Source organism: Neofelis nebulosa, chromosome 4 (genome assembly GCF_028018385.1).
Source record: "Neofelis nebulosa isolate mNeoNeb1 chromosome 4, mNeoNeb1.pri, whole genome shotgun sequence".
NCBI lineage: Eukaryota > Metazoa > Chordata > Mammalia > Carnivora > Felidae > Neofelis > Neofelis nebulosa.
In genome coordinates this window covers 161,060,428-161,180,037 of record NC_080785.1, presented here as the reverse complement: position 1 = coordinate 161,180,037, position 119,610 = coordinate 161,060,428, and the positions used below count along the sequence as shown (strand labels likewise).

General features: G+C 56.7%; 11 protein-coding genes, 1 long non-coding RNA gene and 2 other non-coding genes across 47 annotated transcripts; 5 read left to right on the top strand and 9 right to left on the bottom strand.

Annotated features, from left to right (window-relative positions):
* Positions 1–17,126: 17,126 nt before the first annotated feature.
* MAN2B1 (mannosidase alpha class 2B member 1) lies at positions 17,127–32,845 on the bottom strand. 2 transcript variants are annotated; one of them, XM_058727922.1, is made up of 24 exons: positions 32,624–32,845; positions 31,809–31,911; positions 31,459–31,632; positions 30,904–31,097; positions 30,090–30,222; positions 29,685–29,830; positions 28,661–28,777; positions 25,981–26,066; positions 25,759–25,879; positions 25,600–25,678; positions 25,302–25,411; positions 24,917–25,024; positions 24,481–24,597; positions 23,023–23,196; positions 21,834–21,931; positions 21,621–21,738; positions 20,028–20,146; positions 19,836–19,937; positions 19,567–19,654; positions 19,300–19,380; positions 18,668–18,895; positions 18,042–18,194; positions 17,831–17,933; positions 17,127–17,331 (listed from the first exon to the last, which is right to left on the bottom strand). In XM_058727922.1, the coding sequence occupies exons 1-24, from the start codon at positions 32,783–32,785 to the stop codon at positions 17,222–17,224; spliced, it is 3,024 nt and encodes a 1,007-aa protein (XP_058583905.1). In that variant the 5' UTR covers positions 32,786–32,845; the 3' UTR covers positions 17,127–17,221. The 2 variants fall into 2 exon arrangements, with proteins under 2 accessions (XP_058583905.1, XP_058583906.1); XM_058727923.1 differs by having other exon boundaries at positions 25,981–26,063.
* An 863-nt stretch (positions 32,846–33,708) lies between these two features.
* Positions 33,709–35,174, bottom strand: WDR83OS (WD repeat domain 83 opposite strand). Its single transcript, XM_058727915.1, has 4 exons — positions 35,022–35,174; positions 34,801–34,906; positions 34,187–34,284; positions 33,709–34,090 (listed from the first exon to the last, which is right to left on the bottom strand). Exons 1-4 carry the CDS (start codon positions 35,069–35,071, stop codon positions 34,024–34,026), a joined length of 321 nt encoding a protein of 106 aa, XP_058583898.1. The 5' UTR covers positions 35,072–35,174; the 3' UTR covers positions 33,709–34,023.
* A 125-nt stretch (positions 35,175–35,299) lies between these two features.
* WDR83 (WD repeat domain 83) lies at positions 35,300–39,141 on the top strand. 2 transcript variants are annotated; one of them, XM_058727914.1, is made up of 9 exons: positions 35,300–35,559; positions 35,637–35,757; positions 35,842–35,947; positions 36,221–36,269; positions 36,343–36,469; positions 37,393–37,460; positions 37,560–37,668; positions 37,755–37,869; positions 38,856–39,141. In XM_058727914.1, the coding sequence occupies exons 1-9, from the start codon at positions 35,457–35,459 to the stop codon at positions 39,003–39,005; spliced, it is 948 nt and encodes a 315-aa protein (XP_058583897.1). In that variant the 5' UTR covers positions 35,300–35,456; the 3' UTR covers positions 39,006–39,141. The 2 variants fall into 2 exon arrangements, with proteins under 2 accessions (XP_058583897.1, XP_058583896.1); XM_058727913.1 differs by having other exon boundaries at positions 36,175–36,269; positions 36,359–36,469.
* Positions 39,047–43,033, bottom strand: DHPS (deoxyhypusine synthase). Of its 4 annotated transcripts, none has more exons than XM_058727909.1 (9): positions 42,628–43,033; positions 41,907–42,067; positions 41,353–41,474; positions 41,175–41,271; positions 41,008–41,094; positions 40,368–40,473; positions 40,185–40,288; positions 39,327–39,452; positions 39,047–39,255 (listed from the first exon to the last, which is right to left on the bottom strand). In XM_058727909.1, exons 1-9 carry the CDS (start codon positions 43,025–43,027, stop codon positions 39,154–39,156), a joined length of 1,305 nt encoding a protein of 434 aa, XP_058583892.1. In that variant the 5' UTR covers positions 43,028–43,033; the 3' UTR covers positions 39,047–39,153. The 4 variants fall into 4 exon arrangements, with proteins under 4 accessions (XP_058583892.1, XP_058583893.1, XP_058583894.1 ...); XM_058727910.1 differs by having other exon boundaries at positions 39,047–39,242; XM_058727911.1 differs by having other exon boundaries at positions 41,907–42,071; positions 42,628–42,976.
* Positions 43,034–43,350: 317 nt separating this feature from the next.
* On the top strand, positions 43,351–46,647 carry GNG14 (G protein subunit gamma 14). 5 transcript variants are annotated; one of them, XM_058727917.1, is made up of 4 exons: positions 43,689–44,079; positions 44,658–44,822; positions 46,292–46,384; positions 46,466–46,647. In XM_058727917.1, exons 2-4 carry the CDS (start codon positions 44,748–44,750, stop codon positions 46,589–46,591), a joined length of 294 nt encoding a protein of 97 aa, XP_058583900.1. In that variant the 5' UTR covers positions 43,689–44,079; positions 44,658–44,747; the 3' UTR covers positions 46,592–46,647. The 5 variants fall into 5 exon arrangements, with proteins under 5 accessions (XP_058583904.1, XP_058583903.1, XP_058583900.1 ...); XM_058727921.1 differs by lacking the exons at positions 43,689–44,079; positions 44,658–44,822 and adding an exon at positions 43,351–43,475; XM_058727920.1 differs by lacking the exons at positions 43,689–44,079; positions 44,658–44,822 and adding an exon at positions 43,544–43,680.
* A 550-nt stretch (positions 46,648–47,197) lies between these two features.
* Positions 47,198–52,982, bottom strand: FBXW9 (F-box and WD repeat domain containing 9). 2 transcript variants are annotated; one of them, XM_058727907.1, is made up of 10 exons: positions 52,483–52,982; positions 51,195–51,334; positions 50,990–51,118; positions 49,416–49,555; positions 49,238–49,329; positions 48,252–48,400; positions 48,050–48,163; positions 47,830–47,919; positions 47,654–47,719; positions 47,198–47,580 (listed from the first exon to the last, which is right to left on the bottom strand). In XM_058727907.1, the coding sequence occupies exons 1-10, from the start codon at positions 52,889–52,891 to the stop codon at positions 47,506–47,508; spliced, it is 1,404 nt and encodes a 467-aa protein (XP_058583890.1). In that variant the 5' UTR covers positions 52,892–52,982; the 3' UTR covers positions 47,198–47,505. The 2 variants fall into 2 exon arrangements, with proteins under 2 accessions (XP_058583890.1, XP_058583891.1); XM_058727908.1 differs by having other exon boundaries at positions 49,416–49,528; positions 52,483–52,980.
* Positions 52,983–54,901: 1,919 nt separating this feature from the next.
* TNPO2 (transportin 2) lies at positions 54,902–74,496 on the bottom strand. Of its 7 annotated transcripts, none has more exons than XM_058727901.1 (25): positions 74,474–74,496; positions 69,790–69,901; positions 69,096–69,171; positions 68,864–69,013; positions 65,517–65,623; positions 65,297–65,430; positions 65,121–65,202; positions 64,924–65,046; positions 64,708–64,826; positions 63,324–63,384; positions 63,056–63,221; positions 62,698–62,850; positions 61,134–61,359; positions 60,758–60,929; positions 60,216–60,302; positions 60,029–60,136; positions 59,784–59,942; positions 59,140–59,227; positions 58,855–58,953; positions 58,186–58,281; positions 57,816–57,921; positions 57,470–57,569; positions 57,317–57,391; positions 57,057–57,184; positions 54,902–56,973 (listed from the first exon to the last, which is right to left on the bottom strand). In XM_058727901.1, exons 2-24 carry the CDS (start codon positions 69,886–69,888, stop codon positions 57,077–57,079), a joined length of 2,694 nt encoding a protein of 897 aa, XP_058583884.1. In that variant the 5' UTR covers positions 69,889–69,901; positions 74,474–74,496; the 3' UTR covers positions 54,902–56,973; positions 57,057–57,076. The 7 variants fall into 7 exon arrangements, with proteins under 7 accessions (XP_058583884.1, XP_058583883.1, XP_058583886.1 ...); XM_058727900.1 differs by lacking the exon at positions 74,474–74,496 and adding an exon at positions 74,415–74,437; XM_058727903.1 differs by lacking the exon at positions 74,474–74,496 and adding an exon at positions 71,399–71,511.
* On the top strand, positions 58,118–59,073 carry LOC131510593 (uncharacterized). The gene is made up of 2 exons (XR_009261108.1): positions 58,118–58,520; positions 58,640–59,073. It is a non-coding gene; the product is annotated as an uncharacterized LOC131510593 (long non-coding RNA).
* LOC131511264 (small nucleolar RNA ZL2) lies at positions 59,024–59,099 on the bottom strand. Its single transcript, XR_009261457.1, has one exon. It is a non-coding gene; the product is annotated as a small nucleolar RNA ZL2 (small nucleolar RNA).
* LOC131511250 (small nucleolar RNA SNORD41) lies at positions 61,009–61,078 on the bottom strand. Its single transcript, XR_009261445.1, has one exon. It is a non-coding gene; the product is annotated as a small nucleolar RNA SNORD41 (small nucleolar RNA).
* A 2,421-nt stretch (positions 74,497–76,917) lies between the features above and the next one.
* Positions 76,918–80,411, bottom strand: TRIR (telomerase RNA component interacting RNase). Of its 2 annotated transcripts, XM_058727897.1 has the most exons (3): positions 79,975–80,390; positions 77,700–77,777; positions 76,918–77,371 (listed from the first exon to the last, which is right to left on the bottom strand). In XM_058727897.1, exons 1-3 carry the CDS (start codon positions 80,323–80,325, stop codon positions 77,264–77,266), a joined length of 537 nt encoding a protein of 178 aa, XP_058583880.1. In that variant the 5' UTR covers positions 80,326–80,390; the 3' UTR covers positions 76,918–77,263. The 2 variants fall into 2 exon arrangements, with proteins under 2 accessions (XP_058583880.1, XP_058583881.1); XM_058727898.1 differs by lacking the exon at positions 76,918–77,371 and having other exon boundaries at positions 77,701–77,777; positions 79,998–80,411.
* A 1,393-nt stretch (positions 80,412–81,804) lies between these two features.
* Positions 81,805–88,605, top strand: GET3 (guided entry of tail-anchored proteins factor 3, ATPase). The gene is made up of 7 exons (XM_058727895.1): positions 81,805–81,986; positions 82,827–82,974; positions 86,543–86,691; positions 86,779–86,929; positions 87,452–87,559; positions 87,649–87,846; positions 88,255–88,605. The coding sequence occupies exons 1-7, from the start codon at positions 81,826–81,828 to the stop codon at positions 88,384–88,386; spliced, it is 1,047 nt and encodes a 348-aa protein (XP_058583878.1). The 5' UTR covers positions 81,805–81,825; the 3' UTR covers positions 88,387–88,605.
* Positions 88,606–91,468: 2,863 nt separating this feature from the next.
* Positions 91,469–97,151, top strand: BEST2 (bestrophin 2). Of its 5 annotated transcripts, none has more exons than XM_058727891.1 (10): positions 91,469–91,641; positions 92,419–92,666; positions 92,787–92,881; positions 93,610–93,843; positions 93,960–94,114; positions 94,709–94,786; positions 94,946–95,098; positions 95,193–95,273; positions 95,466–95,620; positions 96,101–97,149. In XM_058727891.1, the coding sequence occupies exons 2-10, from the start codon at positions 92,515–92,517 to the stop codon at positions 96,519–96,521; spliced, it is 1,524 nt and encodes a 507-aa protein (XP_058583874.1). In that variant the 5' UTR covers positions 91,469–91,641; positions 92,419–92,514; the 3' UTR covers positions 96,522–97,149. The 5 variants fall into 5 exon arrangements, with proteins under 5 accessions (XP_058583874.1, XP_058583875.1, XP_058583873.1 ...); XM_058727892.1 differs by lacking the exon at positions 91,469–91,641 and adding an exon at positions 91,649–91,766; XM_058727890.1 differs by lacking the exon at positions 91,469–91,641 and adding an exon at positions 91,887–92,106.
* A 1,151-nt stretch (positions 97,152–98,302) lies between these two features.
* HOOK2 (hook microtubule tethering protein 2) lies at positions 98,303–109,255 on the bottom strand. Of its 13 annotated transcripts, none has more exons than XM_058727879.1 (22): positions 109,092–109,255; positions 108,484–108,569; positions 108,342–108,414; positions 107,353–107,403; positions 107,114–107,246; positions 106,929–106,996; positions 106,516–106,578; positions 106,113–106,193; positions 105,865–106,025; positions 105,636–105,776; positions 104,195–104,396; positions 103,798–103,908; positions 103,602–103,689; positions 103,191–103,260; positions 102,340–102,501; positions 102,149–102,236; positions 101,915–101,949; positions 99,570–99,652; positions 99,369–99,472; positions 99,029–99,139; positions 98,842–98,913; positions 98,303–98,758 (listed from the first exon to the last, which is right to left on the bottom strand). In XM_058727879.1, exons 1-22 carry the CDS (start codon positions 109,134–109,136, stop codon positions 98,609–98,611), a joined length of 2,178 nt encoding a protein of 725 aa, XP_058583862.1. In that variant the 5' UTR covers positions 109,137–109,255; the 3' UTR covers positions 98,303–98,608. The 13 variants fall into 13 exon arrangements, 10 of the variants coding, with proteins under 10 accessions (XP_058583862.1, XP_058583863.1, XP_058583864.1 ...); XM_058727880.1 differs by having other exon boundaries at positions 99,369–99,469; XM_058727881.1 differs by having other exon boundaries at positions 102,340–102,477.
* Positions 109,256–119,610: the final 10,355 nt, after the last annotated feature.

The window sequence follows — 119,610 nt, the reverse complement described above, 5'->3', positions numbered from 1 at the left end:
AGGCCTACGACCTAGCAAAGGTTGATGCCACTTGGATCTTCCCGCAAGCCATCATGTGTCCACCAGACCGTCATGGTGGAGAATGTTCTTTAAAGCGCTGACTTCCTTCTTCTCTGGATTGTATTTGCATAGGGTCGAATTTGTGTAGTAAGCCCCTTGTTGTGTTAATACTCCTAATTACTGTGTGTTCCTGATTACACCGGTACAGCTACAACATGCAGCCAGGAGGAACCCCATGGCAACTTATTCCTCTACCGCATTGTACAGTGACTTCTGTGAAAATAAGCCTTTTCGTGTGAAAATAAGCACCTTCTCCTTATCAGGCAGATTGTGGGTGTTTCTGATTACTCACATCTGAACATAAGTCTTCGGTGTAATTTTCAATTATGTTTTTATGTGATTTAAAACATTCTCTAAAGCTCAAACCACCGTTTCTGTCCATGGTCCTTAAAATTTTTTATTAACTGTTGGATATTAGCAAATGTTATCTTCTCCATTTCCTGATAGGATATATTAAAACGTCCCATTGCAATCGTGGCTTTTCAAGCCAACCTGTAATTTTGTCAGCCTTATGCATTCCGAGGGTCATCGTGTGCAGACGAGTTCAGATATTTTTTCCTCCAATCTTGTTTTTTATTCTGTAGTCATAATTTTTGTAATTAAATTTCTCGTCCTCCGTTATTGATGCCAAAAATTCGCATCATGGTTTTGTCAGTGCCTTCTTGCCAAAGACTGCCAGGGTGACATCTGTGGTCAAAGAGAGAGAGGTGGAATGAATTGTAGTGATAAAGGTGACCACAAACCACATACGACAACGGGATTATGTTGGGGCGCCTGGCTGGCTCAGTCAGCGGAGCACGCGACTCTTGGTCTCGGGGTTGTGAGCTCGAGCCTCACGTTAGGTGTAGAGATTACTTTAAAAAAAATAAAATCTTCTAAAAAAAAAAAACGGTGGAGTCAATCAATGCGGAGGTGCTCAAATGGTCTAGGATTTGGACTTGTGAAACTCTTACAGAAATTAATACAATTAAAAGCAGATATTTTTACAGGGGAATTGAGAACAAAGCACACCCACAGACCGAGGGAAGACCCTTGCCCAGAAAAGGCCTTCATGCTGGGCTGAAGAGGCAGTCTTTTCTTTGCGTGGAGCCAGTCTGCACAGAGGTGATGTGGGTGTTTTTATCAAATGCCCAAGTTTCCACAAAAGACGATGAGGCATACAAAGAAACTTGGAAACCTGGCCCACTAAAATCAAACCCTCAGTCTCCAGAAACCAAGCCTAACCAAACACAGGCCTCAGACTTTAGCAGACAAAGAATTTAAAATAATACGCCTAAAGAGCTTAAAAGGAAAATAAAGTCCAAAGAACAATGGATGAAGAAATTGAGACTATCAAAGGGAAATCATTTTTGAAAATCTGGAGCCCAGGGCACCTGGGGGACTTCGTCGGTTGAGCATCCAACTTCACCTCAGTTAGAATCCCGCATCGGGCTCACTGCTGTCAGCATGCAGCTTGCTTCGGATGCTTTGTCCCCCCCTCTCTTTGTCCCCTGCTCACGCTCTCTCAAAAATAAGCCTTGGGGCGCTTGGGTGGCTCAGTCATTTAAGCATCCGACTTCAGCTCAGGTCACGATCTCACAGTTTGTGAGTTCGAGCCCCACCTCGGGCTCGCTGCTATCAGCACAGCTCCCAGAGCCTGCTTCAGATCCTCTGACCCCCCGCCCGCCCCCACCCCACCTCTGCCACTCCCCTGCTTGTACTCTGTCTCTTAAAAGTAAACATTAAAAAATAAATAAACCTTTAAGAAAAAATAAAATTCTGGAGCTGAAATCTACAAGAACTGAGTTGAAAGAATTCACCAGAGGGGTCAAAAGCAAACTTGAACAAGCAGCAGAAACAATCTGCAAAGTTGAAAACAGGTCGTTTGAAATTCGAGTCTGGGGAGCAAAGAAAAAAAGAATAAAGGAAAGTAAACTAAGCCAAGGAACTTAAGGGATACCATTAAACCAACCAATATGCACGATATGGGAGTCCCAGAAAAGAGAGGAAGAAGAGAAAGGGTCAGAGAATTTGTTTGCAGCAATAATAGTGGAATATCCTCCTTTCTCTGTCTGGTGGTCCCATTATGCATATTTGTGCACTCAGTATTCCACATTTTCCCGCGGCTCTATTCAGTTTTCTTCATTCTCCTCTGCTCTTTAGATTGCATAATCTTTATTCATCTGTAACTTCTCACTGTTGATATTCTTTAATGTGATGTCATCATCATACCCTCCCTTACTCCTTTAAATATGGTTTCCCTTAGATCTTTGAGCATATTTATAATGGGTGCCCCGAAGTCTTTGTTAAATCTATCATCTGTCTAGACCCTCTCACAGGCAGTTTCTGCTGTCCGCCTTTTTTTCTGTCTGTAAGTCCATCCTTTCCGGTTTCTTGCACGTATTCTACATTTTCAGTTGAAAATTGGACATTCTAGGGGCGCCCGGGTGGCTCAGTCGGTTAAGCGTCCGACTTCGGCTCAGGTCATGATCTCACAGTCCGTGAGTTCGAGCCCCGTGTCGGGCTCTGTGCTGACGGCTCAGAGCCTGGAGCCTGCTTCGGATTCTGTGTCTCCCTCTCCCTCTGACCCTCCCCCGTTCATGCTCTGTCTCTGTCTCAAAAATAAATAAACATTAAAAAAAAAAAAAGAAAATTGGACATTCTAGATTATAGACTTTTCGGGGCTGCTTGTTGTTTGCGTGTTTATGTGGTCAGTGATTAGCTGACATTTTGGTGACATCTGTTTTCTTCCACATATGAGCCTCTGACGTTCCTCTTGTCACAAGAGCTTGCTTCCAGTCACAATGGGATGGCTGGTTTGGGCAGGGATCTCACTGAGTCTTTCCCTGATCACAAGTTACGGCAGGCTGGCTGCTTTATTGTTTTTGACACTGAGACATGAATTGCTCCAGAGTCTGATCCAATTTCACTCCTGCCCCCTTGTAGAGGTAGTTTTTGAGGCCAGGGTTTGAGGTTTGCTCTAATCCTAAGAGGGCTTTCCTATCTCGCTCTTCCCCTGGTTCTCTGGTAAACTAGCTGGCCTACTTGTTTCATATATATGTATAGATTTTTAACGTTTTTAAAAATTTTTTAATGTTTATTTTAGAGAGAGGGAGACACAGAATCCGAAGCAGGCTCCAGGCTCTGAGCTGTCAGCACAGAGCCCAACATGGGGCTCGAACTCACGAACCGTGAGATCATGACCTGAGCCAAAGTCAGACATTTAACTAGCTGAGCCACCAAGATGCCCCTAATGTTTATTTTTGAAAGAGAGAGAGACAGAGTGGAGGGAGAGACAGGGCAGAGGGAGAGGGAGACACAGAATCTGAAGCAGGCTCCAGGAGCCAAGCCGTGCTCACTCTGAGGTTTTATTGAATAAATGTTTCTTTGTTATACACCCTCATGACACTTTCCCAGAGCCTTAAAAGGATTGGGTTTTTTTTAAAGTGGCTCATCATTTATATTTGTTTTGCTGGGGAGAGGATCCCACAGAGCTTAGTCATTGCAGAATATGCTGTCATTGCAGAATAGTATTTTTTTCTTTGGATGCTGTGGTGACTGGAACATTCTTAATTTCAGTTCTGGATTTTTCATTACTAGTAGTTAGCAATACATTTTAACGTTTATTTATTTTTGAGACAGAGAGAGAGCATGAATGGGGGAAGGACAGAGAGAGAGGGAGACACAGAATCGGAAGCAGGCTCCAGGCTCTGAGCCATCAGCCCAGAGCCCGATGTGGGGCTCGAACTCACGGACCACGAGATCGTGACCTGAGCTGAAGTCGGACGCTCAACCGACTGAGCCACCCAGGTGCCCTGTTTCGATGGTTATTTTTACAGACAAGATTGCGTCATCTGCAAATAAAGAGTTTTGCTTCTTTCTAACCTTTGTTCCTTTAAGTTCCCTCCTTGCCTTGCATTAGCTTGGTGTTCCAGGACAGTTTTGAATAGAAGTCGTGGGAGAGAGTACTTGTTTTGTTTCCAGTCGGAGGAGGAATGCATTCAGTCTTACACCTCTAAGTACGATGCTACCTGTAGGTTTTTCATGTTTCATCAGATTGACGTTTCCTTCCAGTGTTCTGTTCTGTTTTGTTTTGTTTTTTGAGAGAGAAAGAGAGAGATCAGGGGAGGGGCAGAGACACAGAATCCCAGGCAGGCTCCAGGCTCTGAGCTGTCAGCACAGAGCCCCACACGGGGCTCGAACTCACAAACCGCGAGATCCTGACCGGACCCAAAGTCAGACACCTAACCAACTGAGCCACCCAGGTGCCCCTGAAATTTCCTTCTAGATATCATTTGAGGAGAAGCTGTAGAGTGAATGGATGTTGGATTTTTCTCATTTTCTTTTCCTCTGGGGATTATTATATACTTTCTCTTTAGTCTTTTAATATCTTACATTGGTTTTCAGATGTTAAATCCACACTTGCCTTCTTGGAAAAGCTTCACTTAGCTATACTGTATAAACCTTTATATGTATTGCCACATTTCATTTCTCAGTATGTTAAGAGATTTTATGTTTGCGAAGGTCATTAATCTGTTTCCCACCCCCCCCCCTTTTTTTCAGTCTACCCAAACCTGCTTGTGTATCAGTGTTTTCCCCCTCCAGCCTTTATTGTGGTATAATTGACAAATAAAATTATAAGATATTTAAAATACACATCGTGGTGATGGGTGGCTCAGCTAGTCGAGCATCCAACTTGATTTCAGATCATGATCTCAGGGGTCATAGAATCGAGCCCGTGTTGGGCTCCATGTTGAAATGTGCAGCCAGCTTAAGAATCTTTCTCTCTCTCTCTCTCTCTCTCTGCCTGTTTCTCTCCCCAACTTGTGCTCATGCACTCTCTAAATTAATTAATTAATTTTCATGGTGATTTGACACAAGTATACAGTGTGAAAGAGTTCCTGCCATTTTTTTCCTGTGATATCTTTGTCTAGATTTGATAAAATTATTTCTAATGTAGTTCCTCCTGTTTCATTAGTTTGGTACTGGTATTATTTCTTCTTTAAAGTATGTTAGAATTGGACGCCTGGGTGGCTCAGTGGGTTAAACCTCCCGGCTCAGGTCGTGATCTCACAGTTTGTGAGTTCAAGCCCCGCGTCAGGCTCTGTGCTGACAGCTCAGAGCCTGGAGCCTGTTTCTGTCTTCTGTTTCTTCTTGAGTTGATTTAGTAGGTGTGAATGTTACTAGGAATTGTCCATTTCAAGTAAATTATCCAATCTGTTGTCGTAAAGAGGTTTACATGATTCCTTTATAGCTTTAAATTTTTTTTTTAACGTTTATTCATTTTTTGATACAGCGTGAGTGGGGGAGGGCAGAGAGAGAGGGAGACACAGAATCTGAAACAGGCTCCAGGCTCTGAACTGACAGCACAGAGCCCGACATGGGGCTCGAACTCACGGACGGTGACATCATGACCTGAGCTGAAGTCAGACGCTTAACCAACTGAACCACCCAGGTGCCCGGATTCCTTTATAGCTTAAAAAAAAAAAAAAAAAAAAAAAAATCTCAGGTATGTTTGTAGATTTGGGTGGGTGAGGGGTGGAGTTTGGGGGTTTTTTGTTTTTGTTTTTTTGGAGCATGTATATTTGTTTCCTTGGTTTTCTATTTTTGTAATTTGTGTCTTTATTTCTTGGTTAGTGCTGCTTTGATTTTTACAATTTTCTTTATCCTGTCAGAGAATAAATTTTGGTTTTGTGCATTTTTTTTTATTGGTTTTCTCTACTTCATTGATTTCTGTTATTTTCAGTATTTTTTTAAAAATTTTTTTTGAGGTTTTATTTATTTTTGAGACAGAGCATGAGCGGGGGAGGGGCAGAGAGAGAGGGAGACACAGAATCGGAAGCAGGCTCCAGGCTCTGAGCCATCAGCCCAGAGTCCGACACGGGTCTCGAACTCACTGACCGCGAGATCGTGACCTGAGCTGAAGTCGGACGCTCAACCGACTGAGCCACCCAGGCGCCCCTGTTATTTTCAGTATTACTTTTGATACTCTTTTCCTTAAGGTTTAGTGAAGTTGAAATTTAGATTGTTGATTTTAGGTCTTCCTTCCTTTCTAATGTATTTAAAAGTATGAATTTGACCCTAAAGTTTTTGTATGCGTTCCATAAATGTTGATATTCTATTTTCATAATCATTTACTTCTAGATGCTTTTTTCAGTATTTTTATCACATCATTGATTAATTCCTTTTTTGTGGTTTGAACTATTTGATTTCTTCTAGGATCCAAAGCAATTTTTTTTTAAGAAATTTTTTTATGTTTATTTATTTTTGAGAGAGAGAGAGAGAGAGCACAAGCAGGGGAGGGGCAGAGAGAGAGGGAGACAAGAGAATCTGAAGCAGGCTCCAGTCTCTGAGCTGTCAGCACCGAGCCCGATGCAGGGCTTGAACCCATGAACCGTGGGATCATGACCTGAACTGAAGTCGCACACAACCGACTGAGCCACCCAGGCACCCCCAAAGCAATTTTTTAAGGTTAAATTCTTTCATTTCCATATAGTTAACATCTTTTCCCATGAAAATGACATTAGTTTAGTAGGAACTTAGGTCCTGCTCTCATCAATGCCATGCAGCCAAAGATTACCAGGAACACAGTTACAGTAGAACATAGTTGAGTTACTGATACGTTGTAACGGTGGAGACCATACACGAGGAACCGTGATGCATCTCAGTAGAGGCTGGTAGGATGGATGGACTTACTATCTCTGATTTGGGCTTACATTAGTTGCTTGGCGGAGGGGGAGGGAATTCCAAGAATTGGAACTTTGATTAATGATATCAGAAAGTCAGTGTAAGGGGCGCCTGGGTGGCTCAGTCGGTTAAGCGTCCAACTTCAACTCAGGTCACGATCTCGCGGTCCGTGAGTTCGAGCCCCGTGTCGGGCTCTGGGCTGACAGATCAGAGCCTGGAGCCTGCTTCCGATTCTGTGTCTCTCTCTCTGCCCCCCCCCCCCCCATTCATGCTCTGTGTCTCTCTGTCTCAAAAATAAATAAACGTTAAAAAAAAATTAAAAAGAAAGAAAGAAAGTCAGTGTAATTCTGTGATTGGGTATCTTAATCGGTAGATCTAGAAAGAACAAATGGAATGGGGTTAAAAGAAGCAATAGTCAGGGCGCCTGGGTGGCTCAGTCGGCTGGGTGTCCGACTTTGGCTCAGGTCATGATCCCACAGCTTGTGGGTTCGAGCCCCGCGTGGGGCTCTGTGCTGACAGCTCAGAGCCTGGAGCCTCCTTCGGATTCTGCGTCTCCCTCTCTCTCTGCCCCTCCCCTCCTCGCATTCTGTCTCTTCTCTCTCTCAAACATAAAAAAAAACGTTAAAATTTAAAAAAAAAACAACAACAACAATAGTCAATCGTCTGTGTCAGAATAGTGATACATGTGGTCATTGTTGTGGCTGGGGCAGTTTTCTTGCGTAATTCAGTTACAGACATGACAGCGGCCTCGTGTTGGTCTTGTTCCATCACAGAGAGTGAACCTGTGGGATTTGGGTTGTAAGATAGTTTATGCTCAACAGCAGAACAATATAGCCTTGTCACAACAGGCCAGCAACTAGCAACACCAAGGCCTCTCAGGCACCATTTCCATCGTTTTGTGGAAATGAGTACCCACAGATTAATACCGTAAAACTTGAGCAAATTCTGTAAAGTAATTCTGTTTCCTGTCTTTTAAAAAAGCAAGGGGTTGCGGTACATTTTAGCAAGCTTCCAGTGGTCACAAAAGCTAGTAAAAGATAAAAGACTGACTTCAGACCCTTGCCAGTTGGCTCAGAGATTGTGGTCTCAATGCAGTTCTAATTTTGAAGCATCTCTCCTGTGCCGGGTGTTGTAAATCAGGTAAACTTTCTGCCAAAGGGCCAGGTCCCAGACCCGTTCATCTGGGCAGTCTCTGATCCCTGTCGAAGCTCCTCGGTTCTGCCATTGTTCCACTCAAGCAGCCCATGACTATTATGTAAACACACAGTTAAACTTGATTTACAAGAGATGTAATTGCTCGGTGCATTGTCTGTCTCTGTGAGTCAGACCCGGGACAAAGAGGGAGCAGCAAACTATTCGAGCAGTGTCAGCAACATGGTGGCTGGGAAGCTCCAAGTTCTTGCTCCCCCACAGAAACATTGGCAGGGAGGAAGCAGGAAGTGAACCAGAGTTCCAGCAGAGCTCTGGAAAGTCGAGGTTTACAGCAACCAAATGAATACCTACTCAAGAAAAAGCCACGTTCAAATGGGGGGAAAGTGTTGTGCCTTTTCACTTACCCCTTCCTGACTCTCTCCCCAGCACATCGGTGGCCTTGGTCTTGAAGCCGTGGCAGCTTGGTTCCCAGCTCCTCCGTTGAACCCAAGGGAGCAGAGAAGACCTTATTTGCAAATTATTGTGGGTCTGTTCTAACCTTTCTGGAGGATCTTGAAGGATTGACACAAGGTACTTGTCTGTTTGTTTGTTTGTTTCTTTCTTTCTTTCTCTTTCTTTTCTTTTCTTTTCTTTCTTTCTCTCTCTCTCTTTCTTTCTTTATGTTTATTTATTCTTGAGAGAGAGAGAGAGTGCGAACAGGGGAGGGGCAGAGAGAGAGGGAGACACAGAATCTGAAGCAGGCTCTGGGCTCTGAGCTGTCAGCACAGAACCCGATGTGGGGCTTGCACTCACAAACCGCGAGATGGTGACCTGAGCTAAAGTCAGACGCTTAACCGACTGAGCCACCCAGGCGCCCCAGTACTTGTCTTTTTCACCTAACTAGAAACTCCGGTGGACCAAGTGAACTGATGGCTTATAAAAGCTACAAGGTGAATACAGACAGACCCGCAGATGCCTGGTGCAAGAGAATGTACCATCTGAGGTCCGAGGAGAAGATGGGGTCAAACTCTTTGGGAAGTTAGGACATTGAAAAGCAGCTCTGTACAGGGGAGTTTGAAAGCCATGTTCATGCCCAGGTGAGGTACATACCCAGAAAAAAAGGCTAAGAAGACATTAAGCTTTTACCTCAGGTTTAGGACAAGTCTAGCCAAGTGTTGAAAGAGTGACAGAGCAGAGCTGGTCTGCAGACTTGGAGGGACTCCTGATATTCAAGGATCTCTGTCCGGGGCACCTGGCTGGCTCAGTCAGTTGAGCCTCTGACTCTTGATTTGAGCTTGGGTCGTGATCTTGCGGTTCCTGAGTTTGAGCCTCATGTCAGGCTCCAGGCTGTCAGTGCCTGGGATTCTCTCTCTCTCTCTCTCTGCCCCTCCCCTGCTCATGCTCTCTCTCTCTCTCTCTCTCTCTCTCTCTCTCTCTCTCTCTCTCTCTCTCAAATTAATAAATAAAACTTAAAAAAAAAAAAAAAGAATCTCTGTCACAACATAAGCTAGGGGCACCCAGCTGGCTCAGTTGGTAAAGCGTGCAACTCTTGATCTTGGGGTTGTGGGCTCAAGCCCCACGTTGTGGGGAGAGATTGCTTAATAAATAAAAATTATATGTATATATGAGCATGCTAGACACAAGCTAAAGGAACAGAGACTTCAGTGATCACACAAGGAATAGGTTTGCCAAAACAGTTTAGAAGAGTCTCAAAACTACTACATCTTTTTACAATTAAAAGAAAAAAACCCTGCAAACTCTAGAGAAGGGAAAGACTCTGATTTCCATAGTTCCCCTATGAAGGTGCTCAAATACCCAACATTTAACAAAAATTCATAGGGCATACAAAAAAACAGAAAAACACGGCCCACTCAGAGAAATTGACAGAAACTGTCCCTAGAGGAACAAATGTCAGACTTAACTAGACAAGGAGATTTTTTTTTTGAGAGAGAGGGAGCGTGAGCAAGGGAGGGGCAAAGGGGGAGAGAGAGAATCTTAAGCAGGCTCCATACTCAGCACAGAGCCTGACGCAGAGCTCCGTCCCAAACTCAACCAACTGAGCCACCCAAGGGCCCCAAAGAGATTTAAAAAAATTTTTTTTTAATGTTATTTATTTTTGAGAGACAGAGAAAGAGCAGGGGAGGGGCAGAGAGAGAGAGGAAGACACAGAATCTGAAGCAGGCTCCAGGCTCTAAGCTGCCAGCACAGAGCCCAATGTGGGGCTCGAACCCACAGTGAGATCATGACCCGAGGTCTGACCCAACTGACTGAAGCCACCCAGGCATCCCGAAGATTTTTAAAAAATAAAGAACAGAAAAGCAACAGGCCATAGAGAAATAAAGAATAGAAATCAATGACACAAAAGGTGGTTCTTTGAAAAATAAAAAAAATTAGCATTTCGCTCAGTTGGCTAAGAGAAAAAGAAGATGCAAATTACTACAATAAATAAAAAGTGACATCACCACCAAGTTTACAGATAAAAAGGATTATTAGAGAAAATTGTGAATAGTTGTCCACAAATAAACTGGATAACCTAGATGAAATGGACAAGTTCCTAGAAGCACACAATATACCCAAACTGAATCATGAAAAAATGGAAAATCTAAATAGACTTAATAACTAGTACTGAAACTGAATCGTTAGTCAAAAACCTTCCAACAAAGAAAGGGCCAGGACCAGATGGCTTCACTGGTGAATTCAAAGCCAGACAAAGACAAGAAAAGAAAACTACAGGCCAATATCCCTGATGAATGTTGGTGCAAAAATACTAAAGAAAAATTAGCAAACCAAATTCAGCACATTAAAAGTATTATACACCATGACCAAGTGGGTCATGAGTGCACTTAAACGTGAATGCAAGGATGGCTCAACATCAGAGAATCAGTGTAATATACCACATTAGAAGAATGAAGGGGAAAAAACATGAGCATCTCAATGCAGCAAAGACAGTTAACATGATTTAAAAAAAAAAAAAAGGTCACGATCTTACATGTGAGAAACCCTAAAGATTCCAGATACAAAAAAATGATCCAGCAAATTTGCAGGATCCAAAGCAAGCAAAACTCAGTTGTGTTTCTGTACACTAACGATGAACGATTCAAAAAGGAAAGTTTAAGAAAACAATTTCATTTACAAGCATGAAAAAGAATAAAATATAGTAAAACATTGGTTTGAGCACAATTCGTTCTGGAAACACGCTTGTAATCCAAAGCACTTGTACATCAAAGCGAATTTCAAGAACCATTGGCTCACTTGTCATCCTGTGACTTTCGGCATCATGTGTTACTCGTGTTGCAAGACACCGCTCGTGTATCAAGTTAAAATATATGAGAAACGTCTGCTCGTCTTGCAGAACACTTGTCGAACAAGTTACTCGCCATCCAAGATTTTATCGTACTTAGGAATAAACTTAACCAAGGAGACAAGATTCATACACTAAAAACTACCAATGTTGCTGAAAAAGATCATATTGTGAAAAAGATCACAATAAATGGAAAGACATCCTGTGTTTATGGATTGGGAGAGTTAAGGTGTTGACACCCCCCAAGTTAATCTACAGACTGAGTGCAATCCCAGCAGTGTTTTTTGCCGAAATGGGGGTAAAAAAAAAAAAAAAAAAAAAGATCCATTCTAAAATTCACATGGAGGGGCGCCTGGGTGGTTCAGTTGGTTAAGTGTCAGACTCTTGATCTCAGTTCAGGTCTTGATCTCAGGGTCATGAGTTCAAGTCCTGCACTGGGCTCCACACTGGGCATGAAGCCTATTTTTAAAAAATAAATAAGATAGAATTCACATGGAATCTCTAGGTACCCCAAATAGACAAAACAATCTTTAAAAAGAAAAAAGTTGGGGGTGTCACACTCCCTGATTTTAAAACTTAAAGCTCCAGTAGTCAATACATTAAGGCACTGGCAAAAGGACAGATATGTAGAGGGGGACTTCGAAAAATCTTCTGCAGGCAGGGGCGCCTGGACGGTTCAGTCGGTTGAGTGACTGTGTTGATTTTGGCTCTGGTCACCATCTCACATGGTAGGCATAGAGCCCGCTTGGGAGTCTCTCTCTTTCTCTCTGTCTCCCCCTCCCCTGCTCATGTGCATTGCTCTCTCGCTCTCTAATAATAATAATAATAATAATAATAGAAAAACATTCTGCGGGCATATCCAGCAACCAGAGAATTTGGGGGAAGATGCTGAGCTCAGCCATGGTCTCATGTAGGGCCTGGATGCACCCCAAGAACACCAGAGGGAGAGTTAGAAACATTTGTGCAGGCAGCCTTCTACAGCCAACCACCAGTCAGTACCACGTGTGGTCCTGGGGTGCTCTCCCTGGGCCTCCTGCTCTGCCTGGACTGTCTTCCTTCTCATAGAGGAACTAAAAATATCCGGGGAAGGGGCACCTTAACCAGTTGGTTAAGCGTCCGACTTTAGCTCAGGTCATGATCTCATGGCTCATGAGTTTGAGCCCCATGTCAGGTTCTGGGCTGACAGCTTGGAGCCTGGAGCCTGCTTCCGATTCTGTGTCTCCCTCTCTCTCTGCCCCTCCCCCGTTCATGCTCTGTCTCTCTCTGTCCCAAAAATAAATAAAAAATGTTGAAAAAAAAAAATTTAAAATATAAAATATAAAAATATTTGTGTATATACACATATATATATATATACATGTGTGTGTGTGTATATATATATATATATATATATATATATATATATATATATATAGTGGGACCCCAAGATGGGGGAGGTGGCCAGAGGGATTTTCACCAGCCTATCTGCCCTAAGCCAGGCCCAACTTCTGGGAGGGGATTAAGAAAATTACAGGGAGCGCTTCCAATGTTTGGAACCCATTATGGGTTGAATTATGTCACCTAAAGTTCAAATATTGAAGTCCTAACCCCAAGTACCTGAGAACGTGATCTTATTTGGGAATAGGGTCATTGCACGGGTGATTAAGATGAATGGGGTCTTCGGGGTAATTCTTTACGACTAGTGACCTTATAAAAAGGGGACACTTGGGCACAGGCTCCCACAAGGAGAAGGTCATGAGAAGATGAGTGCATCTACAAACCAGGAAACACCTAAGATGGCCAGCAAACACCCAGAAGCCAGGGGAGAGGCAGGGGACACAATCTCCCTCGCAGACCTCAGAACGAAACCACCCTGCCCACACCTTGAGCTCCACCTTCTACCCTCCTAAACTGTGAGATACATTTGTTTAAGGGGCCTAGTTTGGAGTGGTACTTTGTTATGGCAGCCCTAGCAAATTAATAGAGAAGCCACCCTGGGTGGCACCCTAGCTCTGGATGAGCTCCGTAAGGTACCTAGAATAACATTTCGAGAGCTGCTCCAAATGTATAGAAGCCGTGTGGGACCACAGTTACGCCCAGAGCACCTTCTCAGGCTTCCCTGGCTAGATGTGGCCCAAGCCCAGGACACAACGGAGATTCAGAGAAATTTCCAGGAAGCCCGTCTGACGGCCATGCCTCATGAAAGATGGGGGCTGTGCCCAGTGAACTCTCCTAGGGTGTCCTTAGCATGTTCACGCTGGAGATTTAGAAAATTTGGAACATACTAAAATGGGCCCCATGTGGGACTGTGGCTGGTTGGGGTCCTCCTCCTAGCCCTCCCCATCCAGCCCAAGCCATTCCCAGCCTCCAAAGAGGGACTAAGAAAACTTTGGGGAGGCATCCTCTGTGACCATAACCCAGGGTGGTCTGAGGCCTAGCTTTGGTTGCCCTCTGCAAGCCTGCCAGGCTGACCAGGAATTGCAAGTGTCTCCATGAGCTGAATCAGATCACCAGGGCTAACGTGGGACCTGGCAACATGGGCCGATGCTTCCACTGATGGGGACTTAAAACATTAAGGGGGTACCTCCAACAAGCAAGCCCTTCAAAGATCCACATTCTTCTCCAGGGAACCCTCGTGTGCATCCCTAACTGGCCCCAATGCCGTGCCTCCCCTCCAGGAAGGGGAACTAGAAACGCAGGAAGTGCACGTGACAGCCAGGACCCATGGCATCACCGTGGCCAGACCCGGATGCCTCCCCCAGTCACCACTGACACGAGACAAGCTGATTCTCCACCATTGGTGTAGAAGGGATCTCCTATCCCCCGTGCAGGATGGACACCTAAGCGCCCTGAAAATGTTTCTGTCAACTACTGGGCCCAATCTGGGCTGGGGACCGGACCTGGGCCCCCCTCTCTGGGTGGGAGGGCCTCCCTGTCTGGCTGGCTTGTTACCATGGAGAGAAACAAAAAAAACAAAGCGTTCAGGAGGTGCATCCAAGGACCCCACACGTGACTGCTCTTCCCTGGGGTAGGGAGTTGCCGGCGGCCTTCCTCCCCTCAGGCAACATTTTCAGAAGGGACAGGTAATGACTGGAATCCCACGGAGGACAGCTACCTACCAGTAGCAACCTCCTCGAGCCGCCCTTGAAGCCTCCAAAGGATTCAGCCTTCTGAAGGAGACTTAGAATACTTCTTGGAAGGCCCACACCCCCAGGGCATCCCTACTCACACCTTTTCCACTTGCTGGAGCCAGTGCCCCACCCCAGCCCGAGGCAGAATTGGAACCGGTTCAGGCAAGTGCTTCAGATTACCAAGTGCCCGCTGGGGACCGCCACCAGATCCAGTGAGCCCACCCCTGCATCCCTCCGGCCCCAGGATGGACCCTGCTACTGCAAGGAGACATCTAGAAATTTGAGGGAAGTGTCTCAGAACAGGCCCCACCGGGACTGCAGTTGGGCCCCAGCGTCTCCTCTTCCGAAGGCAAAGTTTCAGAGTGCACAGCCAGCGACCCTGCTCCACGCGGGGTCCACGCAGGTTGGCTGGCAGCCAGGGGAGGGGAACGCTCCCAAGGGCTTCCTGGCCACGATCCCGGTCTCAGGAGGGAGAATCTAGAAGAATTCTCAGGAGACACGCCCAACAATCAGGCACCAGGTGAGAATACGGCCCAGCCCAGGACAAACGACTGTCACCCGCAATGTCCCAAAAGGAGTCCCACGTGCAGAGAGGACCACCGTGTGCCGGCCAGCCCATCCATGCAGTTTCTAGATGCCGCTCTCCTCTATGTTGCAGTGACAATCTCAGGGGGACCCATGCAGCAGGGATGACACTGCTGTCCGCCTCCTGGAACTCCGCCTTGGGTTTGATGGCCGGATCCCATCCCAGGCCCACACCGCTGAGCTCCGGGGACGATATAAAAGCAGCCGCTAGGTGGCGCGGGTCAACCAGCGCGACGGGGATGAACTTGGAACCCGCCCCCCACCCCCACTCCCACCTCCCCGGGTGCCGCTTTGTGTGGGTTCCACCCAAATTGCCTATCTTGGCCCATAGCAGGCGGGAGTACCTGGTGGGCCCGGGACACCCTCCCCGCTGGTCCCTAGCCCAGCTGGCTGCTGCCTTTGGAGGGGGAGGTGGAAACATTTTCCAGTGGCATATGTGAATAGGGCCCACGCGTGACCATGGCTGGGCCTCCCTGGATGGCTAGGGCTGCTTGCCTCCCCGAGAGGGAGACCGAGAACAATGAGGGGAAGGAGGAGGGCATCCAGCAACCGGAGTGCAGTCCGGACCTCCACAGAAGGGCATAGAAAGTTTTCAGGAGGCGTTCCCAATGACCGGGACACAAGAGTGACACCACCTGAGCCCAAGGCATCCTCCAGGAGTCTACCTGTCCAGCCAGGCCAGTTGGGGGTCTTCCGTTTGTTATTTTTGGGTTTTGTTTTTGTCCTGAAAGAGAGCGAGAGTAGGGAAGGGGCGAAGGGAGCCAGAATCTTCAGCAGACTCCACACTCTGTGCAGAGCCCACGGCAGGGCTTGATCCCACGACCCCGGGATTGTGACCTGAGCCGAAATCCAGAGTTGCACCCTCAACAGACTGAGCCACCCACGTGTCCCCACGGTCTTCCCTCTAAAAGGGGATGTGGATACGTTTTCAGGAGATACCACCAGGCGGGTCCAATACCAGGCCCTGTGCAGAACCACAGCCTGGCCCTGGGCACCCACCCCGAGTCTCTCTGGCCAGTCTCTCTGTGCTTGTCCCTGTCACCAGAGAAGAGCTGGAGAGGTTTACAGCGGTATAGCCAGCAATCGGGCACCATGTGGGACTGAGGGAGGACCCAGGGCAACCTCCATGGATCTCCTTGGCCAGCCAGGACAGCGCCTGCCATTGGAGGGGGATTTGGATACATTTTCAGGAGATCCCATGGCCTACCAGGCCGAGAATGTCATCCCTAGGGTGCACTTCCTGGCCAGCCTTTTTCCTGCCACCAGAGGAATACTTACAAGCAAATTTGGTGGGTACCTGCTAAGATGGGACCCTACATAGGACAGCAGATGGCCCTGGGGCACAATCCCCAGACTACCTTGGCTGGCTCTGCTGCCTTTCCCTTCTGGAGGGAAACTTTAAAAAGTTTAAAAAGAGGTGCATCAAGTGACCGGACCCCAGACAGGATGGCCACTTCCTTGGGCCTCTCTCGTCCACCTCTTTATGGGGAGACTTAGAGAAAATTTCGAGGCCCATCCAGCACCCAGGCCCCATCTGGGACCTCATCCAGGCCCACAGTGCCCTCCCTGGGGGTTCCTAGCTACCCAGGCTCATGCCTGCCACCCAAGAGGGACTTAAAAACATTTTCTGGAGGTGCATCCGACTGCAGGTTGGTCTGGGATGCCCTCCTGGCCTCCATGCACCTTTAAGGGACCTGCACAAGGCTGTCCTTACTGGAGGGAAAGTCCCTCACCTTCAAGTCTAAACCCCCAGTTTCCTCCCGAAGCCTCCTTCCTCGGTAACACACCCCAGAGCACACCAGGGTATGCCAGGCTCTCCGCCTGCTCCTGGGAGCCCTGCAGCTCTAGTCCACCTGCCCCAGGCCCCTCTTTGGGGCCTGGCTCCAGTCCCAGCCCCTTCACCAGGACCTCCTAGATTCCTTGCCCCCAGGGCCTGGCTCCCCCAAAGCCAGGTCTGGAAGCCCCCCCTACCTCCACCCGCCAGGTATGTTCGGTTCTCTGGGCCCATATCCAATGCAGCCCCCCCCCCCCCCCAGTGGCTCCTAGGGACAGCTGTGCCACAGCCTGAGTGGACAAAGGAGGGAAGGAGGAGTGGAAGACAGAGTGGTGGATGAGGTGGGGTGTGAATGGTGTAGTCTGGAGTCAGGATTCAGGCCAGTAAGTGACCTTCCTGCAAGGCCTCAGGTCAAGAGTCACATGTTTGCTGACTTTTCTAGGTCACAAATTAAATCCCCTCCAAAAAACAGCAACAAAAAACCCCACTCAATCACACCTTGAGCCAAGGCCTGGTAGTGGCATTTTAGTGGCTTTTGTTGGTGGCAGAAGCAGCAGGAGGAGGAGGGGGAGAGTCCGCCTGCTCCCAGCGGGTCTAGCCATGCTCCTCCCACTGGACCGAAGCCAGGAAGGTACGGATTTCCATGGGCTGCAGCGTGATGGTGGCGGGGTCCAGCCGAGAGGGAGAGGGCAGGGGTGTGGGGCCTGGGGAGGAGCAAGGGAGGAGTAAGGGCCACAGATTTCCTCTGTCTCACCCCCTCCCCCTGCTCCTTCCCTGGGCCTACACATGGCCGTACACTCTCAAATCTGTCCCTGGGGCGTTATTCCCAGACCTGTTTTTCAACTGCCCTCCCCCCCCCCCCCCAGGCCCTGAATACCATCCCCAGATCCCCAAATCTGTCTCCAGTGCCTGGCCATCTCCATCACACCCTCCAGCCCTATTCTAAAGACCATCATGCCAACCCCACGGGTGACAGACACACCCCTTTCCCCAGAACTAGATACCCATGGGATTCCATCTCAAACCCTCAAGACCCACTGCTAGTTTGCTCGGACCCACTTAAGACCCTTAAACTGCTAACCAGGATCGGAACACTAGAGCTCTCTACACCTGGGTCCTGGCCAACATTCCCACACCTCCCCACACGGCTCCCAGCTCCCAGCAACCCCCCCCGCCCCCCCCCCCCCCCGGGCAGGCCCGCACCCGTGTTTGGTGTCCACTTGAGCCTGGAGGCGCTGGCCCGGAGCTGGTTGGCCACCAGCGTGGTCTCCTGCAGGTAGGTGATGGTGAAGGCGGAGAAGAGGTCCTGCAGGCAGTGGATATGGGCAGGGCTGAGTAGGGACAGAGCGGGGTTTCGCCTCTCCCTCCTTTCTCTGCCTGGGTCTTGTCTCCTTCCCACCTCCGCCCGCCTCACCGTCAAATCCAAGGTCACGGGGGAGCTCAGGTTGCCAGAGTCCTCCCCTACAGCGAACTGGTGCTCCAAGCGCAACAGCAGCGTTTCCTGGTCCCAGCGGGCCAGCGTGAGCAGGTGTACGGAGGGAGGCAGCTCCCGGCGCAGCCCCGAGAACTGCGGAAAGCGGGGTGGGGCTGAGGCAGTGAGGCTAGGAGGCGGGGCTCTGACGCAAGGGGCGGGGTTTAGTCGGGGAGGGGCGATGACCCCTTATAAAGAGACCCAGGAACAGGGCGGTGCCGGGCTGGGGGCGGGACCGAGCCGCTGAAAGGGCCGAACCGATCTGGGCTGAGACCCACTGGGATGGGGGGCGGGGCTGAAGGCAGGGCTGGACCAAACGTAGGGGGAGGAGGGTGGGAGCTGGAAGGGGAGAGGGAGGAGGCTGTGCCTGGACCCAGTCCCGGCAGAGGGGACTGAACAGGCTGGTACTGGGCGGGGCCTGCGGGGCAACGGGGCTGAGCTGAGGGGTGGGACTAGCTTATGGCCTCCCCAGGACGAGTTAGGAGCAGGCGGAGCGGGACCCACATAAGGCCGGGAAAACCCACCGCGGCTCACTGGGGTCCCCTACCAGGCGGCCCAGGGCCCCTCACCTGCTTGCGCGGGGCGACTTTCAGATGGTAGGGGGCGCCGCCACCCGGGGCCAGCACCACCTGTGGGGCCAGGACCTCCTTCTCTGCCTGCAACCGGTGCCCGGTGGCCGCGGTCCGGACCTTGTCCAGCAGCACGAGGTGGCGCCCTCGCACCCACCGCCCCAACCCGTCCTCCAGTAACGCCTCCCCTACGCCACGTCCGTCATCCTTCAGGAGCCTTCGGTGCACCTGCAGGGAGTCCACAGGACAGGGTGAGGGGTCCCTCTGGCCAATTGCTGGCCCAGGGCTCGTGGAAATTTCAAGAGAAACCGGAGAGTGGGAAGCATGGACGCAGAGGAAGGTCCGGTAGAGGGTCGCCACGGAAGTGGGGAGTCAACCTAGCAAGGGCCTGGGACAGAGGGAGGTAGGGATCTAACGGGACAGGGCAGGCAAGTCAGGGCCTGGAGGAGGTGGGGGGGCTGGGTAGGGAGGGGACAAAAGGGAGGAGTAAACTTGTCACGTAGGAACAGAGGCTTCAGCTTAGTGGGAGCTACAGGCGGAGGGCTACACGTAGCAGAGAACGGGGACGGACACAGGCTTCAAGGTCCAGTGGGCACCAGAGTGGGAACTGGCTCAGGGCTCTGGCCACTCACCATGAGCTCCAGAGAGCCATCCCTCAGGCTGCTGCCCCCCTGGGAGCGGTCAGTCAGCACCGTCAGCTGCATGTTGCCATCCTGGTGGGGGGCGGGGGGGGGGGAGGAGAGTGAGGGGCCCCACAGCCAGGCAGCCATGGCCCCCAGGCAGGCCCCACAGGGGATGGGGGAGACCACCAAGGAAAGCTGGGAGACGCTCAGCTTGAGGGGTGACCCCCGCTCTGTGGAGGGGTGCTGAGAAGTGGGGAGCAGGATGGGGGGGGATACCCTGATGTAAATGCGGCTGTTGACTGGATAATAGTTTCCCGCCACTGTCTCAGTCTGGTTCAGCTTCCAGGTGGGTCGATAATCCCGCCTGGGGAGGTGGAGGGGTTCGGTCAGGCCTGGGGCTCCAGCTCCCCTTCCCAGGTTCATCCATTCCTCACTCCCCCGTCATCCCCTCCCTCCCACACTCAGAGGATCAGCAGATGCTGCCACGATCCCAGGGCCCTCCACACACCGCAGGCCACCCGTGGCTGCCCCCCGGTCACCCCGACCTCCTCTCCAGGATCTCTCGGCCATTGCTGTCTGTGTAAAAGAGTCCTTTCGTCTCCAGCACGGTGTCAAAGCGACTGATGATCTCCTTCCCCCAGCCGTCACTATACCCGAGGGGATGGCGAGATTGTGAGCTCCACCGGCGCCACTCTGCCCTTGCGCCCAGCCCCCCAGTCCCCGCGGGTGCCACTCACCCCACAGGGATTGGTCCCACCGTCCACTCGAGCTCCAGGTGCTGCTGTCCTCGGTACAAGCGAACCACTTGGGAACACCAGGCTGAGAAGTTCTGGTGAACCTCCTGCACCAAGGGTGTCTGCAGGCACGTAGGGGTGGAGGGCAGGTCTAAGCATACACCTGAGCATGGGTGAGCCCTGCAAATATCCACCCCTGCTATAAACCTCACAGAGGCCTACACCCGGGTCAACCCCACGGATAGCATGGGAACCTCCCCCACCTCTCCCACCTGCCTAGGTGTGATGCCCACACTTCCTCCGTCAGATGTGACCGCGTCATTCTTGAGTGTGGCAATAGGATTGTTGCCCACCATTGCCCCATCTTCCCTCCTTAGAACAGGATTCTAGTTTGGCAAGTGGCTACCCGGACTAAAGACATTGTCTTTACATTGTCCAGTCTTCCCTGAGGTTATCGGTAGCTGTGTGACCATGGCTTGCTCCATGGAAAACCATCAACCTGGCGTAAACAACGTTCCTTGCCTCTTGCCCTCTCCCGCTGGCTCAAATGCAAGTACGATGGCTGGAGCTTGAGTAGCCACCTTGGGCCAGGAGGTAGAAGCTGAATGTTGAGGAAAGTAGAGCAATGAGACAGAAGAGGTCTGGATGGGGGCGCCTGGGCGGCTCAGTCGGTTGAGCGGCCGACTTCGGCTCAGATCACGATCTCGCAGTCTGTGGGTTCGAGCCCCGTATCGGGCTCTGTGCTGACGGCTCGGAGCCTGGAGCCTGCTTCGGATTCTGGGTCTCCCTCTCTCTCTCTCTCTCTCTCTCTCTCTCTCTCTCTCTCTCTGACCCTCCCCCGCTCACACCCTGTCTCTTTCTCAAAAATAAACATTAAAAAAATATTTAAAAAAAAAAAAAAGAAGAAGAAGAGGTCTGGATGACTGTGAAATCACCCCACCTGCCCTGGATGGCCCAGCCAGACTTTCTGTTAGATGGAAAGAAAGCCGATCGTGTTTTAGGCACGATGAATTTTGGCAACTGTTACTACAGGCGAAACTATATCCTAACACAGCGACCCAGGTATGCGGAAGGTTCACCTCAAGGGGAAGCAGGGCAAATGTGAACCTTGCCATTACCTGCGGCATCCCTGCCCTACGAGGAAACATCAACGAGAGGCCCCACAAGGGTGGGCCCTGTCCCGGCCAGATGCACCCTCAGACATCCACCCCAAGGGAGACTCAGCCAAGCCCTATCCAAGTGTGGACTCTCAAATCCCCACCTCAGATATAATCCTCAGTGAAGCCTTCAAGCAATTCCACCGGGCCCTCCCCATTCCCGGGCCAACTGAATACACCCCACCTCCAGCTTCCAAGGCCAAGTATAATCCCGACACCCACAGCAGATGTGAAAGCCTTTGTTCTTGCTTCTAAGACAGGGCTGTTACTCAACCAGCCATGAATATCCGCCCAGTGGGGAGATCCTCAAGTATTCCCCTCAGGTCTTAGCTGTCTTTGGATATGATGGAGGTGCAAATCCTACACCCGCCCCCCACACCCGCCCAGACTCCACCCCCCTCCCCCCCCCCACACCCACTCATCATCCCTGGGCACCGACCTTCACCAGGCGCGTTTGAGCCCAGCGGCTCACCATCAACGGTTTCTCTTGGTTGGGTCTGAAGATGTAGGCACCTGAGACCTGGGTGCTTAGGTTGTTGCCTACACTGGCGTTGTACCTGGACCGGGGCAGGTGAGAGTCAAGGTAGGTGACCCCAGCTTTACTTACACCCCCTCCCTGGACTAGGGGTACCCCCCCCCCCCCCCGCCTCACCAGTAGAAGGCTTGGCGAACAGGTAGCAGGAGGTTCTGGTCCAGGTTCTCCATCTCCACCAAGAGCCCTGTGTCAGGGTCAAACCTAGCCCGGATGTGCTGCAGAGAAAAGGCGGACAGACGTTAATGACCATCATCTCAGCCAAGGGCAGCGTCATCCTTCCTGGGGCTCAGGAGGTACCCTCCCTCCATCTCCTCACCTGGCCCTATTAACAAATCCTAACAGATCTACCTTCTACCTTCTCCTTAAGCTGATCACTTCTTAACCATTTCCGTGGCCTTCTGGAACTAATGCCGCTGACCCCTTCCGGGCTCACCTCCCCGTCAGTTCGCCCTGCGGCCGCCAGAGGGCGCCAGTGACACCCTAAGTACCACCCTAAGCCCGGGTCCGCTGGGGCCCAGGGCTGACTTGGGCGTTTGAGGGAGTAACCACAGTGCCACCACCCAAGAGACTTTTAGGGGCCAACGGAAATGTGTAAATTTTAATTTCCCTTGGAATCAGAAGAAAACTTAAATGTAATAATAAGGAGTATGTTATAACGAAGACTGGTTAATAATATTCATCTTTTATACCCACCTGGTCCTGAAATATAATTTTTAACTTTTTTTTTTTAATGGAAAAAGGGACCCACAAAGGCAAAAGTGCTGGGGCCCCATGACAGTCTTAGTGCAGCCCTGTCCCTCACGTGGCTCCTTGGAAGTAAAAGCCGAAGTCTCCCCCTGGGCCCTCAAGTCCTGCACAGTCTGACCTGTCACCCAACCCCCGCCCCTCCAGCCACAGAGGGTTCCTTGAACACTCGCCACCCTCCTGGCTGAGGGCTTTTGCTTCCGCTGCTCCCTGCCTGCCTGGGTCCTTCTCCGTGCCACCCCCCGCCCCTCCACTCCCAGTGGCCACGTGGCTCCCTCCCTCAAGGCTCTGACTTGCCTCATTTAATTTGCAAACCCCTACCACCGTCAGTTCTTTCGTATCTGTCAAGTGTCACACGTGATTACACTGGGCCCGCACAACAGTCCCAGGAAAGGACACTGAGGTTCAAAGGGAAGTGGTCACTCACTGGAGGACACATAACGGGAGACTGGTAACCACACCATGAACTGATGTAGTTCATCCACTGATCCACTCCATGAGGCTCGCCATGATACCTCAAATTTGTCACAGCGACAGGGAAAGGGGATCCCGACAGTCTCACCTCATTTTGGATGGCCAAGACACGGGACCAGGGCCGCTGGGATCTGGGCTGGGATTTGTGGGCGTGGGGGCGCTGGCCAGGCACCTGGCTTACTGAGTAGATGCTGAAGCCCAGGGCAGGCACCGAGGCTGGGAAAAGCAGTTCCTGACCGTCTGAGCTAGGAAGCATCACCACCTCAAGTAAGGGAAGAGGGAAACAGAGTCAAGAGACTGTGAGTAACCTATTGAGCTGTACATAGGCCGGGTCAAACTCCATCAGGAGAAGGAGCCCCAAATGGGAGGAAGAAATTAAAGTGTTGGCCAGGGAGGATGGGGTGTCAGAAATTCTGAGTTAGAGATTGCAGAGAAGATTCATAAAGTGGGGAGAAAGCATTGCTTGGAGGGTGTAGAGACTGTGGGAGAAGGAGAAGTGAGGGAGGAAGTGGAGAAAGAGATCCTTGAAGCAAGGGAAGGAGGGAAAGGCAGATTCTTGGGGGAGGAAGAGATTCGTAGGAAGAGGCGTTCCAGGATGGAGAGAATAAGCGTTCAAAAAAAAACTAAAAAAATAAAATTTGGGGCCCCTGACTAGCTCAGTCCGTAGAGCTTGCGACTCAGTCTCAGGGTTGTAAATTCGAGCCCCACGTTGGATGTAGATTACTTCAAAAAATAAAATCCCGGGGTGCCTTGGGTAGCTCAGTCAATTAAGCATCCAACTCGTGATCTCAGCTCAGGTCTTGATCTCAGGGTCACGAGTTCAAGTCACCCGTTGGGCTCCACACTGGGGCATGGAACCTACTTAAAAAATCCTTTTAGGGGCACCTGGGTGGCTCAGTCGGCTAAGTGTCCGACTTCAGCTCAGGTCACAATCTCGCAGTTTGTGGGTTCGAGCCCCGCGTCGGGCTCTGTGCTGACAGCTCAGAGCCTGGAGCTTGTTTCAGATTCTGTGTCTCCCTCTCTCTCTGAACCTCCCCCGTTCATGCTCTATCTCTCTCTGTCTCAAAAATAAATAAATAAATAAATAAATAAATAAATAAATAACGTTAAAAAAATTTAAAAAAAATCCTTTTATGTTAACTAAAATTTAAATACAATTTGAAAAAAAATTAAATAAAATCTTAAAAAAAAAAAAAAGTCATGAGGAGACATTAAAAATGGGGAAGACTGCTCAGGAGGCAGGGCAGGGGGATGGGTAGGGAGACAGATGTGGCCAAGGGGAATGATGTTAAGGGGCAGAGGGGGAAGATATTCACAGAAAGAGAAAGTACCAGGCACAAGGTATTGATGGAGGGGAAGATATTCACGAGAACGAGTTACCCAAGAGAGGGAGGTGTCCATGGGAGGAGGTATCCATGAAGGCAGATAATTGGGGGGGGTGGGGGGGTGGGGGGCGGGTAGAAATGCTCAGGGGGAGGTGTCCAAGGCAGGAGGTAACCATGGGGGGGGGGTACTCATAGGACGAATATTCATTGAATGGGCTCACATCGCTGGGCACAACTGTGCCATTCGGGTCCCTCACGACGAAACCGTGTTTGCTGACTGGCAGCCGCACCATCCAATCTATTTTCCGTCCCAAGGGGTTATAAATAGTCACTTGGAACTGGTGTGGGAGGGTCAGAACGGGCAAGGGTTACAGCAGGCCTTCTTGAAACCCACCCACCACAGGCGGCAACTCCCTCGGGTGATCCAAGCCCCCACGGGGTACTTTGGTCTCCGTCCCACCCCAGTTTCACTGCGCCCCACGTGATCACAGGTCGCTTCTCCAACAAAACAACTTCGCAGCCCGCGGGTGCCTCCAGAGACCCTCCGTCTCAGCCCCACCTCCTCCGGGCCCCGCCCCGCTGTCCTCAGGTTCCTGCTCTTTCCACCCACCAGACCTGGCTCCCGGCCCCGCCCCTCCGGCCCGGAGCCCAGCTCACGTTCTTCGCTGTCTGGCTGAGCGGACAGACGCTGACGTTGAGGTTTCGGCAGTACGTGAAGTCCTCCTTGGAGCCGCTGAGCCGCGCCAGCGCGTTGCTCAGAAGAACCTGTGGGAGGGAGCGTGAGGGCGTGGGTCGGCTCTAGATGCCCACCCAGGTCTCCTCTCCATCCCCTCCCGGGCCCCGCCCACCCCGCCCTAGGCCCCGCCCAGGAGTGCTGCCAGGCCCCGCCCCATTCCTGCCCCCGCCTCTCTTGTCCCAAGCCCCGCCCCTACGAGCCCTTCTAGCCCCCACCCCACTTTGCCCACCTCTTACAGTCTCCGCCCTTCCGTTCGGTACCGGCCTTTCCGTGTCCCCGCCCCTTCCCAGGCCCCACCCCGCGCACCTCGCAGGGGTCCCAGCCGGCAGCCAGCTGTCGCGCGTAGTCGTCGGCCACGTGCTGCTTGGACGTTCCGCTGACCGCGTCGTGGTGCTGGAGCACGGCCATCGCCTCATCTGCAAGCAGATTGTGAAGCGGGTGGGGTCTCTGCAGGGCTCTCAGTCCCGACCCCAAGGACACGGGACGGGTCACGTGTGTGAGGGCCGCGTTCTTAGGAGCTTTATGAAGGGAATCGAGGGGGTGGCGAGGGTCTGGCGTCCAGCTTCGGACATGCTCCCGTCCCCTCACCAGCCCCGACACCTACTGAGGGGTGCGCTGTCTCCCGAGCCGTAGGGTCCCACGTTGGCCGCTGGACCCGCCAGCGCCTCCAGCTGGTTGCACACCTGGGGGGCAGAGAGGGCGTGTCGTGGCCCTGGACCTGTCGGGAGCGCTGGGCGCCCGCTTGGGCTCAGCACCTACCCACCTGCAGAAAGTTGTAGCTGAGGCGCTCGTAGCGTTTGAGGGCCGGCCGGCTGGAAAAGTAGCCAGTCCAAAACTGGTGAGGGCCGTCGGCGTAGGGAAAGAAGTCATCCTGTTTCACAGACCTGCAGCAACAGAGGTGTTGAGGGCAGGGTCAGGACCCAAAGGCCATGCCAACCCCCCCCCCCCCCGCAAGCTCCCCTTCCTCCCCCCCCCCCCCAAATACCAGGTGAGGTTGGCCTTGTTCAGCTCCCAGAGGTAACAGGCGGGAGTGGAGTAGAGAACATTGACGCGGCTCCCGTTGGCCTGCTGCTGGGGGGAGGTGTCCGTGTGTGAGCCCTCGGGAGTCCGCACCTTCCCAGGGGGCCCACAGGTGTGCACCGACATCCTCACACACGTGCGGGGGGTTCAGATTCTCTTAACACACATTTTGAGCGCAAAACAGTGGCCAAGTGTGAAACTGAATTCTGCCAGAAGCTAAATATTACCAGCACGGAAAGAATTTCACGGATGCAAGAATAAACCTGAAATTTTTACTAAGCTTGTTTTAAAAATTCCAATTGTATTATTATTTTTTTAAATGTTTATTTATTTTTGAGAAAGAGCGAGAGTGCGTGCATGAGCTTGAGCAGGGGAGGGGCAGAAAGAGAGGGAGACACAGAATCCGAAGCAGGCTCCAGGCTCCGAGCTGTCAGCACAGAGCCCGACGCGGGGCTCGAACTCACGGACCGTGAGGTCATGACGGGAGCCGAAATCGGAGCCACCCAGGCGCCCCTCCAATTTTATTATTAAAAATGTTTGTGGAAAAACTAAGTGTGACATTATAGGGCAGGAATAATCCCTCAGCACTGTCAGGTTATTGCTAAATGACACCGCTGTTATAATTAAAGGAGGCACACTTTCCGCTGAGGGAGGTGGAGGGAGGCACAAGAAGGTGACCTCCGTGAAAACAAAGATGTCTGTTCTGCTTGTGCTGTGAACCCAGTGCCTGGTATACAGCAGGTGCTCACTAAACACTTGAGTGAATGAAAGGAAGTGAGTGGCACCACATGCCTTTATGTGCGTGCACATGTCTACACCTGCGCCCGTGCGCGCGCGCGCGCGCACACACACACACACACACACACACACACACAGTATTCACTCAGCAAACAATCGCTTGATTCTTCAATATGCTCAGGATTTCAGACACAGTCTAAGAAACAGAGGCCAGCCCCATTCTCATGGAATTCGCAGCCAAGTAGAGGAGAGGCATTGTGAACACAGTTGGTCATGATCAGCCTGGATGTGGCATCACAGGTATTTATGGGAACTGCGTGTACACAGCGGAAAGGACAAGAGCTCCACCTGGAGTTTGGTGAAGCCTTCCTGGAGGAGGAGATTTCGCAGCTTGTGTATTAAAGGAGAAGCGGAAGGTTTTATTTCTACCCCTAATAATAATAATGATAATAATAATAATAAACAACCATAATATTATTTACCCGACACTGTTCTACTAATCTGTGTAAATGAACTCCTTAAAGGGGCCCTCGGGTGGCTGAGTCGGTTGAGTGTCGACTTCAGCGCAGGTCATGATCTCACGGTTTGTGAGTTCGAGCCCCGCGTTGGGCTCGTTGCTGTCAGCGCAGAGCCCGCTTCAGATCCTCTGTTCCCCGATGTTTGCCTGCCCCTCCCCTGCTTGTGCTCTCTCAAAACAAAACAAAAGACATTAAATAAACTCATTAAACCCTAACAGCCTTCTCAGGTGGGAGCCACCATTGTGCCCACTTTCTAGAGAAGAAAACTAAGGCAGAGTGCTTAGAACCTTTCTCAAGGTCCCTGAACCAAGAAGCAGCAGGCTAAGGATAGGAACTAAGGGACTCTTTCCAACAGAGTGTGGAGTGGGCAGAGAAGCAGTGAGTGGCAGGAGAAAAACCAGTGACAGCCCAGGAACATGATATTTATAGGAGAAAGTGATCAAGGTGTTCAGGTCTCCGCAGGGTCATGGGGAGGACCGAGAAACGTCTGTTGGAAGGCCCCTGGTGATGTTCCTGAGCGGTTTTGGTGAAACAGCAGTGCAGGCAGTGAGCGGAAGGTGAGGACGTGGAGACTGCCAGCAGACAACCCTGGGGATGGAACTGATAGGAAGGGACATTTCTTTCTTTTTTTGTAAACGTTAATTTTATTTATTTTGAGAGAGAGAAAGAGAGAGCGAGCAGGGGAGGGGCAGAGAGAGAGAATCCCAAGCAGGCTCCGCGCCATCAGCACAGAGCCTGACTCGGGGCTCCAACTCACGAACCGCGAGATCGTTCACGAACCATGAAATCAAGAGTCAGACGCTTAAGTGACTGAGCCACCCAGGTGCCTCAGGAGGGGACGTTTCAGACGGGAAAGGCCCAAAGGTGTCTGAGCCCTGATTCCCAGAACCTGTTAGGTTACACAGCCAAAGGAAATTAAGATTGCGAGTGGAGTTAAGGTTGCTGATCAGCGGACCTTAAAATAGCTTATCCTGGAAGATCTGCCAGGCCTCGATGTAATCATGGGTCTTTAAAAATGGAAGAGGGAGGCGGGAGTGAGAGTAAGAAAGAGAAGTGATGATGCTGTGCGGCTGGCTTGCAGGATGGGGAGGCCGTGATCCAAGGACAGCTTGTGGCTGGAAGCTGGACAAGGCAAGGAAACGTTCCCCCAGAGCTTCCAGAAGGCACCCAGCCCTGCTGACATCTTGATCTTAACCCAGTGAGAATTGTGTCAGACTTTCTGAGCTACAAAAGCGGAAGGTAATATATTTCTGTTGTTTTTCAGCCGCTGCGTTTGTTGGTAATTTGTTATAATAGCAATAGAAAACTAAGATAGGACCCATGGCTATGCATATGACCCAAAGGCCAGGGACACAAGCACACTCGTGCACACGAGATGGGCATAATTACCTGGGCGTTGACCAGCTGGATGAGCCTGTCGAGGTTCCTGAACCACATGTTAGCATTCTCATATTGGAAGTCTGAGCCCATGGTCATTATGGTGTGGTTGGTGCGGAAGTGCTGGCCCTGTGGATGGAATGGAGAATTCTCAGGCCGGAGGGTCCTAAACCACCCCTGTGTTCAGCCGTCTCTTGGTATACATGTGGTCAAGAGTGTGGGTGCACACAGAGGAGGGAAGGAAGTGGGTCGTGTGGGAGTACAGGGACACATGTGAAAACAGCCACAAGCTGTTGAGTAAGTCTCTTGGGCCCAGCACACAAATGAGGGCACTGAGGCACAGTGTCATGCCGTCTCATGGCCCCGGTGAGCATTTGGGGTGGCAGAGGTCATCAGCAGTCTTTTTTTTTTTTTTTTTTAATGTTTATTTATTTTTGAGAGAGACAGAATGCGAGTGGGTTAGGGGCAGAGAGAGAGGGACACACAGAATCCGAAGCAGGCTCCAGGCTCTGAGCTGTCAGCACAGAGCCCGACGAGGGGCTGGAGCTCCTGAACCGTGAAATCATGACCTGCACGGAAGTCGGACGCTTCACCAACTGAGCCACCCAGGCGCCCCTTGTCAGTCTTGTAATCAGAAATGCACACAGGGGAGCCTGGGTGGCTCAGTCGGTTGAGCATCTGACTCTTGATTTCGGTTCAGGTCATGATCCCATGGTCAGTGAGATCGAGCCCCATATCCGGCTCCATGCTGACGGCTCAGAGCCTGCTTGGGATTCTCTCTCTCTCTCTCTCTCTCTCTCTGCCTCCCACCCCTGCTCGTGCACACTCCCTCTCTCTCTCTCTCTCAAAATAAATAAACAAACAAACAAACAAAAAAAAGAAATGCATACAAATCTGAAAGGGGAACGTGGTGATAGGGAAGGAAGTGTTCCCTCCCTCCGAGGGTTCCAAGGAGGTGTTAGGGAACGCCCACGCTGTGGAAAGTGCCCGGTGCATTATGAACACCAGCCTCATGGGTCCTGCACAGTAGGGTTACCTGGGCAGCGGCCAACTGCAGGAAGTAATTGACCAGCTCCTCGGCGTTGTACTCAGGGCTGCGCCGGTCCTCCACGAACGGCTTGTCGGCACACAGCGTGTCCCAGCACAGTTTCTCAGGTGGGTTGTAAATATTGGGGAGCACACCTGCATGCCACACCAGGCTCAGGAGGAGGCCCTGCGCCCCAGACGTGCCCTGGGGTCAAAGCCTGCCACGCCCCACCCAGGAGGGGCTTCAGAATTTGCAGGGCCCCGTGCCAAGTGCAAACGCTGGGTCCTTGTTCGTAAATTATTAAGAGTTTCAGGACAATGACAACAGAGTATAAAAACACACCCAGGGCCCTCTGAGCACGGTCCCAGGTCCCAGGCCCCTGGGGCCAGCCCTGCCCCCACCCCAACTCCTTACTGGTAAAGAGGTCGGCCACTGGGGGCTTCAGGCTGGCGCTAGCCCGCCAAACCTGCTCCATCTCTGACTTCTCTTCCCGAACTCTCTTATCTTGATAATCCAGACGCCCGAAGAAGAAGCCATCAAAGCCCATCTGGAGGTGGGGAGGGATGAGCGGGATCAGAGGGTAGGAGGAGTAGATGCCCAGCCCTCTCATCACCCACCTCGAGACCCCTCCACGTGGGAGGGGTGGGTCGGAGCACAGGGAGGAAAAGCAGGTCTGAAACCAGAAGGCCTCCAGCCCATTTCGAAGCTTGGGGAAGGACCAGATCGCACCGCGGGAGAGCTTGGAGGGGTAGGTCTAACGCTAGAACAGACCTCCACCTTCCCCAGCTTGGAAAGAGGCCTGGCTCAAGGCTTTCCCCCTTATGCAGCCTGAAGGAATCAGAGCATGGAAAGGGGGGGCCGGGTCAAAGCAAAGATTATGAAACTGGTGGAAAAGAGGGGCAGGCCTCCACCTGCCACCTGGACTGGGGAGGAGCTGGGATCATAGCAAACGGGGGTGGGGGCTCCAGTGAGGGGCAGGTGTGGGGCCCGGAGTGGAGTCAGCCTGGGCCAAGGCAGAGCAGAGAAGCGGGGTTTTTTTTTTGGGGGGGGGGGGGTGGGTAGCAGTAATGGGATTCACAACTCACCCAAGGGGCAGGGTCTCAAGGGGCCAAAGGGCCAGGGAACAGGGCCTGGTCCCTGTGAGCTTGCAGGGAAGGGTGGGGCTTGAGTGGCCAAGGGAGAAGTCAGAGCTGGTGAATGGGCAGTTTGTGAGAGGTCAGGAAATCACCTGTGCGAACAGCGAGGCCTGCTCCCGAGAGTGACCGAAGGGATCAATGTGCCAGGCCACACGGGGGCGCCCATCTTTGCCAAAGGTGTCTTCCAGGAAGCGCAGTCCCAGTGTCATCTGGTCTATAATGGCTCCATAGTGCGTGGCTGCCTCATCATTCATCACCCAGCCACCGTTGGCAAACTCCAGGCGCCCTGTGCCCGGAAAGACAAAGACAATTGGCAGGGCCACGAATGGGGCCAGGGTTGGCAATGCAGGGGATAGGAAGACCTGCCTGTGAACCCAGGCCTGGAGGGAGAAGAGGGGTCACTCCCAGGCCAATGAAGCCAGATATGGAAGAGAGGGCATTCTGCCCGGCAGGCTCCCCTGAGGATCCCTTGGAGGTGGGGCCTTGCGGGATGCATAGGAGTTCTACAAGTAAGGGACATCCCAGGTAGGCGGAGCCACATGCACAGACAGGCTGCACACGGCATGATAAAATCTCAGAAGCTGCGGTGTGTCAGAAACAGAAGCTGAGCTGGGCTTCCTCTTTTCACTTCCTTGGGGCAGGCTCACCCTGGCGCACCAGGTCCCGCACAATTTCCTGTGTTGCATTTGTCTGCTGGTGCCACCAACGGGAGAAGAAGGCAATCTCCACATAGATGAATCGGCGGGTGGGCTCCACCAGCAGAGAAGAGATGACCGAGTCTAGGATGTACTGCACACCTGCGTGCTGGACGTCATTATGGACTGTGGACACAGGGGTCAGGCAGTCAGGGACAAACGAGCCAAGGGGGGGATATTCTTCAACACAGGAGCCCAAGCTGGGCATTGTCCCCACCCTAATGTCCAGGACCCAGAAAGGATTGGAAGGGCTCAAAGGGGCCATGGGAGTCCCAGGGGTAAGTCCCCCACGCTCTACTCACTGCCATAAAAGTACTGGTCCACTGTCTTGAGCCATCCCACATCATCATGTGTGTGGGCCACCAGGTGCACATTGAGCATGTCCGGATGTACCATAGGGCATGTCTGCACAGGGACCCCAAATACACACACCCTGTCAATTACCCAAGGTTAAGAGGCAAGCTGGGGTAGGGGTTTGGGGTGGGGGCGCAAGATAAGTCTCGATCTAGAGGTGAGTGCTTCAGAGAAATGGGGCTCGGCCCTTCCAGGGAGGACACACTCAGAGAAGCTCCCACTGGACACAGTCCCTCAGGGAAGCTCTCATTCACACGGTGGGGAAATGGTAATAGCAGTAGCTAATGTCTATCAAGCATCTGCAAATACCGAGCAGCCACCCTGGGGGGTGGGGGCGATATTATCTCATTTTCAGATGAGACCACTGAGGATCAGAGTGGTTAAGTGACTTGCCCCAAGTCACGAGCCAGGAAGTCAGGGAGCCAGACTGCAACTCGGGACAGGCTGACTCCAGAGTCCCAGCTCTCAAGCAACACCCTCCCCCCCCACCCACCCCCATACACACATATGTTCAATCACACAGTTGCGTGCGTGCAAAGTCCAGGCGAGCCAACCCACAGAAGCAGGGAGGCAGGTACAGAGAGCCCTAGTCTCAGACTCACACAGCCAGACCTTTCAATGACGGAAAGCATGCCCTCAGACCACACTGTCGTATTAGCAAATCATTCACTAGGCACCCACAGAACAAACCCACCCACACCTCCCGATCCTACTCGGGCTTCACTCGAGCTTCTGTACATTTCCGCCCGCGGGCGGCGCTCACCTCATATCCCGCGGCCCGAGCGCCAGGCGCCGCCAGCAGTAACAAGAGGAAGGAGAGAGGCGGGAGCGGTGGCGGGAGCGCGCGGGACCTCGTCCCGGGCCTCGCCGCGCCCCGGCCGCCACCGCCAGCGCGGACCCCCAAAGGCCGCGCGTCGGCCCCCATGGCTCCGCAGCCGCCGCTGCCTCCACCGCCACAGCGGCCGCCTCCGGGGGGCGGTTCCCGGGCCCGGCAAAGGCGGGGCAAACGCCCCGCCCCCAGGACCCGACCTGGCCAATGGTTGCTGGCGGGGGCGGAGCTAAAGTGCGGCCGGGGCCTGGCGCCTCCCTGGGCTGAGGCTGTACTTCTGGCTACCCCTGAGGAGCTAGGAGTGTAGGGAGGCGTTGGGCGTGCCCCCCCCCCCCCCCCCCAGGGTGCTGGTTTTGCCAGAAGAGCCTTTAGTGTCTCCCTGCCTCCAAGTGGCCTCGGAGTGCCCCTTTGTCCCCGTGGATGCATCGGTCTCAGATTTTCCCATGGGTGTAATTTCGGCTAGGAGGTGGGAGTGTGTGCCCAGGATCCTAGGGTGTTCCATTGACCTTTAAGGCTGGGGTCTTGGAGGGACCTAGCTTGGCTAGGAGCGGGGGTTGATGGCGGTCCTGTTCTGTCCTACGAGGATTACGGATACGGGAACTGCCCTGAGAGTGCTGAGATTGGGAGGTATCCAGCCTAGTTGTTAAAGAAATACCCATGGTACTCAGGTGAGGAGTGACCAGTAGGGGAGGTCTCAGCCTTTCATGCTTTTCCCAGTCCCTGTCAGTCCATCCAGTTGGCTGATATTACCCAATTCGTCTGATAAGAAAATCAAAGCCCACATTCCTCAGGTCAGCAGAGCCCATGTGCTAAATTGCCAGAGGACAGGGGTCACTTCCCTGTCTCTAGCAGCTGACTTAAGTCACAAGGCTTGTGAAATAAGCAAGTGAACCACCAGAAGGCTCCAGGCTAGAGCCCCACCAAAGGCCTGATTGAGTGGAAGAGCTGGAGCCCACCCACCCCTCCCCCAACGAGGAAGATCACCCACAATGCACAGAAAAGAGAGGTCACAAAGAACAGCCAGAATGCAAAACTTTATTTAACTGGTTTCAACAACAATAACAACAAAACGAATGGATACACCTAGAAACATGGACAGCATCTCCCACCGCAGCAGGCAGGTTGGGGAAGGCAGGCAGGAGGGGTAGGCCCAGGGTATTCCCCTCTGCCCAGCAGAAGTGGAATCCCAGGGAAAGGGTCAGGTTCCCTCCAGCCAGCTGCGGGCCCTGAGACTACCGCATTCATGGAAGCCCAGGACAGCAGCTGAGGGCAGGAGGCTGGGCAGCCAGGGGCCAGGCCTGGGGGAAGGCGGACAGAGTGGTCCTAGGCTGACATCACCAGGGGGGCGTCATGGGCTGAGGGTTCTGCAGATATGACATCACCACGGCAGAGATGGACAGCCTGGGACAGGAGACAGGTGTCAGTCCAGGAGGGGTAGGCTTGGGTCCCCCACTCCCCGTTAACTCAGCAGTCCTCCTTCTCTAGGCCCAGACTCACATGAAGCTACTCATCATCTGTTTAGTGTCCTCAGAGCTCCGGGAGTTGGCAAAGCTGATGAAGGAACAGTAGACGGCCACCCAAGCGCACCACTTCAGCTAGGGAAAGGTAGGTGGGTGGGTGGGATTTGGTCAATGAAAGGCACACCAATGACCCCCCACCCCCACCCCCGGGGCATTACCAGGCACTGGTTCCAACCGACTGATTCCATCTGAAGCAGCTTGGACCTTGCCCCCAAGAGTCCCTCAGTCCCATTCCTCCTAGCCTACTCCAGGCACCCAGTGTTTGGTCCTACTCTCTCGGCGTGCGTCTCTGACCCCTCCACATACTCTCAGGCCCAAGAAGACTGGCCTCTAACACACCTCATGATGCTAAGAACCCCATCCTTTCGAGTCCCCTCCAAACCGCTTTAAAACCTGGCCCCCAACCTTAGACAGACCTCCCACGTACCCACCCAGACCCCTCGCTTCCCTCACATCCTCGCCTGGCTCAGCCCCGCCCCCCCGGCCAGGCCCCGCCCCCTCAGCGGCAGCCCAGCTGCGTTCCGAATCCGCTGCCCCGACAGGCTTCGCTGTCGGGCGGAGCTACGCCGAAGGAAACTCGGCGCCGCCCACCTTGAGCATGAGGCCGCACATGCTGAAGATCATGCCGAGCAGGTTCATGTAGTCTGGCGTCGGGTCGTCCAAGGCCGGGTTACACTCGCTCGGCGGGGGCTTGTACCTGCGGCAGGGTCAAGGGTCAGAGGCACTCAAGTCCCACCCCCGAGATGGACAAGCGCTTCCCTGGGCCTCGCCCCACAACCCGAGCCCCGTTCCCATGACGTGGGGGTCCTCACCTCAGCACTTTGTTCGGCCTCCGTGGGTCCGACATACTGTTAGTGGACATGGCGGGTCGGAGGTCGAGCCTCTTCCGCTGCGGGAGTTGCAGTTTCCGGCGCGGAAACGGAGGATGGCTTTTAGAGTAGCACCCACAGACTTCGAGCTTCCGTTCCCGGCGGCGGGGGCCAGGACTCCTCCCAGGCAGGGGACAGACAATTAGAAGAGACCAAAAATGTTCCTTGAAAACAAGAAGTGGGGAAAGAAACCTGGAAGCTGGAATCAGGCTCCAGTATTCCCAAAACTATCTTCAAGAAGCCAAACATCTGAACCGGAAGTGAGGGACAGGAAGTAGACCGCGGAAGACCACAAGGTTACACCCAAGCGTGGGTTCCGAGGACTCGAAATCTGCGGTGCCAACCGATTTAGGGCGGTGGGGAAGGGTCCTGACACAAATGGCTTTCCCTGAGCCCAAACCGCGGGGCCCGGAGCTGCCGCAAAAACGAGTGAAGACGCTGGACTGCGGGCAGGGGGCAGTGCGAGCTGTACGATTTAATGGTGAGCTCCCTCTTCATTCCGTGTCCTCCTGCCTCCTGAGGCCCGCGGCCCTATAATCCCCTCCTGGTGTTCCCCAGTGGATGGCAATTACTGTCTGACGTGCGGCAGCGACAAGACCCTGAAGCTGTGGAACCCGCTGCGGGGGACGCTGCTGCGGACCTACAGTGGCCACGGCTACGAGGTGCTGGACGCGGCCGGGTGAGCTGGGGGTCAGGCCGCGCGATACGGGTGCCGAGGTCGGGATCCGACGTCAACACTGACCTTCCCTCCTATGCCGTCTAGCTCCTTTGACAACAGCAGTCTCTGCTCCGGCGGCGGGGACAAGGCGGTGGTGCTGTGGGATGTGGCGTCAGGGCAGGTCGTTCGCAAATTCCGGGGCCACGCGGGGGTGAGTACGAGCAAGGAGGGGCCTCATTAAGGCGTGGATGACGGAGAGGACCCGCATTATTGTGTAGCTGGTGACAGGGAACCTTTCCACCCCTACCCACTACAGAGCAAGCCTCCTTTCCCCATGGCCCAGCATGCAGTTTCCCCAGAACCTTTCACCTCCCCTGTCTCTAGCCTTTGCCCTTGCCTTAACGTGCATTGGAACCCGGAACCCTGCCTTTATCCCAGTCCTCCAAAGTCCAGCCTCCTCTGAGTGGCAATTCCTGTTTCTCAGAAGGTGAACACGGTCCAGTTCAACGAAGAGGCCACGGTCATCCTGTCTGGTGAGTCTGGGGCCTAGGCAGGGTGCTGCCCCTGCAGCCCAAACCTGACCTCACCGTCATGCCGGCCTCACAGGCTCTATCGACTCTAGTATACGCTGCTGGGACTGCCGATCTCGAAGGCCTGAGCCAGTGCAGACGCTGGACGAAGCCAGGGATGGCGTATCCAGTGTGAAGGTGTCGGACCGTGAGATCCTGGCAGGGTGAGTGGAGCCAGGACCTCCTCACCCCTCCCGGGTGCCACGGGGGATCACCGCTGCCTCTCTGCTTAGATTGTAAATCTCCTCTTCTCCCCTCAGCTTACAGGGCCCTGCAGAGTCTGGTCTCTGCCGGTTTTTCAGTTTTTATCCATTCTCGGTCTCATTTCTCTTCATGTGCTAAGGACGCTCTCACCCCAGGACCTTTGCCTTTGCTCTTCCTCTACCTGGACTCCCTTTATAATTACTCCTAGTGTTTTTTGAGCATCACCTGCATATGATTTAGTCCGTGCACACACAGCAGTGAATGAGATCGGGAAAAATCTCCACCCACATCGGGTTGGTATTCTAGTTGCGGGAGGCGAACAATTAAAATTCCCGAGCCCAAGCCCGGGTGCCCAAGTGTTGCCAAAAACCAGAGGAGTGCCATTCCCCCCTGTGGGGGCGGTTGGGGCTTCCCAGCCTATTGCTGGCCTGTTCCCACACGTCTCCTGGACCACAGACGTTTGTCTCCTTATCCTTCAAGTCCTAGTTTAGATGTCACCTCCTCGGAGAGGTCTTCCTAGATTACTCTCAGTCAGTGGGGCTCTACGATGGCAGAAAGTGCTCCTTGGCTGGGTGGCAGCTGTGTCCCAAGGACTAGCCCAGAGAGCACGCTCAGTCGGTATCAGAAACAGGTGGAGTGGGTCCCGATTGGCCCTGGGTGTGTAAGTCTCAAAGCCAGCGTCTCGGAGTTACACTCGTGAGTTCACTTTAGTGCGTAGTTTCCACGGCTAGCCTCGAGTGTGAGCATGACAGTGAAGGGTACACAGGAAGGGCAAGCCCAGCCTTGCCCCCAGGGTCCTGGCAGGGTCAAGGAGGGTACTGGGACTGGAGCCATGGACCTACTGGTCCCGGGTGATGCTTCAGCTGCATCCATCCTCCTGCAGCTCCGTGGACGGCCGGGTGAGGCGCTACGACCTGAGGATGGGGCAGCTCTTCTCAGACTACGTGGGCAGTGAGTGTGGCCGGGCTGTGGGGCAGGCAGGGAAGGCGGGGGCAGCAAATGGGGCCCTGGCCTCACTCACCCGCACCCTTCCCCCCCCCCCCCCCCCAGGCCCCATCACTTGTACCTGCTTCAGCCGGGACGGGCAGTGCACCCTGGTGTCCAGCCTGGACTCCACGTTGCGGCTTCTAGACAAGGACACCGGGGAACTGCTGGGCGAGTGAGTCCTCAAGGATGTGGCCCCCAGCCCACCCCCAGCCCCGCCCCGCCCCGCCCCCAGCCCCTTCTGATCCCACTGACCCCTAGGTACACGGGCCATAAGAACCAGGAGTACAAGCTGGACTGCTGCCTGAGTGAGCGTGACACACACGTGGTCAGCTGCTCCGAGGACGGGAAGGTGTACTTCTGGGACCTGGTAGAGGTGAGCCTTCTCGCCCCAGCTCTGTACCAGGGTGCCTCCATCACTCCCACACCGGGAAAAGGCAATGCTGTTAGAGCTGGGAGCTGGGAGGAGTGAGTGGCAGGATGAAGCAGGAAAGACATTCCCGGCAAAGGGAACTGTGTGCTTAGGCTTGGAGGTGTGGCCCATGTTGGTCAGGAGATACAAGTACTGTGGGGTCGCGGCGGCAGCTGCAGGGCCAGGTTAACCAAGGCCACGGAAGCCAAGCTGAGATGGGGCTGTGGTCCAGGAAACCTGAGCTATCTCTGAGCATCCCCGCCGTTCCCAGTCCCCAACCCTGTGAGCCCTGTCCTGATGTGTCTGGTGGGGATGTCAGGCTGGGAACAGACAGTTCTGGCCTAATGGGGTCAGGGCTGAGGCTTGGCCAGAGAAAGTAAGCCCCCTAAGAGGATGGAGGAAGTGGGGGGGGGGGGTGGCGCCTGGGAACTAAGAACACACCAGTGTTCTGCCTACTTCTCAAGAGTCTGGTAGACAGGAAGTCACCCTGAAGGGAAGGGCACAAGAAGGGACATGTTTGAAGTGGGAAGAGAAATCTGGAGCCTGCTCGAGGGACCGTATGTGTTGGGCGAGGACTGTAAGGTGATGAAGGAAGTGAGCACGGAGGCTGCCCAGTGGGCCAGTAGAGCCTGGACCATGGCAGCGTGGGGAGAGAAGCTGGGAAGAGACACAAGATTGGAGCAAGGTGGTGGCTGTGAATGTGGAGGGCATCCGCGGTCTGGACGTGGTCTAAAGGCAGAGCCAGGAGCACTTACTGATAAAGGGGTGGGAGGTGTGAGAGAGAGAGACTCCCAAGGTGTCTGGCCCAGCACCTGGAGGGATGGAACGCCAGACGGGTTCATTTTGGGGCAGGTGAGGTTTGCGGTGCCGGGGAAGCGATCCGAGGCAGGTGGCTGGAGGTCAGGGGAGAGACCTGCGCCGGTAACTGCCCCCCATCCTTCCCTCCACAGGGTGCCCTGGCACTGGCCCTGCCCGTGGGTCCTGGTGTGGTGCAGTCACTGTCCTACCACCCCCTGGAGCCCTGCCTGCTGACTGCCGTGGGGGGCAGCGTCCACTGCTGGCGGGAAGAGGCTTATGAGGCGGAGGGTGGCACGGGCTGAAGTCGGGGGACCCGCCGCCACCAAGGGCACAGACTCCGGGCTCACAGAGACCATTTATTGGAGACCTGCTGCTGACCAAGGAGTGAGGGGAGAACTGCACGCTAATAAATAGAGGGGAGGCTTCGCTGGTGCGGTAGCCATTCAGTCCTCATTCTTCTCGGGCGTGAAGGCGTCCGACTTCTGGGCGAAGGTTTCGGCCACAAGCAGGGGGAAGACCAGGGAGGCATCGGCATAGACCTGCAGAGGGGATCTGGGTGAACCGCGGGGCCTGTGACCGCATTCTGGGAGACTGCACCCCGCCCCCCAGCTGACCACCCTCACCTTGACAGGCTGTGCGTCCACCCGGATCTTGCCCCAGGAGACTGCTTCGTCTGGCCTGGCACCAGAATCCGAGCCGTCGAATTCCTGGGCCGTGTTGATGTAGACAGCATAGTCGGCCCCGTTCCGCTGTGGGGAGGGGCAAGGTGAGCTGGTCAGGCAGTCACTGGAGACAGGCAGGCAGAAAGACACGGACGCGGGGGACTAGCTAGAGGCTGAGGGATGTGTCCTGCATGAAGGAAGCCCTTAGTGGCCCCTTGCTTCAAAGGAAAGGCCCATGTCAATGCGTGGCCAGAGCTGCCCCCAACCCACCTGCTATCTAGCAACTACTCTCCTGCATCTGTTCAGCAGGCACTGCCACCAAACATACAGAAGACTCCCGCCCTGGTCCGGGTCCCATCACTGCTTACCCAGAACCCGCCGTTTGTTCCCCCCACAGAAGCCAGAGGGCGCCTGTGAGGACCCGAGTGGTGGCCCTGGAGGCCTGACTGGTTATTTACTTCCCGTTCCCCTTCACCGGCCCCCTAAGTGTTCCTTGACTTAAATCAGGCACCTCAAAGCCTTTGCGCTGGCTGTTTTCTCTGCTCACAGGTTGGATTTCCCAGAGCTTACCTTTTCTGAAGAGCACTCCTTTCTCTTGCCAATTGTCATCCCTCTTTCTTTCCCATAGCAGTTACTGCCACCTGACGTGCATGGCCCTGGTATGCTGCCCTTCGCCCTGTCTAGAACCTCAGTCCGAGAGGGCAGAGATTATGGCCTGTCTAGTCCACGGTTGTCTCCCTGGCACATGGCACAGGCATGTCTGCATGGCAAGCCCAAGTGCCACCCTCGCTAGGGACCAGGTACTCTAACCCCACTCACCATGAGGTTGGCGTTGGCGATGTGGTGCTTGACCACACCCCCGCCCAGGATGATCATGCCGGTGCGCTTGGCAAAGATGGCCTGTGTGTTGATGAGCCTCAGGTCTGGGAGGAGAGCGCCGTGGTCAGGCTATGGGCCCAGCCAGCCCTCCTCCCCCGCTCCTCCGTGGCCCCAGCACCTCACCCTCAACGATGTCCAGGACCAGGCCTGGCTTCTTGTAGGAATGGAAGAAGATCATGTCGCCCAGGGAGCCATCTGTGAGCGCTGGGCTCAACACGGGGATGTGGTTCTGGGAAACAGGAAGACAGGAGAGCAGCTGGGGCTCAGAGCCCAGGGTGGGCAGGCTGGTCCCCATCCCAGTGGGATCCCCTCCTCTCTGCCTGATTCTGGGCAGAGTGCTTAAGTTCCCTGGGCCTCCGTTTCCTCAACTAAAGTGCTGAGGCGGCACCTCCCTCACAGATGAAGAGGCGTACGGGATGAAACCCAAGGCAAACGCTAAGGATCGTGTCTGACAAAGACTGGGAGCTCTCGTTATTCCGGCTGCTGGAGCTCAGCCTCTGAGGAGCTTGGGACCATGTGCCCTGCCCCATGAGGGTTTCGAGGCACGACCCCAACTGATCCCAGGTTGGGGTCTAGGAATAGAGCCAGGATACCAAGACCACACTCTGGCTGTGCAACCTCAGACAAAACACCTAACGTCTGCATCAGGTTCTTCACCTAAAAGTGGAGATGACGAAAACCATCCTGGCTCCCCAGGTGGCTATGAAGATGAAACCAGCTAACACATGCCCAGGCCTGGTATCTGCCCCACCCAGGCCCTCACCTTCTGGGCCCAGTAATACACGGATTCTGGGTTGTTGATCTCCTTGCCCAGCCGGGCGATCATCTTGGAAGGTGTCCACTTCACACCCTAGGAGGAGACATTGGCTTCAAGCAGCAGTGCCTCCCCTGCCTCCTACCATGCCTGCCCCCAGGTCACTCCTGCCCCACCTCTGTGTTCTGCTCCAGCACCATCTGGTCCAGAATGGGCATCAACCAGTCCTCAAATTTGCAGTAATTGTCATTGGGCACCAGTAGGTTTCCAATCCTGCGAACATGAGGCATGTGGGCATCGGGTCCCAGGACCCTCAGCCCAGCTCCCTTGCCCAGCACCACTCAGGGTCTCCACCTGTTGATCCCGTTCTCACGTAGCTCCTTCCCCCTGAGACTGAAATCGCCCAGGTACGTGGGTGCCAAGCACTTGATGAAATCTTCCTCCACACCGCCAGCTGTGGTCACTAAGACGTCCACCTGCAGCAAGTCAGTGAGGTTGGCCCGGGAAGGGGCCTGTCCTCATCCCAGGCATGGCTCGTAATTCCCAACTCTCATCCAGTGACCCTTGGGGGAAGCTCTACTACAAAACAAAATTAGATCGTGTCCCTCTGCTTAAAACTGACTCTGTGGGGGGCACCTGGGCGGCTCAGTTAAGCGTCTGACTCTTGATTTCAGAGCAGGTCATGATCTCACAGTTCATGGGTTCAAGCCTCACATTGGTCTCCATGCTGACAGTGGTGAACCCGCTTGGGATTCTCTCTCCTCACTGCCCTTCCCCAGCTCACTCTCTCTCTCAAAATACATAAACTTAAAAAAAAAAAAAAAAAAATGACCCTGTCTCCCTATGTCGTTTAAATGATCGATAATCTTGCCCCTAAGACCAAGGCCACAATCCCACCAGGTCCCCACCATGTTGTGCTGCACGAGGTAACGGATGGTCTCACGGAGGCCTGAACTGATGAGATTGGATGTGTAGCCCAGAAAAATGGTGCAGCCAGTAAGTGGGCGGCGGCTCTGGGTCAAGTCTGCATGATGGTCTTCATCCTGCGACAGCGGCTCTAGTTTCTTCTCTATCTAGATGTAAAGGAGGGGTCAAGTCACCCTCACCCTCTGACCCCAAACTAGCCAGAGGACTCGCCCCCAGGTTCTGCCCACTCAGGGATGGGGGACCACTTCTACCTGGAATACCTGGAAACAGGGAACGAACGCCCCCTGTGCAGGCTCCTCCCCACTCACAGCCCAAATCTCAGGGCACACGCTCAGGTTTTACCCCTCTTTCAAGGAATTGGAGAGCATGACCTTTGCAGGCCCGGCCTCCTTCCCTATCGGAAAAAGCAAATCCGAGCTCAGACCCCGTCCTGACTCAGGCTCCTCCTCAACTGCACCGTCCAGAACTCCACTGGTCACCTATAACCTGCCCCCTATCTAGAATCATTCGGAAAGTAGGACGCGATGAGGGTGCAGGAACGACGTCCTCTTCCCAGCGCAGAAACTCCCGCCCGGAACGGGCCCTGCCTCTCTCCACCTATTGGACCGCCCAACAAAGGAGCCCCCGCCCCCTTCAAGTGCTGCATTGCTGCTACTGGTGACCACGCCCCCTCCATCCAGGAAGTCCCGCCCCAGGCATCACCATGGCGTTGACTTGCTGCACTGCGCGCCCGAAGTTGGTGGCCTGGAAGCCAGTGGTGCCGAAGGCCTCCAGTAGCGCACGGTAGTCTACGCCGCGGTTGAAGTCGTAGCCTCGGACTTGGGCGCTCTCGGACGGCAGCGCCGAGCTGTGCTTCAGCACAGCGGCCAGCGCCGCTGCAGGTGCCTCCCCCTCCGGAGGACCCTCCATGCTCCTGCGGCCGCACTCTCAGATCACAGCCACCCCAGGCCAGGCCTCCAGCGGCCTCGAAACGCGCTAAGCCCCGGCACGCTCTTCTGTAAGACAGTGCAGGAAGTAGGGCTTCGGAGAACCTGCCGAAGGGGACGGGAAGTTGCTTGGTCACATGACTCTCTGTGACTTCCGTAATCCAGGACGCGTCCATCTTTGCGCGTGCGTTGCGTAATACGGAAGCCGCGAGGAGCCGTTGTTCCCTTTCGCCCCTTGTCAGCCCGAGATGAAGAGTCCTACTTTTACTGCCGCCTGCTGGACACCCACCGCGTTGCGCGGCGCTCTCCCGTTCGTTTCCGTCCCGTTGGGGAAAAAGGATGGCTTCTTAGACGTCGCCCTTGGACAGGATTCGAGTCATCAGGAGATGTCAGATAGTTTCTGCCTCTGGGCGTCTCTCATCAAACGGTTTAGTGATCCCTGTTCGTGCCTCACAGGTCTCCAGAGACTCCACAAGCTACCTAACTCCCTGATCTTCCCCTGGCAGCAGCGGCTGTCGCTTCTTCCGGGAAGCCTTCCCTGACCTTCCTCAAAGTAAGGGACCTCCTCTGGGATCCAAGGCTGACGTCTCCCTCCAGCAAGGCTGTGAGACCTTCGAAGGCGGGGTCTGTATCTTATGGGTCCTCAGAGTCCTGGACTGGGTCTGGTCCCCCAGGGGGATTCTTTTAACAAGTCACTCTACAATTTATGAAGTCTGTACTATACGTTGAGCCCTGTGTGTGGCGCGGCAGCTTTATCAGTGAATGAGATGCAGTCCCTGCCCTACTGGAGTCCACAGTTCAGGGAGCTAGAAAGGTAACAACGATAGCGGTAAGTGTTATTGAGGATTCAGAAATGATGTGTCTTTGAATTAGGGATGGATGGAGGGGTAACCGGTGGCCTTATTTGCAGGGACAGGTAGTTAGGGAAGGACACCGAGGAGGTGACATTTGAGCCAAGGCCAGAAGGCCAAGAAAGTCCCCATATGTGAAGATTTGGGGAGGCCGTTCCCCCATCGTCCCCCGTTGGTAAAGAAACCTTTGCCAGTGCAAAGGTCCTGAGGCCAGAGATTAGCCTATTTAATTGGAAGAAGAGACCATCTTTGACAGTCTCCACTTGGATCTCAAACTCACCACCTCAGTCCCTCTCCTCCTAACTCTGATCTCCCTGAAGTCTTCCACACCTCAACAAAGAGCCCTCAACTCAGCAAATGAGCGCTCCACACACCTGGTACGTTCAAAACCGGGGAATTGAACTTGATGTCTCCCCTTCTCTCACACCCACATCCATCCCTCAGCACAGCCACCAAGTGCTACCCACAAAGGAGGTCCCAAATCCAGGTGTTTTGTTTTTTTTTTAAATAGAATTGCCATAGCACATTATATTAGTTTCAGGTGTGCAACTCAATGGGTATTTGTATCCAGGTGCTTCTCATTCTCAGCCTCCACGCTGGGCTGCCTTCCCTCTGATTCATCTTCCAGCTGTGGCCAGAGAGCTCATTAAACAGAAGCCAGACACATCATTCCTTTTTTTTTTTTTTTTTTTTTTTTTTTTTAAGATTTTTTTTTTTTAACGTTTATTTATTTTTGAGACAGAGAGAGACAGAGCGTGAACGGGGGAGGGGCAGAGAGAGAGGGAGACACAGAATCTGAAACAGGCTCCAGGCTCTGAGCGGTCAGCACAGAGCCCGACGCGGGGCTCGAACTCACGGACCGCGAGATCATGACCTGAGCCGAAGTCGGCTGCTTAACCGACTGAGCCACCCAGGCGCCCCACATCATTCCTTTTTAAATGTTGTTACTGTTTAGAGAGAGACAGCGCGAGAGCGGGGGAGAGGGGCAGCAGGAGAGAGCGAGAGATCGAATCCCAAACAGGCTCCACGCCCAGCACGGAGCTCGATGCAGGGCTTCGTCCCGCGACCCTGGGACCATGACCTGAACCGAAATCAAGAGTCAAACACTCCACTGACTGAGGTAGCCAGGCGCCCCCACCGTGGTAAAATGTATATAACAAAATCTATTACCATAATCATTTTTAAATGCTTATTTTTGAGAGACAGAGCAGGAGACGGGCAGAGAGAGAGGGGACAGAGGATTCCAAGCAGGCTCCGCACAGACAGCAGAGAGACCTAGCTGAAGTAGGACGCCCAGGCGCCCCTATTATCATAATCACTGTAAAGCATACGGTTCCATGGCATTAAGCCCATTCACACTGTTGTACAAACATCATCACCATACATTTCCAGACCCTTCTCATCTTTCCAAACTGAAACTCTGCCCCAGGAAACACTAACTCCTCACCTTTCCCCCGGCCCCTGGTTCCCACCATCTGCTTCCTGTCTCTATGGATTTGACTCCTCTAGGGACCTCACATAGACGGGATCGTACGTTATCAGTCATTTTGTGACTGGCTCATTTCACTTAACATAATGTTCTCAAGGTGCATCCGTGTTGTAATGTGATTTTTTACCAGATCCCGCTGGATGCCTTGAGAAGGGCGGTGGGGAGCGGGGGCAGTGGGGAAGGGAAGAGCAGGGGAGACCAGAGCAGAGGTAACTGCACAGGTCCGAGCCGGCAGAGGTGGGCGCAGGACCTGGGAGATGCCAACAGGTGTGGAGAGAAGTGACCAGACTGAGAACCTAATTTGAAGTTGATCTGAGGGTTCCTGGGAAAGGATCAGATGTGGGGACACCAGAAAGGGAGGATTAAAGGGGTTCAAGATTTGGGCCAGGGCAGTTGGGTGGATGGTGGTGAACTTGGGGGCAGAAGATCTGGGGCGGGGGGGAGAGGATAATCTGGAGCCCAGCTTTGGCCGAGTTAGATGAGAGACCCCCGAGACATCAGTGTGACCGACTGAAGAGCAGGAAGCTCTTTGGGCAGGTCTGAAATCAGGGACGGGGATGGGATGGGGACAGGTGGAGCCATCAGCATAATCTGTGGGTAAGATCCCGGGGGTGAGTGTAGATCGGGGGGGGGGAGAGGCAGGCCCGCACCTGAGCCAGGGTACACTCTATACACGGTGGGGAGCAGAGGCCGGGAACCCCGCCTTCCCCTTAGCCAAGGTGACATGTGACACCAGCGCAGCCACCGGGCCCCCTGGGGCAGGGACCCCCCTCAGCTGAGGCAGCTGCTGCCGCTGACATTTCACTCCACGAGTGTCCAGGCTTCAAAGTCTCTGCAGGGGTGGGGGAGGAGAGGAGGGGGCTGAGAGGCCGGGCTGGCAAGGGAGGGAGCCAGCACCGGGCCGCTGGAGGATTGAGCCGCCGGGAACCCGCCGGAGTCCTCAGCTGACGTATGTGGTCCTGACGGGGCTTGGGGAACCGCCACCCCTTCCCACAGTCCCCAGAGGACGCAAGAGGTGTTTGGGAGACTCTCAGGTAGCCCCTCGGGCTCAAGGTCTGGAATCGAGCCCACTGCCTACGACCCTGCTCGCTTTCGTGCAGATGTCCAGCAAGGTGGCCATTGGCAGCGACATCGGGCAGGCCCGCCGGGCCGTGGAGCAGCTGTGGGTGGAGGCGGGCATCGACCGCATGAAGGTGAGGACCAGGGCGGCCTGGGCGTGTCCGGGAGAGGGGGCGGGCAGACAGCCCGGGGCCAGCTGACAGGCTGGCCCACAGGTGTCCAAGGCGGCCGGCGACCTGCTGCAGTTCTGCGCGGAGCAGGCCAAGAGCGACCCCTTCCTTGTGGGCATCCCGGCTGCCACCAACCCCTTCAAGGAGAAGAAGCCCTGTGCCATCTTGTAACCCACGGCCCCGACCGCCCAGGAGGCCTCAATAAAAAGGAAGTGAATGATCCTCGGGACGTGGCTTGGCCAGGCTTCACGGGGACAGAGGGGGACCACAGACTCGCACCCCCCCCCCCCACACACACACCCGGCCCAGCCTCCCTCCCCCACCCACCCCAGGGTCACGGCCACAACAGCACACACACCTGGACTCCCGGATGGAAGGGCGTGCACCGCCCCCACCCTGCACCTCTGGGGAGCAGTAGCAGATTCCCCCTCCCACTGCACAAACACACCTAGGGTCGGGGTCCCGCTCTACATGCCGACACACATCACACGCGCCTTCACGTCACACGCGCCCACAGGTGCCGTCGTACAGATGTGCGCACGCCCTCAAGGGCCTCCTCCCTCACACACACCCACATCCGCCAGCACACAGATGTGTGCAGACAGGGTCACCTCCCTAGTGACACCCGGACACACGTGATCACAGAAATGCACTCGAGCGGGCACAGGCGCCCGCAGACGTAAGTAGTGGCTGCCAAGGCTTTCACGACCGTCTCGCAGACCCCCCCCTGCCCCCCCCCCCCCCCCGCCCCGAGCAAGCACAGGCAGAGCCCTCGGGTGACACCAGTACATCAAGTTTATTTCTCCTTTGCTCTCCAGGGAGAGCAGGTGTCCAAACCATAACAAAAACTGGGCCCAAGGGAGGGGAGCAAGCAGTCCCCTGGGTGGGCCTGAACGGCAACCTCACCTTCCCTGGCGCGGGGCGCAGCCCGGGGACACTGCCTAACCGTGGCCCGGACTCCTCGGGCCCCAGGCCTTTGGGACAGGGCGGAGGCGGCACCGGCGTGGGGGAAGGTCCCCCGAGAACAGAAGCCCTGGCCCAGCCTGCGGGCCGGCAGACCCACATCCACATCCACGTCCGCCTGCTCAGGCCTGCAGCCGCCAGACCTCCAGCGATAGACCCCCAGAGGCAGCTACCACCAGGTTGCCCTCGGCACAAATCTGGGAGGGCGGGGACAGAAGTAGTCAGGGCCGTTCTGGGCAGCTGGGGAGGGTGCACAGGGCAGGGCCTTACCCCGTTTAGCACATTGTTGTGGCTTCGGGTGCAGATGGTCCTCGGTGGATCCGTGGGCACGTGCACCTGGTGAGGGGCAATGCGCAAAGGTCAGGAAGTGCACCTCTGACCGGCGGCGGGGGCGGGGGGGGCTGAGGGGGGGCAGGGAAGGGAGGGGGCCTGTCTTGGGGCCTCACCCGGATGGTCTTGTCGGTGGACGTGGTGTACAAGGCCCCCAGTGAGTGTTTGATGCCTGTGATCTGAGACCTGTGGCCCACGTCAAAGGACTGCAGAAAAGAGGGACAGGTGACACTCAGGTAAGGGCTCTCCCAACGCCAGCCCGACAACCACCCAGGGGTCGAGAGGTAGGGAGGAGGCCCAGGGACGGTTGGGCAAGGGGCAAGAGCCCCGGCAGACCCGGACGAGTTGGAAGCAGCCACTGTGGTTGGCGAAGACGTGCAGCAGGCCCTGGTTGTCACCAGCCCAGAGCTGGGGCTCCCGGTAGGACATGCAGAGCAGGTAGGAATCCAGCTGTGGGAGGGACGCGGGACACGGCAGCTCAGGCCAGGCCAGGCCAGGCTGCAGCCCCCGTCCCTCCAGGCCGCAGGGGAGGGCACACCTGCAGTCGCTGCAGGACGCTGTTGGCCCGGCGGTCGAACACCACGAGTGTGTGGTCCTCGCTGCCCGAGATGATGTGACGGTCGTCCGCCAGCAGCGCCAGCACCGCGCTGGAGTGCAGCCGCCGGCTCTTCAGCAGCGCCGGGCCCGCTTCGCGAGTGATGCAGGGAGGAGGGAGACGTCAGAGCCCCTCGGAGGGGGCCCCAGGCCCCTCCCCACTCGGCTGAATCCTTGGTCTGCCCCGCCCATCCGCATCCTGCAAGTGGTCCCGTCTTTCTCTTCTCCTGTCCCGTCTGGATCTGGGCCATCCAGGACCCCCAAGTCTCTGCCCTCCCATCGCCCATCGCAACCCCATCTGCTCGCAGTGCAGAGCAGACCTCGGCAAGTCCCAGCATAAAACGCTTCCTCCTGCTGACTGATTGGAGACGAGTCCCACCATCACCCATCACCCTTCTCTGGCTGTGCCTGGGCCAAGAGCCCCAGCCCTTCAAGTAAAAGAAGAATAAATAGACAACAGAAAAGGCTCATATGCTGGGCAGTGTTTATCCTAGGCTTTTTATGTGAACATTTACTCCACCAAGGCTCTTACTGTCCTCTCCTCCAATTATCCCTAGGGGGCTGGAGTCATTATCCACATTTTACAGATGGAGAGACTGCGGTTCGAGCTTGAGAGCGAGGAAGTGGTGGACCCAGGATTCTCGGGGGCTGTTCCACCTCCCACAGCATTGAGGCTCAGAGGCCCCTCCTCCGGAGCCCTCCCATCCTTCGCCGCAGGCGGAAGGGGGCTTCAGCCCCAACACCCGGCCCCCCCACCAGTTGCCTTGGTTGCCCCCAGCACAGCCCAGGCCACTCTTGAGTGGTCAGCCTCTGGTTGTGACTATCGTCCCAGCCAGGCTGTGAGGTTCAAGTGTCTCCTTCCCCGGCATGACCCTGTAGACCCCAGGCGGCCCTGCTCTCCCCACCTAGGCCCCAGGGCCCCTAGCCCACCTCTGGGGTCGTAGACGGTCACCTTCTTGTCATAGGTGCCAGTCACCAGGATGTCAGGCCGGTAGGACAAACACAGCACGGCCGCCTTGCCCCTGGGAACACACGGACCGCAAGGTCGGGGCCGCGACTGCGCAGCACCCGGCCCTGCCCTGCCCCCGCTGCCCAGGACCCCACACACTTTATCTCGCCGAACTGCTGCCCGTCTGCCGCCATGTCCCAGAGCTTCACCGTGCTGTCCCAGGAACCGGAGCACACGCGGTGGTCCAGCGCTGCCAGCGACCACACCCAGCCCTGCGGACCAGACCTGCGATCATCCCCCTCTCAGAGGTAATAAAATTTAGGGTCAGAGGACAGAGACAACTGACCCAGGGACCCAGAACAAGTCAGCTCCAAGTAGAGGTTAGGACTTAGGTCCGTGGGTCTGACTCCTGAGCCCGGGGGGGTACACACCCACACAGAATATTCCTAAATCCCTGTGAGACTCAGCAGCAGTGGTGGTTTGAGGTCACCTAACAATGCGATTAAGAACGGGGCCTCCACTAGGGGCGCCTGGGTGGCTCAGGCGGTTAAGTGGCCGACCTCAGCTCAGGTCATGATCTCGTGGTTTGTGGGTTGGAGCCCTACATCGGGCTGCGTGCCGACAGCTCAGAGCCTGGAGCCTGCTTCGGATTCTGTGTCTCCCTCCCTCGCTCTCTGACCCTCCCCCGCTCCTGCTGTCTCTGTCTCTGAAAAACAAGCAAATGTTAAAAAAAAAAAATTTTTAATTAAAAAAAAAAAAAATGGGGCCTTCACTCCGTGGCCTGGGCAAATGAAGTACCCTCCTTCAGTTTCTTCATTGAGAAGATGGGCACAAAAAACAGCCCCTGTCTCAGGAGCTAACATGCACAAAGCACTGGCTGGTGACTAACTCCCCCCCACCCCCCCGCCAGACTCTCTGAGGACAGTACTGTAATTGTGTCCTATTCTACAAATGAAGAGACTGGAGCACAGAGAGGTTGCGTCCCGTGCCTAAGGTCACACAGCCAGAAAGTAGCAGAGTGGGGATTTGAACCCAGTAGCCTGGCTCTGAGACCAAGCTCCTGGCCACCTGCCTAGACCACCTCAATGACTGGTGGAGGTGCCCTCCCCAGCCATTTCTCACGAGATGCCAGCCATGCTCAGAGCTTTGTGATCCCCGCCGGTAGCCTCGTAACTGCCACCTGCCGTGCCCTGTGCCTCTCAAGGTCTGACTGATGACCACCGAGCACCTGCGGTGTGTCCCAGCCTAAGCGAAGCTCTTCGTGTGCGTTCATCCCATTCATTCTCATCCGGACCCCACACAAAGTAGAAACGGAGGCCCAGAGAAGCCCTACGTCTCATCTAATGTCACACTAACAGTAGCAGAGCAAGATTTAAATCTCTGAGGTCCAGTGCCAAAGAAAACTCATGCCCTTAGCCACGGCGCCCTACCCAGGCTTCTCCCCTCCTACCCCTGTCTGGCCTCCTTTTTTTTTTTTTTTTTTTTTTTTTAATGTTTATCTATTTCTCTCTCTCTCTACCTGAGAGGGAGAGAGAGAAAGAGCTCAAGGAGGGGCAGAGAATCCCAAGCAGGCTCTGCGCTGCCAGTGCAGAGCCCAATGAAGCTCAAACTCAGGAACCGTGAGATCATGACTGGAGCCGGAATCCAGAATCGGACGCTCCACCGACTGAACCCCCCCCAGGCAACCTCCCCCCCTTTTAAAAATATTTATTTATGGCCTCCCAACCCCTCACCTTGTGGGTGCTGTTCTTCTGGGTGCCCAGGGCTTTGACTAGAACTCGGCTGGGCTCCACCCCGAGCTGCCGCAGGTCCCACAGGTTGACGTTGCGATCTCGGGAGCCTGACAGACAAAGCGTCCCACCCTGGGAAGAGAGTGAGGTGGTGTTGTCGGGGTCACCCTAGCCCACCCCTGCCTGCCCCCCACCGCCCCTGCTTCACCTGGAGCAGCAGCACGGAGTCAATGGAAGCAAAGTGTCCGTCGGCCAGGCAGAAGTACTCGGCCCAGCGCCCATCCTCGGCCCAGCGCGACAGGTGTTGCTCCAGCTCAATGCAGGCCGTCGGCCAGTCAAAGTCCTCCTCTGTGGGGCACCGTGAGCAGAGTCCCCAGTGGGCAGGAATCCCGACATCCACACCAGCTCCAAGCCCACCTCTGGCTTCTGGGAAGCCCAACCTTCACCAGACTTGGAAACCGCCCCCCCCCCCCCGTCCCCGCCCCGGGAGCCCTCACCCCACCCAAGGAGGCCCGGGATCTAGCTTTGGGACCACCAGCCCACCAGCCTTCCAAGCGGGTCTAGAACAACTCACCCCAGTTTCCAAAAATTGGGTAACTGGAGCCTCAGTGCCGCTTTCCCAGGCCCTAGCACCCCCCCCCCAACCCTGAGGATAGGAGCCTCAGGACGTGAAGGTCCTGCCTCAACTCTCAGGCTAAGCCTCGGAACTAGGACTTTTTGCCTCAATGATCTTAACCAGACCCAATGAAGTGTTGTCAAATTAGTTATCTGTAAACTTGGGAGCTCTGTCAAGATGTAGAACTCAAGCCCCAGGTGCAGAGAGTCAGTGGTATAATGGGGCTCCAGCAACTATGTTTATCAAGCTGTTCAGAAAAGTCCCATCAATTCAAGGTCACCAAAGCTGTCTTATCCCCCAGGGACCAATGACCTCAGGGACAGGACGAATTACCACCAGCCCTTGCTTAAGATCAGGCTAGACCCTGGGCTTGGGGATCTGTGATTGTGGGTATCCTAACCTCTAAACTCTAGATTGGGTTCAAGGGTTGCAGCTCTGGACCTTTAGACCATTCCTCACTCCTACCTAGGTCAAGACTCTAAGAGTGAAGGGCTTTGGATCACCAGTTGCTAGCTCAGCATCTGTACTCAGAGGATTCTTTGGCTTACCCTGAGCCCCCAAGAGAGTCCAGAAGCGGAGACTTCAAGTCCCTGTGTCAACCACCGGACCCCAAGCCTGAGGATCCTTGGGTCCTGAGTTCAGGGACCCCAACCCCCCCAGGATAAATCTCCACAGCCCCGGAACCCCAAGCATCTGGTTCACGGTCCACCCGGAAGGTCAGGGGCTTTGGCACCATCGGTAACTACCTCAGTCAGCCTCCACCCAAACCGGAACAACCAGGAAGCCTGCTCCAGGGCTCTGCTCACAGCACCCCAGGTATCTAATCCCCTGCCCCAAACCCAATCTGGGCAGCTGACCCCGGCCCCCCAGGCGCGCGCACCTTCCACCACTGGGTAGGGCGCGCGTACGCGGCGCTGCGCGCGTAGTCTCCAGGTGACATGGTCACGCACGAGGTCGCGCAGCGTGTGGCACACGCGCGGCAGGACGTGGAGCACCAGACGCGCGTCTAGGTAGGCGCAGATCTCGAGCAGCAGCTCCGGAGGAAGGCTCAGCAGGCCCGGGACGCCCACGGGCGGACCCTTGGACGCCGCCCGCGGCTCCAGGGCGCCAGGGGACGCGACCGGAGCCGACAGCAAAGGCGCGCGCGGGAGCGCCTGCCCGACTTTCGGCGGACTGAGCACGCGGGCCACGTAAGCCTCGGCCTGCGCGTCGGGGTCGGGCTCCGGCTCCGGGTCCGAGTCATCGTCCCAGGCGCGGGGATCGTCGCGAGGCCCTGGGGGAAGCTCCATGGCGACCGAGTGGGCGCGGCCAGCCCGGCCCTGTCAGCCGACGGCCCCGCGTCCCGTCTCCTAGGCAGCGCGAAGGCACTTCCGGCGCCGCTTAATGATGTTGCAGCGCCGACCGGAAGCGAGTGGCGCGCGCGGAAACCGGCCGGACCGTAGGACCCCACTGTTTTGAGGGCTCCCACGGTGCAGCTCCGTGGGCCCTGGGCTGGAAAATGTAGGTTCCTGCAACCAGCGTTTGTTAAACAGGCATCTGTGGCGGTCCTGATACAGACGGCCAGCCGACTCCGGTTTGACGCGGCTCGGCCAAAGGCATCGCTCACAGGAGACACTGGGCTTAGAAATGCAGTCTCTCTTCTGAGTTCAAAGTCTGGGGCTTTTTTTTTTTTTTAATTTTTTTTTTTCAACATTTTTTATTTATTTTTGGGACAGAGAGAGACAGAGCATGAACGGGGGAGGGGCAGAGAGAGAGGGAGACACAGAATCGGAAACAGGCTCCAGGCTCCGAGCCATCAGCCCAGAGCCTGACGCGGGGCTCGAACTCACGGACCGCGAGATCGTGACCTGGCTGAAGTCGGACGCTTAACCGACTGCGCCACCCAGGCGCCCCAAGTCTGGGGCTTTTATAGGGACTTCAACTCCTGTCTCTCCTTCCGGAGCCAGAACGGTGCAGTTTTACTGCAGAGTCCCCGGTGAAACAAACCTCTGAATTCCCTATAAGCGTTATTTCTCTCTTACTTACTGAAAGCTTCTCTTGAGCCAGGCGGTGTTAACCGAGCCACATAAATATGCCAGAGCACTTGCTGTTTTTCTCTGTCTCACTCTTTTTTAAATGTTCATTTATCTTTGAGACAGAGGGAGAAAGAGAGAGTGCAAGCGGGGGCAGGGCAGAGGGAGACGCAGAATCGGATGCAGGCTCCAGGCTCTGGGCTGTCAGCACAGAGCTCCATGGCGGGGCTTGAAATCAGGAGCCTCGAGATCATGACCTGAGCAGAAGTCGGATGCTTAACCGGTTACCACCTTCACAGTGAGGCCTCCACACAGTACCCTACGGTAACACTGACCATTTTCCCAATGTTCTTTCCCCTCCCCTCTTTTTCTCTATGGGACAGATGACTGTTGCACTGCTTATCTCCTGCGCCCTCACTAAAAATGTATGTTGAATGGATGCCGGATGTATGTCCGTGTCCGCTTTTCTCCCCCAAGATGATGCACGTGACTTTGGGCCCTATTGAGGTTGCAAGAAGATTGTATTCTGAGGCTGTGTGTCCCCAAGAGCTTAGCAGTTTTTCATTTACCTCAGTAACGGTCACTCATACTTACTTATTACACCTCCAAGAGGCCTGGTGCCGAGCTTTTTATAAAAACATCTAACCGGGGCGCCTGGGTGGCGCAGTCGGTTAAGCGTCCGACTTCAGCCAGGTCACGATCTCCCGGTCTGTGAGTTCGAGCCCCGCGTCAGGCTCTGGGCTGATGGCTCGGAGCCTGGAGCCTGTTTCCAATTCTGTGTCTCCCTCTCTCTCTGCCCCTCCCCCGTTCATGCTCTGTCTCTGTCTGTCCCAAAAATAAATAAAAAACATTAAAAAAAAAAAAAAATTTAAAAAAAATAAAAACATCTAACCTGCCCCATGACCCGGAGTGGTGGGGTTAGGCGGAGAGGAGTGCTGCAAGGCTTTGCCCCTTAGTTTGGTCTAAGGCGGATGGGGATCTACAACACTAAAGGCTCCCTTTTACTGAATTCAAGAGACCTGTAATTACATTCTGGAGAACACACTACACGTGTATGTTATGACATTTAATCTTAGTCATTCCCTTTCACCTTTCCATTTCACTGGGAAGAAAGGTGAGAGGCTCCAGGTACCAAGAAATGTACGCTGTTAATGCTTACCTACTTCCCTACTCCGCCAATGATTTCCTGAGTCCTGTGCATCCCTACTTCTAAAGCGTCCCAGGCAAGCCCCTCCACGTCTTTACTGCCAAAGCCGAGGATACAGGAGGCTGGATGGAGACCAAGTGTTTCACAAGAAACTGATCTTTACTCAACAAAGTTCTACACAAGTGGAATCTCACGCCACCTCGGCGCCAATCCCCAGCACGGCACAGTAACAAATGGACAGACCCTGGAGCCCGTAGGAGGAGGAGGGGGAGGGGGAAGGAGGGATGTGGAAAACAGAGGAACTGCAGATCGAGGCCAGTCAGGGTCTGCAGCCCTGGGCAGGGAAGAAGGTTGAGAAGCTGAAACTTCGTTGTGCAAAAATCAACCAAAAATAAATTAAAAAATTAAATAGTTTTCTTAAAAAAAAAAAAAAAAGAAGAAGAAGAAGAAAGAAAACTAGAACCAGGCTCCCTTTCCTGAATGGCTGGAGCCCCCCATCCTGGGTGGAGAAGGGGTTACCAATCCCAGCAGCCAGCCGCTCCACCCACAACCCCCAAGGCCCAGTAGAGGATGCCCCAAAAAACTGGATTACCAGAAAATTCAATGGTACCTAATTTTTTTTTTCCTTTTTTTTTTTTTTTAAACAAATGGCTTCCAGAGACCTGTTGGGAGTCTGACAGGGTAAGGAAGCCAGCTGAGTTTATGGAATGTGCACCATGTCCCCCTTGGAATCGAGGCAGGGCCCGACCCTGTCTGGGAGAAGACACAAGGCTGTAACGGGGCCGGGTCCAGGGCCCTGCGGGGATGAATGGAACAAGTCCCAGGATGTAGGAATCCAGTCAAAGCCCCACAAAACGACCCCCAGAAAAGCAAAAAGTAAGGGAGGAGAAAAAGGAAAACATTAAGGGGGCTGCAGGGCCCGGTTCAGTTCTGAGGCCAAGTGAGAAGTGACCACACCCCCCTCGCCCCTCTAGGAGTGCCGCCCACACTGTGACTGCATCTCCAACCATTCCCAGAAGGTTCCCTAGAATCACTGCCCCTATCTGGTGGGGTCCTGTAGCCCGCTGGGAGCCATGAAGACAGGAAGCCCCAGGGACAGAGAGAGTGGGGTCGGGGGTGTACCACCTTCTCCTCCTCCAAAGCCCTTCATTTGCTTCTTGCTGGCAAAGCCTGAACGTTCATCCTCTGTCCCCACCAATTAAATGCCCTGGCCCCAGCCCTCGTGTTAAAACTCAGGCTGGAACCTGAGAGGAGGGCTCTTAAGAAGCACAGAGAAACAGACTGCCCTTGAAACGCACTTGCTTATGGAGAGACGCAGGGAGTAGAGGTCAGCAGCTCTGGCTGCCCCCAGCCCTCTTCAGGAAAAAGGTCCTGGCCCGGCGTCTTCAAAAGTCACTGGAGCACAGTGGGGGGAGAAAGGGCAACCTCTGGCCAGCCTCAGCCACTCCGGCAGTCCCCACTCTTCCGGCTGGGACACAACAAGGAGGGGGACGCACGGGCTGTGGATGCCACAGAGCCGGCAGGAAGTGTGCGGAGCAGGTCCGAAGCGTGCGCGAGCTGACTCGGGCGGCCTGAAGACAGCCGTCCTCTTCCCCCGCCCCAGGGTCCCGGCGGAGGCCCCCCAACCCACCCAGCCCTCCCCAGTCACCAATTCCGGCAAAACAGCAGAAGCTTCTTAAACTCTAGATGCAGGTTACACGGAAGGCCTTACGGGTTAACTCAGGGGTTCACTAATTCTACTGTCTCCATGCAGTCGGGGAAATGGTGGGGCGGCTGGCCCAGCCCGGCTGGCTGCAGCGCCGCACATGCGTGTGGCCACGTGTGTACATGTGAGTGTACGTGTCTCTACAAGGACCCCCCTCCCCGCCTGCTTTCCCCTCGCCTCATCCTAAGCCGGATTCGGTCGGCCGTGTTGAATCTGCCCTCCCACGAGGCTGGCCCAGGTGGGCTGCCCGAGGTGACCCCGATCGAGCAAAGGGCCCTTGCTGCCAAGAAGTCCCACCCCCCTCCCCTGTTTGTAGGATGAGTGTGGAGACCCCACCCACTCGCCCGCTGGCCGGCAGGCCACACACACCCGTGGCAGGTAGGTGGACGCGGAAGGCGTCTGGATTTGGGTCCCGCTCACTCCTCCCTAACCCCCCTCGACCAGGGCACGGCGACTTCCGGACGCAGCGTGCTCCCCAGCAACCCCTCCAACGACGCAGACAGAAACCTGTGGGGAGAGGCGGGGGTCAGGGCCTGCACCCCTCCGCCCCCCTACAACAGCCACAGCGCCCCCGCGGGCAGCCTCCTCACCTGGCGGTCGCGAGGCTCATCTAGACCCCATAGAAGGCGGCCAGCCTCTCCTTGAGCAGAGGCGGGAACTGCTCGGAAAACTGCTGCCAGTTCTCCTCCCCGACTTGGTCTTTGAAGCCGTGGAGAATCTGCGGGGAGGCCGGGGGGCAGGGGGTGAGGGGCGCCCCAGGCCAGAGCGAGAGGAGCTCGGCCTCCCTCCCCCCGAAGCCCTCCCGGCTGCCGACTCCCAGGGATCGCGGCAGGGCCACGCGGGAGCTCACCTTATAAAACATGTCCCGAAGGTCATCCTTCGGGCTCACCCAGGAAGCCACGGCGTCGCAGAAGAAAATAAAGTCCTGAAACACGACAGGTCCCGTGTGAGGGGCCGCCGGGCCCGGCCCCCGCGCCTTCCCTCCAGGCCCAGCTGCCCCAACCTGCACGACGCCCCCGGGGTTGACGCCTATCATCATGCAGATGCCTCGAAAGGCCGAGTCCTTCTCCTCGTTGTCCCTGATGTTCCTGAGGGACGTGCACCTGTGGGGGAGGTGAGCAGCAGGCAGTGAGCCGGCAGGGCTGGGGCAGGATGGGCATCTGTGGTGGGGGGGGCAGGGGGGTGGGGGGGTGTCAGTGGGGAGCGGCAGGTCAGCGAGCGGGTGGCGGGAGCGAGGGTTCGGCGGGCGATGGGTCGGGAGGCATGCACTTAGGGGTGGGCCTGTCCCCCCCCCCCCCGCCCTGCCGCCCGGCCCACCGTACGCAGGCCCCACGCAGGGGGGCACACACCAAGGCCGGATGAACTGCTGCAGCATGGGTGCCACCTCCTGTGGGCACACGTAGCCCAGGCGGCCGATGGTGATGGCTGGAATGGCAGAGGGACTCGTCAGGCGACCTGCAACCCCGAGCGGCCCCGGGACGGTACGTGGCGGGGCCTCTGGCACGAGGCACCAGCCCCGCCCCATGGGCCCCAAGGGAACAGGCCCAACCGGGGTCTCCCCCGAGGCCCACATCTTTCTCGGGGCTCTCCTCAGAACCCCCTTCCACGTCTTCCCAGAAACCTTCCCTGCTTCTTTCCCAAGGTCTCTTCGGCACTACCCTCCCGGCTGGGAACCCCATCCAGGTAAGGGGACGGCAACAGCTCGGGCCTGGTGCCCACCTGTGTTTTCCAGCAGCGTCTTGGGGGTGTTGGGCCGGTTGATGATCTCCACCAGGTTGTTGAGGACCATCTGCACGTAGGGCTGCATCTCTGCCCCTGGGGGACCGGTCAGTCAGAGCCCCGCACAGCCCAGACCACCCATGCTGACCTCAGCTGCATCTACACACTGACCCCCTGCAACCGCTGAGGGAACGGAGAACATTCTCCAGCTGGTCCCCGGCTCAGGACCCGTGGCCAACCAGGGGCAGACCCAAGCCTTCCAAACGCCAGAAGCTTCCTTGGAGTCACAGCTCCAACACCGGGGCGAGACCGCATTACCCAGATTCCCTGTGGGGGTAGGTGGGGAGGGAGAAAGCCGCCAAAGTCTCCCAACTGATCCCAGTGGGCCGACTGCGTGGGGGCGGGAGGTCGCCAAAAGTCCAGTCAGAACAGGCCGCCTGTCCCGCCTCTTTAGGAAGACCAATCACAGACGGCCTTTCAGCCATTTGGGAGTCTCCCAGAGGAAACCACTCAGAGAGGTCTTCTTGCCAGACCAACTGCGGCAATCCTCAAGGAGCACCGGGGCTCTCTCCCCAGGGGCCTGGCAGGCACGGCCAGGGGTCTGCCCTCAACAGGGAACAGACCGATGTGGGTGACAGCGCGGGGCCCGTCAACTTGCAGCACACTCACCCATCTGCATGCAGATCTCGCCGATGGCCCAGGTGGCATTGTTGCAGACAGAGATGAACTCAGGGTTCAGGTTGGTGCCCAGGATGGGCATGAACTCGGCTGGTGGGGAGAAAGAAGAGTGCTGGGCAGGGGGGCCAGCCAGGGTGAGCTCCCGGGCCTGGCCCGGGCAGACCCCATCAGACAGTACGAATACATCCCGATTTGGTCATTGTCCTCCCAGGGTCGCTTCTCCATCACTCGAGGCCAGGGCTGGGGGTCGCGGGGGTGATGAGATGGGCATCATACCGATACAGGGCTTGACGTGGATGAAGCAGGCTTTGGTGAGATCTCCCAGGAGGGCGAAGGAACTCTGCCGGACCTCAGGCATGGAGTCCTGGGGGTCAGAGCAGGGCTGGCGTGGCAAGATGCCCCTCCCCCCAACCAGCAGGGGTCCCAAACTAATCCCTCCCAGCAGGCCAGCTAGGGGAGCAGCCCGGGGAGAACGGCCTGACCCTGCCACTTCCCATCGTGGAAGCTCAAGGCCCCATCACGGGCACTCGGGGCCCGTGAACTGCAGGGCTTTGCTCACGGTACCGCTACAGGAAGGGGCAGGGGTTAACTGCTGCCCGTCCGGAGACCCTGGGGGTGCGCACATACGTCAAGTGGGAGGGGCTTATGCTTTCCTATTTCCTCTTTGTACCTTTGTTTTTGTTAGGAATCTCTATGCCCAACATGGGGCTGGAACTCACGACCCCGAGATCAAGAGTCACATGCTCCCCGGACTGAGCCAGCCGGGAGCTCCTTGTTTTTCAACGAGATTTTACTCATGTCTTCTTTGAATCACTTTTTAAATTAAGCACAAGCTTTTTTTTTTCCTACGGGTCCCTTTCTCCTGTTGTCCGCGGGGCACACCCCGGGCCGCAAGTCAGGCTTGCGAGGGGCCCGCCCACCTGCATGCACTGGAAGAGCAGCGTCATGATGTTGCTGCGGGCCACCAGCTGTTCCACGTGGCCGCCCAGGCCCTCGGCCAGGCCGCTGAGCAGGTCCAGTGCCACGATCATGAAGTCCTTGTCGGGGGCCTCATACTGCTCAGGGTGCTGGGTGTACATCTGGGCACAGATGGGGCAGGCGGGTAAGGGGAGCGGGCCCGGGCTGGGGCAGCCGCAGGGCGGGGCAGGGGTGGTGCGATGCTCACCATGGCCTGGGCCAGGGTCTTCTGCACCAGGGTGACGCAGCGCTGGTAGACTGGCTCGCAGTAGGGCAGGAAGCCGCTCTGCAAGGCGGTGGCCACCGATGACAGGCACTGGTCGGGCGGAAGGCAGGAGAGGTGAACTCAGGAAGGATGGGGCAGGGCTTTGGGAGAGGGCCTGGAGCCCACCCACCTCTAGCAGAGGGAAGAGGTCCTTGTCTTCGTCCTTGAGCTCGTTCCACTTCTGGATCAGCGGAGGCATCAGCTTCTGGATGTATTCCTGAAAAGGAAGCGTGAAGTTGGGGCCCCCCGCACGGGGGTGGCAGCCTGGAACCCGCAGGGCTCTTCGTGACTCAGAGGCACCTATCGCCTGAGTGATGAGGTCTGGGCTCCTTGCTGTGGCTCATGGGGCCCTACAGGGCCTTGCCATCCAGCCAGACCCCCAGGCCCTTCTCGTCCCTAGCCCCGGCCTCCCCTCTCCGCCCCCCTCGGAGCCCAGGTCGGCGCCTCCTGGTTCCCGCAGGCCCCCGAGTTTCCCCAGCACAGCACTTGCCACACTGTCGCATAACCGTTTCCCCCGCTAGACCGGGAGCAGGGCGAGGGCGGGGGCAGGGTCCGTCTGTCTGCATCTCGAGGTCACGGCCATGTCCCCGGCGTGCGACACGAGGTTGCCGCCAGGTCACTGGACGCAAAGGGGCATGAGGATCAAGAGAGGGAGATGCCGTGGGGCCTCACCGGCTGGTTGAGGTGGTGGCCCACAGAGTCAGCCAGGGTGCCGATGGCGTCGTAGAGGATGAGCAGGTTCTTGTGCTGGTACTTGCCGAAGGCGAAGACGAGGGTGTCGAGGATGTAGCTGAGGTAGGGCACCAGCTCTGTGCAGGCCTCCTCCTCCAGGGTGGCGAAGGCACTGGAGTGGGGAAGGGGTTTAGGGGGGCGGCCGCAGGCGGGGCTGGGCCCTGGGTGGGGTTGTGGGGAGGGCATGCACCCGGGATCAGCCAGTACGAATACGTGAGAGATCAGCGTGACGTCAAGGGTCAGGAGTATCATCACTTCCCAGGAGGCAGCCAGTGGGGCAGGGGTGGGGGCCGTGGGGCCAGGGCTTGAGGGTCACCTGCAGGCCGCCTCCTGCACCCTCTTGTTGCCATCCAGGATGCGCTTGAGCAGCTCTGTCATCAGAGGCTTGAGGTGCATGTCAGGTGGCTGACTGACCACCCAGTGGGCATAGCGGCTCAGCGTCCAGCAGGCAATGGAGCGGACCAGGGCCTTCTTGTCCGACAGGCACTGGATGAGGTGCGGGATCAGCTCGGGCAGGTAGGGCACCATGCCCTGCATGCAGCCTGCAAGCAGCAGCACAAGGGCAAGCCTGAGCCCAGCTGGGCCTGGCCACACCTCACCCTCTGCACAGAGCTCAGTGGCACCTGCCATGGGGGAGGGGGACACTGAGGCTGGGAGGTTGAACCACAGACACGATGGCTCAGTCACAGAAACGGTGAAAGGCAAAGCCGCGATGGGAAGCAGCGTCAGGACAAGCCTTTCCCCTCCACTGGCTCCACCCCGTGACAGTCACTCATTAATTCACAGATGGCCGGGCAGCACGGTGACCAAAATGGTCGGGAAGTAATTTTCCTTTTTCAACCTGCACTCTACGCCCAACGTGGGGCTCGAACTCACGAGCCCAAAATCAAGAGCTACACGCTCCACTGAATAAGCCAGCCAGGCACCCCAAGTACTTTTCTTTTGAAACATTTCTGGGGTATTTGTGCTTTTTCTATTTTTCACATTTTCTTAAAAAAAAAAAAGCCACACATGAATCTCTTGTTCGGAGAACACAGATAACAGCACGCCATCTAATGATCCAAGACCCAAGAACTATTTTAACCAGTTATGGGTCAATCCCTCGAGATACTTTTCCGCTAAAAGCTAGGACGCCTGACATAACCCGTTAATTCACGTTCCCGTGCTAACGTAACGTACGTTGGGCCGGTTATGTGAGGAAATCTTTCTTTAGATAAACTTTAAACACACGGTTCCTGTTGTCGCGTCTGAACTTTTTATGAGAGGCCTGGAGGCTGAGGCGGGCACTGGTGACACCTGTAACTCAAGCTGTACGTCCCACCGGGACGAAGGAGCGCAAAAGGCGCGAAAAGGACAGAGGTCTGCATAAACACCACCGGTGGACTCTTCCGATTCACAGGCCAGCCTGGGAGCTGGCGGCAGGCTAAAAGCCCAGCCGCGCCCTGGGTGACCGGGGAAACGGCGTAAATCTCCCCGCACCCCAGTTTCTTCATCTATGCGCCCCACCTCATCGGGCTTGCGCTGAGCCCGGGGGACCGGGCTGCCAGCGTGGGGCAAGCGTTGCAGGCTGCCTGTCGCTTTTCCGACCGTAACCGTGCCGACAGCCTCGCAGAACCGCTGTCTGTGAGAATTCAAGGGGCGGGGGGGGGCGTGCACTGTGGGGTTTGGGGGTTCCATTCAGGCCCACGGGCCGTGGGGAAGAGTCACATCCCAGAGCTGTCTGGAGGGCGCAGGGCAGGCCTCAGAGAGAACCTGGGGGTGGCGTCGCCCATGCTGTGCGGCCACACCCCGGACACAGCCCTGCCTGGGCCACCCCGTACCGTCCCGCACCAGTGAGGGGCTCAGGGGCCAGGCCCCTACCAGGCGGGCGGGGCACTCACCCTCCGCGATGGCGCCCAGCACCAGGATGCCCGACTCTTTGACCACCCACTCAGGGTGGAAAAGGAGCCCCTTGAGCAGGGGGAGAAGGTGGGGTAGCAGCTCCTCCCGGAAGACGTTGGCCAGGACGTCCAGTGCAGCTGCCGAGCACTTCCCTGGGACGGGAGGGGTAGGGGAGGGGGGCAGAAGCAGGGAGGCTCTTTGGGCGGCTGCCAGCCTCCTGGACCGTATCCCCAGGATCAGAGATCGTGATTAGAGTCGTCACGATCTGCTCTGAGGAGGCCCCTCATCACCTCCCGAGAGGCAGCCCCTGGGCTTCCTGCCCCCGACCCCCCAGGCCCCACAGGCCAGGCCACGCACTCAGATTCCAGTCGGACAAAGCATCGTCGTCGTCATCGTCCTCTGCGTCCTCCGAGCCATCAGGCCGCTCGGCCTCATGGGGGAGCGTCACTGTGCGCGACTTATGGAAACGTGGCTTGATGTCCTGCTCGCTGTCGGGGACCGCCTCGTCCTCTTCCACGTCCCCCTGTGGAAGGCCGGACAGATCACTAAGCACCACCAGGGCCCGCAGCCCCAACGCCCCAGCCCTCACCTGCCTGTTCACGCCCGGCGGTCGGCCCAGACTGACCTTGAGCAGAATGATGTCGATTTCTGAGTACTTCATCCCGTTTACCAGGATGGGGATCAACCTGTGGGGAGAGAGGCTGTTCACTGGGATGGGATGCAGGGGTCCCCAGGAGGGCTCACAGCCTGGGCAAAACGGAAGCAACGAGGAGCCAAGGGGCAGTGTATGGAACTTAGGGCTATTATCCCAACCTAGTCAACCATGGTCACTGGGACAGAGCTGACATGACTCCTGGCTCCCCACGAGGGCTCTTGACCCAGACCTGGCCACTCAATGAAGTCCAGACCCCTGAAAACGCCAGAGAGCTTCAAACGGTGGCCGAACCCTAGCATGCTGTAAGGCAAGGACATGAGGCCCTTCCCTGGGACGGGCCAGATTAGAGAAGAAACAGGCAGGGCAGCCAGGCGCCCTCAGCTGGTGCCCACGCACCTCGGGAGAAAATGATTCATGACTCGGGGACAGGCGAGTGATCCAAGCTGGCCAAGGAAGGTGAGCCCTAGGACTTTTGCTGGAGATACTGGTTGAGAGAGAATTTCTTTATTCTGAGGTTCCTAAGCTTGAAGGTAAGCAGAAGACCACGGCACTACCATGAGGGAAGGTCGTGCCTGAGGACAAAGCCAACACAGGAGTAGGTCTGAGACCACACAGACATCTTTGACATCCTTTGAGCACCTGGATCCAGCTATGCCTGCAGCCTCTGCTGATTTTTCATTTCTTTCACCTATAATTTACCGCATTTAAAAAAAAAAATTTTTGGGGCGCCTGGGTGGCGCAGTCGGTTAAGCGTCCGACTTCAGCCAGGTCACGATCTCGCGGTCCGTGAGTTCGAGCCCCGCGTCAGGCTCTGGGCTGATGGCTCGGAGCCTGGAGCCTGTTTCCGATTCTGTGTCTCCCTCTCTCTCTGCCCCTCCCCCGTTCATGCTCTGTCTCTCTCTGTCCCAAAAATAAATAAAAAACGTTGAAAAAAAAATTTAAAAAAAAAAAAAAAAAAAAATTTTTTTTTTAACATTCATTTTTGAGAGACAGAGGGAGACAGAGCATGAGTCGGGGAGGGGCAGAGAGAGAGGGAGACCCAGAATCCGAAGCAGGCTCCAGGCTCTGAACCGACAGCACAGAGCCCGACGCGGGGCTCAAACTCACAGAGTGTGAGATCATGACCTGAGCTGAAGTCGGACGCTTAACCCACTGAGCCACCCAGGAGCCCCCACATTTTTAAGTCATTAGAAATTATCTTCTTGTCGCCTGCCAACCAGAAACGCACAGGGATCGAAAGTAAGCGGAGACAGAGAACACAGACCGAGACTAACACAGGAGACAACCAGAGGGAAGGCAGAGTACAGCGAGGGGTGGGGGCTGAGGTGGGACAGAGGGCAGCAGTGGCACTCACTGGACCAGGTGGGAGGCCAGGACTTCCTTGCAGATGGGCTGCTCGGCCAGCGTCAGCCAGAACTCACAGGCCTCCAGGGCCACGTTCTCATCGTGGTCCTGGGTCCTCTGCAGCATGTACTAGGGCAGGGTGGGAAAAAGACTAAGGCCTGGCCCAGCCCGGGGTGACTCCCCACCGGCCGCCCACCCACAGCACGCCCGGGCTAGCCATGCACACCTGGATGATGCTGTGCATGTGGGGGATGAGCCTGTCGATCCGCACTTCCAGCAGCATCACCAGGGCACGGCACACGTTCTTCCGCACCTCAGGGTCGTCGTCCACGGCCAGGGCGAACAGGTGCTGCAGGGAGGGTGGGATCAGCTGCAGCCGGGCCCTCGGCCCTTGCCCTGCTCACCCTCAGCCCGGCAGCCCACCTCGATGAAGGTGTCGATGTTGTCCATCAGCGCCTGGGCCCGGTCCATGATGAACTGGTTCACACAGGCTATGGCATGGGACCTGGCAGGGAGGGGGGCACGTGGGTCGGCCCTGACTCCGCCCACGCCCAGCCCCTCCGCAGACCCCCACCCCCACCCTGGGAAGCCACACCCACCGGATCTTTGGGCTGCAGTGCTTGAAGAACTGTAAGAACTTGGGGATCATGATGTTGAGGGGCCTGTTGAGGGCATCGCTGTCCAGGAGCTCGGATGAGTCTTCGCAGATCTTCTGCAGGGCTCCGAAGGCCCCCTGGGTGGAGAGGAGCGGGCAGACGGATGTGAACCCCAGTCCGGCTCCCCGGCTCCCGCCCAGGCGGGCCACAGCCGCTCACCTACCTCACAAGTGTTGTAATCCTCCGAGTTGAGCAGGTTGCACAGCTGGGGCAGCAGCTCGGGCCACATCTGCAGCTCGCCCTTGGAAGCGATGGTGGTGATGAGAATGCCTGGGGCAGCCGGGAAAGGATGCCACCTCAGGCTGGGTGCGGGCCTGCCGCGCACTCGCTCCGCTGGCTCACAGGCTGTCCGTGCGCGGTCCCCCAGAAGCCCTACACGCTCCTTTCGAGATCCTCGGGGCCCTACCGTAAGCCAGCTGTTGCAGGCCCGGGGAAGCAGCACAGAGCTACATACAAAAGCCCTGCCCTTGGGAGCAGACTGCCTAGTGAGAGAGGCTCCGAGGTAAAAATAAATCAGCAAAAGAACTGGGAGGCTAGATGCCAAAAGCTAAGGGGGGAAAGAAAGCAGAGAAGATGGCCGGCAAGGGCTGAGAGTGAGGGCAGCAATTTTTTTAACGTTTTTTTTTTTTTTAATTCTTATAGGGGCGCCTGGGTGGCTCAGTCGGTTAAGCGTCCGACTTCAGCTCAGGTCGTGATCTCGCGGTCCGTGAGTTCGAGCCCCGCGTCGGGCTCTGTGCTGACCGCTCGGAGCCTGGAGCCTGTTTCGGATTCTGTGTCTCCCTCTCTCTCTGCCCCTCCCCCGTTCATGCTCTGTCTCTCTCTGTCTCAAAAATAAATAAACATTAGGGGCGCCTGGGTGGCGCAGTCGGTTAAGCGTCCGACTTCAGCCAGGTCACGATCTCACGGTCCGTGAGTTCGAGCCCCGCGTCAGGCTCTGGGCTGATGGCTCAGAGCCTGGAGCCTGTTTCCGATTCTGTGTCTCCCTCTCTCTCTGTCCCTCCCCCGTTCATGCTCTGTCTCTCTGTCCCAAAAATAAATAAACGTTGAAAAAAAAAAATTTTTTTTTAATAAAAAAAAAAAAATTAAAAATAAATAAACATTAAAAAAAAATTTTTTTTTAAATTTTTATAAAGTTTATTTAGTTTTTGAGTAACTCTACACCCAACGTGGGGCTGGAACTTACGACTCCGAGGTCAAGAGTCGCATGCTCTTCTGACGGACCCAGCCAGGAGCCCCAAGAACAGCAATTTAAAAACGGGTGGCCAGAGCAGGCCTTGCCCAGGTGACGCTTAGCTCTCTGAGCAAAGACTGAGGAGATGAGGGGATGCTGTCCAACTCCCTGGGGAAAGGGCATCCCGGGCAGGTGCAAAGGCAGGCTGGGTGTGCTCAAAGACAGGTGAGGAGCCAGAGGGGCTGAGCAGGGGGTGGTGAGGGTGGGGAGCAGGTGGAGGCGAGGGCTGAGAGGTGACAGAGGCAGGTTGTGCAGGACCACGTAGCCTTGGGGAGGCCTCGTACCACTGATTAGAACCCCAAGTGTGAAGTGCAATACGCGAATGAAGGGCAGGGCCGTGAGACGGTCTGGTGGCTGAGCCGAATACGGCCAAAGGGAACACAGGTGAGGGTGACGTAGACATAGGACTTAAAGCCAGGAGGTGGCAGTGTTTCCCCAGCAGGGTGAAGCTGTCACTGTCATCACTCTAGATGACTCTGGCTCCTGCTTCTGCTGGAAAAGGGGTGACCTGCGGTGGGTAGGCTCTGAGGACTCGGGAGTGCAGTTCCAGCCCTGTCCCTGTCTGTGCGAACTTGGCCACGTGTCCTAACCCCTCTGTGACTCAAAAGGGGGGGAAAAAAACCCACTATGGGCCCCTAAGGATGTTGGAAGCTTCAATGCTTTAATTCAAACACTTAGAGCAGAACCTGGCTATCTAGTGAACTCGGGAAGTCCAGATCCTTCTACTGGTCTCACAGTGGGTATCGTCGGGGCTAAGGGTCACTTAACAGAGGACGCAGGCCCCAAGATCAGCATTTCTGGCAGGCCCAGTATCTATTCCAACTTAATACTATTTTTGTGTCTTTGTTGCATGTTTTTAAGGTTACCTGCTCTTTATGGCAAACAAACATCTTTTCACTTAAAAGCTATCTACAGGGGCACCTGGGTGGCGCAGTCGGTTAAGCGTCCGACTTCAGCCAGGTCACGATCTCGCGGTCTGTGAGTTCGAGCCCCGCATCAGGCTCTGGGCTGATGGCTCGGAGCCTGGAGCCTGTTACCGATTCTGTGTCTCCTTCTCTCTCTGCCCCTCCCCCGTTCATGCTCTGTCTCTCTCTGTCCCAAAAACAAATAAAAAACGTTGAAAAAAAAAATTAAAAAAAAAAAAAAAAGCTATCTACAACTTTAGGGGGGGCCTGGGTGTCTTAGTAGGCTAAGCATCCGACTTTGGCTCAGGTCATGATCTCACGGTGCACAAGTTCGAGCCCTGAATTCGGGCTTTGTGCTATCAGCACCGAGCCCCCTTGGGATCCTCTGTCCCTCTCTCTCTCTCTGCCCCTCCCCTGATCATTCTCTCTCTCTCTCTCTCTCTCTCTCTCTCAAACTAAACAAGTAAACTTAAAAAAAAAAGCTAGATACAACTTTCTTCTAAAAGCAACGTTAAAAAGCTGACAATTTAAAGAATACCAACATAGGGGCGCCTGGGTGGCGCAGTCGGTTAAGCGTCCGACTTCAGCCAGGTCACGATCTCACGGTCTGTGAGTTCGAGCCCCGCGTCAGGCTCTGGGCTGATGGCTCAGAGCCTGGAGCCTGTTTCCGATTCTGTGTCTCCCTCTCTCTCTCTGCCCCTCCCCCGTTCATGCTCTGTCTCTCTCTGTCCCAAAAAATAAAATAAACGTTGAAAAAAAAAAAATTAAAAAAAAAAAAAAAAAAAGAATACCAACATAAATCCATTGGGGGTCAAGTACAGCTCAGTAAAGGTGGGGGAAAAAAAAGCAAGCCGGTAACAAAGTGTTGAGTTGGTGTTTATCAGTAGTGAAAAAGCTTGGGGTAAAACAGCTAGAGAATTCTCCATCGTCCTTCCCTTAACTTGTTCAGGCAGCCCTCCGAGAGCCAGGAAGGCTCCAACACAAAACTAACTCCCGTGTCATCTCATTACTGGGGAGAAATAGCCGAAGACGCCCAACTCCTCAGGACAGGGAGGCCTCGGGTTCTAACGTGCTACACCCTCAGGGCCTAAACACTGAGTGATGGCCTCAAAAGAAAGAATGGCTATTTCGGGGGGAGTGGTTCAGAGCACAGACCTGCACTGGCCACTTCCGAGCTCTGCCACTTACCGGGTAAGTCCCTTAACATCTCTGTGCCTCAGTTTTCTCATCTGTAAGATGGCAATCGTAACGGAACTACCAACCACGGTACTGGAGCCTTCAGTGAACTGATACTCTTAACAGGCTAAAAAGCTCCTTAGCTGAGAGCGAGAACTCAGGGGTCCTCACTGGCCGATTCCCACTACCCGCTCTCACCTATGGTGGCTCGGATGAGTGAGGAGGCATCGCCAATGTTGTTGAGACACTCCTGTTTGATGAAGTCGGCCACGGGTGGCGGAAAGCTCTGGTAATGCGCCTTCACGTTGTTCTTGAGGATGAGACCGCTGAGGGACCGAGTCGGCTCGTCTGGGGAAAGAGGGCCGAGGGTCAGGGGACCACAGGGGAAGAAGCGGGGTCCGGCTGGAGTGGAGGGGCGCTGAGGACATACCTTCCGACTTGAGTCTGGTCAGGACAAAGATCAGGTAGTTGTTGAAGTCGGGAAACTGGTTCAGTTGTTTGAGTTTCTGCCAGGCTGTTAAGGGACTTGGGAGACAAGGGCCTTCTCCTGGTGGGTCCCCTCACTGTCCTGTGGCTGAAAGTCCCTCTGCCCACTGGGATGAGGTGGCTAGCTCCTGGGACCCCACCTGTCAAGCTCCATGCCAGAATAACACAGCACTTCAGGCACCTGAAACTCATCCAGGTGGTGGGGAAGCATGGCTGAGCCCCTCTGTCTCAAGGAGGCGGCTGCTACTCAGTCCTGCTCGCCACCAGTCCCACGTTGCCTGCTTTTTCAAAAAAGGAAGGGAAGTCATATTTTCAAGTGAAACTTGCTGATGGTTTAAGTATCTTAACCTTTAAGTCAGAGTATTTCAAACCTCAACTGAAAAAAATTAATCCTGACGGTGAAACTAACCAAAGGCCCAGTGCCAGTGAAAGGTGTTCCTCCTCCCCCTCCCCACAGGGCCACATTTTCTCTGCACGTGGGACCCAAGGGGTCGGATCCCTGCTTCTCTGCCAATTGTAGCTCCTGACAGAACAAGAGTCTGGGGATTAGGGAGCGGGCCCCTTCCTCTGGCCTTCAGGGGCTGCAGATGTCTGCCCAGTTCCCCCTGGGCCCGGAAGGAAGGAAGAAGGAAGGATACATCCTGCACGATGCGCTGCGTGGCTGTGTTTGGCGACTGCGAGTCTTTGAGCAGCTGCAGGACCTGCTGCAGGCCCTGCTCATCTGGCTGCCAGTCCATGGCGCGAGGTGAGCTGCGGGGGTAGGGGCCAGGGTCAGCGCTGGGTCCCAGGGGCCCCGTGTGAGCCCCGGGCTGAGCCGCCGTGGAGGTGGCCGCAGCGGCAGCACGACGGGAGCGCCCTCGGCGGACAGGCGGGGGTCGCCCGATCCACACCAGCCCAAGTGCGGGGTCCCGCCAGCTGCGCCATCCACGTCCGCGCAGTCTCGGGCTAGGGAGCGCAGGCGAGGGGATATGGAAGCGGGCCACGGGAGGCGGTGGCGGGGCCCCGGCGGGGCCTCATCAGGCCCAGCGCGGCGCCTTCGGCCCAGGACAGCCCATGCTGCCTCCGCCGGCTGCGGGCCCTCCGGCTTCCGCCAGCCTCACGGCCGTTAGGCAAGGCCCCAGCCACCTCTCCATCCAGCGGCCCTGCCCCAGACCGCGACAGCGCCCCGGCCCCTGCGGTCTCCCTGGTCCAGGCACGGTCCCCAAAGAACCCTCTTCTTCCGAAATCCAGCCCTCACGCTCCGCCAGATCCCAGCCGCCTCCTCCGCCTTGGTCTGGTCCCTGAGCCTCCCCAGATGCACGGCCTCAAGGTGCTCCAATCGTCCCGATCCCTGCCACCCCCTCTAATCTGTCCCTCCAAACTGAGCCGGATGCCAGACTCTCCTCTTTTTGGCCTAGCCAGACTCCATCCATAGATTCCCCTTCATCGGGCCCGAAGCAATCCCCAGACAGGTCCGAGTTCCCTCTCGGAAAGACAGCCAGCCAAGCCCGCCCACCCCACGAAAGATGACCCCTGGACGGGTCCCCGTCGCTTTCCCCAATCAGGTCTGGCCAAGTCTTTCCCCCCTCCCGCCCCCTGCCCCAGTCAGCATTAACTCCTGCTGACGGATCTCTGCTGTTTCCCCCAATCAAGTTCGGCCAAGCCCCCCACCACCTCGAGCCGGAAACCCACTTCGTCCGATCTCTGCAGCTTCCCCCAGTTAGGCCAGGCCGCCAACACCGCCCGGAGCCTTTCCCCCCCCAACGGATCCTAGCGACGCCTCGAAGTCAGACCCAGCAAAGCCCTCTTGAACGAAGTCTGACGCCCCTCCCTGTCACGGTCCAAGAAGACCCCCCCAACTTTTCACTGAGGCCTCCCGCAACCAGACCCAGCCAAAGCTCCACCAAAATAGCCCCCCCACACACACCCGATCCTCGCGATGTTCCCCAATCAGGCCCTAAGCAGTCCCCAGACGCTTCCCCCAGATCCCCTCCAGCCAGACCCCAGCCGCCCCACTGGCCCGATTCTCGAGGCACCAGAGTCTGGCCGGGCTCCGAGGCCCCACCCCCTAAGCCCGGCTCGGTTTCCCCCTCCCCCGCCCCGGCCCGTTCTCGCTGCCTCGAGAATGGGGCCCAAACCAGGTTCTCGGCCTTTCCCAGTCAGGCGCGGTCCCGACGGCCGGGCCGCGCGCGGCGCAGACCCGGACCCCGGCGGGGGTCAACGCAAGCCCGGGCCGAGCCCGTCAAGCTTCGGGTAAGGCCCACTTACCGGGCCCCGGGTGGCAGCAGCGGCGCCTTGCGCTGCGGCTTCTCCTGAGACTCGCGCGGAAGGAGGGAGCCAAAGAGAGGGAATAAAAAAAAAAAAAAAGAAAAGAAAAAAAAAAAAAGAAAAAAGAAAAAAAAACGCGGCCGTGGATGGGCCGCGGCGGCTTCCGTACACCGTTCAAACTGGCCCAGCTGAACCAATGGGGAGAGGCAGTCATAACACGTGGCCTGGCTCCGGGGAGAACCGGTCCCCGCCGAGACCAGGTCACGTGACAGGAGAGTAGGCGGCTCTCCTGGCCTCTCTGGCCGTTAGGTCTTCCCAGCGTCTCGTTTTCTCAGCGTGTCTCACGCCCGCCTGACAGCGGCTCTTTGCTGGGAGCGGAGTTTGGTGGCGCGTGGGGACTTCAGGTGTTTGGTGGACCCGGTAACCTCTCGGCCACAGCTAGTTGCGCCTGTCCCCCCACTCCTCCAGGAATTGAACTGTGTCTTTCTCCTCGCATCCAGAGGATGCTCCTGGGAGGAGCACAGTAAGCGCCCTCGTGGAAAGACCAGAGAAGACTTAGCCTAGGGTGGATTTTAGACCCCAGAGACAAAGGAAGGAAAGCCGGACAAAGGGAGCGGAGCTCCTGAAGAAGCCTCTGCCACATTTTGTGTTATTTGCTTTCCAGTACCGTTTCATACTTTTTATGCGGATCTGAGAAAAACCCACATGAATATGAAATTCTAAATGAAATTAATAAACGCTGAAGCAAAAGGCCTAAGTTGAATAGGGTGAAAGAGCCCAGTAAATTTAGGCGAGGTCAGGGTCATGATGAAAGGCATCTTCGTAATCCTTTCGCCACCTGAGGACAAAGTAGGGCACCCCTTTTAAGAGCAGAGCAGGGGGGCGCCTGGGTGGCGCAGTCGGTTAAGCGTCCGACTTCAGCCAGGTCACGATCTCGCGGTCCGTGAGTTCGAGCCCCGCGTCGGGCTCTGGGCTGATGGCTCGGAGCCTGGAGCCTGTTTCCGATTCTGTGTCTCCCTCTCTCTCTGCCCCTCCCCGTTCATGCTCTGTCTCTCTCTGTTCCCAAAAATAAATAAGAAACGTTGAAAAAAAAAAAAATGAAAAAAAAAAAAAAAGAGCAGAGCAGGATAGTAGGGAGGAGCTGGAGACCCTGGAGCGCCTGTTTCCCTCTTCCTAGCCAGGCCAATAACAAGGTGGGCAACCTCCTGCCGCTTTGAGCCTTGGTTTCCCCACTTGTCAAATGGGTATAAGAACAGTTTGCTGGGTTGGAGATCATCAAGTTAAGCATTACCAGGCCTGCCGTAAACTGTCTTTAAAAACGTGGCTTTGACCACCCCCCCCCCCCCCGCCCCCAGACCTCAAGGCCGTCCTTTCACTGTATTCAGCCACACCCTAAACCAATATTTACTGAATTGACTTAATCAACTAGGCCTCTAATCCCAAAGGGCAAGCCAGCACTGCCTCAAGAACTTTTTGGTTTCAGGGCAGGCAGGTCAGTTTTTGCCCCAACCTGGAGGAAGGAGACACGTTTCTCAGCCCACTTTCCATTAGCAAAGTCAGCCCCCCTCCGTTCATTCATGAAACACAGGTGCCGAAGACCTCTCCACTGGGGCCTCCCAGGTTTCAGAAGGATCTGATGGCGCCGAACGCCACTCAGTCGGGGAAGACTCCCTACAGGAGCAAGCTAGTTTCCCACCTTTGCTGTACCGAAACCCGGCTGGAGAGACACGTGCGGAAACCCGCCGCCTACGCATGCGCAATGGCCTTCCCTCGCTTGCCCCGAGGCCCCAGAACTACAAATCCCGTCTCACCGCGCGCCCGCGTTGCCGCGCTTACGGACTCTGGCTGTGACTCAAAACCCCGGGGTCTGGAACCCCCCCCCCCCCCCCACCACCCGGAGGTGGGCATTGAGCAGAAGGAAGAGTGACATTGAGGGGCTGGGACGGGAAGTTTCGGGAACGGGTGTGGGAGTTTTCTGTTCAGGGTTGGGGATTGCTCCAGATAAGGGTCAGGTGGGGAGAGAGTTGGAGATGGGCGAGAAAATTTAATGCTCACCTTCTTTTAATATGTCAAGTTTCAAAAAGAAAATAATAAGTCAAGTTCCCATTAGTCCCGCGCCAAGCCTTGGGGGAGAGGAGAGTTGGGCAGAATAAAGTGGCCCACCCTGCTTTTGTGGTCCAAGGTATCGGCCCTTGTGTGATCATGGAAGTCTTTCTTCCTCTCCCCATCTAGTGGATTTGAGTACTGAATCCAGACTTTTTCCCTCCTTTTTTAAGGGAGGCTCCATGCCCAAAGTGGGGCTTAAACTCACAACCCTAAGATTAAGAGTCACACACTACTGAATGAGCCAGTCAGGTGCCCTCATTTCACTATTTCTTAAGACCTACCCTACTGCCTGTCAGGCAATTTCCTAACGTAATTCTCACAACAGCCCTGTACACAGCAAACTTACTTCAACTAGAAATTTACTTCAGCTAGAAACAGTGCAAAAAAGAAACTCAAGGAGCTGGTGCTCCACTGTTAATCTGAAATGGGAGACAAAGGCCTCTCCGTTTACAACAGTGTCTCTGCTTGAGCATCTCTTTGCACTGCTCCCACGTGTAAAGGTCACCATACGTCCCCCAACCCAAGCCAACTGCTTCACCCAGAGAATAATGACAGCTGTTTCAAATAATGTCAGGGTTAATGTTGACTTCATCAATATTGCCCTTCCTTTAGAACTTGACTCGGGGGCGCCTGGGTGGTGCGGTCGGTTAAGCGACAGATTCTTGATCTCAGCTCAGGTCATGATCTCACAGTTGGTGAGTACCGGGTTCTGGGCTGATGGTGCAAAGCCTGCTTGGGATTCTGTCTCTCCTCTCTGCCCCTCCCCTGCTTGTGCTCGCGCCCACGCTCTCTCTCTCCAAATAAGTAAACTTAAAAAAAGAAAAAAGACCTTGACACTGCCGATGCTTCTGTATTTTACCCCTATTTTATAGATGAAAAACTTGAACCACAGAAAGGCTAAGTGACTTACCCAAGATCACACAACCAACAGGCATCAGAATAGTTTGAAGCCACGACCGTGTGACTCACCAAACCCTGAATTTGATTCTCCTTCCCCTTCAGGCTTTCCCCAGGTCACGACTGGCGAATGCAGTGAAGGGGGATGCTGGGACTCCATCAGCTCCTCCTGCCTCCTGACACTCCAGAAAAGAGGCTGAGCTGCTGCAGGGGCGACCTACTTCTCCCACTTGTGTTTCTTTTTAAAGATCCAGCGGCTGCTGGTGCCTTTGAGGGAGGAGGTAAGGGTGGCGCGCCATCGGCCTTCTATGTCCCCTCCCCCAACACTACATCCCCGAGGCTAAAGTTACACCTGGGCCAGCTCACCATCCCAAAAAACAGGAGGGAGAGACCTTTGAGCCAATGTGGAAGATAAACCGGACAAGCCTTGCAGCAGGAAGTTAGCAGGAAGCGAGAGGGGCAGGTCTCCTTGTCCGAAGCCCGCTACTGCTCTTCTCTTTGAGGAGCCAGGGGTGCTCTCAGCTGGGTGTCTTTGCACCTGCTGTTCCTTTGGCCTTGAACACTTCCGAGGATCTTCACTGCTCTCAGAATTTGGGGCAAATGTTAACCTTCTCGGGGCCATCCCTGACCAACTTAAACTTGCCATCTCTCCCACGCTCATCTCTGCCCCCCTTCCATACACCCCCCCACCCCCATAGAACGTATAACCTTGCGATGTGTGATGTGTTCTGTATTCTATTTTGTTTCTTGTTTCCTCATCTAGAATGTTAGCTCCACTAAAACAAGGAGTCTTGCCTGTCTGGGTGCTCCGTGTCGGGAAGGCCCACCCCATCCCCCACAGGCTGGATCTGTCAGTCTGAGGCCAGGTGGATACCACCTCAGCCTTCCTCCCTCTGCCTACACAGGTCCCAGGCACCAGGTGGCCCTCATGATCTGCCATCATCTTCCAAGTCGTGGTCCTCCTGACGGAAGGGGGATGGGAGCCTGAATCTGGGATGGGGAGGAGTGCCAGCTGCTCGGCATTCCTGCACGGGAAGGCCTGGGAGGTGGGCCCAAGGCTGGGGGGGACCCAGATGTCACTCCAGGTCTAGGAGACTCGAGAAGGGATCATCAGGAGGCACGGGCGTCTTAAAGCGTTTGTGGGTTCACTGGAGAACAGGCAGCCAGGCAGCTTCCAGGAGGGCACAGAAGTACAAGGAGCACTAAAAGGACACGAGGGGAGTCAGGCTTCCTTTAGGACACTCCATCCCCTGACATGTCAACAGTCATGTTCTGCAAGGTGGCATCTGTGCTGCTTGCTGATCACATATACGTAAGGGTGGGGTCGACCCAGCCTCCCTGGGAGGGCTGCAGGGAGCTGGCAGGACAGAGCAGCCCCGCCAGAGTCCAGATCCTAGCCCTGCTCACTTCCTCAACCCCCAACCATCCACCTCTTCCCCTCCCCGGGTCCCGGCCCAGCCTCATCTCTGGGTTCTGCCCCAGGGCCCTCTTCAGTCTGTTCTCCACACAGAAGCCAAAAGGGGCCGGGGCGCCTGGGTGGCTCAGTCGGTTGAGCGACCGACTTCGGCTCAGGTCATGATCTCGCGGTCCGAGAGTTCGAGCCCCGCGTCGGGCTCTCAGAGCCTGGAGCCTGTTTCGGATTCTGTGTCTCCCTCTCTCTCTGCCCCTCCCCCGTTCATGCTCTGTCTCTCTCTGTCCCAAAAATAAATAAAAAACGTTGGAAAAAAAAATTTTTTTTTAAATAAACTTAAAAGAAAAAAAACTTAAAAAAAAAAAAAAAAGGGGGCCTATTAAATATAACCTGTGGCTCCCAGGCTCATACTGCCCCCCCCTCCCCCAAGGCTTCTTCTAAGCATGAAGTCCCAAATCCTGACCCTAGCACACAAGGCTCTGTATATAATCCACACACCCTCCTCACTTTAGGCTCAGTCATACGGGCCACCTTGAAGCTCCCCACAAAGGCCCCATGTTCTCCCACCTGTTTTCACACTGGCTATTCCCTCCACCTGCTTCCTCACTTCCCTCAGGACTCAGATCAGATGTCAAGGGAAACAGACACCCTCCCCCTAGCCTCCACCCTGAACTTCTTCCCAGTCACCTCCCAAAATGGCTTCCCCCTTTTTGTCTGTGTGTGTTTCCTTCCAGAAGGGCAGGAAGTGTACATGGTCTGTTCCATTCACTGCTGTGGCCCCAGGTCCCAGAAAACCCTGGGGCACACAGTAGGCACTCATTAAGTGTCTGCTGAATGAACAAACTGACAGCTGTGGCCCAGCCAGATAGGCTGCTAGGATATGATCCTGAACATGAGGAGCAACAGTGGGGGCTCTGTCAGGGGTAGGGGGAAACGGGTCCCGAGGAGAGTCCAGGCCAACAGGAGAGGATGCCCTCCTGTCTTCCCCGTGCTCCCCAACAGTCCCCTCACCAAGCCAGACCCAGGACCTGGTGCAGGACTAGGCCGTGGCGGGGAGGGGAGGCTTAGGGTGGAAAGAACAAAGAAGGCAGACCAAGCACACAGCTCCGGCACTAAGTCAAGTTCTTTACTTCCCAGAAGTGATGGCTAAGGGTGGGGTGGGGTGGGGTGGGGTGGGGTGGGGTGGGGTGGGGAGGAAGACAGAAAAAGCCAGAGAGAGCGAGGAGGTAGGAGGAGAGGGGACAGTAAACCACTGTTCTATGAAGTCTCAGGAGGCAAGTGCTCAAGGTAAAAAAGAGTCCTGGAGAATCGTCCGCGGCTGCGGGAAGCATCTCGATTTCCTTCTGTGTAGAAGTCCTTGGGGAGGGGAAAGGCTGCCGCCGCTGCCGCTGCATTAAATAGTTATGTACATCGCAGAGAGTCCCAGGCCGTAGGCAGGCGGGGGAAGGGGGTCATTTCACCAGGGGCCGAGTCTTATCATCATCGCCGCACTGATGGGCTTTGTACTTTTTCACCTCTGCCATGTACTTGGCCCACGCATCACCTTTACTTGTTAATACCTGCGGGTGGGGGGCACACAGGGGTTGCAAGGGGATACCGAGGAGGCCAGGGACAGGGGGTCAGGACTGTCCTGAGACAGCTGACACCCACCTTCCCCCAAGTCACCCTCAAGGTCCTGGGTTTGAGGTAAAGATATGCAGACTCAAGTTATCTGGGGATCCCGTTGAAAGCCCTCCTCCTCGCACCCGCACCCAGCACAGCCACCCAAGGCCCCCAGGTGCTAGACAGAGAGGGAAAGGGCTCAGCAGCCAGGCACCAAGGCTGGAAGGGAAAGGCACGGTGAGTGGTGCCCCCCCCCTCGCTCCCCCCCGCCCCCAGCCTGCTCACCTCATCCTCCGTCTTCTGCTTCTTGGCTACTATTCCCGTCTTGAGGGCTAGTTTGTTCCCGCCTCTGCGCTTGCCCACCTGGGTGAAGGGACAGAAGACTGCAACGGTTACAGGAGTCGGGCCCGCCCTTGGCGGCGCTGAGGCCCACTACACCTTCCTAGCCCGGCCCGGTGGCCCGTCCCGACGCCGCGCCCAGCTCCGCCAGCCGGCCGACCTGCGCAGCAATCAGAGAGGAGCACACGCGACTCTTAGCGCCTGCCCTGGGCCCATGATGCCCTGGCAGTCCTGGGCCCCTGGGCTGCCCTCCCTGAAAGCGAGAAGCAGCCCCACATCAGTGGGGACAGGCTGTCCTCACTCTCCTTCCGGAAGCTTCCCCCTCCCCTAGCAGGGACCACACAGTCAGCAACAGCTCCCTTTACTGAGCACTCACTTTATGCTAAGCTCTGTGCCAAGTACTTGGGATGTGTCACCCTTCACTTTCACAGCTGCCCTAAGGTGAAGGTTACAACCATCCCCATTTCACAGATAAGGAAACATCTTTAAGGAGAGGGCCCTACCCTAGGTCCTGCTGGCAGCAAACAACGGAACTGGATTCAGGGTTAGATGGGTCCAAGTCACAGAGCAACATCCTTAACCGCCGAGCGACAGCGTCTCCCCTGCACCTCAACTGGCCCCTTTAAGAGCGCCCCTCCATGAATAAACGCAAAAGGCAGTGACAACCACTGTTCCTGTCACTTAACAAAGGGGTACTCAGCCCCCACCTCTACTTCCTCCACCAACCCTAGGAACCTAGCTCTGAACACTTCCCCTCCAACAGAAGTCTCCCTCTAGAGCTCATCCTGGTCCTCCACCTGCTCCCACTGACGGCACTTTCTGTGCCCACGTGCGGCAAACAGGTTTCACACACATCATCCCCTCTCTACCCCTCAACCAGGCATCAAGTGACCTGTGCTGCTGGGACTAGTCCCATACACTTTTCACAAACGAACAAACTGAGGCTCGGAGAGGTTAGATCACCTGCCCCAAACGACACTGTTAGATCCAAAACTTGACCTCCAGTCTGTTACTCTCAAGCCAACATTTTTTTCTCCACACCACACAGACCTCATCTCTGAACAAATGAATACCCAGGCTGTGAATTAGCTGCTTGTTTTCATTCTTCTTTTTGTTGTTGTTGTTATTTAAAAAACTTGTCAGATTTTTTTTTTTTTTTAAACAGGCTCCATGCCCAAGGTCGGGCTTGAACTCTAGACCCTGAGATCAAGAGTCGCATGGCCTACCACCTGAGCCAGAGAGGAGCCCCCAGGGACTGGATCTTAATATCAGAAACAAAGCAAGCTCAGAGATGACCATCAATACAGCTGCCATATATTTAGCCTAGAGTTTCTCAACCTCACACTGGTGACATTTTGAGCTGGATCATTTTTGCTTGGGGTCAGGGGGCTATCCTGTGCATTGTAGGATTTGAGCAGCAGCTCTAGCCCCTACTCACAGATGTCAACAGCACCCCTCCCCCAGTTCTGACAACCCAAAATTTCTCCAGACTGCCAAATTGTGGGGGTGGAGGGTAGGGTGGGGTGGGGTGTTCATTCCCAATTGAGAATCACTGGTGGTTTAACCCTTCCTATAAGACAAACCCGGCACTAACCTCCCGGATGGCCTCACGGAACCCCCACCACGTCAGAAAATGCAACGATATCCGTTTTTGTAAATAGGAAATTTAAGGATAGGCCAGCCCACATAGTCCAGGAAAGCAACGATCTTGTCATGTTCAACACGGCATATCCAGCACCCAGCACAATGCTCAGCATAAGGTAAGGTGCTCAATAAATGGACACTGGACGAATGAAACTCAGGGAAATAGAGCAAATTTCCTAAGGTCACACAGTAAGCGTTCTGAGAGTCTCTAATCCACACAGCTCAGATTCCAGATTTGAATTTGCCCCCCCTTCCCCATAGTGGAAGATGGTCCCATTATCCAAGTTCAAGTACCACTCAAATAGGAATCCCGGGATCCTGATTTCCCCCTCCACGGAGTGCTGTTTCGAATGCAATTCCCTGGTTCCCGGCCCCCGCGGGCGGGCTCCGGGGGTCCCCACCCCCGCCCCCCAAACCTCTCGTCGAGAATCCAGTTTCCGGATCCTTAGCGGGCGACCCGAACAGCCCCCTCATCTGGGCTGGAGGGTGGACCCCGATCCCGATCCCCTTTCTCGGGCCCCGAATCCCTCTGCCAAGGCAGGCCCTGGCGCCCGCCCCCACCCCCGCGGCTCCTTACGAAGCTGAGCGTGGGGCCCGGGCCGCCCTTCCTCTTCAGATCCCCAGGGCCCGCGGCGGCGGCGGCGGCAGGCTGGTCGGGTCGCGGCGGGCCCGGGGGCGGCTCCTCCTGCCGCTGCCGCTGCTCCTCCTCCATCTTCCGCTTGAACAGCTCCAGGAAGCTGCCGTCGTTGGCGAACAAGTTCACACCGCCCGACACCGGGCTAGAACCCGCGCCCGACGCTTCCTCGTCCCCGCTCTCGGGCGACGTCCCGGGCCCAGACTCAGCCCATCGGCTCCCGACGCCGCCGCCGCCCGCGGGGCCCGGCGCCTCCCGGCCCGGAGGCTCCGCCCGTCTCCCTCGGGCAGCCATTTTGTCGCCAGGTGCCGCGCAAAGGACTCCGGGAAGGCGGCTCCGGCCAGGCGCTTGGCGCCCGACTTGCCCCGTCCCAGGCAATGCATGCCGGGAAGAGCGGTCTGGCCCTCAAGCGTCCGCAGTGGGGGCGGAGTATGTGGGGCGGGGCGAATAAGGGGTAAAACCAGAAGCGACGAGCCCGCCCAGCCACGCGGGTTCTCATAATCCAGCTAGGTTTGGGCAGGCATTACGCATAGTCTCCCGGGGAATGGAGCCATTGTCTGAGACTGGGGCTGTAGCTGGCTCTCCGGAGTGAAGTTCCCGCTTGAAACTGGGGGCACATTAGCTTTCCGGGGCTAAGATCCCCTTCTGGCACCAGGGATAATCTCTCTGAGGGAAGGGACCCCATCAGAGACTGTGTACCCAACTGACACCTCGGAACCGAGGTCCCTATCTCGGTCTAGAGGACATATCTAGCCTGACCCCCGCCCCCGACTAGAAATGGGGATTTCTTGGGTTGTGTATCTGCCTCTGAGATGGAGCTCTCCTTTGGGAATGGGAACACAGCTGGCTCCGTGGAGCTGGGGTCCCCGTCTGACAACAAGGGTGTATTTGGGGGGCTGGAGTACTCAAGTGAAGCCGCGGATATTTCTAGGCTGTAGTCTATCTAAGGTTAAGAGTGTTCACCAAGGACCTGGGACCCTGCTGTATTCCTGCCCAGGACAGAGGTTCAAACAGGGAATTCGAAGGAGTCTCCCCTCCCAACAGGAAACAGTGCAAGAAGGTTTTCGGGAATAGGGTCCTTTCTGCGACAAAAAGTGCAGTTGCAGGTGTGGTCCCTGCCCTGGACTGCCCAGCACGGCGCACTGGACAAAGACCTGCGGACCCTGCCCACAACTGGAGTTGTCCCTCTAACCTATTTGCAGTCCAGGAACCTGTCTTCAGCCAACTAATCGGTTCATCTGTGATTGGTTTGCGTCAAGAGCCAGGTGGCTCACAGCCAATTGGATAACAGAGGAGACGAACCTGAGGAGATATCGGGAACCAATTTGGAAAATAGGGAAAATGATCGACAGGGAGTTGAACCTATGGAGTCAGGCCAGGGCGGACCTCAGCTCTAACTTCTTGGAGAGGGCCTGGACTGGGTGTTTGGCTGGTTGCTAAGGAGAGGTTGGCGGCTACCGGGACGAGAAAATGATTGGTGAAAGTGAGAAAAAAACTGTAGCCAATGAAAGGAGAGCTAGGAGACCTGAGGTCCAATCAGTGAAGGGGAGTAGTCTGAAAAGTACCAATATGTCAACTCGGCAGGGGGAGTCTTTGAAGAAACATAGACAAAAGGGCGACAAAGTGAACCCTAGCAGCGGAAGACAATAGAAATATAGCTTCTATTATCTTCTAAAAGTCAGGCCATGAGGAAATTAATCCAGGCTCCTCGACTTGATGGGTATGTGCTAGGAAATTTCCCCTGTAGGTTCTTTTCATGGTGCGCTCCGCTTGATCACGTGAGCCCGTTCCAAGATGGCGGCAGGGGTGGCCGGGTGGGGGGTTGAGGCAGAGGAGTTCGAGGATGCGCCTGATGTGGAGCCGCTGGAGCCCACGCTTAGCAACATCATCGAACAGCGCAGCCTTAAGTGGATCTTCGTCGGGGGCAAGGGTGGCGTTGGCAAGACCACCTGCAGGTAAGGAAACTCCGGCGGGGGGTAGAGAAGACGGGTGGGATGTACCACTGGGCGAAGGGGAGGCTCGGGACTGGCTCTTCCACCCCAAGCGGGCAAGGGGGCTGGGCCGTCGTGTTCCTGATTGTCAAACTCCAGAAGTTACGTGGGGCAAATTGAAGATACTGCCGAATGCAGGCCTGGAACCCCCTGAGTTGGACCCTCCCCGTTGGGGTTCAAGGGCAGAACTGCATTGAACGCAGCGCACGGGAGCCAGGAGACTACTTAGGTGTCTTAATCAGCTGGAATATACCAGAGTGAACTCAAAGTAGGGGGAGGGGCATCGGGGCGGACTATCCTAGTAGAGTGAACCTTGCCATTCCAAGGCCACGTGGGGGTAGAGGTGGTAGGCGGGAGGGGTCACGTGATTAGACTATCCCCGTCTGCTGGGAGGAGGGGGAGGGTCCCTGGGGCAAATTATCCTGAAGAAGTGGACTGAACCATCCTGAGTTTAGCAGGTAATGCAAGGGACCCCTTAGCTTAGTGTTTAGGGAGGGGGCACGGGGTCAATTTAGGCTAGCTGGACCGTGCCACTCCATACCAACAAAGAAGAAGTAGGCATCAGGCCAGACCGACTCAGACAGCTGAACCTTACTACTGTAGCCACCCAGAGGGGTCAGTGGGTGAAGTTTGAGAGGGTCCCTCAACAGGAATTAAGGCTTGATTCTGCAGCTACCCATATTCCTCTCTCAAGGTCCCTGCTGATCAGGGTCCCCTGCCCCTGGGGCCTATATAACCCTTTGCAAACCTAAGGAGCAGAGGCTGACCCCTCACTCCCTGCCTTTTGACCTTTCCCTCGGCCAGCTGCAGCTTAGCGGTCCAGCTATCCAAGGGGAGGGAGAGTGTTCTGATCATCTCCACCGACCCAGCCCACAACATCTCCGATGCATTTGACCAGAAGTTCTCCAAGGTGCCTACCAAGGTCAAAGGCTATGACAACCTCTTCGCCATGGTGAGTGAAGCTGGGCTCAGCTCCCCACTCTGGCAAAGGCTCTTCAGCCCCTCTCTGTGAACACCCACCATCGGCTACCTTGTCCTGCCCATTCTGCATCATGTCTCCAATTTCACCCATTAACATACCCACAGGACAATGAGTGAGGAATGTTTGTAGAGCAGAAAGGAGGCCGGAGTGACCAGAGTTTAGTGAACAAGGGGAGGGGAAGAAATGTCAGATAGGTCAATCACAGACACGTGGCATAGGATCTTACCAGCCACTGGGAGCAGTTATGTTTGATTCCAAGTTTAAATGGGAAGCTATTTGTTTTAAGCAGGGCAATGTCATGGCCAAATTCATTTTTCTTTTTCTTTTTTTTATAAGTTTTTTTTTTTTTTTAATGTTTATTCATTTTTGAGAGAGAGAAACAGAGCACGAATGGGGGAGGGGCTGAGAGAGAGACACACACACACACACACACAATCCGAAGCAGACTCCAGGCTCTGAGCTGTAAGCACGGAGCCAGACGCCGGACCTGAACCCACCAACTGTGAGATCATGACCTGAACCGAAGTCGGTTGCTTAACTGACCGAGCCACCCAGGCGCCCCTCCAGATTCATTCTTCGAAAAGCTTCCTGTGGCTGCCGTGCCGAGAATGGATTGTAAGTTAAGGATGGAAGCAAGGAAACTAACAAGGAGAGTGGGCCAGTGATCAGGCTAGAGATGATGGCAGCCTAGACTCAGGGGCAGAATATTGGGTGAAGTGGTCACATTTGAAATGTGTTTTGGGAGTAAAGCACTGCAAGTCCTTGGTTCTAATAGATGGGGAAAGAAGTGAATTAAGTACATCTTTTAGTGGCTGCCTGGGCAGCTGGGATGGTGGCGGCCAGGAGAGAAACAGGTTTTGAAGGGACAAGTCAGGAATTCCATTTTGGTTACAGTGAATCCAAGGCATCCGGGACATCCAAGTGGAGAAGTCGTCAGGGCAGTGGCTTTGTTATCTGTGTTTTGTGAGCTTGGAAGAGGTGAGTGTGGATTCGGGAGTCATTGTCCCAAGGATGGGATTCAAAGCAGTGTGAGTAGAGGAGAATGAGAAAACAAACTGCCCAGAAGCCTGGAAACAAACTGAGGTCATGTCAGCATTTAGGGTCCAGCGAGGGGAACAGTGAGGGAGGCCAGGAAGGAGCCATGGAGGAAGTGGGAGGAAAGCCAGGGATTGTGAGCTCCTGAATCCAGGAGGACAAAGGGACTCGAGGCAGGAAGGAGTTGTGGGCTCTAGCAGGCATATTAAGCTTTAGAGAGACCAGTCTGGGAGTGAGGGCGAGAGCCTGCGCAGAGTGGCTGAGCTGAGGAGGTGGGGACAACGATCAGCCATGATGGGGGCTGAGAAAGGGGGCCATTGCCGGAGGGAGACAGGGTGAGGGGTGTTAAGGAGGCTTTTTTTTTTTTTCTTTTTTTTTTTTTGAGGGAGTGCTAGAGCAAGTTTGTTGGCTGATGCAAATGCTCTAACAGGGAGGGAGCAAGGATGCTGGCCAAGGATGGTCCTCAGGCAGGTGGGCGGCTGTGAGCCCCATTCAGCTCACAGACCCAGGACATAGAGGCAAGGCCTGGGGAGCCTGGGGAGAGAGGAGGGTGTTGCCAGCCAGTGGCTTCTTTTTCTTTTTTTTTTTTTTTTTAAATTTTTTTTTTCAACATTTTTTTATTTTTGGGACAGAGAGAGACAGAGCATGAACGGGGGAGGGGCAGAGAGAGAGGGAGACACAGAATCGGAAACAGGCTCCAGGCTCCGAGCCATCAGCCCAGAGCCTGACGCGGGGCTCGAACTCACGGACCGCGAGATCGTGACCTGGCTGAAGTCGGACGCTTAACCGACTGCGCCACCCAGGCGCCCCATTCTTTTTCTTTTGTTTTGTTTTTTTGTTTTTTTTTTTTCCCCCATTTTTTTCATTTTTTGAGAAAGAGACAGAGTGCGAGCAGGGGAGGAGCAGAGAGAGAGGGAGACACAGAATCCGAAGCAGGCTCCAGGCTCCGAGCTGTCAGCACAGAGCCCAATGTGGGGCTTGAACTCACAAACCACGAGATCATGACCTGAGCCGAAGTTGGAAGCTTAACTGACTGAGCCACCCAGATGCCCCAGTGGCTTCTTTTTTCTAATCAGGCACAGCACTGGTCTCGGCAGAGAGCCAGGGGTGAATGGGATGGACAAGGGTTGAGGAGAAAGAAACTCCTGAGGGTTTGTCTGGCTTGAGTGCCTTTTGGAGATTCGTGCTCAGGAATGGGGAGCAAGGTGGGAGTCATTCGTCAAGTGTGTTTCCGCAGTTTTCACCTCCGTGCAGCCATATCAGAGAGCTGGGAATGACCAGAGTGGGGATGTTGCCGGCGACAGAGGGAGAAGGGAATGTTTGCACAGACACTCTGTGGAGTCGGGCTGGGTGGCTCAGTCGGTTGGGCGTTCGACTCCGGCTCAGGTCATGGTCTCACAGTTCATGGGTTCGAGCCCCACGTCGGTCTCCATGCTGACAGCTCGGAGCCCGGAGCCTGCTTCGGATTCTGTGTCTCCCTCTCTCTCTGCCCCTCCCATGCTCGTGCTCTATCTCTCTGTCTCTCGATAATGAATAAATGTTAAAAACAAAAAGCAAAAAACTTTTTTTAAACAAATAAAAAAAAGAATGCGAGCCGTGAGGGACACTGACAGTGAACAAGCAGGCAGTGGTGTGGGGACAAGGTGGCCTAAAGAGGTTTAAGTAACTGAGGTAGGAGGCGAGGAGGCCCAGGTCAGAGAGCCAGGCGCGGGAGCTTAGGGGTGGCCATTTACTAGCAGTCGCTCGGTAATGGTGTGTCTGTAGCAGGTGATGGGTGGACAAGTTCCCTGCATGGAAATGACCTCTGAGGCCAGCGAGTTGGGGGCTTCACCGTGGGCCCTGTGAAGTCACGAAGTGGTGACATGGGAGGAGGGTGGAGAGGGGGGCACCGAATCCAGGGCAGACCGGAGACCCCAGGGACAGTCGTCCCTTCGTGGATCCCACATACGTGTTGAGGCCCTACTGTGTGCCAGACACTTCCAGAAGGTGCTGGGACATGGCAGTAAACAAGACATAAAACTCCCTCTCTTCGCAGTGCTGACGTTCTGGTTGGGGAGACAGGTGGTAAACGTGACGAGTAAGCCACGTCGGGAAGGGCTGGGTGTGGAGGAGAAATGAAGGCAGGACAGGGGGAGCTGAGGCCTCATTATTGGATGGGATGGTCAGGGAGGGCTCGTGTTCGAGGAACGATCTGGAGGAGGTCGGGGCCCTAGTTGGGGACCAGCCAGTGCAAGGGCCCAGCCGTGGGCTTTGACTTCCCTCTGGGGGGCCAATCACAGTTTGCAGTTTTCCATATGTTGGTGAAATAGTTTGCCCGTTTGTGTGACCTCACAAGCCCTGCAGTGCCTGGGGGAGGGCTGTGGCACCTCAGGGGTGTCCCCAGCCGTGACCTGATGAAGGGATGGATCTGGGGCCTCCGTGGGCTCTCTCTGGCCCGGCGCCTGGGTCAAAGGCCTGGCGGCGGTGGCGGCGGCAGCCTGAGTCTTGACCCCTCGGCCTTCAGGAGATCGACCCCAGCCTTGGCGTGGCTGAACTGCCCGACGAGTTCTTCGAGGAGGACAACATGCTAAGCATGGGCAAGAAGATGATGCAGGAGGCCATGAGCGCCTTCCCTGGCATTGACGAGGCCATGAGCTACGCAGAGGTCATGAGGTCAGGCCCTGCCGGCAGGGGCGGGGCAGGGGGAGGGGGAGCTGGGGTAGAAGAGGGCAAACGGGCCTGACCCTCATCTCCCCGCAGGCTGGTGAAGGGCATGAACTTCTCGGTGGTGGTGTTCGACACGGCTCCCACAGGCCACACGCTTAGGCTGCTCAACTTCCCCACCATCGTGGAGCGGGGCCTGGGCCGCCTCATGCAGATCAAGAACCAGATCAGCCCCTTCATCTCACAGGCAGGCAGGGCCCCGGGGAGTCCGGGCACCCCCTGTGTCAGAGCGTGCACGGGAGCCGTAACAGAGGCCTTTCCCACCCACGGCCTCTCGGTCCGCATTTCCCAGCGGAAGGGATGGACCTTCGCAGTGGGGTGGGCGGCCTGTCCCCCTGCCCCATAGGAGTCACGTCTTGCCCCACCCACTGAGTGCTCCAGACAGAGTTTGAAAACACATATTCCAGAGCCCGGCGGCCCAGGCTCAAATGCTCTACACTCTGATGCGACACGGCTGTGTGACCTCAAGCAAGTCAGTTCGCTTCTCTGGGCCTCACCTTCCTTGTCCTGGCCACGGTCCCCCAGAAACAGCAGAGCTGGGTTGACGCTTCCCCCCCCCCCCCCCCCCCCCCCCGCCGTGGTCTGCTCAAGGCCCCTTAATGCTGAGAGGTGTCAGAAATTGTTGTCCCCCTGGTGGTTTCTGAGTCCCCAGCTCAGGTGCCGGAATGTGCCCCAGGTAAGCCGTGAGCCTCCCACGTCTTCCCCACAGATGTGCAACATGCTGGGTCTAGGGGACATGAACGCGGACCAGCTGGCCTCCAAGCTGGAGGAGACGCTGCCCGTCATCCGCTCCGTCAGCGAGCAGTTCAAGGACCCTGTGAGTCCCAGTCCGGGCTGGCGGTGAGAGGCTTGGGATGGGGACAGGGCCCGAACCTGCCCCTCACTGTCCACTCTCACGCCCCGCAGGAGCAGACAACCTTCATCTGCGTGTGCATTGCCGAGTTCCTGTCCCTGTACGAGACGGAGCGACTGATTCAGGAGCTGGCCAAATGCAAGATTGACACCCACAACATCATCGTCAACCAGCTCGTCTTCCCTGACCCCGAGAAGCCCTGCAAGATGTGTGAGGCCCGCCATAAGATTCAGGCCAAGTACCTGGACCAGGTGTGCATGCCCAACTGCCTGCCCAGCCCTCGCACCTTTGACCCTGGAAGTTGGGGCCTGGCCCAGCCCAAGCAAGGCACCACCCATCTTCTACTGCGTCCCCTGACCTTTTGCTCCATCCCGTCTTCTGTCCCTCTGCCCCAGCCTCCTGCTCTGCACCCTAATTCTGGCTCTCAAGGACTGTAGCTGGCCTGACCTGGGGACCTCTGACCCCGGGGAGGGGGAGGTCCAGCCCAGTGATCTCTGACCTCACTGGGCTCACTCCCACCTATCACCCTGTGAAGCCCCTGCCCCACATTCTCCCCCAATCCTGGGCGGTCCCCAGTCCGACCCCTCCCACTGACCCACATTCTGTCCCTGCCCCACGGCCCTCTGACTGCTGCCATCTGCCCTATGCCTTGGCCACAGATGGAGGATCTGTATGAAGACTTCCACATTGTGAAGCTGCCGCTGCTGCCCCACGAGGTGCGGGGGGCGGACAAGGTCAACACCTTCTCTGCCCTCCTCTTGGAGCCCTACAAGCCCCCCAGTGCCCAGTAGCACTGCTGCCAGCCCCAGTCGCTGCCATTTCACACCCACCCTCCACCCACCCCCGCCCCCGGGGCAGAATTTGCACAAAGTCCCCCATAGTGTAGGGGGAGTCATTTGGGGGGTGGGAGGCGGGGAGGAGGTGTGTTCCCCCTGGTGGGGCTGGGGGGGCTGTAGCTGCCCCCCACCTCTCCCTGCCTCTCGCCCCTCAATAAAATGATCTTAAATCACTGTGGATGTTGATGTAGAGGGGTTGGGGGTCGACAGCTTTACGTACAGTTGCGCAGGTTGTACACTGCACAAAAATGGCACCTCGAGGAACCCCGTCACAACAGAGATCTAATAGAGATGTATGTTTATGATGGCCATTTTGGAAGGAGGGTATCTTCGGCAAGGGGGTGTCCTCTTCTAACGCTATGGATAGCGGTGTCCCTGCTGGGGCTCTAAAACCTGTAATAGAAGAGGAGCATCTGCCTACTTCCTTTGAGGTTCAGAGCGTGGGAACGGGGAGGCCCCTTCGCCAGCCCCAGGCTGGTGGGGAGCGGATTAGGCCGGCACGGGCCCAGCACTGCCTGCTGTTTGGTTTGGGAATTAGTGGGCGCCCTGGGCAGAGGCTAGGCCTGCCAGACTGAGGATTAACAGTCTCCACCCCCCAACTGCTGCTCCCTCTGCCACCGAGGCTGCACAGGGCTGCAACAGGGGAGCTAATTAGGAGGCGGGGTGGCAGAGGACTCAGGCCAGGTGAGCCCCTGAAGTCCCGTGTGTCTCGAGAGCAGCCTCGCTGAGTTATAGGTAACATGCTTCCTGCAGTTTGAGCTCCTTATCCCTAAAACGGAGACATAAAGGGTGGCCGTTCAGGGTCACGGCAGAATTCACCAGACCCTGGGAGGGTTCTCAACAACAGCTTGGAAGGCAGTTAGCGGGGTCCCTTACATCCTTTCATGCTCCCTCTGCCACTGCCTGGGCAGCCGATGTCCTCCCCAGTTGACAGACCCAAGACTGGTTGTGATGCTGACCATTTATTTGCAAGTTCCAAGCCAGAGCTGGTTAGAGGGGACAGAAAGGGGGTGCTTGAGGACATGCATGAGTCAGGAAGTGGTGTTTAGACTGTGCACACCCAGACCATGGGTGAGCCAGGGTGTTTGTGTAAGGGAAACCCAGTCACAAGCCTAGACGTGTCCCCCCTACACTATTCCACTGGGTGTGTGCAGGCAGGTGTGGACAGGTTCTGGTGGCCTTTGTCAACAAACACGGTGGTGCAGCCTGTGACAGAGACCCCGGGCTCCACGTCAAACTGCCTGAGTTCAAATATCAGCCATGCCACGAACGAGCATGTGTCCTCTGAGCCTCAGTTTCCCCATCCGGATGTAGAAATACCAAAAGCAGTTTCCTACTCCTGCTTGTAAGGACTCCATGAGACGAAGTAGGTAACGTCTTTGCAACAGCACCAGGCATGTAGCCGCCAGGGAGTGTTTGTTATTCTTTGCTGTTACAAGTATTAAGCATGTGAGCTAGCCTGGGCAACCTGCCCCGGATCCAGCGGGGGTCCAGCAGTCAGAAGTGTGTGGAGACACGTGTGAGTTGGGGGTGGGGGGATGAACACAGGTTGGGGGCTAGCTGTAGTGTGGGTGAGGATGCATCCTAGGAAGTGGGGGCCTCTGGTCAGGAACCAACCGTCGCCTTGAAGCCCGTACCCTCCCCAGGCCCCTGAAGCTGGCAACACCACCCCCTCGCCCCCTTTTACAGGCTGTCCGGCAGCTGGATGGCGGAGATTTGGGTCTGAGGGTGACCAGCCCGGGCCAGTTCCTAATTACCTGGGGCAGGGCAGACATCTGCCAGTCTGGGAACACAGTGTCCCGGCTGGCAAGGCTTCAGGGCGGGGCTGCAACGGGCCATCCGCACTCCTAGGGCACATGGTGAATTTGAGGGCCTTCAAGGGTGCCCCTCGGGGTAGGGACGCTTCCACACTGGGCTACGAGTTTGATGTTGGGGATAAGGGCTATTTGTGTCAGGCTGGGAGTACCCCCTTTGTAGACGTCTGTGAAGGCGGAACATCTGTCTGCGTCTGTGCAACATTCGGGGACAAGGTTTTGCATCCCTAAGCTTGTGTGTTCATGGCAATACTGCGAGTATCTGAGACCTGGGGTGTGTGTATGGGTGTGGATGCTTACACAATACAGCGAGGGAGCACTGGGGAGAGAGTGTCCTATGCATTGATGTGCAAATGCAGATGAATTTCACAGCGGGGGGGGGGGGTGGGGGGAGGGGGGGTGGGGAGGAGGGGGTTATGGGCCTGACCCCAGCGGGATAGAAGGGTCTGTGGGACTGTTAGGGAGGGGTCTCTGTTGTATGAGTGTGTTTAGGACCCTGTTCTGACCCAGGACTATGTCCCACTTTGTTGAGGGCAGGTGTTCCTGTATCTGGCGTGTGAACACGGGTCTGTCTTGGCGCAGGAGAGACCGGGAATAAATGTGTGCTACCTCCTGTGTGTGTGTGATTGTGTGTTTGTGAAGGCATTGTGGGGTGTCTGCTTAGCGGTTGTGTGACCTTGCATGTGTCTTTGTTACATGGCGGGGGGGTGGGGGTGGGGAAATCAGGAGGGAATGCAGGGTCCCAGGTCCCCGCCCATGTGCTCCTGAGTGGCTGTTTGGAGTACCATGTGGGTACCTGAGAGCTGACAGCCTGCTGGATTAGGGCCCATCTGCCTATATTTGAGTGTTGGGCACGGGTGGAGCTAAGTGTCTTGCGTGACTTTGTAAGTCTGTGTGACAATGTGTACTGACAGCCCTCTGGCTTACCGTGGTCGTGGGAGGCTGTGTTAAACTAAACTTGGGTCTGAGTCTGTGGTGTGTGTTTCTATATGCATCTTTGTGACGGTGTGTGATTACAAGTGACTGTGGTATGACACAGCCTCACTGAGCAGTGAGTGTGTGTCTCTCTCTGGAACTGGGAAGGAGACAGGCCCTGCCCCCTCCCCCAGCTTAGGTCCAAGATCCCTTGGACCTGCCAGTGACTAACTGGGAGAGAGACAGGGAGGAGCAAGGGAGGACAGGGCGGATTGCTCCCCCCTGCCCCAGGTCACAAACTGGCTCCGCTTCTCCAAACAAAAGTTCTGAGGCTGCAGCCAAGGGGGGGCGGGCCAGGGAGGGGCTGCCCACGCCCACTCCCCAGCCCCCTCTCCCCAGGGTCTGGCCTCAGCCCCACCTAACGCTGAAGCCTTCCGCCCAGTCTGTCCCTGGCCCCGTTTGTCCCTGCACCCACCACCAGGTGAGAAGGGCGGAGGCCTGGGGGAGCAGAGGACCCTGAGGACAGATGGGTCTCCATTGGCCTCCTCGGGGTGGGGAGTTGAGGGCTCGGAAGGCTGGAGGGGCATGGACAGATGAAAGGTCAAGGTGGGTCCAGAAGAGGGGTGAAGGGGCAGAGCCAGGGCAATTAAGTGGGGAGTGGATAGGCTGGGGGAGCTGTGCAGGGGAGAGACCAGCCTGAGGCAGAGGGCCCAGGGAGACAGGACCTGGGGGCCTGCTGGAGGCTGGAGGATCGGGCTTCCAAGGGCTTCAAAAGTGAGTGCGAGTGTGGAAGATGGGCTGAGACCGGGGGCTGTAGAAGGGTGGAGAGGCGGCAGAGGTGGGACCTGAGGGAGGAGGTCCAGGCTGCCGAAGAGCTGGAGTCCTAAGACTCTAGAAACCGAGGTGCCGGAGGCTCGGAGTGGGGAAGGCTGTAGACAGAGCTCAGGTAAGGGATACGGGATCGCACAGAGGGTTGCTGAGGCTGCGCGGTGGACCCAAGGGTCTTGGGGGTGGAGGATGGAGGGAGAGGGCCCCCGAGGAGTAGACGCAAGGCTCTGGGACCAGTGGTCCCGGGAAGAGAGTCTGCGAGAAGGGGCTTGGGGATGACTGAGGGCTAGGGCAGGTCTGAGCAGGCCTGGGAAGAGCCCAGAAACCTGGGCAAGGGACGCAACCCTTGAGGTAGGAGGAGGAGGCTGGGGTGCCTGTAAGAGGGGACGCCAAACTGAGCCAGCCGGCACCTCTCTGCCCCTGCCCGCAGCCCCCCGGGCCCCTCCTGGGGCCCCGTTCCTCCGCCCACAGCCTGGGGTCCGGTCCGGCCCCCCCTCTCCTCCCGCGCGACCGGCCTGGCGCCGCAATGACCGTCACGTACACAGCCCGCGTGGCGAACGCGCGCTTCGGCGGCTTCTCGAAGTTGTTGCTGCTGTGGCGCGGGAGCATCTACAAACTTCTGTGGCGCGAGCTGCTCTGTTTCCTCGGGCTCTACATGGCGCTGAGTGCCGCCTATCGGTGAGGTGGTCCTGGGGTGGGGGTGGGGGGGGGTGTGCCAGCCGGAGGGTACTAGGGAGGGTCCTTGGGTGGTCCCCGGAGGGAGGCTCGCCTGTGACCCCGTGCCCCCCGCCCTCGCAGCTTCGTGCTGACTGAAGAGCAGAAGCGCTACTTCGAGAAGCTCGTCATTTACTGTGACCAGTATGCCAGTCTCATCCCGGTCTCCTTCGTGCTGGGTGCGTTCGCTCCTGAGTTCCCCATTACCCTAATACTGAGAAACCCATTCCCAGGCCTTTGGGAGACCCCCCCCTTCCTAGTCCTCTGGGGCCCCCCTCTAACCCTTCAAACCTCCCCATTTCTGCATCTTTCATGCCAGGTGTGGCCCCAATTCCAGAGACCTTGGATGTCACCTGGTCACAGTAAGCCATTAGAGTTCCGTGTCACCCATAGGCTTATCCCTGGTCATCTCAGGGTCTCCCACCTGTGTCTGCATGGGACTACTAGTGGCTCCCTACATGTCCTGGGCCCTAGGGACACCCCCCCCCCCCACAGTGACCCCATATGACTCCATCCTCTCAAGTCCAGCCTGGAGGACATTCCTCTGACAAGTCAGTAACTTAACGTGACCCCAGCCTCCCGTTTTCAGGTCCCCAGGCTCCCAACCAAGTGGCTCCCTGTGGCCAGAGTGACGACCTATGTGCCCCTGACAGAGGCATGTGTCCCCACCTCCATACTGAGATCCCAATCCCATGTCCCAGGTGACAATCAAGTGGCCGGGAGGACCCAGCCTGCTCCAGACCCTCTAAACTCAGGGCTAGACCCCCGAGTTCCCAACCCAGGTGGCCCCTCAAGGTCTGGGTGATGAGCCTTCCTGGTGTCTCTGATGCAGACCCCCTCTCATCCCTCTTCCCACGACCCGGCTCGAGTATCCCCACTGAGCCCCCCATTCCCGGCTGTCCCGCAGGTTTCTATGTGACGCTGGTGGTGCACCGCTGGTGGAACCAGTACCTATGCATGCCGCTGCCCGACGCGCTCATGTGCGTTGTGGCAGGCACAGTGCACGGCCGCGACGAGCGAGGCCGCCTCTACCGGCGCACGCTCATGCGCTACGCCGGGCTCTCGGCCGTGCTTATCCTGCGCTCGGTCAGCACCGCGGTCTTCAAGCGCTTCCCCACCATAGACCACGTGGTGGAGGCGGGTGAGGCTCCTGCCTGAAGCGGGGGCGGGGCGGGGCGGGGGCGGGGCCAGGACGGGAGGCGGGGCCAGGACGGGAGGCGGGGCGAGTAACCCCGGACTTCCCCGCCCCCTCTCCAGGGTTTATGACCCGCGAGGAGCGCAAGAAGTTCGAGAACTTGAACTCGTCCTACAACAAGTACTGGGTGCCCTGCGTCTGGTTCTCCAACCTGGCTGCGCAGGCCCGGCGCGAGGGCCGCATCCGCGACAACAGCGCCCTTAAACTGCTGCTGGAGGTGGGCCCGCCGGGGGGTCACTCACAGAAACTTCCAGGGAAATTGTACCTCCCTGGAATTGTGTCAGATGCCGACCTGCCACGCACCACCCGTGAGGCAGATTCCCAACACCCTTACCAAGCAGCCCCCAGGTGCACACTTATCTCTGGGGGGCCGAATCCTAGTCACATAGTGCCCCCTACCCCAGATGTACCCTCACCACTAAATGTCTGTCCCTGGAGGGACGCCTGGGTGGCACAGTGGATTAATCGTGGACTCGTGATTTCCGCTCAGGTCACGATCTCACAGTCTGTGAGTCTGAGCCCCACCGTCCGGCTCTGTGCTGAGAGCATGGAGCCTGCTTGGCATTCTCTCTCTCCCCCCGCCCCTCCCCTGCTTGCACTCTCCGTCTCTCAAAATAAATAAACTTCAAGGAAGAAAAAAAGCCTCACAAAAACGCTAAAAATTTAAATGTTCCCCCTGGAGACCTGAAGCCCCCGCCCACATGCCACCAGGTAATCACTCACCTCCATCCCGAGCACCCACACCTGATCCCCAAGTGTGAGCTCACAATTCAGGCCCTCTCATGCTCTCATGACTTGTATCTGCACCCAGGAGCTGACTGTGTTTCGGGGCAAGTGTGGGATGCTCTTTCACTACGACTGGATCAGCGTACCCCTTGTCTATACCCAGGTAACCCCACCGTGCCTACAGAGGCCCTGACCCACTGGTCTCACGGTGAAACAGGACCAGCTAAGACCCCGTGTCAGTGATGTCCCACCCTAGTCCTGGTCTCTCCAAGCCCTCCTGAGACTGGGAGAACCCTGACCTGGTAACCCGCCCCGCCCCCAGGTGGTGACCATCGCTGTGTACAGCTACTTCCTGGCCTGCCTCATCGGTCGCCAGTTCCTGGACCCGGCTCAGGGCTACCAGGGTCACAACCTGGACCTGTGCGTCCCCATCTTCACCCTGCTACAGTTCTTCTTCTATGCCGGCTGGCTCAAGGTGGGGTGGGGTGGGGTGGCCCTGAGGGAGGGACTCCCAGGGTGGGACAGGCAGGGTTCTCAGGACCCTGCCTAGCTACCCCCTCCCCCTTCAGGTAGCCGAGCAGCTCATCAATCCTTTCGGTGAGGACGACGATGACTTTGAGACCAACTTTCTGATCGACCGCAACTTCCAGGTAAGACTCGGTTGCGTCCATCCCGAGTTCCCAGAGGAACCCTGGCCCCACCCTCGCCAAGATTTACCCCGGCCCGGACCCTGAACCGGCCTTCTTTCTTTGGTCACCACAGTCCTAACGCATCCTGGGGGCGGGGGAGAGGGGTCCACCCGGAGGTGCCCGCGCTTTGCCCCCGCATGTCGGCGCCCACAGGTGTCGATGCTGGCCGTGGACGAGATGTACGACGACCTGGCCATGCTGGAGAAGGATTTGTACTGGGACGCAGCCGAGGCTCGCGCCCCCTATACTGCAGCCACCGCGTTCCTGCTGCAACAGCCCTCCTTCCAGGGCTCCACCTTTGATATCACGTGAGCCAGCTGGACGGGTGGGGGGGCCTCTTGGAGGCGGGGCTTATGGCTCTGCGGGGAAGATCAGATCGAAGGGGCTCTGGGATGCCGGGACAGGGCGAAAGGCTAAGCTTGGAGATTCGGGGCTGAGACCCAAAGTCTGTGAGGACTAGGATGGGGGCAGGAGGCAGGGAATTGGGTCAAGGTCTGGGACCCCGCCACTAATTGGGGGCCGAGCTAAGGGCTAAGGTCTATGAGGACTGGACTGGCGGCCTGAGGCTGGGCCAGAGACGCGGCAGTCACAACTGAGGCTTTAAGACCTAAATTCGACCTTAGCCAAAGCCAGAGGCTAAAACCAGGCGCTCTGGTACAGGGCCGAGGTCTTTTGGGGATAAGTGCGACGAAGGGGTGGGTGGAGGCAGGAAGAGCAGCGTGCCCGCGTCTCAGCCTTGTCAGTGCAGGAGAGGAGCGAGGTGGCAACGCTGATCCACTGTTCGACAGGCTGGCCAAAGAGGACATGCAGTTCCAAAGGCTGGACGGCGTGGACGCGCCGCTGGGCGAGGCACATGGTGACTTTTTGCAGCGCCTCCTGCCGGTAGGTGCGGGCATGGCCGCAGGAGGCCTGCTGGGCCGGCGCCTGTCCTTGCTGCGCCGCAAGAACAGCGGCGTGTCGGAAACGTCCACGGCCGCCAGCTGCGCGTGCGCAGGCGCCCCCGACGGCGCGGCCCCGGAATGCGGTTGCGGGGACCCGCTGCTCGACACCGGCTTGCGGGAGCCGGAGTCGGAGTTCCCCCCTGGCCCGGAACTGCCCATCCCCGGGCCCGCCGAGCCCTTCACCACTGTGCCTATGCCGGCGCCCCGGGGACCGGCTCCACCCTGGCTGCCCAGCCCCATTGGCGAGGAGGAGGAGAGTCTAGCCTGAGATCCGCAGGCACTGGATCCCCAAGGACAGAGACACAAACCCCGACAGGGCACGCAGGCAGCAGTCTGGCTCTACGTAAGCCACATGTGGACTCCACCTATCCGATTTTGACGGGTTCCCGCTTCCTGCGCGCCAGACTTCACCTCTGACCCTAGGTTTTGGAATGCCTCGTGTGGGCCAGGCACTGGGCCAGCTTATTTGAACAGTTCATCCTTCCCCCCAGTTCTGCTTCCCTCCCTCCCCTGCCTGAGAGGCCTCGATCAGCGTGCCCTGCCTTTATTCTTTCCTTAAAACGGAGATGTGAGTGCCTACCTCATTGAGTTATGGGGACGAAATGAAATGATGGCTTTAAAGTGTTGGTGCGTAATAGGTGCTCAATAAAATGTTAGTGGTTTTGACCAAACATTATTAGCCTGACTTTTCCTGCCAGGTATGAGGCTAAATAAGAGTTGAGAATTCTTCCAGATTCTTTGATCACCCCATGCCCTCTGAAATGCTCCCATCAGTGTCCATGCCTTTACTCATTCATTAATGTACCAGGCAGTCCTAAGACCACAGCCTTCTCCTTGCCACTCCTGTTTTATGATTCCCCAGGCCACCTCTGCCCCAAGTCCCTGCATTCTCAGATATCCCTTCAGAGCCCAGGTCTTAATTCAATCCTATGCTGATGACCCCTGAATTTAGAACTCCAGTCATGGGGCACCTGGGTGGCTCAATCGGTTGAGTGTCCAGCTTCGGCTTAGGCCAGGATCTCATGGTTCGGGAGTTTGAGCCCGGTATTGGGCTCTGTGCCGTCAGTGTGGAACCCACTTCTGATCCTGTGTTCCCCTCTCTCTCTCTGCCCCTTCCCCACTCATGCTCTCTCTTTCAAAAATAAACATTAAAAAAGAGCCCTCTTCAACTCTTTCTCTTACTCCCCCCACCCGTCAACCCAGCAGCAGATCCTATCAGCTCCGGCTTCCAACTGTATCCACAATCCAACCATTTCCCATTCTTCTAGGACCCCCTCCTTAGCCAGAGCCCCCAGTGTCACCCACCTACCCACCTGGACCACTGATCTCTCTGCCCTGGTCTCCCAGCTCTGGCCCTAACCCCCACCCCCCAGTCTGTTTCTTCCACAGCAGCCCGAGAGCCTGTGAACACCTGAGTCACGTAATGTCCCTCCTTCCCTTAGACTCCTCCATGGCTCCCATCTCCCTTAGAATAAAAGCTAAAGTCCTCCCTGCCCTCACACCTTTTCCCTTTCCCTCATTCACTCCACACTGGCCTTCTCACCAAGCAAGGCCTCATCTCAGAGCCTCATGCAAATGCTGTTCCCTCTAGCTGGGTCATTCTTTCCCAGATACCTACATGGCCCCTCTCTCACCTCCTTTAGGTCTCTACTTAAATTATCTCACTTCCTTGGTAAGGCCTCTTCTGTGGGACTTCTACTTAAAACCACCACCTCCCAAATCCACATCCTCCATCCCCATCACTTCTGTCTGCTTTATTTTTCTCTGCGGCACTCCTCACATCAAACTTTCCCTTCATCTATTTTGTTTATTGTCTGTCTCCCTTCATTAGAAATGACAGCTTCATAAGGCAGGGACTTTTGTCCGAAGCCTCCTGAAAAACTACCACACCTGCAGTTATACAGACACAAACATGACTCTCACCTCCCCGTGTGTACTATCCGTCACATGTGCTTTAGTAAGAACACAAGCCAGGCCTTTCTAAAAGCAATGATTTGAGTCCCTGGCCCAACTTCTCTCCCTCCCCTCAGTGCCCAGAGTCCGGCCAGGGCAGATTGAAAATGTTTATTATTTGTCTTCTCAAATATAAAATCACTCTCTCCCCTGGCATCTCATTAACCCCAGGTTGAAAATCAAGGATAAGAATCACATTGCTAAAAAGAACAGGCCTATCCCTGCCTCCTGCCCTATCCTGCACTCTTGCCCCGGCTGAGGGAACAAAGGGCAGAAGTCATGACCTCCAGACTCTCAAGCAGCTGACTGAGGCCTTCCCGATGCTGGGCCTCATGTGAGGTGAGGGGATCCAGGGGGCGCTGACCCCTGACTGGCTGGGCAGGGGCAGGATCCTGAGGTCCATCAGTGTTTGTCAGTGGAACGCATGTTCAGGGATGCTAGACGTCCCAGCGGGCCACGGCGAGTGTTGGTGGCCAGCCGCTGCTGTGCCAGAAATGACTGGGCATGGGCAGGTGCCCGCTCCTCCCCAGCTCGCTGCTGCAGAGCCATGCCCTGGAGGGAGGAAGGGGGCATGGTTGGGGTCGAGTGAACCCATGGCACACCCTAGTACTCCGGCCATGGGGACGAGCACTCACCATATTGTACCAGGCACTGATGAGCAGCTTTTCTTCCTGCTCCCGCTGGCTTCGACTCTTCTCAAAGTCCATCTGCCAAAGAGGCAAGAGTCAAGGGCCCGGATATGCTGGGGCGGGAGGTTGGGGGGGGGGGGGGCGGGGGCGGGCAGGGTGGGCAGCGACAGCGAGAAGGGATGAGGACACCCACCTCCAGGTGTCGGATGCGGACGTCCCGCTCCCGGAGCTGCGTCCTCAGGGTGTGAAGTTCTGGGGGTGCCCCTCCGGGTGGCCGCTGTTTGGGTTCCAGGGTCTGTATGACCTAGGGGTCGGGGAAGACACAGCCAGGGTGACCTTGGCCTTTCAGGCCCCTGGATGTGTTGGGCCGTGTTCAGGGTGACGGCTCACGGCGGTGGTGCAGGAGTCTGTGATACGATGGGGTGTGACAAGGGCGGGAGTGGAGGGCACAGGGGTGAACGCTGGCGGGAGGCGCGACTCAGTGGGACGCGGCAGCCTCGGCAGGAGGCCCACGGAGCACCCGGTGTCCTCACCGTGCGCGCCTTGTCCACATAGCGGCGGTACCGCTCTTCCATGGCCCGCAGGTCCGCGTCCTTCTTCTGCAGGCTGTGCTGTAGCTCCTCGATACGCCGGGCTGCTGGGGGGGGGGGGGGGGGGGGGCAAGGTGACCCCTCAGCTCCCGGCCAAGCTTGGCGCCCCCCCCCCCCCCCACGCAGCCGCTGAGGCCCACTCACTGCTGCTGTCAGCGGGGGGCTCCAGCTCCTCGATATACTCTCGCTTCCGCTGCAGCTCCAGATCTGCCTCACGCAGCTTCTGCCTGCGGACGGAGGAAGGGGAGCCGCAGGCTGACCTCCGGGCCCCCTTCCCTTCCTCCCACCGGTGGCCACAGCCTAACCAGCCGGCCAGCACGCGCCTGCCCGGCTGCAGAGATCCCTCTGTGTGCCCCACGCCCCGAGCACAGAAGCCGCGTGCCCTGGTCCCACCATCTGCTCAGCCGCTGGAGTCACAACCTTCCACACCCCCTAGTCCGGTGGCCCCTGGGCCAGCCCCCCCCGTGTGTCCACTTCTCTCCGTGCCCCGGCCCGCCTACTGGCACGGGCACCATCACCCCTTGCCGGCCTCTTCTACACTCAGTCTCAATTCCTTTCTCCACCCAGCAGCCAGGGATCTTTCTAGCAGGCAAATGTCTTCCGACCAAAAGAAACGCCAGGTAAAAAGCTACAGTTCTGCTGCCTGCCGCAAAAGCCGAAGGATCTGATAACGCCCCCTGCCAGTGAGATGATGATGATGATGATTATTATTATTATCGTGCACTGGATATGGAACATAGTATAAAGACCTAATAGAGAAACCTGGGCTATGTCTCAGGTTACCAAGGCACGTGCCCTCTGAGCCACCAATTCCACTTTCGTGATAAATTCGCACACAAGCGAAATGAGGCGTGTGCAAGGTTTTACTCTGCTGCACTGTTGGCAATCGCAGATACCTAGGATGACTTAAACACGTGAGGCCCTTCGCAAAAAAAAGGCTACAGGCCAGCCCTTCTGGATTGGAATTTTACAGGTGAATCAAGCCCTAATGTTTCCATATATCCATCCTCTGTAAGGAAATAACTTTTTCTGTGCTCCCGGTGGGTGCAGGCTACACTCCATCCTTGGTGGAACTGAGATGGGTCACAGAAGTCATTTTCTGGAAGGCCCGATTTCCCCACGGACCCCCAGTTGACAAAGGCAACAAAAACCGATTCATATGGCGACGTTCCCCAGCCGTCTTCTTAAGGAGGAGAAGCTAAGTGCAGACTAGCAGATAGCCCGTTACCTTTCACGTAACTAAGGAATCAGAATAAAAATGTATATTCATATTCATTTGCATGTGCTTAAAAAACTTTGTAAGGATTGTTGTAATAAACTAGTATGAATGGGGGTGGGGTGGAAACTGAGTCGATGGGGGGACTAAGAGGTATACCCCTTCTCTCTATATTGCTCAGTATATAGATCTCTATATATCTATTTTTAATAAAATTTGTTTTGAGAGACAGAGAGAGAGCGAGCAAGCAGGATAGGGGCAGAGAGAGAGGGAGAGAGAAAATCCCAAGCAGGCTCTGTGTTGTCAGTGGAGAGCCCAATGTGGGGCTTCATCTCATCATTGTGAGATCATGACCTGAGCCAAAACCGAGTTGGGTGCTTAACCAACTGGGCCACCCAGGCACCCCAAAATATTTTTTTATTAAAATTTTTTTAATGTTTATTTGATTTTGAGACAGAGCATGAGCAGGGGAGGAGCAGAGAGAGAGGGAGACACAGAGACACAGCACCTGAGGCCGGCTCCTGTCTCTGAGCTGTCAGCATAGAGCCGGACATGGGGCTCAAACTCATGAACTGTGAGATGATGACCTGAGCCTAAGTTAAGTAGCATGTCTAATCCAATGAGCCACCCAGGCGCCCTACCCCCAAACAGTTTGTAAGTTTACTTTAATTTTTACTAATGTCTGCACTCAATGTGGGGCTCGAACCCATGACCCTGAGATCAAGAGTCACATGCTCTACCAACTGAGCCACTCAGGAGCCCCCAGTTTAGTTTCTTTCTTTTTTTTCTTTCTTTTTTTTTTTTTATGAAAAAAAGGGGGCACCTGGGTGACTCAGTCGGTTGAGCGCCCAACTTCGCTCAGGTCATGATCTCACAGTTCGTGAGTTCGAGCCCCATGTCGGGCTCTGTGCTGACAGCTCAGAGCCTGGAGCCTGCTTCGGATTCTGTGTCTCCCTCTCTCTCTGCCCTTCCCCTGCTCATTCTCTGTCTCTCTCTCTCTCTCTCTCTCAAAATAAATAAACATTAAAATAAAATGAAATGAAAGAGTAAAAGGCAACTGTCATTTGGTCATGCTGCCTTACTGAAATTCCCTCCATGGCTCCCCATTGTTCCCCCGAAACACTTCTCACTCCTTCCCTTGGCTCATGAGACCCTACTTGATCTGAACCTTCTATGTTTCGGCTTCCTGCTTCTCCTCATAAGACACCCAGTGTCCCCCGCACCTGTGCCCCAGACTCTCCTCCCACCCGAGTGCCCTCCCGCTGGGACTCACAGATGCTCCTCCAGCTTCCTCTTCAGTAGGGTGGACTGGGGGGAGAGAACAGGCACTGGGTGAATGGGGGGTCCAGACGTCCCAACTCCATCTTGGGGTGAGGGTAGAGGGTGCCACCCTGGGCCCACGGTACTTACGATGGACTGCAGGGGGCATCGAGCAGCAGGGAGGAGAGAGAGGAGGGTTACTGGGGGGCACGAGGGAGGGCCAGGCAGGGAGGAGGTGGGCACTCACATCCTCCGTCTTGCCCCCCTGCTCTTGCAAGGCCTTCTGTAAGTCCTCCACCTGGGCCCGCAGCTCCAACAGCTGCTGCTGGTTCAGCCTGCAGGAGTGCGGGGCTGCTCAGTGCCTGCGCCCGCCCTCCGCCCCGCACCCCACGCCCCCTCCACGCGGACCCCCCCCCCCCCCCCCCCGCCGGTCCTCACCGCAGCTGCGTCTCCAGCCCGTGGCGCGCGCGGTTGGCCTCCTCCAGGTGGCGCTGCAGCTCCTCCTGCCGCTCCCGGTAGGCCGCCTCCTGCTGGCACAGCTGCTTGTTCTCCAGCTGAAGCCGCAGGAGCGTCTCCCTGCCGACCGGGGAGTGAGCAGGGCTGGAGACAGGTCAGCCCGCAGGCCTGCCGGGGCTCTGGCGGGGAGACTGGGCGGACAGGGCTAGCAGAGGGACAGAGCCCCGGGGAAGAGCCCCGTTAGATCCTAGGGAAGGGTCAGAGTACTGGGGACCCGGCCTAGGCGTGGGTGGGCAGAGCGCTGGGGAACCAAAATGGGAGGGGTTTTGAGCTGGGCCTGGGGGTGGAGCCAGGCGAGGGCGGGGCTACAGGAGCAGGTTAGAACCTTCCTAAAAGCAAGACTGCGGGAAAGCAAGACGCAGAAAGGGGAAGAAACTGGGGTGGGGGAGTTCATCGGGGGCAGGACAGAGGGCACTGCACCTAACAGGGTCTATACTGAGGACAGGGCTATGCCCTGGGGGCAGAGTCCGACGGTGAGCAGGGCTGAGGGTAGGATTTTTTGTTCGGTGGGTGGAGCCAGATGGGTTGGACCTAATTTGTGCACTGAGGATGGATCCCCGAGAGGCAAGCTGGAGCTGGAGGGCTTGCCTCTAGGCAATAGGGCTAGAGCTCCGGCCAAATAAGGGCAGAATTAGGAGTGAGTGGGCCTAGGAGCCAGGGGAGGACTTGGGAACCCAACACAGCAGGCCAGGCTAGTAGTAGGTGCCTGCACTGGGGGCGGAGCTGAGGGTGAGCTCTGGGTGCAGCTAGACCTCGGAGCGACCCCAGGATACCTCAGCTCCGCAGGTAGGATCTCTGCTGCCAAGTTTTCCACAGCTGGGGAGGTGGGATCCAGCGAAGGGTCTGGAGAGTGTGGGAAATGTCTTCAGGTTGCTGCACAGCTCCTGCCCCCATCCCTAGGGTTCACTTTCCAAGAGTCATCTTTGAGGACTCAAGTTCGACCAAAAGACTGGGTTAACGTAAGCCTCACCCCTCAACCTGACAGCGGGCGGTGATGCTTGCCCCGAGTTTGCCCTGATCCCCGGGGACAGCCCCTGCCATTTCTTTCCGTTCTAGCCTGTCTCCGAGGTGGCCTAGATCTGTCCCCGGCCTGGACAAGGCCTGGGACGCCTTTTCTGTCTGCCCTAACGGCACCTTAGGCTACCCGTGCCCCAGGCCCTTAGGATGGCAGGCCTCCAACTCACCGGCCTGGGTCAGCCCCCGAGGCTGCAGCTGGGCGCAGCGCAGTTCCTCATTGGCCTCCCGCAGGGAGTCCCGCTCTGCCAGCAGCCGCTGGAGGGACGGGGTGCAAGACGCCACTTGAGGCAGGGTTGGCTTCCTGGGGATTGGGCTATGCTAAGATGGACAGGGTGGGGCTTGGACGCGGGACTTCGGCCTCACCTCCTTCTCCTTTGTCACCAGCTCATACTTTTCCTCCAGGTTTCGACACTCGAATAGCCACTTCTCGGCCTTCATGGCCTCCTCCTGTCGCTGGCCCTGAAGTTCCTGAACCTGAACACCGAGGAGGGGTGAGAAAGCGGGCTTTGGAGGAGGGGCAGGGACTGAATACAAGGTGAAGGCATCGGGCCCCGCGGGACCAGACCCAGAGAACTTGGAGGGGCGGGGCTTACAAGCCTAGGGAGGAGCTGGCCTGCCCGAAGGGCGTTACCTACATATAAACGAGGGGGGAGGCTAGGGGCTCAGCAGCACGCTGAGGACCCGCCAAAGCGGAAGGGGCGAGGGGTCCAGCGGCCTAGAGCACCACGCCCTCCGGGCTCTGCCCTGATCCCTGCCGCACCTGTCGTCGCTGTGCCTCGAGCTGGGCACGCAGTGAGCCGGCCCGGCGTAGCTCGTCCTCCAGCTGCCGTGTGCGCTCGGCATGGCCCGCGTTACGCTCCTCCAGCTGCCGCACCTGCCGCCTCAGCTCCCGCAGCTCACCCAGGCGGCGCCGGCAGCTGCTCAGCGTGGCCTCCAGCTGCCCGGCACGCTCAGAGGACTGCCTGGGGGAGGAGGCAAGTCGGGAGAGGAGGCCTGGGTCTGCGGTCAGGGTTCAGCTTGGATCTGAGGACCACCCCCCCGGGTAGGGGAAGGTGTCATGTCACCTGGGGATGTGGGGGTTCAAGGTGGTGGACCATGAGGGTCAGGAGCCAGCCAGGGCCTGGTGGGTTTTTTTTTTGGGGGGGGGGAGGGGTCTTTAGGGGGCGCAGAGGGAGCCCTAAGTATCAATTGTTAGCCCAGGGTCATAATCAGGGTTCCTCAGGGGCGGGAGTGAATAGAATGACTGAGGCGTTACAGGGGGAATGATGGGGCCCAGAGGCTCTGAGGAGCCCTCAAGGACACTTTGAGGTTACGAGAGGGCTATGGGATCAAATGAAGGCACGGTGAGGTCCTTCAGGGCAGAGCACTGTGTGGTCCTTTAAGATGCAGCAGGGATTCTCTAGGCACTCTAACATTACAGGGGTGCTGGGGGTCACAGGAGAGCCTTTAGAGGTTACAGAAGACACAGTGAAGTTGAGGGAGTGGGTGTTGGGGGGACCCACCAAGTGCTTTGGGATTGCAGGCGTGCTGTGGAGTCACGAGAAGGAAATGTCCTCTCATGAGGGGCACAGATGGGTGAAGAAGGGGGTGGCAAAGTTATCGCATTGGGGGTCCTGGAGGGCACAATGGGATCCTGGGGCGTGATGGCCCCTGGCCAGCACTGGAGCAGGGGCGGGGGGCTGGTAGCTGGGGTCGTGGGGATGCTACAATGTCTGGGGAATATAACGCGGGCTCAAAAGGGCACACTATGAGGTCCTGGGGGGCACCATAGAAGCAGGGATCTTGGTGGCACCCAGAGGACATGGTGGAATCTAGGATGGTGCAGTGGGGTTCTAGAGCTGGGCCTGGGGGTGGAGCCAGGCAAGGGCGGGGCTACAGGGCAGGTTAGAACATTCCTAAAAGCAAGACTGCGGGAAAGCAAGATGCAGAAAGGGGAAAAACTGGGGTGGGGGAGTTCATCCTTTATGAATGTTCTAACCTGCTCCTGCGGCCTTGCCCTTGCCTGGTTTCCCCCCACCCCCACCCCCCCACCCCCACCCCCAGGCCCGGCTCAAAACTCCGCCCACTGCACCATCACTGTGGAGTCCAGGGGACACTGGGAGGGTTCACCGGGCATTTGGGGGGTTTTGAGGTACTATGGCATCAGAGGGACGCTGCGGCAACGACAGTAGGCGGTGGGGACCCAGGGACCCACCACTCACCGCAGCTCGTCCATCTCATCCTTGAGGGCCTGCGCCTCCTGGGCCAGACTGGTCAGTGCCTGGTTCCGCTGCTGCAGCTCAGAGACCTCCCGCTCCAGCTCGGCACAGTGCAGACGCTCATCTTCCCTGCCGTTCTCCAGCCTGGAGGGGTAGGGAAGGAGGGGGCACTCGAGGGGGCTGGGCCCACGCCCATCCCCTGGCCTGGGGCCCAAACCCCGGCTCGCCGCACCTGAAGTTCTCCTCCTGCAGCTGCTCCAGCTGGGACTGAAGCAGCAACAGCTTCTTAGCAGTGAGGCCAGTGGCACCCTCACCCTCTGGCCGGCCCACCCGTTCCCGAAGCACCGCGTTCTCCTGTGCCAGGCTCTGCTTCTCCTCGGACAGGAGCACCAGCTGCCAGCAGGAGGCGCAGATGAGCTGGAGTTTGGAAGGGAAGGAGGCAAGCAACCCGCGCTCCCTCTCCGCCAACCTCAACCTCACCTGCCGCTCCAGGTCCAGACAGTGCTGCCGCAGCTCATCCCCCTCATCGGCCTCCTCACTCAGGAAGTAGTACCTTCGGGACTGGGGAGGGACGGGGGGCGGGGGGGGGGGAACGGGGAGGGGCAAGGAAGTCAGGAGTCCACGGGAGGAGACTAGGGGAAGGGAGGCTGGCGTCTCTAGTGGCAGAAAGGAGTCAAGAAACTCTCAAGATCCAAGGGAGGGCTCGGACCCCAGGGGACTCAAGGAAAGGTGATGTGGGGACACTGGTGACCTGGCGAGGGAACAGGCTAGGACCCTGAGGGATTGAGGTGGTTTACACACGTAAGGACAGGTTCCTCCTCCTTAGGCAGCCCTGAGAATCAGTGATGGATTTGGGCCTTTAACAAGGTCCCCCGCCTCTTACCTGGTTATCAAAATTCCCATATGTTTCTGGTGACAGGGAGTCGGGGGTGTCTTTGGTCATCAGCTGGAGCAAGGTGGGAGGACAGTGAGATGAGCTGGGCCCTCTGAGTGTGGCCTTTAAAGCTTCTACAATCCAGCCTACGGACCTCTCAATCCTCCTGCGCCCAAAGCCAGTTCTCCCCAATAACCCCAATCTAGAGGCTGCCCTCCCGCAGTGTATCCAGCAGGGAGGCTGGGTCCTTTGAGGGTGCTAAATGGTGACTTCGAGCTGGCAGACACCTGAGACAGGGGCATCTGGCCAACTGAGTTCCAGGAAGAGCCCAGAACTTACCAGGGCAGAGCCCATGCCCAGTCGCCTTTGCCCTGATGTCTCCTCCCCTGAAGCTCCTTGCCACATTGGGCACCCCCACTTACCTCCTGGATGGCTTCCATCACCACGTGCTGAACTGATTCCTCCAGCGTCATGATTCTCTGGATGTGCTCTGGGGATCAAGGTGGGGAAGACTGAAACGTGGGGGTACGGGATGAGGAGGATTTTCTCAGGTTTTCCCCTGGGGATTCTCTAACCCCACCCCCACCCCCACCCCACCCCCCCATACCCTGCTTTTTCTCGCAGCTGATGGCACACCCAAGCACCAGCTGAAGCAGCTTGCCAAGCTCTTCTGGGTCAGAGCACTCGCCAATGAGGCTCACATCTGGAAGGTGCTGCTCCAAAACGGGATGCCCCAGGACCTGAGGACAGGGAGGTAGGGGTGCGAATAGGGGGCATTGGGACTCACCGACACCCATCTCCTCCCAACCCAACCCCAGCTCCTAAATTCTGTTTATGGTTACTCACATCCTGGGAGTACTCCAATAGGCTCTGTAAGATTGTCTTCAGATTGCTAACCTAGGGAGGTGCAAGGGGTTGTGTCCAGGGTCCCAGAGCCCCCCAGAAGGAGCCGAGCAGCCCCCACTCTGAATCTGTCTGCCCCAGCCTTTTTTTCTCTGCCTCACTTCCCAATTCCTGGTCATTTCATCCCTGTTTGGTACCGTCCTCTGTCCTCCCTCCTAGGGGCGACCTGTCTAGTTGCCTGCCTTTCTTGTTCACATGTCCCCAGAATCCAATCACGTCTCACCACCTGCCCTGCCACCTTCTGGCCCTAGCCATTTTCATCTCTCACTTGGATTATTGCACCAACCGGGTCTCCATTTCCACTCTCGCTGCCTACTCTGCATTCCTCTCCAAGCAGCCAGGGGGAGCTTTGTTAAATCCCAAGCCAGGTTGTCTTTCCTCTCTGCTAAAATCCTTCCTTGACTTTGCGTAGCACTTAAAATAGAATCCATCTCCCTGCCCCAGCCTGCCCCGCTCCTGATGACCTCATCCACCATTTCTGCCCCCTTGTTTTCTATTCTGACCTCCCTGCCTTTCCTCGATACACCAGGCTTCTTCCCAACCTTGCACTGGCTGTTCCCAGTGCCTGGAACCCTGTTCCTCCAAATTTCACATGGAGATCAGCCCATCGGGGACAACCACCCACCCAGTTGCCCTCTCTCACGGCCCAGCTCTTATTGTCTTCATAGAACTTATTGCCACTGGAAGTTTATGTTCGTGTGTGCAGGTTTTTGTCTGTGTCATTCCTTGCGGCACACCCAGGCCTGCTCCTTAGGAGCATGAAAGAAGAGAGTTGGCTGGTCACCAGACATCTGTCTCTCTTCCTGGCCAAGTTGTCTGTGCATCACCCAGGACGTGTGTCTGGCTGACCCATCACCCAGGACATGTCTAGCTTAGCCTTCCCTGATGATCTCTTCGCCAGTCTGTCCCCCAGTCATGAGTCCACCTGTCACCTTCAGCCTCCAGTTGGGACCCGGGTCCTCTGAGATGCCCTGGAGCCACGTCTCGTTGAACCAGGAAGGATCTCTGGGGGCGAGAAGGTGGGATGAGCTGCTGGGGGACCCTTTCGGGACCCTCCCCCTCAGCCCCACTCACATCTGGTTCAGCACATAGGCTATGGCGAGGCCACTGCTCAGGTCCTGGGGGCTGGTACAGGGGGACGGGACATGGAACGTCTGCAACTGGGGAGGAAGAGGAAAGGGCAATGGGCAGTTAGGGCCTGGGAAAAATCGAACCACTCCTCTTTCGCTGACTTTCCCGGTCAGCGGGAACCTCACACGGTTGTCGGGGACTGCTCTGTGGCTTTGGCAAACCAGCTCCGCGGAGGAGTGGCCACAGCTCACCTGGGACTGGAGGGGGCGTGGCCTCACTTCACTTCTGGTCAACAAACCCCGCGCCACCGGGCCAGGGCAGAACCACGAGTCACCTGGTCCCCACACGCCCCACGTGACCAGGCCAGCTCACCTGTGCCCTCACCCACGTGACCCAGCGCGAAGGGGCGGGGCCTCACCTGTTCTTTCCATGCAGACCTGCCACGTGACAGGGGCGGGTGCTCAGGCTAGAGTCCAACCGCCCTGCAGGCCGAAGGCCCTTTCCTCCTCCCAGCCCCAGAACAGAAGGGTAGAACGAACCAAGGCCAGGGCTCCCAGGCGAGAAGAGCGGGCGCATACCTGGCCCTGGCCCTGGCCCCGCCCCCGACCTACCCAGGTGAGCAGAGACCCGCATAGCTCGGCCTTGTCCACGCTCATGGCTCCCGATCGGATTCGACCTCGCCCGCGGAGCCCCGCCACCGCAGCCGCCTTCTGATCCGCCACCAGCGAGCACCCGCAGCCCCGACCTCCCGCTCGGCCTAGAGCGCCGCCCCGCCCCGCCCCCTAGGCGCAGGCCCCGCCCTAGACACGTGGTCTCCACCCGGCGCCCGATCATACCTCCAGTTCCGCCATCTTGGATCCGGGCAGCACTTGGGCGCCCGCCCTGCCGCTAGGGGTCAGTCTGGGCCAAGCTTGCACATCCCTAGCGCAGACCCGCTACCCCTCCTCCTTGGCTCTTTTTGGCGGGGGGAGGGTAGCGGGAGACCTCAGGATAATTCCTCATCTTGTGAGGCGGAGCTATCCCACCCTGTTATACGGGCTTTTTCACGTCCTCTCTCTTCAGCTGGAAGAAATTCTGGCCCCTAACCACCTTATGACCGGAGCCTTTATTTGCGCGGGGAAGGGGCAGGCCGTAACACATTCTACGAATTTCGAGGAGAGCTCCTAAAGGGGTCTTCCCAAGTCACCACTTGGGAGTCTTGCCTCAGGGGTAAACGGGACACGAGCGTGATCCTAGGTCGAGGGCAGGATGAATCAGCTGGACTCAGGTCTTGGGTGAGGTACAGACACACTTGCCCAGTCTGGATCCATTTCCACAGAGCTTCTCCTGCACCACCCTCCCCAGCCCCGAACCCCTTAGGTCCTCCGGCTTCAGATCGCAGGACCTGGCCTCCCTGGTGCCCCAGGCCCACCAGGGGGCGCGCAGACTGCAGGAACGCAGCCTGCGGGGAAGCAACGTGCCTTTTCTGAGACCCGCCTTGGCGGTGGAGGGGGCTCAAAGGAAAGCGATAACAATAGTATTTAATAAAATCGCAGTCACCATTTATTGAGTGTCTACAGTGTGCAGCCGCTGCGCTAAGCGATTTAAATATACAGGCGGCTGAAATCTCCCCACGACTCTAGGTGGCAAGAGCTGTTTCAATTCCTGGTCGCAGGAGTTAACAGAGGTTCTAAGTGGCTTGGGGGGGGGGGGGGGGCGGGTAGTCCTGGCCCGCAGCCTTTGGCGCCAGAGTACCCCCGGCAGCTCCTCTCCCACGAGGCGGGCAAGGTAATGACCAGTAATTAGAGGTTATTAGCTGTACCTGGAGGGAGGGGCGGGCTCTGCTTTGGGGGTGGGTCTAGGTCTGAGGGGAGGGGCGCTGCTCTCTCCAGCCCAGAGTTTGGCACCCGCGACCCTGTCCTGGAGCGGGTTGATCAGGATGACAGGAGCCGCCACGCCGCGTCACAGCAGCCCAGTCACTGTACCATCAGATACCCAGTTACAGCCCACTCAGAAGCGCGGCCGCACGCACGCGAGGGCCTCCCGGGCCCGTCTACACCCCCATATCTCCTTCCCGCGTTGTTTTCGGCCTCCAACCCCTGGGAGCGGGGTGAGAGGGAGGAGGGAAGGGGACAAGGGCCGGCAGTGCCGGCTTCCGGACTGGGCTGCCTTCCGGCGGGCGTGGGAACAACTGCCGCTGGCTCCCCCTTCCCGCACCCACCGGAGGAAAGGGTGCTGCCAGTAGGGGGAAATGGGGCCACGCTGCTCCCAGGTAAAAGTGGACGATGGCCGGGAACTACGTCTATTACAAGGATGGGGTGCTAGGAATATTTGTGCGAGGGCCTGGTTGCCCAACGTTGGGAGACATGCTGTGACCGCCAGATATTTGGTGTGGGGTACCCAGTATTTGCAAAAGCCGCAGGGATCTTGATGTGTAAGAAAAATGTGGGAAACCAGATATTTGGGGCATGGCCTGGAATTGTCCTAATGTGATTATGGGCTTTCTAGATGTTCAATGACCTGAGCCCCCAGATTTTAGGAAAGGTCTGGGTGCCTCAATTTGGGAGAGGATCCATTAACTCTCCATTTGGGGCGGAAGGGATTCTTACGTTTGGGAACGTAACATGGGAAAGGAAGCTCCCATGTTGGCAGGGAAGAGCAGCAATCTCAATTACGGGATGTAAGGAATCCCACTGTTGGGGGGATCCGGGTACCTTCAATTCAATGAAAGGGGTCACGAGCCCTCGTTTCGGGACAGGAAACCTATTTTGGCGGAAAGATGCGAGCCTCCATTTTTGGTGGAGGGAGCCCCCAAATTTGGGGGATGGTCCAGAGGCCTCCATTAGTAGGGACGGAGAGTGTGGGTGGGGGCCGGCAGCCCCCAGCTGGCTTGGAGACCCCACCCCCTCCTGCCTGTTTCCAGGAACAGCTGGGCCCAGCCTGGGTTGTACTGCTGGGAAGCCGGTGACTCAGCCCCTCCCTGCGGCCACAGCTGGACCCCGGCCCGTCCCCTCCAGCTTTCACATCTGGCCAGAGACCCACAGTCATGAGGGCTAGGACGGGGACCCTGGGTGCACACAATTGGGAGAATGATGCCCTTTCCCCAGGGCCGACCACAGCTGCTGGGGGGACACCATGCTCCATAGGAGGAGGGACTCTGGCAGGCCTTTTGCACTAAAGACTGACATTTGGCCGGGAACTCCCATCCTGTCCTCCTCCTTTGTGTGTGTGTGTGTGTGTGTGTGTGTGTGTGTGTGTGTGTGTGTGTGTCTGAGTCCATGTGAAGTGTGCTCATATTTATGTAGGTGTGAGATGGTGGGTCTGTGATTGTGGGTCTCCATCCACTTGTGTCTTGGGGCTCTAGGAATTTATGCAACAGACTACCTAGGATTTGATGGGAGTGGGGAAGCTGATGGGGACTGGGGCACAACGCTTCTCTATATGCGACCTTGCTTTGTGTCTATTTTCCTGTGTCATTTTTTTTTTTTTTGTATGAGAAGTGAATGTGTGACAATCAGTACTTCAGTGTGGCTTTAGATTGTGTTTCTGTGTGACCATGTCCTTTCTCTCCATCACGTGGCTTTCTGTGACAGCATGACCCTGGCATGTATATCCTTGATTTTTCCACACCCCCCTGACAATCTGAGTGTCCCTGTGTGTGGCCTTGTGGGTTTGTCTGACTCTGACTTGTGTGCCCTATTTGTGATGACCGTGAGACAGCATGGCTGTTGTTTCTGTCCCCACCGTGTGTCTCTGTGCCCCTACAATCTCTGTGATAAGGCATAGCCGTGTTGCAACTGGAGTCCTGATGTCCAAGACTTTGTATCTGTGGCTTACTTTGTCTTGATGGTGATGGTATGACCTATGAGTATACCTATATATGCCACCTCTGTATGGAGATGGCCTTGTCTGTCTCCGTAAACAAAGAATGACAGGTGACCCTGTCCGCGTCTGCTGCGGGGTTTGCTATAGTACTGAACGCTTGTGCCATTGTAGGGCAGGTGTATCCTGTGTCCGTGTGACACTGTGGGTCATCAGAGAGTTTGTGACCTTGTGTGTGTGTGTGTGGGGGGGGGGGGTGTCAAGTCACACGGGGACACCACGTCCAGCGGAGGCGGAGATGTGCGCAGTGGGCATCTGACGCCCCACTTCCCACTGCTCTAATGCCTGGAAGGGCCCCTCCCGGCACTGCGGGGGCGCGTGCGTCGTGCGTGACGTGAGACACGACGGGATCGCTGCATGCGTGGAGCCCGACGCGGGTCGTGCGTTGCGAGCGCGGGGGCGGGGGATGGGCTAGCTGCGTGCGCGTGTGCGTGGGCGGCCACGGGGGCTGGCCACGCGGGGCATAGCCCCGCCCCCCCTGGGGCTTTGGGCGCGGGGTGAAACCCGGGAGGGGGGCCGCCGTTAACCCCTTCCTGGCGGACCTGAAACTGGTGGCCCCTCGACAGAGCGCGCGGGGGCTTCCCCGGCGCACCGGGCCGTCCCTGCCGAGAGAGGAACTCCCCCATTGGAGCTGGGAGGACCACCCCCCAGTTACCATGGGGAACCGGAGCTTCCCCGCGCGGCCTGAGGCTTGCTTCCTCCCCCTGCCCCCCAGCCCTCCCCCCCACCTCCTGCTCTTTCTGCAGCTCCGTAGTCCTTCGGCAATGCGCTTCCCGCCCCTGGTCTCTGGGGAAGGGGGCTGGGGTCAGCGAGGCTGGAGCATGCGTGACTCAGGCCAGCGCGGGGTCCCTTGGCCGCAACCGACCTTGCTCCCCCATCCCCGCCCACGTGACTCACCCTTCGCGGCTTTCCGAGTGTGAGTCAGGCCCCTGGGGAGGGGGCTCCGGGCTCTGAGACCCCCTCCAGGCCGTGGGGGCTGAGAACCAAGTTCTAGGGGGCCCTGGGCTGGGCGGCGGGGGGGTGGGGGCAGATGGTGTCTTCTTAGCCAGACCTCGCCAAGGTCGCTAGAGGTGCCTCCCCCCACCCCCCAAGCCTCCGGGAACCCAGCTCCCACCCCCTCCCCTCCCCCCCCCCCCCCCCCCACCGCCCCAGCCCACAGGAAGTTTTGGCAGAGCCCATCGTGGCGACGAAACGGTTAAAGCCGTTTTCTTATTCATTTCAAACAGGGGCCCCTTTTGACTCAGAGCTAGCCGGGCGCCCCCTTGAGCCAGGCCTCACGGGCCCTGGGTTTACACTCCACCCTACATGTACCATTTTTAGAGAAGGGAAGGAAGGCGGTTGATGAGCTGGCTGAGGGGGGGGGGGGGGGGTCTTGAGTAGCATTCAGAACTGGGTTCAAATGCTGCCTCTGTGGTCATTACTGCCTCGGTCTCAGTTTCCCCATCTGAAAATGGGGGATAATTATACCTGGCCCATTGTGTTGTTGTGGGAATTAGGTGAATAACAGAGGGGACGCTTTGCATCCTGAGCTGGCAAAGGAGTAGGAGGAGGCCTGGCAGGCAGAGGAGGGCCCAGGTTCCTCTGTCTCTCAGGCCTGGATGTCAAGGTGCCCAGCAGAAGCCAGTCCTTGCGGGCGGGCTGTGCCCACCCAGGCGCGCTGAGGCCACGGGGTTCATCCCGTCCACCCCCTGCCCCAGGCGGGCACCCAGGAAGTGAGAGGCGGGGCAGGAATGAGGCGGAACCTGTTGGGCCCGTTGCCTCCCCACCTCCCACCCTCATTCCGGGGCCCTGACAGGCCACCCCCCACCCCACGCTGCAGCCCCACCCCCGCTGCCCTGGACGCCTGGGTCCTGACCCAAGGGTGGCCAGAGGGAGGGGATGTCGGCGGAGACAGCGTCTGGGGAACATCCTGTGGACTGCTGGCTGGACAGACTGGAGGGTCAGCCCCTCCCCGGGCAGGGCAGAAATCATCGGCTGGGGGCAGAGTAAACATGGCCCAGGGAGGCCAGACTTGGGGGAGGGGGTGGCACAGGGACTACACACACACAGTCACCCCGAAAGAGGACCAGTCCAGACACACAAACCCTTGTCACCTTGGCCACAGAGAGACTGCCACGCAGGGGACACGCTGACAGGGTCAGACGCACATCTGGGCAAGCCGACCCAGTGACAGCTATCACGCCCAGGGCAGTGACAGTGCGGACTCAGGAGCAAGACCGAAATGCTGCCCAACCCGCGAAGACACTGGCAGGTCAGAAGCCCGCAGGCAGGGCCCGCGTGACGGATAAATCAAGTGGGCACACAGGCAAGATGGACACACTGACCACAGACACGCCACAGAAAGACACTGACTTTCCCAGCGAGAAGCACACACCCCGGTAGACAGAGTGCCACGCTCACATTCACCCCAAGACTGACACGATAGGCCAGCGAGACAGGAGAGAGACCTAGAAGAACTGGGTGTCGGACACAGGCGGCAACACGCATCTCCATAGCTCAGAAAGAAGACACAGTCGCTTTCAGCACAGGTACCTCTACTGCCGCACAGGAGATGTTTAGACAAACACACACACACACAAACACACACACACACACGCCACCGGTCAGATCCTGAACAAGAAAAAGAGACACGCGCACACACGCACACGACCAAGACTGCCAGCTCAGAAAGGGACTCCGAGGCAAGAGACACAAACCTCAGCCTATGGAGAGGACACAGATACGCCATCACCCAGAGCCCCAGCCACCCACACGCACTGCCCACACCCTCCAAGGCTCCAAAGGACACTAAGACACAGCCTTGCAGATTCCAGTACCTCAGCAGTAACACACACAAGTCCGACCCACCTACAGACTAGACAGAGGCAAGCAGACAAACGGACATATTTACAGACATGGTCTGGCCAGACAGTCACGCCCAACACAGAGAGGCACGGACAAGCCACAGTCGGACATTCGTAAACACACTGGCACAGGGACACCCTGACAGGACCTGTTGGCTAGCGTGCGCGCGCACACACACACACACACACACACACACACACACCAGATGTGAACAGGTCGGCCCTGTGAACTCCAAAACAACAACATGGGTCGGCCACATGCAACCTGTTTCATGCATGCACACTCACCCACCTCCCCGTCCCCTAAATCGGACAGTCCCTACACACCCCTGCAGGGCTGGGCCAACACACAGACGCATGCACTGAGGAGGCAGGCCTCACACGCACTCTCACACGCCCTGACAGGCCAGCGACGTGCAGACCCATGGCCAAACAGAAACACACACGCTCCCGGACCGTGCTGAGGTGCTGTGGGTGGGTCTCTGTGCTTTCCAGCCTGTTTCTGCGCCGCGCCCCCCCCCCCTCCGCATCCTGGTGCTTCCTCTCTCCAAACATCGCCCCCCCCCCACTTCCCTCCCTCCCTGCTGTTTGTCACTTCCCCTAGGAGGCCCAGCTCATCAGGCCCAGTCCTTGGTGGGGTGTGGGCCTATATTTTCACCACATCCCCTGTAGAGGGGGGCACCCAGGATGTCTGCCGTGTTCAGGCCCCCCAAGACCTTTCCAGCAGTTGGGGGGACAGAAGTAGCTTTGTGGGAAACTCCCCTCATGCCCAGCTGAGTCAGCCTGAGGAGCCAGACGCTCCTTCCTGCTTCCAAGAAAACCCAGAAGCTTCCTCTCCAGGAGAGGGGGTGAGGGACCCCCAAACCGCAGAGGTGGGGGCAGGAGGTGGCTGGCAGGCCAGGGGTTCCTGGAGGAGGGCCTCCGTGATCCTCAGTCTCTTCCTGCCCAGCTGTCTGTCCACACCCAGGGGCAGGGACGCGGGAGGCTGGGTGCTATGACTTGTGGGTTCTCGCCCTGGCCTGCCCACTGGCTGACTCACGGGCAGCCCCCGGCCCAGTTTCCTGGTGAGGGCTCCGGCTGGTCAGTGGGGCTGGGGCAAGGGGGTCACCAGGCTATTTATAAGAAGGAGAAGTCCCTCAAGGCCAAAAGCCCCAGAGAGACCTGTGGGTGGGGGTGGGTGAACTTCCTCCTTATTCCGCTCGCCAGGCCCCAGGCCCCAGGGCGTTGGAGAAGTCTGGGCACAGACTCCTCAGCCAGATGCTGATCTGAAGCCCAGGGGCTGGGCAGGACCCAGCTGCCAGTTTGGGCACCCAGGCTGGGTGGGGGAGGGGGCTATCCTTACACCCTCCTCACGGCCGGCCTTGGCGCCAGTGGGGCGGCGTGAGGGGGTGGTGCCCAGGCCACAAGGGTGAGACTGGCAGGGGCCTGGAACCGGCTGTACCAGCTCGGCTGGGCCCCCGCCCTCCTTTGCTGGCCCAATCCCCACCCCCTGCTCAAACACCCATGCCGAGTACATGGAGGAACCCGACCCCGCTCCATGCTAGCCTGTCCCCACCCCCACCCCTCAGCCCTGCGCCCAACTCCCATTTCTCCCCAGATTAAAGGAGACCCTTCATGAAATGGCCTGCAGAGCCGGACATACAGTTGGCACAGCATAAACACCTCTCTGGTTGTGAAAATCCGCAGGATAGTGGCTAATACTGTGGAGCCGGACAGCTCAGGTTCTATTCTGACTCCAGCCCTTGTAGCTATGGGGTTATCAGGCAAGTTCCTTACCTCCCTGTCTCAGTTTTCTTGTCTGTTAAATGGGAACACAAACAGCATGCGCTTCGCTGGGTTGCTGGAAGCGGGCAATGAGTGCCTGGCCCATGTTAAGTGTCAGCTATTAAAATAATAATTATTATTCCACAGTCTGTCTGCCTATCTTAAGTGTCTCTGAGTCTCACTGTTAGTCTGCATGACGCTAACCCTGCCCCCGGTTTGTCTCCCTGGGCATCTCTCTCCCTGCCCTGACCCCCCCCCCCCCCCCCGCCCCCATACATCCACTTGTCCTTGCTCCAATCTTTGTCCTCCGTCTGGTCTCGACCCTCTCTGGGCCAGCCTCACCTCTCTCCAGGACTCCCCTGGCATGGGCAACCTCAGCACTGGCCAGCGCTGATTCACTCTGGCCTCCTGGCCTCTGGGACCTGCAGGCTGGCTTCCCAAGATGCTGCCCTCAGGCCAGACCTGCCCAGCCCCCCAACGCTGCCTGCTGCGCCCCCGCAGGGCCCGGCCAGATGTCAGCTGCAGTTATTAGCATGGGCGGGAGACACAGGCCTGGCAGCAAGCCCGCCAGACTCAGCGGCCAGCCGCTGGAATCTCCCTTGAGCCCGGGGTGGGGTTAGGGGAGCAGTTCGAGCAAGAGGAGGAGGGGAGGGGGCACTCAGGGGTCACAAGGACCCTCCAAAGATGGGGATACCCCTAGCTTCTCATGGGACCTTCCTTTCTAACTCCACTGCTGTGCTGGACTTCCCCCTGCCCCCACATAGCTCAGTTTCTTTTTTGCCTGTTTCATTTTCCTTCTCTCCCTCATAGTTGGCGTGCTGTCTGCCTGCCTTACAAAGGCAGGCTAGCCCCCGTCCCTCAGCCTGTCTCTACCCTAACGAAGCTTCTATCTTTCCGGAACATAGAGGCCTCTTTCTCTCAGAGAGGGAGAGAGAGACTGAGTTTCTCACCTGTTGTTCCTATTGACACACATTCTAACTGCTCGGAAGTCCCACCTTAAGTCTAACTAGGAGCCTCACCATCTAAAGCTCCCATACAGTACCGGGGAAGGGGCACTGGGTTCCCGCAGATCCCCTCCCTTTGGATTTTCTGGTCTCCTCGGACTGGATGGAGATGAAGGAGACACCCTGGGGAGGGAAGGGACAACCCCAACTTCAGGTATTCCGAATGGCTGACGGACCCCCAGACTAACATAGGAGTAGGGCGCCTAGCCCACTGCTGGGAAGAGGCATCCCGGCCCCTAGGGATGTGGGGGGAGGGGCTTGGGCCTCTCGGCGGAAAGGAAGGGTACCCCACCCGAGGAAGGAGGCAGTCGTGCCAGCCCGCCCAGGCGCCGGGGGCGCCTCGAGACATTGGCCCGCCCCTCCGCGCCCTGTCGGGCCGGGGGCGAAGTCCGACCCAGGCCCGCGGGCAGGCGGGGACCTGCCGGGCTGGGCCGGGCCCGGCAGGACGCAGCCCCAGAGCGGCTGGGTGGGGCCCAGCGAGGCGGCCGTGGGGGCCTCGGGGGCGGCGGCGGGGCTGGTCGGGACTAGCCGTCCGGGGGCCCGGGCGCGCCCTGGGACCTGGCAGATACCCGGGCTCCCGGGTCCTGGCTCGGGGCCCCGGGCCAGCGCTGGTCCCACCCCTTCCTGTGTCCTTATATGGGGCGTCGGGGAGAGACTCCTGGGCCGTCCCGCCCCCAGTCCTGCCCGCGGACTCCGGCCTGTTGCCATGGCGACCAGGCCCCGCGCCCCGGTGTGTCCCCCTCCATCGGGCTAATGGAATCGTCCCCGGACTGCCTGCCTCCGTGATCGTCTGCGGGCACCGCGGGCTGAACCATTGCTGGGAGAGGGGTACAGTGACTGGAGGCCAAGGCGGCTGGGCGAGTTCTGCGCACCCTGGCCTCGGCCGGGGTCGCACGTCCAGGTTCCTCTTCGGAGGCGCAGAACAAGACCGGACCCTGGGCGGGGCTCACGGTCCTGTAGGAATCGAGTGACGGAGGCAGGGCCGGGCTCCTTCCCCCGGGGGCTGTTGCCACACTTCCTGCCGCGGCGCTCTTTCCCCAGCCTGTTTCTAAGGAAGGAGTGGGGTTGGGCGACCGCGCCCCGGCCGTCGGGGTAGGTTCAGGCACTAGGAGCCGACGCAGGGTCGGTCGAGCCCAGGGTCACTGGGGGAGGGCTTTGAGACGGGAACAAAGTATACAGGCGCCTAGAAGTCACCCACAAGAAGGGGTGCCAATCATGGAAGATCCAGTAATCCAAATCCTCAGAATCCTCAAAAACCCCTCCTCTCGTGTCTCAACGGGAGACCCTGTGTCATTGTCATCTCAGCTCTGAAGGTGTGTCCCTAACCTTTTAACTCTTCTTCATAAAGGCTTTGCAGATGACCCCAATGACCCCCAGCCCCTGATAGTGTCCCCATCTTCTCACCCCCGTATTTTCCCTGACTCAGTGTACCCCGGAAACCTCACCTTCTACATATGTAGATGCCCCCTCCCATCCCCAATCTCTTCCCCTTATGGAGGCCCTCAGTATCTCCCATGGACTTCAGGACCCCTACTAGTTTCTTACATAATGGAACCTCTAGCCCCTCCCATTACCCTTTTGATTCCCCACCCCCACTTTTCCTGGGTTCAGTCCTTCCAGTAGAACGTCAAATCCTTCAAACCCTCTGTACTCAAGAC

Bases quoted from the DNA above. Each gene is read 5' to 3' on its own strand.
- MAN2B1 (XM_058727922.1), bottom strand. From the start codon at position 32,785: ATGGGGGCCGACGCGCGGCCTTTGGGGGTCCGCGCTGGCGGTGGCGGC. The intron at 19,381-19,566 runs GTATCCCCCCCC...GCCCCCCACCAG, and splicing joins ACAGCCGCATTTACATCAGG to GATGGCAACATGCAGCTGAC. The intron at 18,195-18,667 runs GTGAGGGGCCCT...CGCTTTCCGCAG, and splicing joins AAGTCGCCCCGCGCAAGCAG to TTCTCGGGGCTGCGCCGGGA.
- WDR83OS (XM_058727915.1), bottom strand. From the start codon at position 35,071: ATGTCCACTAACAGTATGTCGGACCCACGGAGGCCGAACAAAGTGCTG. The intron at 34,907-35,021 runs GTGAGGACCCCC...ACCCTGCCGCAG, and splicing joins AGGCCGAACAAAGTGCTGAG to GTACAAGCCCCCGCCGAGCG. The intron at 34,285-34,800 runs GTGGGCGGCGCC...ACCTTTCCCTAG, and splicing joins TGTGCGGCCTCATGCTCAAG to CTGAAGTGGTGCGCTTGGGT.
- WDR83 (XM_058727913.1), top strand. From the start codon at position 35,457: ATGGCTTTCCCTGAGCCCAAACCGCGGGGCCCGGAGCTGCCGCAAAAA. The intron at 35,560-35,636 runs GTGAGCTCCCTC...GGTGTTCCCCAG, and splicing joins GCGAGCTGTACGATTTAATG to TGGATGGCAATTACTGTCTG. The intron at 36,270-36,358 runs GTGAGTCTGGGG...TATCGACTCTAG, and splicing joins GGCCACGGTCATCCTGTCTG to TATACGCTGCTGGGACTGCC.
- DHPS (XM_058727909.1), bottom strand. From the start codon at position 43,027: ATGGACGCGTCCTGGATTACGGAAGTCACAGAGAGTCATGTGACCAAG. The intron at 41,095-41,174 runs GTGGGGCAGGAG...GTCTCCTCCTAG, and splicing joins TGCTGGAGCAGAACACAGAG to GGTGTGAAGTGGACACCTTC. The intron at 40,474-41,007 runs GTGAGGGCCTGG...CCTGTTTCCCAG, and splicing joins TGTATTACTGGGCCCAGAAG to AACCACATCCCCGTGTTGAG.
- GNG14 (XM_058727916.1), top strand. From the start codon at position 44,888: ATGCTTATTTTTGAGAGACAGAGCAGGAGACGGGCAGAGAGAGAGGGG. The intron at 44,987-46,291 runs GTAGGACGCCCA...GCTTTCGTGCAG, and splicing joins AGCAGAGAGACCTAGCTGAA to ATGTCCAGCAAGGTGGCCAT. The intron at 46,385-46,465 runs GTGAGGACCAGG...GCTGGCCCACAG, and splicing joins CGGGCATCGACCGCATGAAG to GTGTCCAAGGCGGCCGGCGA.
- FBXW9 (XM_058727907.1), bottom strand. From the start codon at position 52,891: ATGGAGCTTCCCCCAGGGCCTCGCGACGATCCCCGCGCCTGGGACGAT. The intron at 49,556-50,989 runs GTGAGGGGTTGG...TACCTCTGAGAG, and splicing joins AGAAGAACAGCACCCACAAG to GGGGATGATCGCAGGTCTGG. The intron at 48,401-49,237 runs GTGGGCTAGGGG...TCACTCGCGAAG, and splicing joins GACCGTCTACGACCCCAGAG to CGGGCCCGGCGCTGCTGAAG.
- TNPO2 (XM_058727905.1), bottom strand. From the start codon at position 69,888: ATGGACTGGCAGCCAGATGAGCAGGGCCTGCAGCAGGTCCTGCAGCTG. The intron at 62,851-63,055 runs GTGCGTGGCCTG...CTCCCGTCCCAG, and splicing joins TTTGTCCGACTGGAATCTGA to GGAAGTGCTCGGCAGCTGCA. The intron at 56,974-57,082 runs GTCTAGATGAGC...CTCTCCCCACAG, and splicing joins GGCTGGCCGCCTTCTATGGG to GTTTCTGTCTGCGTCGTTGG.
- TRIR (XM_058727897.1), bottom strand. From the start codon at position 80,325: ATGGCTGCCCGAGGGAGACGGGCGGAGCCTCCGGGCCGGGAGGCGCCG. The intron at 77,778-79,974 runs GTAAGGAGCCGC...CCCTTCACCCAG, and splicing joins CGGGCCCCACGCTCAGCTTC to GTGGGCAAGCGCAGAGGCGG. The intron at 77,372-77,699 runs GTGAGCAGGCTG...CCCCACCCGCAG, and splicing joins AGCAGAAGACGGAGGATGAG to GTATTAACAAGTAAAGGTGA.
- GET3 (XM_058727895.1), top strand. From the start codon at position 81,826: ATGGCGGCAGGGGTGGCCGGGTGGGGGGTTGAGGCAGAGGAGTTCGAG. The intron at 81,987-82,826 runs GTAAGGAAACTC...TCCCTCGGCCAG, and splicing joins GTTGGCAAGACCACCTGCAG to CTGCAGCTTAGCGGTCCAGC. The intron at 82,975-86,542 runs GTGAGTGAAGCT...CTCGGCCTTCAG, and splicing joins ATGACAACCTCTTCGCCATG to GAGATCGACCCCAGCCTTGG.
- BEST2 (XM_058727891.1), top strand. From the start codon at position 92,515: ATGACCGTCACGTACACAGCCCGCGTGGCGAACGCGCGCTTCGGCGGC. The intron at 94,115-94,708 runs GTGGGCCCGCCG...ATCTGCACCCAG, and splicing joins CCCTTAAACTGCTGCTGGAG to GAGCTGACTGTGTTTCGGGG. The intron at 94,787-94,945 runs GTAACCCCACCG...CCCCGCCCCCAG, and splicing joins TACCCCTTGTCTATACCCAG to GTGGTGACCATCGCTGTGTA.
- HOOK2 (XM_058727879.1), bottom strand. From the start codon at position 109,136: ATGAGCGTGGACAAGGCCGAGCTATGCGGGTCTCTGCTCACCTGG. The intron at 103,690-103,797 runs GTGAGGCCGAAG...CCGTCCCTCCAG, and splicing joins TGGTGACAAAGGAGAAGGAG to CGGCTGCTGGCAGAGCGGGA. The intron at 99,140-99,368 runs GTGAGGACACCG...CCCGACCCCTAG, and splicing joins ATGTGGACAAGGCGCGCACG to GTCATACAGACCCTGGAACC.